General features: G+C 39.6%; 1 long non-coding RNA gene across 1 annotated transcript; it reads left to right on the forward strand.

The window, feature by feature from the left end:
• The first annotated feature begins 37,091 nt into the window (after positions 1-37,091).
• On the forward strand, positions 37,092-103,973 carry LOC137096810 (uncharacterized). Its single transcript, XR_010909739.1, has 3 exons — positions 37,092-37,181; positions 101,489-101,657; positions 103,662-103,973. It is a non-coding gene; the product is annotated as an uncharacterized lncRNA (long non-coding RNA).
• The last annotated feature ends 40,206 nt before the right edge of the window (positions 103,974-144,179 follow it).

Genomic DNA, 144,179 nt, shown 5'->3' on the forward strand with positions numbered 1-144,179 from the left:
ATGATGTCCAACTCTGTCACTCCTTTCCACCTGCTACTAAGGAGGCTGTCGAGGTCCTGAACCGGTGCCTGGCCACTGTAACGGTCTGGATGAGGGCGAACAAATTGAAATTGAATCCAGACAAGACAGAGGTACTCCTGGTCAGTCGCAAGGCTGAACAGGGTATAGGGTTACAGCCTGTGCTGGATGGGGTCGCACTCCCCTTGAAGGCGCAGGTTCGCAGCTTGGGTGTGATCCTGGACTCATCGCTGAGCCTGGAGCCCCAGGTCTCAGCGGTGACCAGGGGAGCATTTGCACAGGCTTGTGCGCCAGCTGTGCCTGTACCTTGGGAAGTCTGACTTGGCCACGGTAGTCCACGCTCTGGTTACATCCCGTCTAGACTACTGCAACGCTCTCTATGTGGGGTTGCCCTTGAAGACGGCCCGGAAGCTTCAATTGGACCAACGTGCGGCAGCCATGATACTAACAGGAGCGGGACGCAGGGAGCATACAACCCCCTTGCTGCACCAGCTCCACTGGCTGCCAATTTGCTACCGGGCTCAATTCAAGGTGCTGGCATTGGCCTATAAAGCCCTAAATGGTTCCGGCCCAAGATACCTGTCCGACCGCATCTCGACCTACGAGCCCACCAGGACTTTGAGATCTTCCGGGGAGGCCCTGCTCTCGATCCCGCCTGCTTCACAGACACGGCTGGCAGGGACGAGAGATAGGGCCTTCTCAGTGGTGGCTCCTCGGCTGTGGAACACCCTTCCCGTGGACATCAGACTGGCTCCTTCCCTGATGATATTCCGCAGGAAATTAAAGACTTGGTTGTTCAAGAAGGTGTTCGAACAAGAAGTGCAATGATTGTTAATGACTATAGGATTGGAACAACGGAAATGATACTGGAGTGTGGTTTGGATGATGAGATGACGTGGAATGGCTTTAGTAGTAATGATGATGTTTTTGATGATGATGTTTCTGTTTAATGCTGGATGTGGATTTTATATTATGTCTTGAATTTTTTAATTTTGTTCTTTCTATGTTGTACACCGCTGTGAGTCGCCCCCGGGCTGAGAACAGCGGTATATAAGCAAAGTAAATAAATAAATAAATTCCAGAAGTGATTTTGTAGCCAAGCTTAAGGAAGGGTGAAAAGTACAGCCTGTAGTTTCAATTTAATATAATTTAATATAATTAATAATTTGGGGGGTTCAAATTTTCAATAACACAGTATTCCAATGCCATTTAACAATGGGGGCAGAAAACAAATACTAGCTTTGTTGTGACAACAGTTCCTACAGAACCATTGATTAGCATCTGGTTGTGTTACTAGCACAGAGCCACCCATTGCTGTGATGCTAATATCTCATCTGGTGATCTGTCACTGCCCTCCCATTATTGGGCACTAAAACTGGCAGTAAAGATCTTAAAGAAGATTTTAAATAGCAATCTTGGGGGACTGCATGAGAACTCTCATTTATTTCTTTACAACTTTGTTTTATGCTACCAGTTGTGATTGATAGATGGGTGATGTGACACGGCAGAAAAATGTACATGAGCTTTCAGTCAATGACAGCAACATCTTTGATGTGTTTTCTAGTTTCTTGTTTGGGCCTATACAGATTGGCAAAGGGAAGAATGGAAGGATTGTTTTAAATAAGGGTACTACATTCCCTGCTGTGATGTATGTTTCCAAATTTGTCAGTTTCGCTCACTACTGCTTCATATTTGTTTGGCTGGGTTTTAAGAAAAGTATTTTCCAGATCTTCTAAAATGTTTTAGATTAGCCTTTATTGATACTTTTGTCTGGAAGCAGTCCTAAAATAACACTATGTAAAAAAATGAAAAATTTTCTGGTTTATGGTTTGAATGTGTTATTTCTTGTTTAACTATGTGGTACTTTCAAAGTAATGATTATACTCCAGAAAATTCAATTTTTGTAGCTGTCACAAACTATATTGAATTAGTTGAGATTCTATGGACATCATCATACTGATGCCCCCCCCTTTTGTTCTGTATATATCAATGTAGACTAATGATGGATCTACAATGTCATATTATCCAGATTATCAAAGCACATAATCCACATTCTCTGTTTTGAACTGGATTATATGAGTCTACACTGCCATATAATTCATTTGAAAGCAGAGAATCTGGATTATATATGGAAGTGTAGAAGGGACCTCATATAATCCACTTGAAATCAAATAATCTGGATTATTTTATATGATAATCTGGATTATATAGCAGTATAGATCCAAACTGAGTCCCTACTGCCATATAATCCAACTGAAATCTGATAATCTGGATTTTATATAGCAGTGTAGGGTCCTTCTACACAAATCAAAACCCAGGAGGTACTGGGGTTTTTTTTTTAACCCAGTTCCTCCTGGGTTTCTGTCCTCATCGCCAAACCAAATCCCGTGCATTCACTCGAGGGGATGCTAGATGAAACCCTCCTCCCACCTCCTGATGCAGCATTTTTTGTGTGAATAGTTCTTTTCAGAGTGGACTGTGCTGTCAGCACACTCCTTGGGTAAGTTTTGAAGGGAAAAATGGGGGGTTGGGGGGGGGGGTTACCATCTTGCACCTTCAGACTCCAGGAGCCCAAAGAACTAGGATGGCCATGGGGATTGAATCCTGGGACTGTGAAAGCAGTCCTGGCATTCAATTCCCACACGCATGGCACATGCAAAGATTCAGACCAGTTTACTCTGGATTAATCTGGGTTAACCTGAGTTGTTGTTTAGATGCCTCAGGATAACTCATTATGGGTTGTTGTGGGCTTTGGGCTTGTAGATGGCACCTTAAACATATGAATTGTTTTTTTCCCTCTCTCTCTCAATAAATTTTGAGGAACTTCAAAACAGCAAACATTGACAGAACCACACATGTAAAGGCTGGGTTGAACAAAACACATTCTGCTGTGAAACCAGAGGTCATAGGGGAAAGGATAATGAGAGAAAGGAAATTTTCTATGGTTTATCCTCAGAAAATAGCTCAGGAAATGGACCTAAATCTAGTAGTGCAGGAGGGCTTGGCCTGAGGTCATTTCATGCCCCTTTTCTAAGACTGAAAAGCTAAGAAATTGCTTATTTATTAGTGTTTACATTTTGATGAGAAACCTCCAGAAATTTAATAGATTTTGTCTTGCATCTTCCTGCTCACCTGGGGTTAAACTGGCTGGATGATTTTTCCATTTCTTTTGGAATGGATTGTGGTTTTCCATCAGTAAGAAGGTCTAGTGTAGCCTAAATTTCAGTTGCGTGATAGCTTCAGTCTTATGGTATGTGTATGTGAAAGGACAGCATCCTGCTTAAAAATTATGGTGAAGCAAGCATTAATCATATCATGTAATATCACACCATATTACTCAGATTTCATGATTTATAAGACCAGTGCATGTGGCCACCATTAATTTAAGGCCAGTCCATAATGTTCTGGATTTGCCCTAAATTAAGTAGCTGGAATAAATGAGGCCTTAGCATCTGCTTCTGCTCTTGTTAAAATGTTAGACAATGCACATTAGACCTCAGTGGGAGAATAATTACAGATAAAAGGAGGTATTTCACATAGGGCATAGTCAAATTGTAGCATTCACTGTTTGACTAGTAGTGAAAGCCACCAAATTGGAGAGCTTTCAAAGGAGAAAAAATCTTGGAAGATAATGCCACTTAGTCATGAGGGCTGCATATCAACTGCCAATATCAAAATCAGCATGGCTCTCAGTGCTAGTTTATAAAGCAATTGGCTGCAAAACAGGTAGAACACTTATATCTTTATAAACTATACATTTAGACATCTAATTTGCCACTCTGGGAACAGAAAGCTTGATTAGTTAGGCCTTTGGTTTAATCCTCAAGGTGTTTTAAAGAATTTTACCATGTGTAAATTCTCCACTTATTTCAATGCCTTGTGGGGATTTGCTTGTTTGAATAGACAGATAGTGGGAAAATATAGGTTGCAAAGAGATTACAATCAATTTAGTAGCTGCATTGTCTAAAACCATGGAGTGTATATTGTGCAGTGCTTCATAATGCATTCTATACATATCACACCAACATGTCACATGAATCCAGTGGGGCTTTCTCTAAGGAAGTTAATATAAGACTGAAGCTTTAGTATTGATGGCTAGAAGAAAAACATCTATAGCTCATTCCAGCTAAAGCCCTTTCTACACTGCGATATAATCCAGATTATCAAAGCAGATAATCCACATAATCTGCTTTGAACTTTGTTATATGAGTCTATATTTCCATATAAACCAATTCAAATCAGATAATCTGAATTTTATATGGCAATGTAGAAGGGGCCCAAATACCCTTGGGAAGGATCTGAGTGCAAATAATATCATTTCTAGTGGCATGCATGATTCCTTTTGGTAATTCTGGATTTGAAGAAATTCAGAGATCCAGCTGCTGGATTCCAGAGGGGGCCTCACCAGGAACTCACTTTTCCAGCAGCACTTTGCATGGGGAAGGTATTGAAGGAGCCTCTGTGCTCCCTCCCAAGTCATGATGAGAATTGAGATTTCTCTCTTTGTGTTTCTCACATAGCTTTCTCAACCAATCAGAATCCTCACTGACTGTGTCTATTCTCCTTCACTCTTGTGGTGTGCACTTGGGACTTCAATTCCCAGAACACTCTCTTTGTGTGTGTTATTTAAAATGTTATAGTAAAATTTTAATTTTTTCCAAAAATTTAGTAGATTGTTGAAATGTCCAGAAACTTGGCAGGCTTACAGAAGTAAGTGTGGCCTACAAGTGAGGCACAGTTCATGATTGTAAACAAAGAAGTTGCCAACATTGTCCATTCTAATTTGATCAGCATAATCCTGCTCTGATTTGTTTTCCTTTCTTTACTTTTGTGAAAAGGCATACAACAAATTTGTCTGCATGAAAGCATTCCTTAGCTGACTCAAGTAATGTAGGGACACCAACAAAGCATGTGTGTTTGTCCAATCCTGATATCTCAAAAAATGACAGAGAAACAAACCTCTAAAGTTTCCCCATTGGTGCCAATGGACTGAAAATGGTACCCCGCTCCCGATTTTGGGAATTTCCTGGTAAATAGGATGGGGGGAAGAGAAGAAAATGGAACCAAAAATTACACTTTTTTGCCAAGTCGCATACCACTAATCAATTCTAGAAAATCAGATGCAGGGAAAAGAGGGACTGGATATTGTGCATATTGATTGTTGCCTATTAAGGCACATAAACCTTATGATAATGGGAAAAGGAACGCATTCCATCAGAGAGGAATTTCCCAAGAAAGGGAAAGTAATTTCACAGTCTAGGGGAAGAATCTTTGCATTCACCTGCCTCAAATGTTTAGCTGTTATTTTGTTTTATGATTGTGAAGGTGTACTTGAAAATATATGAGCAGTGCCTGGTGATTACTTTGAAGCTATTCGTTTACATGGAGTCAGGTAAATGTTCACAGTCCTCAGAAGGCAAGCTGCAGTGTTCTGTGTAATTTCTGAGCCATTTCCACATCTAGCAAAATTAGAATATCTTATGTAAAAAAAATTGCAAAAAAAAGTGTGCAATGCTATTTGAAGTGTGAAAGTAAGACAAAGAATGCAAATGTATTTAATCTGCTCAAAAGTAAATAGATGAAGTACAGGATGTGATTCTTGTAACTTTCATAGTTGTGTAAACGAAATAATCCCTTGTCATTTGGCAAGTTTGATTTTTACTTTTGTACAGATCTCAAAAACCAGGTTTTCCTTTTTTGGCAAACTTTGGCTGGATCTGAACTGCCATATAATCCAGGATGCAGATGAGCCACATTGAACTAGATTATATGAGTCGACACTGCAATATAATCTAGTTCAATGCAGATAATCTGCATTCTGAAACTGCAAAATAATGCAGTGTAGAGCCAGCCTCAGATGCAACATTATCCTGTCATTTTAATAAATATAAAGCACAGACAGGCATGTAGCTGGGGGGGGGGGGCTTGGGGGGTTTGAGCCCCCCCCCGAAATTCTCATGGTGGTCCGTGAGAAGGCCTTACTGGTACATTATTTAAACTGTTATGTTTATTCATATCATTATCTGACCACCATGCTCAATATATCCCATATGCATGGGGGTATTGGTGTAACAATACAAAAGGTTTGCTAGGGTAGACCCTCTTTCACTCAGACTCGGCCCCCCCAAACCAAACTCAGCCCCCCCCCAAAAAAAACAAAAACAAAAACAAAATCCTGGCTACGGGCCTGAGCACAGATAACATTACAAGCCAGATCACTATAACTGATGCTTCTTAACTATGTCTATGGGCTACTGTGCATCTTGTATTGAATACAAAGCTTTAAAAAGTTACTTTTTTGGACCACAACTCTTCAGAATCCCTTAGCCAATATCACTGTGTTTTCCATGGGATTATAGGATTTTTGATCTAGAAAGTAACTTTTTAAAGCACTGATGGACAGAAAATACCTAACAGGCCACCTTAAACTTCTGTAATATCTGTTTTGATATATATCCAATATAAGTTAAGAAGGGAGTGTTTTTCCCCCTCAGTGACTTTAATGCCTGAGGATCAAACTCTTTTCTGCCATAGGAAAGAAGATTATTAAAAGCCTTTGAGGAATCGAGATGTTTCTGAAAAAATGGAAAGAAACATTCAAAAGACAGAGTGACATTAGGTGACAGTATATCATCCTTCCCTGAAACTAGCCTCTTTCAGTCTTTGTTGATGTATAAACTGTCAGGTTACAATGACTACAAGGCAAACAACCTGTAGCAGTGCAAAACAAGAATGAAGTGCACACAGAATTAAAGGGTGAATGGGGATTTTTTTTTTCTGTCTCATTCCAACCCCCCCCCCCCTTCACTTGCTGGCAGATTCTGGGAAAAAGTTCATGTTATGCTGAAGAGACCTTTGAGGACATGCCAGCACATTCGTTCCCATCACCTCAAATGGGAAAATCCCAACCATCCGTGAAATCAAAGCTCAGGCATGTTTCCTCCTACGAGACAACAGTTGTAATGACACTGTTTGGGAGCAACATTTTATCTGTTTCTCCTCCTCTGGAGCTTTTTCTTGTGATCCTTCATTCAATTTCATTATTGGAGGGAGACAAAAAGCAAAAACAAAAGAGAAATGAATTGAGAAAGAATAAATACTGTAAAACTACAATATACATGTGAACAGATTTACAATGGGGGCATAATTCAGGTCCAGACTTTCACAACATGGCTGCTGCCAAGGCAAATGTAAGCTACCAATATGGCTTAGTCTCTTTAGGTTTGGGTTGAAGAGTGGGAACCTAGTTTGAATAATATTAATGGAAGACAAAGTGTACATTGATTTGTTACGCTTTTAGCCTAGTGGTTGCCACAATTGTTATATGATTTATGATGGGTTGAAAATCACAGAAAATTAGAGAAGACGTATCTAGATAGACAGGTGATAGATAATAAGTTATATATTTTTTCAGTCATAGATATAAAGGCACCAGATTATGTCTGATCTTCGAAGCTAAATAAGGTCAGTTCTGAATAGTGCCTGGGTGGAAGACAATATTTTAGGGGAAGAAACTAGCAAAACAAACTCTGAGTATTGACTAAGATTATGTGCCTTGTTAGAACATGCTTTGGATATAAAATTCATGGGGTCATCACAAGAGAAGAAACTCAGGCAATGGAGGTATTCGTCAGGCAGCTTGGTGAATCCAGTGGGCAGCAGGGGGAAAGCATCAATGCCCAGCTTCCTCCATCCTTCTTAAGCATACTGTGTTATGTTGTGTGATGGTGTACAGCAGACTCTGTTGAGGAGGCATCCTGGCAGTATGCTAGGCTGCTTCCCAACCTCTATGTGATGAAGTGGTCAAAAACTCTCCCAATCCTTAACCTACCTCCAAAAATAGTTCTGTATCTGGTTCTTGGTCCTGAGTCTATAGATCTTTCCCCCCCCCCCTCTCTCTCTCTCTCTCTCTCTCTCTCAGACCACATGAATACATGCTGTAAAATCCAGAATGATGTGCATTATAGTGGGGTGGTGGCTAGAAAATGCACACAGATGCGTGATTTAATGTTCATCCACAAAGAAAACACAGGTTTTAAAAAGTGAGGGAAAAGTCCAAAATCAACAATAAAATGTGCAGCAATGAATCAGTGAAGTACAAGACAGCTAGTTCTGTTGCCTACTGACTTTACCCCATTTGAGAGCTGAAGAAAAAAATTCAATGGGCAGTTAGTTTTTGTAGAAGAACAGGATTTGGCACCGTTTGGTTCTATCGCTCAGGCGGCCATCTTGGGCCAGCCCTTCATAACACTGTAATAAGCAGAACCACAAGATATTCCCACCATATATCCTGTATCCTAATACTGGTCTTTACCTGGCAATTGTGTTTTCTGTGCATTTTTAGAGATGCAAATTGAACTACTTAACATACCACTGTCTAATGATGTGCAATAATGAGAAATCCTAACAGTGTTACAGCATGCCTGTTCTTATAAGTATTTATATCAATTATGCACCATTTTTTTCTGTTCCAATCCTACTGCTACTTAATGTAATTTAACTCATAAAACAATCAACTGGGCTGAAATCAAGATATTGCCAGGATGATTACAGGATTATGTCACAGTGGTGTGCTTTGCTGTAAACAGTGTGTGTTTCAGCACAATCCTCCAGACACAGTTATTGTATCTCAGGAAGGAAACTGAGATGTAGGAGGACTCTGTGTGAACTGTGTGTGTAATTATATCAGGGAAGAATAGAGCTTTAAAAAGTTACTTTCCAAACTACAATCTCTAGAATCCCATGGTTAATATGAGGGGAAGAATTACATTGTATTAAGGAACCATGTGTCTTAAGATTTGAAAGCCGTTCTACTATTAAATAAGATGTAAAGTGGAGGCTGTAATGAACTCATACCTTTGCTTCGTAGGCCACAGCCTGGAAGTCAGTGAGCTGGCCTCCATGTTGGGAAGGCAGCTCAGGATGACTGACATATTGGTATAGGCAGAGAGACAAGGGGAGGAGTCAGCTAACTCCTGATTGGTTCAGACCCAAGGGGATGAGTTGAAGGAGAGTGTAATAAGAGGCTGTTATTTCGGACAGGAGGGAGAGAGAAGGATTTGATCTAGGAGAGAAAGGGTTAGGATTTCAGACAGGGAGAAGAGAGTTTCTGAGTGAGCTAGGAATTAAACTGTTAGGGAATAATAAAGAGCAAGGGCTTCTGTGTAGTTTGACTAGGGCAGTCAAAGTGAAGACTTGTTTACTTGTATTAGGACAGAATACAAGTGGGTTTATTTCCCTAAAGTTCAGAGTAGTCCAGGGGAATCTAGATTGGAGGGCAGCTGGGGGCGGCTGGTCAAAGACTCACACTGTTACATGTTACAGGATAGTGTGAGGAAAGTAGCTCACATTAAGGAAAAGTTACTCCTTCTTAAGAAACCGTTTGCTTGAGAAGTCTGTGCTTCAGAAACAAACTATGCATTGTACCTCTCAGTAATGAGTTGTTTGCTTCAAATATTTCAATAAACCTGTTCTCTAGTTTACCGTTAATCTGCCTCAGCCTTGTTCTATCATACAAAGTTAGATCCAGTCAGCCTCCACATCTCCACAGTTCAGTCACAAGAAGGTGAGCCAAAAAGAAGGACCGGTGTATAGGGACATTTTACCTCAAGGACAACAAGACAATTCCTCAAATTGTAATTTGGGGTGGTGGCAGCAAACCTACTATTACATACACACCATTCTCTCTCGTCACCTGTAACACCCTCGTATATTCTTTTACAGAGGTGCATCTACATTATAGAATTAATGCAGTTTGACACCAATTTAACTGCTATTGTGATATCACAGATATAGCAGTTAAAATTACTCATGAGGAAGTCTTGGAAATTTCTTTAATGCTATGTTACTATTGTACAGCATAGTTAAGAAAGAAGAAAATATGGGCAACTTCACAGTTGAATATCTCCAAAACCCCACCCCCTCAACTCCTGAAAGTTTTTCTGTCCAGCCTCCAGGTCTTCCAGTCTGAGCTTTTTAATGTTTTCAGGCTCTTTCCTGTGCAGAGCCCCAAGTATTTTTTATTCCTCAACTTTCTAGGAACTTTTCTCCTTATATCCTTCAGTAAGACCTGGAGTAAAGCATCAGACTTAAGAAATGGCCCTTTCTGGGATCCTTTCTCCTTATATCCTTCATTAAGATCTGGATTAAAGGCATCAGAACTAAGAAATCACCCTTTCTGGAATTGTTTGCCCTCAACACCTTTTTGATGAAGTTGAGTTAAGGGAGGCATCCTTTTAGAGCCACACCACCCGAAGAGACATTACATTAGCTATTCTTTTAAAAAAGATATTTATTTATTTATTAACAATATTTCTCTCCTACCTTTCTCAAACTCAAAGATAACTCAAGGTGGCTTACAACCAGGCAGCAATTTGATGCCTAACAACATACAATTAACAGAATTAAAAATACATTCAATAAAACATATAAAATCAATGCCTTCATTGTTAGTCTCATTGTCTGAGCCATTCCAATGTTCACTTTAGTCTAATATTGTGTTTGTTGCATTAGATTCTGAAGGCTTTTTCAATTAGCCACATTTTCACTTTTTTCCAGATAGTCAAGAGGGAGGGAGCTGATCTAGTATCTCTGGGGAGGGTATTCCACAACCATGGGACCACCACTAAGAAGGCCCTGTCTCTCGTCCCCACCACTCATGTCTGCGAAGAAGGTGGGACCGAGAGCAGGATCTCCCTGGATGATATTAAACTCTCAGATGGTTCATAGGGAGAAATACATTGGACAGATAAGCTGGGCCTGAATCATTGAGAGCTTTATAGGCTAAAGTCAGCACTTTGAATTGTGCCCAGTAGCAAACTGGTAGCCAGTGGAGTTGGCATAATAGAGGGGTTGTATGCTCCCTGAACGCCGCTCCAGTGAACAATTTGGCTTCTGCCCGTTGGACCATTTGAAGCTTCAGAACAGTCTTCAAGAGCATATTGCAGTAATCTATACGGGATGTAACCAGAGTGTGGACTACCATGGCCAAATCATACTTCCCAAGATATAAATTACATCCTCATTTTATGGCAGCTTTAGAAATGGCAAGATACCTCTACCCCACATTTGAAGATTGCCTTGTTTGTAGGGTACCATCAGTTGCAGTTTCTTAGGTGTGTAGAAAATAAACTGCTTATTTATTGCTATTTGAGTCAAAAAGCAATCCAAGCCATACAGAGCTGCAAGCAGCACTGAGGATTTAGATCAATGATCTGTCTCTTTCAGAAGCCTGCTCACAACAGAAAAATGGAAGCCCAGCTTGGCTAAAAGACTCTCACAGCTGCCTCTTTTTGCTTCATGTGTAACTGAAAGAAAGTGAAAGCAGTCATTTTCGGCAACTGCATGTTCTATTGCGGCCGGAAAAAATGGTGGTAGAGTCTGTGCCATTACAGCTAGCTGAAAGAGCCAAAAGAACTGGAAAATCTAGCGCCTGTTTTTGAAAACAGATCTGTACACAACCCTAATCTACACTGTAGAATTAATACAATTTGACACCACCATTCCTGCACCAGGTATTCAAAAGACTAGAAATGGTGGTAGGACTCTGCTTTTGCATAGAGGGAATCAGTGCTTTTAAAATGTTTTCCAAGAATGGACTAAACTCTGCCTGTATGGTTCCTTTTCTGAGAAGAGTTAAGGTACAGTAGTCACATAGGGTTGATTTTTTTACTAAAAATTCTAGAAATCTATGTATCTGTATAGGGTAGTTCCAAAGAATGATTATAGATCACAGCTACCAGCATTAGGCTTGGACCCAAATCGGTTTGAACGAAAACGATTTGTAATATTCGGTGGTCCATTTTATATAATCTTTAAAAACAGAATGGGGAGGAGGGAGCCACAAAGCCCAGCAAAATGGATTAAGGGAGCCAGATTTTATCGGGTTCTGGAGGAGTTATAATAATATTTATTTATTTGATCAGTCATATGACCATTTCAAAATAGAACACGAGTAAAAAACAAGGCAAAAAGGTGAGGACAGCAGCTAACTTTCTATTTATAGTCAGAATCTTATTTTCCTGGTTCTTCTTTCAGGAAATCTGCTCTTTTCTTAATAGCTTTCAGAATAAAAAGGTTACTCTGATTATGTTGGATCTTTCCTGCCCTTGCAAGAGGGATGTCAGAATATCATTTCTGTTGGGGGACCTGCAGTTGGATAATATTGGATGTAAATATCTGTCTCGCAGTTCAGTATATGCTGGACAGTCAGTTAAGAAATGTTCAATGTTTTCCACTGTTTGTTCTCCCCAGACGCAGAATCTCTCACTTTTTGGGATGTTACAGTAGCGCCCGGTTTGCACCAGGTTCTGGAGGAGTTAAGTCTGCAATATATCTGAGGCAGGGATCTGCTGTGGGGCTCCTGGAGATGATGCAATTATTGCAGCGTCTTTTCTCCCTCCCCAGCAGAAGCAGAATCCATCCATTTATTTTGGAAAGTTTTCTAGGCTCCTCCTTCAGAGTAGGCCCTGCTGGGAACTCACTTTCCCAGCACCAATTGCATGGGCTGGGTATGGAAAAGTCTCTGAGTTCCTCTCGGAGCATAATAGGAGTTGAAGTTTTTTTCTCTCTATGTTTCTCGGCAATTAAAAGGCCTGGTTGTGTCCATGCTCTGATTGGCTGAGAATGGACACAACTGGTGACTACAATTACTAGAACCCTCTCTTGCGGTTCACCTTATTTTAAAAAATGTTATGGTTAAAACTTAAAATAATTCTTTAAAATCAGCAGATTGATGAATTTTTTTGAAACTTGGCAAGCCTGCAGTTGTAAATGAAGTCCAAAACTGAGGTAGATTTCATGCAAATAGGCCTTAAAATGACTAGGGATTGAGCCTTTCAAGTTTCTCATTGTAGCCAACAGGCCGAATCTTTGCTGCATGAAAATGGCAACACCCCTTCCTATTCGAGTAACTTCCTGGTGAACAGAATGAGGGGTCAGCTGACAATGGACCCTGAAACAGCATGCCTTTTGGCTGAATTGCACTCTTCTTACCATCAACACCATAGATTATTTGTCAAAGACAATGGTCAACGTTTAACCAGTCTCTACTTTTGTGCATATTTTCTCAATCATTGGAGCTTTCCAAAAATTAAACTGGTCAGTCCTAAGTCATTCAATTATAACCTCGTCCATCTCATTCTTTTTCTCCACACTTCATACATTGAACAGAGCAGAGAAGAGGATTTACCATAAATTAGTTAGGGAATCCCTCTCCTCCTAAAAAAATTGATTCAGAAGCCCCCTAACCTTATATGTGTAAGAAAGTACTGCCTGTCTATGATATAATTATTCATCACATCCCTTAAGTATGCTGTTGAATAAAGAGAATGTAAAACACAAAATTGCAGGCCCAAAAGCAAACAGCTTGCTACAGCAAAAGAAACTTTCAAATATCCCATTCCCAGTTTGCCAATTTTAAAATTGGCTACAGATTGCTGGCCCTGGATGCTGAAGTTCTTAATCTCTCCCAAGCATGTGCCAATGCAACATAATGTCCATTAACCTAAAGTATGATCTCTTAGGTAGCACAGCCATATCTGGCATTTGCAGATAAATTTACCTACCAGCTTCTCTTTAGGAAAGGGAAAAAGGAGCATTAACTTTCATCTTATTGTCTGCTGTGAATGAACAGAAGGACATAACATGAAATAATGAAAGAACTCATTTATAGGTGGTCATCTACTTATTATTTCTCGCCCCCCTTAATATTTCAGATTATGTTGTAGCTAAGGACCACCTTATATGTACAATTGCTGATATAAAACTGATAACCTTACATTTACTCTGGCTGCAAAATGTGTGTGTGACAATCTTACATTTGGCACTGAGCAAACAGCCCATTGAGCTCAGGGGCTGGAGGTTAGGGAGGCACAAGTCTGATTTCCATTAAACTGTGATCATTTTTTCCCTTGTATGAATCTCTGAACAAGGCTAGTTGGTATAGAGTAAAGGAGGTGCTAACATGATATAAATCATTATAGTAATTCTTTATCTCAAGAACTGAAACAGTTATGTTATTTCACTTAAGGGAAGTGGGGCAATATAAGAAAAGTATAACCATCACAAGCATGCATTACCTGGCTCTGCCAAGGGCTGAAATCATCCCAAGTATGTCCAAATTGACCTATCCATGTATCCCACTCCCCAGTATCTGCACAGTACCATGGTCGCTTCACCATATTATCAGACAAGAAAACCTGGCAACCACAATAAAGTGGAAAAATGTGGACTAGACAGCACTATGTATCATTGGATTTATATCTGTCTCATGAACCCAACCCAAAGTGTTCACTAGTGGTCCTTTTCATTCTGAAAAACAATGATTAGTGGGATGACTTATGTTTCTCTCCTAGGCTGGTAGTGTTCAGAATTTTTCAAAACCCTGAAGTGTGTGATTTGTTGGCATTAATCACATCTTTAGTGTATTGTGTCTCCAAATACCATGCAGATATTTAAAAGCATAATAAGGGATATTTGTTTTGGTTTCCTAACAAATGCCAAAGGGAGAGCAGATGATCCATGTTTCAAAATCTCAAGTTTGGGTCCCAGTCACATTAGATTATATCTGAATCAGTATATTTCAAATTAGATGTGGATCCAATTGAGGGCATTATCACATGTCTCTCCTAAAATGGGTTTCCCATGGTAAATTTATGGTAAACCTATCCTAGCTGAAATGAGAGGATCCCTAACTGTAACCCTAGCCCTTCTTGTTATTTCACAATAAAGTTTTGAATGTGCTTTCAATAGTGATGTGCAATGAAAAATAATTGGGAAAAGGCATGGGAATTAGGGTGGGTCAGATGTGGTATCTCTTTTGGCCACAGAATAAAAATTAAATATTTCTCCTATCCTCATCTGCAAAGGCAAAACTGGAATCAAAACTTCATTCATATTTCAATGGGATTTGCAGTTTGACATCCTTTTAATTGCCATAGCTCAATACTATGGAATCCTGGATGCTGCAGTTTCTCAATGTCTTTAGCCTTCTCTGCCAAGGAATGCTGATGCCTCACCAAATTATGACTTCTAAGATCCCTTAACACTGAACTAAGGCAATTGAAAAGGTGTCAAACTGAATTAATTCTACAGTGTAGAGAAAGGTTCAGTTTTGTCTTTTAGATCTGACAATTAAGGGAGAAAGAGTTAGTCAGTCCTTTTGCAGCTGGCAGGGAAAAGGTCAGCCCACAATGTATGTCACATTTCCCACCCTCAGTGTCAGAGGCACTTTGGAATCATTACGCAAGTGTTAAACCTCAATGAAATAGTTCAGAAGCCAAAAGATGGGTACCAACCATTTTCTAAAATTACTGCCCATGTATGCTTTGCTAATACATAGTGGCATCTTACAATATCTGCTTCAACTTAAAGTTGAAGAAACTGTAACTCATGTTAAGGTGTATTGTGATGATCTCCTAAATTAAGGAAACCTTTCACTGTTTCAGTAAGAATTAAAAATGCTAATAATGCATCATTCTTAAGACAGACACCACTACTATGGGATCCTTTACTTTCTCTCTAAAATCTCTTACTCTCAAGGAGACACAAGGCATCATTCATAAGATAGACACCACTTCTATGGGTTCATTTCCTTTCCTTCACAAGCCCCTGACTCTCGGGGAGACACAAGCCATCATTTTTAAAGATCCCATCCCACTTTCTTCAATTCCCATGTGCATCAGGAGCTCTGAAGATGATTTCTCCCTGGCTCAATCCCCTCCTTCCCATTTCCCCACACTTCTGAAACATACAGAACAGCACAGATGGCAGATGGAAGTCTGGTTGTATCGTATGAAGGGATCTGTGCTATTTTGTCTGTTAACTGTTTTATACATGCATGGAAACATGATGAATTCCTAAGTCAAACATATCCCTGATCCTGATCAAGTTCGTTTTCCATAATTTTTAAGATCATCCTTGTCTCCTAAATATCCCACTTTTCCATGTCCATGTGGTGCCCAGAATCTGATCTATGATTCTCAACGAAGTCTAATTATTACATCTCTTGATCTATTACTTTTGCTCTTGGAACCTTGGCTCAAGGAGCCCCAAGTGGTGCAATGGGTGGAACCCTTGTGCCAGCAGTACTGCAGACCAATAGGTCAGTGGTTTGAATCCAGGGAGAGAGGATTGAGCTCCTTCTGTCAGCTCCAGCTCCCCATGAATGGACATGAAAGAAGCCTCCCACAAGGATAGTAAAACATCAAAGCATCCCCTGGGCAACATTCTTGCAGATGACCAATTCTCTCACACCAGAAGCGACTTGCAGTTTCTCAAGTCACTCCTGACACACACACCTTGGCTCAAAAAAAGCCAATGTGATTCCAGCTTGCATCAGTATTGGTTATAGAATTTATATTGAAGGAAGTATAGAAAAATCCTATTATACTTTGGACAGACTTCACCTGGAATGCTATGAGCATTTCAGGGCAGTTCAGGAAATATATTGATAAGCTGGAACAACTCCCAGGGGAAGGATGACCCAAATGGTAAAAAGTCTGGAAATCAAGCCCTGTGAGAAGCAGCTTGGGGAGCTGGGTATGTTCAGCTTGCAGAAGAGAAAAATAAGAGGGAATAGTGATAGCCATGTTTGAATATTTGAAAGGATGCTGAAGAGGGATGAAATCTGTTTTCAACTGCTCCAGAGACAGAGCAATGAATTCAAATTACAGGAAAAGAGATTTCTCCTTAACATTAGGAAGCACATCTTGACCGAAAAGAGCTGTTTGACCATGGAATGTGCTGCCTCAGAATATGGTAGTCTCCTCTTGAGATTTTTAAGTAGTGGCTGGAATATTTTGATTGTGTCTTCCTTTGAGGCAGGGTGTTGGGCTGGTTGTTTTTTTTTTTTTGTGGTCTCTTCCAACATTAGTGTCATTCCAACAGTGACACTTATTTCACTAAGAGGAAACTTGATGGGTGCTTGCAAAGCAGCACCAGTTGGCAGAGGCAGATAAGCAGGCTAAGTGAAAGAGCAGAACAAATAAGAAAATATCTTGGGGCACTCACCAATATTTGACACTATCTGTTGTGATGCTTCATAACAATAGATGGTTGCTGTGAAATAAATTTCCTCACCAACCATTTTGAAGACTGCAAGTAAGGACAAAGGATAAAGAGATATATGAAGAATGTGACAACTGATGTTTATCATCTCCAACAACAGAAAAGGCCTGTTATATTTACCCTGTAATCCCTGTCTCTAGCATATCACTGAATTCTTAACATGTAAACTAAAGCTATTCATGTGTGCATGACATTGAATTATTTTCCATGACAGAATATCGACCTCCGAAGGCAGGCATATGTTCATTATCTATAGCTTAGTTCCATTTTTCTAGTTCTTCGGCATTTCTGCAATTGCAGTCACACACACACACACAAAGAAGTAGAAATTTTCCCTTAGATATACTGAGTCCTAGAACTTCTGTCATTCCAAGGAAAAGTAGAAATGTAATGAAAGGCAGAAAGACACATACACACACATACACTGTTTCCTATTCTCAAATGACACAAACTCCAACTCCTTTACACTACATTTAGTAATTTCCATCAAACAAAACAACTAAAATTGAGTCCCCTTCAATCATCAACTTGGACCCTTAAATTGCAAGATGTATTTATGGAACAACTCAAGTCAAGCTATTTTATACTTTTATCCCGCGAGATACTTTCATGGCTTTGGTCACTTATTAAAGAAAATTGTTGGTTGCAACCAGAGAATGAGCAGAATAAATTGGAAACTTAGCTAGAGGTTTCTACTAAATTGTTTATAGTTAGAGTAATATCATGCACCCTAAGGAATGGGATACAGCTGACAGGCAAAAGGCTAATCTCATCCATTTTTAAATTCCCAAGTGGGCTATTAACTTAAATAGACAAAAATGTTATTTTGCAGGAGTATTTAAAACATATTTTTCAGAGTTTTTTTTAAGAGGGCAGGGAAGCTTTCATATTATTGCATTTTGCTGTTCAGTTGTCATCAAGTGGTCACGTTAAAATGCAATGATATTGTTAATGGCTTTGAAACTAATCAATTTTCATAATTGTAAGTAAGCAGAAGAATGCTTCATTGGAAAAGAGACATGCAGAATTCTTAATTCAGCCACTGTAACTGGAATACATGAAACAAAGGATATGTTCAACTTCCTGGGCAGAGAGTGTAAATACTATTGAGGCTTATGACATTTTGCTCAAAACTCCACATATTTTTTTTGCTGAAGGATGAACTCCAAACCTTCATCAAATTCTGGGTTAGTGGAATAGATTGATAAGAGAAGACACAGCCATTAGGAAGTAAATATAAAAGGTCAGATTTTTAAAATCCAGTCATTTGTTGATGGTTTTGTGGGGTTTTTTTTAAAAAAGAGAAGATCCAATGGAGAGTGTATAGACTCTAAACAAGATCTTAGAAATATATGTAGATAGCACAGCTTTTAGAATAAACAGAACCATGCTGGAAAAGCACAGTCAAAGCATCGCTACCTGATCAATATATTATGTTCATTCCAACATAGTGTATCCTTTGCTAATATACTTTGAATTCTTGAATAATGCTTCCCTATATACTTCTGTTTTTCACAGTGATATAACATCACACCAAAAAATACTTGCCCATTTTCAAATGACTTCCAAAAATAATGTTTCCAGTTATGGTCTGCTTAATGAATTGTACTCCAGATGTTGTTGGGTTACAGCTTTGAGCTTGTTTCACCACTGGACCTTCTCAGAGATGGCACCTCAGCTATGGAAATACAATTATTTCTAATTGTGTAGAAGACAGGATAAAAAAAAATCACAGTCTTATTTTGGATTATTTCAGTAAATACTTTCCACAGTCTCAATCTATACAATAATCAGTCTATAGAAAAGGGATGTCTAGAGCCTTCTGTGTTGTTAGGGAAACATCTAAGGATACTTCTACCCCAGTTGGTGACACTGGAAGTCACACAATGTCATGTGATGACCAACGTGGGGTTTAGCCCCCAAAACAGGCTGGAAGCATCCTAGTACACTGGACTTGGTGAGTGTGATGAGGTCGCTAATCTCAAGAACAGCAGAAAAGAACCTTATCCCCTCCTCAATGTGATATACTTTCAAATGTTTAAACATGTTCCCGCTCAGCATTCTTTACATTTGGTGTTTAGGTGCTGATCTCAGTTTAGGTTTTCTATTTATATTATTAACTAGCTGTCCCCTGCCATGCATTACTGTGGCCCAGTCTGGTGATCTAGAAAATAAAGTAATGAATAAGTGTTGGTTTCTAATGTATGTAATTTCTTTATGCTTGTGGGTAAACAGTATTTCTTGTTGTTTGTCAGTGCTGATGTAGAGATCTGGTTTGCCTACTCTGGAACATGCAACATATATTTGTCCTTCTTTAGGGGCCCCTTTCAAATTTATGATACTATATCTGTCATATACGTGTGTGTGTGTGACTCATATATATCTATCTATATCTATGGCTGGATAGCTCTGTCAGGAGGACTTTGATTATGGTTTCTTGACTTGGTGAAAGGAGTTGGACTGGATGGCCTTAAGGCAGCATTTTTCAACCTTTGGGTCAGACCCCCTGGGAAAGGGTCATGAGGGGGTATCATAAAGGTCATGAAAGACTACCAGAAAACATAGTATTTTCTGTTGGTCATGGGAGCTCTGTGTGGGAAGTTTGGCCCAATTCTATTGTTGGTGGGATTTGATTGTAGGTGAACTACAAATCCCAGTAACTACAACACTACAACTACAAAATGGATGTCAAGATCTATTTCCCCAAATTCCATCTGTGTTCATATTTGGACATATGGAGTATTAGTACCAAGTTTGATCCAGATCTGTGCATGGATCTGGAAAAAATGGCATACACAAAATCAAACATGTTTTCAGAGGACAACACTCTTTTGAGTGTTTGAGTCCACAGTGCTCTCTGGATGTAGGTGAACCACAACTCCAAAATTCAAGGTCAATGCCCACCAAACTCTTCCAGTGTTTTCTGTTGGTCATGGGAGTTCTGTGTGCCAAGTTTGGCCCAATTCCATCATTAGCAGAGTTCAGAATGCTCTTAGATTATAGGTTAACTATGAACACCAGCAACTACAATTCCCAAATGAAAAAAAATCAAATGTTTTTATTGATAGTCACTCCTTGCATTATTAGGTGTCTTGTGTCCAATTTTGATGTCAGTTCGTCCAGTGGTTTTTGAATTATGTTAATCCCACAAAAGAACATTACATTTTTTATTTATATAGGTATTTAATTTCTTTTGTTTTCTGATTTCCCACCCATTCTTCCTTCTTTGACTTGAATTGTCAGCTCACATTGTGTGTTCGGGTTTTGCTTATTTTCGCAACCATATTTCCCTGTATGAACTGGCATGAGTGCTAAGATCTTCCAGGGAGGCCCTTCTCTTGCTTCCGCCACCGTTGCAAACACAGTTGGTGGGGACGAGAGAGTGGGCCTTCTCGGTGGTCACTCCCCTGGCTCTGGAACTCTCTCCCCAGGGAGATTAGATTAGCCCCTACCCTGTCCACCTTTTGGATAGACCCAAAGAATAGTTAAGTACTGATCAAGTTCTGCCTAGCCCTTGTCTTTTAGTAAGATCTCCAGCACTTTATTCCCAGCCTCTGGCCCAACATTCTGCATTTGCACTAGCCCTTGTCCTGCCCTGTTAGCCCCAAATCTGCACATGCCCACTTTTCCCAACTATTGATTGATTGTTGCTTGGTTTATGTTTTATGATATTTTATATGTATTGCTGTTATTGTTTTATTTAGCTGTTTGTTATATGTTTTTATTTATTTTGTAACCTTGTTTATATCAAGCTTAGTCCCCATGTAAGGTGCCCCACGTCCTTTTAGGAAGATGGAAGCAGGATATAAGAATAAAATTACTACTACTACTACTACTACTACTACTACTATAATTATTTTTGTTGTTGTTAACTTAGTTGGTTTGTTCTGCCTTTACTTCTCCTTTCCTTTCTACATGTATTATATGTATGTAAGTGAATTGTAAATACACAGTACACCTTAGTGCACAAGAACATAATGTATCAGAAATTACCATTGTGCATGAAAGCAACATAAAAGTTAGCAATTATTTAAAAAATGATGGCTAGAATATAATCCTATGAACTAATCTGCTGCAGATTTGGAGAGATCCCCCTGCCCCCTCCCTGATTTTATGTTTCTTGGTTTTAGTCACTTAATGAGAAAAAAAGTGCAAGTCAACAAAATGTAAGAATTTTAACTCCAATTCAAATATGAATCAGATCGGAAGTGCTCTGAAATAAATTGGACCTCAATCTGAATGACTAATCTGGTCCCTCTAAAATTAGTGGGGTGGTTTTATATAGTTCTAAAATAGAAACAGAGCATTGAATTTCTGGTGCTATCAAGTAAACAAAATCATCTGAAAAAAATGGCATACACAAAATCAAACATGTTTTCAGAGGACAACACTCTTTTCTTCTTGCACGAGGGTGTTTTCCAGTGAAAGGACTGCATAATGAGATAAGACTACATGTGACAGAGACAAGAGCCATGGGATTATATTGTTCCCTGTGATGCTTTGAATTCAAACCAGTATCCCAAGAGACAAAAATGTTACAATTTTAGCTAAGCAATTACAACAAGAGATTTCATATGGTTCTGTGATCCAGAGGCCTCAGTACAAAATGATACAACAATTTTAATTTTCTCCAGCTGGCTATCCTACTCAAATGCTTTATGACATTCCCGTTTTTTTTCGGTCACACCAGAGGAAAGCTGCATATTCATTTCAATAAAATATCATTATGTGAATTTTAAGATGCTCAGAGCTGGAAATACTTTTTTTAATATTAGTATCAGTCAGCCTAACCCCATAGATATTTTACTATTTCCCTGATGTTGCTATAGCTTTAGTATCTTGAAAGAAGAGTAACTGCTTTCTCTTCAATTTCCTTCTCCTGTCCTACTCATTCTCAACTTCTCTGTGTTTACAGCTGTCTGATTCACAACTGAAGCCACTCACAAATGACCTGATAATGTCTATTCTCTAGATCCTAACTGTCTCTCATACAGAAATAAACCTAAATGGGGGTCACTTTTTTGCTTTGCTGGAGAATTCTAGTATCCTATTTACTTAGAAACAGAACTTTTTAGACATCACTTTTTCTTAAGGCTGATTATTGTAGAGATCCAAAATATGGGAAATAAATGCATATTTATATTTCCTGCATTTATATATGTCTTGTATGTATGCATAGATGTGTGTGCATATGCATTTATTTTTTGTGTTTTACATAGATGACAGAGATACAGATGTAAAAGTAGATACTAGGGCTGGGCGGTTTCGTTTCGTTAATTCGTAATTCGTTAAAAAATTCGTTAATTTTTCAATTACAAAACGATAACGAACCAGTCTGGAGCATTTTTTTTAAAAAACGAATTTTTAAATCGTTTCGTAAATGTTTTGTATTTCGTTATTGTATTCATTTCGTTATCGTTTTGAGGTCGTTTCGTTATTATTTCCGCATGTCTGGGGCAAGTTTTATAGTTGTTTTTGGTTTAATTAAGCTTCAGAAGTTCCCCCTGTCCCATTTGGAGGTTTTTTAGCGTATTGCGCGGTCGCGTCCGCCATTAACGAATCGATTCGTTATTGTTTCGGAAATCGATTCGTTATTGTTTTGTAATGTTTTTCACATTTACGAAATTTTGTAAATATCGAACTTTTTTAAAGGAAAATTTTGTAATTATTTTAAATAACGAAATGCAAAAAACCCCAAAAAACGAATCGGTTTTAGAAACAATTTTTTCCGTTGTTACCCAGGCCTAGTAGATACACTAAGCATATGAGCTTACTTCAAGACTTGTTCTTTTCCGCATAGATTATCATTAATCAAAATGGGAGGAAAGATCGATCATAGAATTATAGAATCATAGAATCATGGAGTTAGAAGAGAACACATGGGCCATCTAGTTCCAGAGCAAAAATTAATATGCACTAAAATGTAGTAAAGATGGAAAAGACATAGAGGACTCTTTCTGGTTTAAACATTAAGAAAAAGATCAAGTATGTGAAAATGAATGCAAACTCTAACTTATTTTCTAATAATTATGTGAAAACATAAGCTCTTAAGAATGGTGCCTTTGGATACTCCCCAGAAGGGTGATGCTTCCCACATGTAATCAAGAAACGTTGCTGAGAGGAAGCTGAACACAGGTTGATGGATTCAACCTGCTAGCACCCTCTTTCCTCTGCAAAATTTGGCAAAACAAGACGCTTCACCTGGCCTTTGTGATAAGGTAGTAAAACACAGAACAATAGATTCAAATTACAGAAATTACAGGAAAAAGTTTCCGCCTAAAGAAGAACCTTCTGACAGTAGTGTGTTTCAGCAGTAGAATATGCCACCTCAGAGTGTCATGGAATTTCCCTCTCTGGATGTTTTCAAGCCTATGCTGGAAAGCCATGTATCAGGAGTGCTTTGATTCTATGTCCCTATATGGCAAGAGGTTGGATATGATTCTATACAGACTAAAAGGGAATGATATGGATTGAGCCAAAGAGGATTGAAAGTCAACTAACAATAACATCGAGGGCAGAGAAACACTAACTGGCAGGAGGGGGTAGAACTTATATATTCTTAGAACTTCAGATGGAGCTGGGGAAAACAGAAGAAAGTGGGGAAAACAGTCTTCTTGTGTGGAATTGTCTTTGTGTGGGATTCCATCTTTAAAGAAGATGAAGAATGTACTTATCCTATCACACAATTGCCTCCTCCTACCTCAACCATCCTCTTAAAGGAGGCCCAAAGCACTGTTCTTAAGAGAGACACCACTTCTGGGTTCCTTAACTTTCCCTCTCAATCTTGTTACTCTAGAGGGGACCAAAGGCACCATTCTTAAGAACGTCCATTCATCCAGGTCACTGAAATGATTCAGCATGGGCAAATCTGGCAGATTCCATCCCATGTGTTTTTCAGCATTTTCTCCCATTTTGAGGTGCTTCAGAAGCTCAGAAGATGATTTCTCACTGACAAAACACCGTGGATGACAGCCAGAAGTCTTTCTGCATAATATGATGAGTTTCATGGTACTTCATCTATGAACTGTTTTAGAAATGTATGGAAATGGGAGGGGGGACTTGCATGTGATGAAGTTCTTACTCATCGCTTCTTTCAGACCTGTTTCTTGGTGTGACTGCTTGCTTAGGTAAATTTCGGGAGATCAGAACAGAATATACTACCTTGGTGAAATGCACACTGATCATTTAGCTTGGAATTTTTCCACTTCCTCTCTCAGCCCCCTTCACATGTCATGGGACCCTTCAAAAGGACAGAAAGTGTCCATGTGCCTGTAACCAAATGTGACAAAGGGGGAGGCAATTAAGCAAATTGGGTTGATCCAGATTCTGCCTTGGGCCCACTTTAGAAGGTCCCAAAGTTACACGTATGTAACTATATAAATGGTTTACAATATGGTCTATCTGTACAAGGACCAAGTAGGAATAGTAAGAACTGACCACGGAACAACAGACTGGTTCAAGATTGGGAAAGGCATATGGCAAGGCTGCATACTCTCACCCAACCTTTTTAACTTGTATGCAGAACACATCATGCGATGTGTGGGGCTTGATGAATGCAAAGCTGGGGTGAAAATTGCTGGAAGAAACATTAACAACCTCAGATATGCAGATGACACCACTCTGATGGCCGAAAGCGAGGAGGAGCCGAGGAGCCTTCTAATCAAGGTGAAAGAAGAAAGCGCAAAAGCTGGGTTGCAGCTAAACATAAAAAAAACCAAGTTTATGGCAACAAGAATGATTGACAACTGGGAAATAGAGGGAGAAAATGTAGAGGCCGTGACAGACTTTGTATTTCTAGGTGCAAAGATTACTGCAGATGCAGACTGTGGCCAGAAAATCAGAAGACGCTTACTTCTTGGAAGGAGAGCAATGTCCAATCTCGATAAAATAGTAAAGAGTAGAGACATCACACTGGCAACAAAGATCTACATAGTCAAAGCCATGGTATTCCCTGTAGTAACCTACGGATGTGAGAGCTGGACCTTAGGGAAGGCTGAGCGAAGGAAGATAGATGCTTTTGAACTGTGGTGTTGGAGGAAAGTTCTGAGAGTGCCTTGGACTGCGAGAAGATCCAACCAGTCCATCCTCCAGGAAATAAAGCCCGACTGCTCATTGGAGGGAAGGATACTAGAGACAAAGTTGAAGTACTTTGGCCACATCATGAGGAGACAGCAAAGCCTAGAGAAGACAATTATGCTGGGGAAAGTGGAAGGTAAAAGGAAGAGGGGCCGACCAAGGGAAAGATGGATGGATGGCATCCTTGAAGTGACTGGACTGACCTTGAAGGAGCTGGGGGTGGTGACGGCCGACAGGGAGCTCTGGCGTGGGCTGGTCCATGAGGTCACAAAGAGTCGGAGACGACTGAACGAATGAACAACAACCATTGTTTATTATAGGGATTTTTTCCCATATAGATTTTGCCTTAGCAGCAGCTTCCCTTTTGTTCAAATGCTCTCCATCTTGAAAAGAATACTGGACAGTTGGGGTAAAAAATAAATATATGTTTTTCCCATGCTCACTCAGTTCCAATGTGATACACACACATACACGCACAGCAAAGGCACTTATTTGTTTCTAAAAAGGATTGCGGTAGACCTTTTCATTTATAAAAAGTGTACCTTGCAAAACAGTAGTTTAGTCTCCAGCCCTTCCCACCTGCAGTACAAAAATGAATGGTTTTATTTGTGCAATGTTAATGTGAAAGGTTTAAAAGTTAAAATGAAAGATTGTCCTTTGCAAAGATGAAAATAACAGCCATTGTGTACAGATGTGATGTGTCAGGCAAGAACACATTATTGCTCCACAGAGAACAGCCCGGTGACACAGTAATCTATGATTCCAAGGGTAATGAGTAGGAAGTATTCTTCAAAGGTTAACAAGTTGCCATTGCTCACGATGGCTTGAATTATTTCAGAGCAGAACCAGCTTGGGATACCTGAAGGCAATATGTTGCACTGCCTTTATACTTTAGCATATTTTTCTAGTGCTTTTTAGTCTAAACAAAAACATTGCTCCACTTTGTGTTGACTGTATTCAGCCATATTAGTCATCTGGAACATTATAAAAGATTATTTTTATTGTGATCATGGGTCAGCCCACCACCATCCCATCCATATCATAGTTCACATTTACATAGAATGTGAACCTTCAGCATTTATGAATTTTACATGGTGTGAACACAATTAGTTAGTCCCATACAGAACAAACCCATTGAATTAATTCTTGAATAGTGAATTAACATATAGTTTACTGTTATTGATTCTATAGGTTTTCACTAACAAACACTAACAATGTAAGTTAGTGATTTCAAGGTGCTGCTACTAGGTCAGTGGCTTATTTAAAAAGTCATGTTCCTGAAATTTGGATTTAAAAAAAATGAAACGGATGATACCCAAATGTAAAGACTGTCAATTCAGGACAATGTTCAGAGTAGCTCTATGTAGAATGCATTGCAATATTACACTCAATAGGTTTTATTTACGACATTTATATGCCGCCCTTCTCACCCTGAAGGGGACTCAGAGGTTATCAGACTTAATTCAGGAGAGACATAACTAGTAAACCAAATATAACTGGTCATAAGCATTCATTACTATAGAGCCCATTGCATCAGGAGGTGTACTAGCTATTCAGAATATGTACAGGTTGAGCATTCTGAATCCAGAATTCCCTCCAAAGCACCATAGTTTCATTTTCAATCCTTAGAAAGGATTTGTCTCTATTTTTAAATGTGGGACAGAGAGGGAAGAGGTATAGTCCTCAGGCCCACCCATGCCAGTTGACGGTCTACGTTTCACAGGCATATGACAGGGTTGGGAGGACAATAGCTTTATAAACAATTACTTGGCATCCATACAAATGTCCTGATCCTCAAACACTCTCTGCTTCATTCAGAAAAAATACTGCACTCACAGAGCTCAGACAGTGTTGTCAGTATCGATGTTGACTTTTGTGGAAAGATGGCTGCCAAGGTAGCAGAAATTGTCAACTTTTTCTAATGTCACACCATTAAGATGTATTTCTGTCAGAAGAATTGGCTCATGCCTGGCTGCTGAAAGAATACTTTGGCTTTCTCGATGTTCAGTGAGAGGCCAAGCTTTTCATATGCTTCTGCAAAGGTGTTTAGAGTGGCTTAGAGGTCTTCTTCCAAATGAGCACAAACTACATTATTAGACATCATACTCAACTTCTGGAATGATTCTATCAGTGTTGCCTTTGAAAAATCCTGTAAATCTCTTGGAAAGACAAATGTCCATGTTCTGGAAGAAGCAAAGACCACCAGAATTGAAGTGGTGATCCTTCACCATCAACTTTGCTGGACTGGCCATGTTGTCTGAATGCCCAATCACCATCTTCCAAAGTAGTTACTATATGCTCTGCTAAAGAATGGAAAGCAAAATGTTGATGGACAGGAAAAGAGATTAAAAGATGGTCTTAAACCTAATCTTAAAAACTGTGGCATAGACACTGAGAACTGGGAAGCCCTGGCCCTTGAGTGTTCTAATTGGAGGTCAGCTGTTACCAACAGTGCTGTGGAATTCAAAGAGGCATGAATGGAGGGTGAAATGGAGCAATGTGTCAAGAGGAAGGTGCATCAAGCCAACTCTCACCAGGACCATCTTCCATCTGTAAAACAATGCCCTCACTGCAAAAGAAAATATGGATCAAGAAAAGGTCTCTATGGTCACCTACAGACGGACTCACCACCAAGATGAAGGCAATCATACTTGGGCATTAGGACTACCAATGATCATGAGTTGTGAATTGGCATGGGTGGCATCTAGACACCCCCAGCCAAAAAGGTGGGGTTTTGGTCTCCAGTCTGGCGCCCAACACCATTTCCTCTAGTAGTTTGGACAGTGTGGAAGGGTCCTGAAGCTATTGGCCAACATTCTATATCATAAGTTGTAACTAAAATGAAGGAGTTGTGTGGCTGTAATGACCTATGCCAATTCCCTTTAAACCTCTACCTTTTCAGCCAGTCATTGTACCAGCCAAAGGTTTTCCAAGATGGTGTAACCTGATGCTGGGAAATGATCTCTGCATGATTGTGTTGAGAACAGATACTCAAAGAGAACCCTTCTATGGCACTACAACAGCTTTTGTGGCATGACTAAGAGAATGATGCAAGCATAATTTCCAAGTAACTTGATCTGCAGCAATTTAGAAACTTTTTAATTGGGAAGGTAGATCTGTGGGATTACATTTTGTTAACCATAAGCATAGATCCCAAATGTTACATAATCATAAATCTGGCTTAAGATCTCATAACTAATGAATACGATGCCAATCCACATTCATATATCTTTCTTTGATTTAGCAAATTTCCTATTGCCAGAGGTATTGGGGCAAGATCCCTCACCACATTCACCTCTAACCTTTTCAGGGTTCACATCCCAGGAGGCAAGACATTTGTTGGGCTTCACTCCTTAACCTAAATCTCTGCTATATCCAAATTTGCTATACTTTGTCTTCACACATACCAAAAAGTGAGAGTTCTATTTCAAACCCAACAATAGCTATTATGTGTGCTCCATCCAAGATGAAGAGTATTCTGTTCCCAAATTTCATCCAGGTGCCAGCAATTCCTTTAAGCACCATTCGATTATTCAGGCTAATGAAGCTGAAGAATCCCTGCCTGAACAAACAATATTCATTTATGTAGTTACCAATATAAGGAAGCCCTTGCAAGTATGGTTTCTAGATTCTATCCTCATTCCCAACATATGGCCAGCTGCTTCAGAAAAAAAATCATTTGTTTTTATAGTACTGTTGTTTTGTAACAGGTGCAGAGATGATTCTGGGAAACCAAAAGCATGTTTGATTTCTTAACATTTTTTTTTCTTTAATGGGCTGTTTAAAGTTACTTGTTCATACTATCTGCATAATGAATTGTCCTCTTGGAGGTGATAAATTATTTATTAGAGTAATGAACAGATCAATCAGGGCAGCCATGGAGCTGCAACACTGAGCTTTTGGCAAAGTGGGGTCTGAATGTTTACATTTATCACCAAAGAGCCTTGACTTTGATATAGACCTTTGAGAGGCATTTATTAATCATGATCTCATTACAGTTTGGGGTAGACTAATAGCTTTTTTATTTGTCAGAACAGTGTCTGATGATTTAGCACTGTTGTCCAAAAGTACAGGCCTGGTTCTGCTATTTAACCTTCTGTACAAGTTTTGAAGATAGTCTCCCTTCCATTTGGATGTAGGTTTTTGTTCCTATTTTGCATCTGCAACGTGCTCTATTGCTATGTGTATGACAATATACATAACCCTCAGAGTTCGCCTGAGACCAGCTCCCGAGTTTCCAGGAACTTAAAGTGGACCTAAGCAATAGGGGTGTGCATGATTTCATTTTGTGTACCAGATTCCAATGATTCTGAGGATTTGGTTGCCTAACATATGAAAACGACTCTGGTGTGAGGACGCTGAAGCCTTTGCTGGATCACAGCAGCTGCATCTTTTCAGCTAATGGGGACTAATACTGGAGACCAACGGAGCTAAGAGATACTCTACCTGAGGCAAAGGTAGTGGCGTGTGGGCAGGGCAGCTTTGCTAATCAGGAAGGCTGCTCCTCCTCCTTTGCTTTCTTTCCCACCAGGCTCCATCCTTATCCTCACGCCCACTTGAAGCAAGTGAGAACTTGCTTTCCCAGCAGCACTTTGTGTGGCACGAGCATTGAAGAAGCCTTGTTCTTCCTCCCAGGTCATGGTGGGGGTTGATGTTTCTCTCTCTGTGTGTTTCTCACTTTCTTTCTCAATCAGTCAGAGGCCTGGTTGACTGTGTTCATCCATTCTCTGTGCCTGAAGAACACATGGCATCAAATTGCTACCTATTTTTGTAAGCTGCCCTGAGACCTCTACGGGGTGAGAAGGGCAGGTCATAAATATGGTAAATAATATTTGTATATCTGTATACTTGAAAACTTAATAAAATTATTTTAAAATAAATAAATATGGTAAATAAATAAGAGGGGTGTAGTTGACATTGGCTGCAGTGGCGGCAACATGGGAGGCTTCCCATGTTGTATAAGGAACAATGGGAGAAAGCTGGTCTGTGGACGCTTCCCCTCGTGGGATGAGGTAAGTGAGATGCAAAATGTGGGGTGATGGGTTCTCTATGCCTCCCACTGGGTCACTTCAGATTTGCCACAATCCATGGCAAATCCAGTAGTTAATGTGATGAGATCCTATAATTGCAGTTAAAGATGTGTCAGCCTGCATAAAATGTACAGTGTATATGCATACAAAGTCACCACAAGTAAAAGTTAATACAAATATATGTAATTACCCTATAATATTTTTAAAAAGTGAGCTTACCCCTTAGGAACCATGGAGAGAAATATGTGAGAGAAATAAAGTTGAACACTGTGAAAGTCATCCACTACATGGCTACCAGCCTCCTCCCAGTAGATTCAAATCAAGGAAATGCTTTATGAGAACTACCACTCCTCTAGGCATCTCCCCAGCAACAGCAAGGGTATCCCTCTGGGCAGCTAAACCAGGAAATCGCAACTGGATGCCCCCCCCCCTTGAGGGTCTTCCTCCAGGGGAAAACCAAAAATGGACAACTTGGAAGTCCCTGAACAGACTCAGAAGTGGAGTGAGCAGATCAAAAGACCAACCTGGCAAAATACCACTACCTAAAAGAATCCCACATCTTATGTGACTGTGGAGCCGATCAGACAACTCCACATCTGTATGCTTGTTCACTGTGCCCTGCCTCATGTACAGAGGAAGAATTGTTGGAGGCTACAGACAATGCCATTGCTGTTGCCCATTTTTTGTCAAAAGATATTTAGCCATCTGAACTCCTATTTTATCGGTTTTATACTAATTTATGCAATGCATTTGATATGAAATAAATAAAATAAAGGAACAATTGAAACAGACCAGTAGCCAGGATTTTGATTCTGGGGGGGGGGGGCTGAGTTTGATTCGGGGAGGGGGGGCTGAGTCTGAGTGAAAGAGGGTCTACCCTAGCAAACCTTTACCCTCATGCACATAAGATATATTGAGCATGGTGATCAGATCATGATATGAATAAACATAACAGTTTTAATAATGTAGCAGTAAGGCCTTTTCGCAGACCACCATGAGAATTTGGGGGGGGGGGCTGAAGCCCCCAAAGCCCCCCCCCTCCCCCGGCTACATGCCTGCATTGAAAGGAAGCATAAAGCAAGACCACTCTAGAACCAATTGATTCAAAATCACCTTTGTTTCCAACAACAGGTACAAAAGAACATGTCCTTAATTGCTTCCTATACCCAAATGGCAAAAAATAAGCCAGAAATGTAGGAATCATAGTTATTTTGGGGCCTGGCATCCAATATTATGACTCCCAGGTGCAGCACTTGAAAACACCTGGCAAAAGAGCAGCTTGCCATCCAAATATGCTCAGAACTGAGCATATTGCTCTGGGAACAGACCCAAATCTTTTAGAATATGGCACAGAGCCCTTAAGTGTGGGAAGATACATATTAGGCACATTAAACATCTTTTAGAGCTTATTAGAGAGAGTGAGGGAGCTGGGATTTAAGATAAGTGTGTGGTTAGAAGCTCATCTAAATACACCTCTATCGCAAAGGTGAAATGCCGTACACTATATCTCTTGAAGGCAATGAGTGGGAATTAGTAACTATGCCGGAGGCTTACAAATTATTCAGATCAGATTTGGCAGAGCACTTGTTAGAAAAAGGTGAAGCTGAAGGAAAGTCAGTGCAGAAGTTCTATTAAGGCAGCTGGATTCTTTCACTTTACCTACAGCTTTAAGGTTCATGTGCCACAAACCAGAAAAAAATTGCTCTCAGAATAGCCCAGGCCAATTATATTAAACCCGGAGGAATAAACTGACAAGGCAAGTAACCTCTTTGCCCTAATCTGTGGATTGCACTGATCAAAGGTAGATATGTTCATTTGCAGACATCATTTCATTTTAGCTAGAATTCCATTCTGGGAGGAGGGTGGGGTTTAAATTCCATATATAGTTGGAGAGGGATGGAGGAAAGAGAGAGAACCAGATGGTTCTTGGCATATAAACCTGTTTTTCTTATTCCGAGAAGGACCATTATTTTGATAGTTCTATATCAATTTAAAAAAAATATATTTTCCACAATGACAACCAATTCTAAAAAGGAAGGCTTCACTTTGAGGGTCAGTCAGTCTGCTTGATTTACTAACTGGATCTATTGTACTTCATATGAAACTTAATTCGGGACTCTTCTATAAACCACATCAGTACCACAGCCTGGTCTTGCAGTTCTACCCCTGCTTACAAACGAAGTGTGCTTCATTGGAGCATCCTTCCAAGCAGACACACATAGGTTACTCTGTGAGAAATACTTTCTTCATAGTCACCAGCAACTACCATTTTACTTCAGGTAGATAGTACTGGATCTATAGAAGCTTCTTTTATTTCCGGTTGTAGCACTCTAAGGACTTTATCCCATGAAGTAGGGATACTGACATGAAGTACTCTGACTGTCACCTTTGATGATGATCTGTATCATCCCACTACCAATTTACTTCTCTCCCCTATGATTCTCTTACCCTAACTATTGAGGGTTAAAACTCATCATCCTAATCATTCTAATAACAAACAAACAAACAAACAACCTTATTTATACCCTGCCCCATATCGAGGCAGCTTACAACCAAAACAAAAATGGCTTCAACAAATGATATACACAGAAAGTGGCCACATAAAAGCAAAATAGCACAATATAAACACAAATAAACAAACAATTTCAGAACACTATAACCCTGTAAAAGCAATATATGATGCCATTTAAAACCAGCTGATCCTAGAATTAAAGAATCCACATTATAATTATAGCTATAATATCCTTTAAAAACTTGCCCATTACATACTTAATATCAGGATCGTACCCAGAAAAAAAATTCAAGGGGGGGGGGGGGGGAGGGTTGATTTTTTTTATTTTAGCGAATCATGAGAAGTAGTTCCATAACACAACATAATTTAAATAATATGGCTCATTCTATGCTTTATATAGATTTAATTAAATCACTTTTCTTGTCTCCTTCGTGGGGGCTTCATGCCTTAGGCTTTGCCTATCAGTTGTGGTCCACTATATCAGCTATTGCTGCAAGTAATGCCTGTGAATAAATTGCTTGAGATAGTGCTTGCAATTCTGGAGGGACTAGTTTAGTTTTTGCTTCTCATAAATTTAGCATGGGGATTGGTTAACCAGTTAAAATTCATAAATAAACCAGGTTATTTTTTTAACCTGAAAAATTTCTGGGGGGAGAGGGGTTGCTGTGCCGAGAGGAGAAGCTGTATGCCTCAGTCAATGTAATTTTGTTGGCATCTATTTTTATTTTGAAATTTACCAGTAGCTGCTGCATTTGCCACCCCCGGCTTATACTCAAGTCAATAAGTTTTCCCAGTTTTTTTGTGGTAAAATTAGGGGCCTCAGCTTATATTTGGGTTGAGCTTCTTGTATTCCATGTATACTGGAACGTACTTAGTCCTAATCTTTTTTATATACTGTTTTTAAACCACTTCATTGGATGTGTTGCAATAGCAGATTCCCAGATTAGTTTAATGTTTACACCTTTGTGTTTTGACTGTTTGTTTTGTTAAAAATGTAATACAAATGTCTGGTTGCTCCTGACACGATAAATAAAACTTTATTTTATTTTTCTGGTTATTTAATATTTAATGTTTATTTTGGTTTGTTGTAGGTTTTTTCAGGCTGTATGGCCATGGTCTAGAGGCATTCTCTCCTGACGTTTCACCTGCACTTTGGCAAGCATCCTCAGAGGTAGTGATTTTACCACCTCACTACCTCTGAGGATGCTTGCCAAAGTGCAGGTGAAACATCAGGAGAGAATGCCTCTAGACCATGGCAATACAGCCTGAAAAAATCTACAACAAATCACTGATTCCGGCCATGAAAGCCTTCGACAATACAATGTTTATTTTACTTAAGTGATATTTGTCTTTACTGTTCTAATGTAGCACAAATCCTATGTAAAATCATACTACGTATTTTTGACATTAAGATGGAAAGCTGAAATGTATACAGAAAGTCTTTACTTGTATACTTGGCTTATACTCAAGTATATACGAGTATGCGGATTTGTACTTGACTCTCATGTTAAATGAGAAGGCAGTATTGGTCACTCTTTAGTCTGGGATACCATGTAGAAAAACCTTGTTTTTTACTAATCTCCTCCCTGTCTTAATTCCCATGCCTGCAAAGGGGTTTGAATGTAAACACATATATAATTTGATTCTGAGACAAAAAGTGCACCAAGCTGGCCAACAGAGATAAAAGCCTAATTTATATCTGTCATATTTTATCAACTCCGTCTCCTCTTTCTTTAAGCTTTAATGCAATGAAAGAATATGTGTGACTCAGCGTGTTCTCCATTAGCATGTTTCCATCTCATTTTACTGGCACAAGGAAATGAAACGTTCAGATACCAGCACATCTAATGTTGCAGTATAGTTGGCATTGCGTTTGGTTTTGCCAAATTTCTCAAGGTCACCAGGGATCCCACAGAGACTTGTACTGCAGCTGAAATCACACAGAAGGAATTAGGCTCCTAAATGCGAGTTTAAGGGCAAAGAGCTGCCAAAATCCAATAATGACCCTGATTCACTGGATGGCTGTAACATCCTTCATCGCTTGAGAAGCTCAAGTGCATTGGCCCTCAGGCAAAATTTGCACTTTATCAGACTCACATGTCTTTTAAGTGCTGTTTGTAAAGATCTAATTGGGACTGCATCAGAGATGTCTAAAAAGAAAGCCCAATCATGTTTGCATTAAAGAAATCAATACAACCATTCATGTTGTACTTGAAAGAAACCAATAGCAGCTATCTGCTTTCATGTCTGCATGAGCAAATGATGTCACATAGAAGATTTAGATAGAAAAAGATACATTATGCTTTAATAAAAAAACCCAATAGGAATTGTGAAATAATTTGATTTCTGTTCAGTCTTGATGTAAGTTTATCAAAAATCATGTTTTTATTCAGAATAGAAAAATCTTGAGGATTTTTTAACATGTATATGGTCAAAATTGAAATGGATAGAATTGATTTTTTTTTTTAAAAAAAAAAAGCCACAACAGCTATCTCATTGAATGTATCTCATATTAACCAATAGAACTTCCATTTAGGGATTTATTCCCAGCCAACACAGAGATTGACTCCTCTCTGCAGATTCAACTATTCATTCATTGTAATTCTTGCTAGCTGTTGCTACGGGGGGACAAATCTCTCCCTCCTCCTGATTGGGGCTTTCTGATGCTGAGCGGAATTCTGGGAAATGTAATTTAAGGCAGAGCCTTTTCAATTCTCTACCACAGGCTCCTCACCTTCCAAAACTACATTTCCTAGAATTCTGTGCTTTCTCAGTCTCTTTCCCAGTGAACTCTGTTTTCTCCCTGCTGCTTTCCTCTTCCAGTGGTGAGAGGCCATTAATTTAAAGAGGAATGGCAGCCTTTTTGGCTTTGTTTTGCTTACTTGTGCTGAACTTGAAATTGACTTTAGAAGGCTTCCAAGGGTTACAGAATGAAAATGAAAAAGCATTGGGTATGTTTTGATTCTTGCATTTTTGGCATGGGCTATACCCATGAGTCAGATATCGCATCATGAATACAAATTTAATGAATTTGATCTGACTTACGAGGACAAAGAATAACTTTGCACAACCATTAGATAGAGAGAGAGAGGGGGGGGGGGCAATTCCTACCAGTGGGATGTTAGTCTCTTAAAAGAAGTATCATATGGATTTGAAGCAGGAAGATGAAGGAATTGTTCAGTCTTACACACAAATGCCCTTTCTACATTGCCATAGAAAATCAAGATTATTTTCTTTGAACTGGATTATAAGGCAGTGCAGACTCATATAATCCAGTTCAAAGCATATAATGTGGATTATCTACTTTGATAATCTGGATTAAATGGCAGTGTTGAAGGAGCTAAATACTTAAACCTTATCTGCCTTCATGAGTAACCAGATTTTTCTTTCTTATAAGCAATCCACTCATATGCACCAACCCAAGTGATATTTTTTACAGATATACAGTAGACTTGGTTGATAAAAAAATGATTCAAAACTTCTTTTGGATGTAGGGGGCACTAATGGTTCAATTCAAAAAGGAATTCTGAATTTTTGCAAAAAAAAAATAATTCAGAACTTTCCAGAATTTCCGAATAGCTCTGTTAATGGCGGATGCGATTGTGCAATATGCGAAAAATAGCAAATTGCACTGGGCAAACTTCAGGAGATTCTCTCTCCCTCATTTTTAGACCAATCCTGACAAAACTTGCCAGTGTGTCACAAACAGCAGGGAGAGGCATTTTCGGCTTTTTGAAGTTGTTCTCACACCTTTAGGAAGGAAAATATTTTGACCATATGGTTCTAGTGTCTCCTGAGCAGCAACACAAAGCAACTAAGGACACAAAGAGCAGGGAGAGGTCCTTTTGGCTTTTTGAAGTTGATTTAACAACTTTAGGAAGGATAATATTTTGACTATTTGGCAACACAAGGCAAACTGAGAAAACTGCACCTCACACCCCAATATTACCCACCCATGCATCGCCCACCCATCCCAAACCCCAACAGCAAAAACACACAAGCGGCTGCAAGGCAGCCGAGGCAGGCAGCAGCCCTTCTTCCTGTCCTGGTTCTCTGCTACCCTGCTCTTCTCCCCCTCCCCAACACACAAGCGGCTGCAAGGCAGGCAGGCAACAGCCCTGCTCCCAGCCCTTCTCCGCTTGCCCTGCTCTTCCACCCACTCTTCTTCCAACCTCCCTTCACAAGCTCCCTTCCCTTTCTCTTCCCCCTCCCCTTCCTGGGCTCACAATGAGTCTCTGAGCCATGTGCTACCTTTTATATAGTGCAATTTATGCCATGCTGAAACCCCTCCCCTTCCCTCCCTAAAACTTCTCCCCTCATTGGCTGGGAGGCAAGCATCCCAGCATGCAAGCTGTTTGCCTCCAAATGCTGAGTCACTTCCGAGTCACTTCCTGAATCAGAAGAAAATGGCGAGAAAAGCTTCAGAAGGGCAAAGGGACTCCTGGTTTTCTTAAAAACTTCAAAATTGTTTCAAAAAGGTAATTTTTCTGACTTTATTCTGAATTACGAAGATTCCGACAGTACCTGACCATGCCTAGTATACAGTGTTGGGGCTAATAGATAGCTCTTTGTCCACAAAAAAAAGAGAGATCAAAACAGATCGTTCTTTCTTTTTGTATTAGATTAGAAACTAAACCTTTCAACACCAGGGCTTTACTAAGAAAAGAAAACAATTTATGCCCAATACTTCTCTGTGACCTTGATATCGGGTACTTTTGGCAAGTATGTCTATAATTCATGTTTCCTCTTACATTTTTTTTCAAGAAACAAATAAATACTTTCAATCCTGGGTTTAAAAAAGGAGAGAATGAAATTGCATGTCATAGCTGCTCATTATCTTGATACATGTTTGTGCTGGAAGATGTCTCTCTAATACACTTTCTAAAATATCAGAAATCTGTGATCAATCCACAGTTTCTATGTTCATGGGATTTACGGTGAGTATAGGTGTGTGTGTGTGTGTGTGTGTGTGTAGCCTTGTGCAGCCTTCCTTTTTTCACATAATTGTAGGGCCCCTACTACACTGCCATATAAAATTCATATTATCTGCTTTGAACCGGCAGTATTATATGGCAGTATTGACTCATGTAGGAGTCCCCAATGAGTTAAAGTGCTGAGCTTGTTGACTGAAAAGTTGCAGGTTCAAATCCAGGGAGCAGTGTGAGCTTCCACTGTCAGCCCCAGCTTCTGCCAACCTAGCAGTTTGAAAACATGCAAGTGTGAGTAAATCAATAGGTACCGCTCTGGTGGGAAGGTAACTGCACTCCATGCAGTCATGCCGGCCACATGAACTTGGAGGTTTCTTTATGGACAATGCTGGCTCTTCAGCTTAGAAATGGAGATGAGCACTACACCCCAGGGTCGGACACAACTGTTCTTAATGTCAGGGGAAAACCTTTACCTTTACCTATAGACTCATGCATGTAATCCAGTTCAAAGCAGATAACATGGATTATTTGCTTTGATCATCTCTATTATATGGCAGTGTAGTGTTGTGACTCAGCTGGAACCACAGACACAGACTGATAGTGTTGTGACTCCGATGGGGTCTCAAAGTGACTCTGATGAGGATGATGGGCTTCAGGTTCACAATCAGGTTGAAAATGTTCCTATTGTAGACAATGAGGAACAGTCTGTACAAGTTCAGTTTCCCACAGCAGGGAATGATTTTTTTGATACTGAAACTAGCCAGGTGCAAATTGACTCAGAAAAGGAGGATAGTTCTCAGACTGATAGTAGGCAGGAAGGCAACCAGGCTGACACTAACGAGCAACCTGACCTTGATGAAACAGGAATCTTAGACCAGGCTGACCGTTTGGAATTCAGAGTTCGAAGGAGTGTGAGAATAGCCAACAAGAAGGAGATCAGAGGCCAAAGAAATGCTTTCATGTATTCCAAAGGGTATTAAGCAGTGTGTTTGAAAACAAACCTTTGTCAGAACAACTTATCGCTCAACCAAGCAGCTTGTGCTCATTTGTCTGGATTATCTTACAGTCCTTGTGTCCATGGTCTTGGGATTTTGTCATGTTCTCATGGGACTTTGTTTCGTTGGCACCTCTTGGAATCCTACTTTATAGTGTTATGTTTTATTGATCTTCAGAACATTACTTTTTCATCTTTTATTTTTTTAATAAACTACAAAGACTTCAGTCTGTGTGCAGTTCTGGTGATTTCAGCAAGGTGAATCTATTCTGAGGTGCAACATGTAGAAGAGGCCTTAGAAAATCGAAGTGTCTTAGAATGCAAATTTATAGGCACTTACTTGGCAGGAATCTTACACACAGTCATATAACTTAGAATATCAACACTGAAAATCCCACAATATCTTTTTTGAACTGGGTTATCTGAGTTCACACTGCCATATATCCCAGTCCAAAGCAGAAAATGTGAGATTTTATTCAGCTGTGTGGAAGGTGGTTCAGTTAAAATCAATGTTGAATACACCTATGTTGGATTGTCCAAGCATATTTTATCCCACTATCTTGAAGCATAGGTCTCCCCTAAGGGACTAGTTACTAAAACCTTTCCTTGCTATGATCATGTAGTACAAGAGGATGTATTTGTAACTATTTTGCAATTGGCCACAGATTTTGGGAAATGAACATAGAGGAACACTTTCACAAAACTGGTAACATTTTGCAGGAGCCTCTGCACAGCTCTATGGCTGGATCTACACTGAACTATAATCCAGATTATCTGCTTTGAACTGAATTATATGAGTCTATACCGCCATATAATCCAGTTCAAAGCAAATAATTTGGATTTTACATGGCAGTATAGATAGGGCCTAAATTCTTACTGAATTTAATCTAGAAATGCGGGCTTCCTTTTAAGGAATTTGAGGGGAAGCAAACGCATAGCCACACATTCATAAAATGTCTCAGAGAAAGTATGATGTGTGCGTACTTCCAAGCCTTCTATGAATTTATGAAATCCATAGGGTTTTCTTAGATAGAAAATACTCAGAGGTGGGTTTTGCCATATTCCAAAATACAGGCTTCAGCAGTCAGTATTTATTGGCAGTCTTCCATAAAAATACTGAATGCACTTTACTTCTAAAATAGATGGGATCTGAAGTCTTTGGAATATTTAGGTTTGATTCCTCCCTATGTAACCTGGATGTCCATCAGATTAGCAATCATTCTAAAAATTTAGTTATGGCATATGAAAAGGATATTGAAATATATCACCCTACACTAGTGGTTCCCAACCTTTTTTTTTTTTTTTTTACCAGGGACCACTTGATCAGCCACCACTTTGATTAGGGACCACTTGACCAGGGATCACTTTGCCCAGCAACCATTTGACCAGGGAGTACTTGACTAGGGACCACTCTCCAACATTAGTACCAAAAGGGCTATGAATCAGTTTTTGGTCATCTTTAGATTCAATTTGGGGTGCTAATTCAAAAACTTGCATGGAATAAACTACATCAGCTCTAGTTTCTGATACAGAACATATGCCATGGTCAGTGACAGGGAATGAATGGCAGGTGGTGCAACAGGAGCAGAAATAAAATAAATGAAATAAATGAAATAAAGAGGAAGAAGGCTCGCTGACCAGATTTTCATCCTTGCAGCCCACTGGTGGTCTGCAACCCACAGGTTAAGAACCATTGCCCTACACCAGGCATCGTCAAACTATGGCCCGGGGGCCTTATGCAGCCCTCCAAGGTAATTTACCCGGCCCTTGCTCAGGGTCAACCTAAAGCTGAAACTACTTGAAAGCACACAACAACAGCAATCCTAAAAGCAGGCCCACACTTCCCATTGAAATACTAATACTAATAAGTTAAAATTGTTATTCATTTTAATCAGTGTATTTTTTTAGTGTTTTTTGTACTACAAATAAGATATATGCAATGTGCATAGGAATTCATTCATTTAAAAAAATAATTCAGCCCTCTAACAGTTTGAGGGACTGTGACCTGGCCCTCTGTTTAAAAAGTTTGAAGATCCCTGCCCTACACCAATCTTCCAGATGGATTAGCTATAACTCCCCATCATTCACAGCCAGAAAATCTTTTACAGTGTTAATTGTGGGTTGTGGATTATGTAGTCCAACACTGGGGAAGGATGACACTTTCTGTAATTTGTACATTTTGCACACCACCATGGCAAATAGCCCTGTGTTTCCAATTAAAAGAATCATATTAATGAATCAGTCTGGCCACAACATCAACTACGTTTAAATACTACATATATAATTAATGATTGTGCCCTTATTAGAGGTAACTATACTGACCTTTCTGTTGTTTAGCAGGAGGTGAATCTACCAGCTTCCTATAAATTGTTTCCTCAATAAAATATTTAGGGAGCATGAACAATGTGTCAAAGGGATGTCCTTTCCTTGATGTTTTTATTTATAAGATGTGAAAAATGAAGGGGACTATTTGCTTCCTCGCGTTTGGTGTGCTCGGGGTTCTTTGCTACACTACTGAGGGTTTCCTCTTCTTTCTTTAGTAATGAGTTCATTCAGTGTGATTTTCCTCGTATGTGAAAATGCATTATTAAAAATACTGCCCATATTTGTTTTCTGTTTCCTCTCAGAGTGTTTAGGCAGACTTCATGTTTCATGTTTTAGAATGCTGCTTCTTAAACTGTAGGCCCTGGCTCCAAATGGGGTCCCCCTAGCTCAGTGTTGGGGTCACAAAAATATGGCACCATTAAAAAGTTTCTGAATGCCATCCATTTGCAAGAACCTGTTAGCAACAACGTTTAAAACGGATTCTGTAAAAAGGTTTCAGCTGTATCCCCCAAAAACGAAAATCAGGCAGAAAGGAGTCGCAAGTGAAAAAAGTTTAGGAAGCCCTGCTCTAGAAAAAAATATCTAGAACTTGCAAGGTGGTAGAATCGTATCACTGAATTAATCAGATAGAGTGGCATTTCATTTTCATCTATTCTGTCAATTACTCACTTATTTCAAACTCACTGAGAGAAAAGTCAAATTTGCTGACGCCATAGACTTTGTATTAAGCATTCATAAATGTTTGCTTATTTACTTATAACATTAAATGCTAGGTTTCAGAAATTATTTTTTCTCGAAATTTTGAGTTGAATCCAGAAATTATTTCCACTGTCTTTTTAGTTGAGTTGGAATATTCCTGCCTATAGATGGGAATCAATCAAATCATAATTTATCTTGCCTTATTGCTTCCTTGGATCATACAAACCATAGAAATAGACTACTGAGGAGAGGAAGAGTTCAACAAAATTATCCCTTCTTCCTTTCCTTAAGGGGATTTCCACACAAGCATTCCATGATTTGTGCCAGAGATGTGACCCAAGTCTAGCCAACATAATCATTGGTGAGAGATGATGGAAGGTCTTGTCCAACAACATCTGGAGGGCCACAAGTTGACCATTTCTCATTTAGATAGTTTGATTTGTAAAGCTTGGACTGTTTCTATGAACTTTTTCCTATAGGGGCAGGGAACGATGAAAGAATAAAAAAACATCAATATGTAAAGACCTCACAATATGAAGAGAAGCAGAAATATAGTTATTTTCCAGGAAGAGCTAACTAGTTCTTTAAGAATATTCTGGATTTAATTATCTGTTTGGAAGTAGAGACAGAGGATGTATCTACACTGTAGAATAAATACAGTTTAACACCATTTTAACTGCTATGGCTCAACGCTATGAAATCCTGGGAATTGTAGTTTGGTGAGACACCAGCATTCTTTGACAGAGAAGGCTAAATACCTTGTAAAACTACAACTCGCAGTATTCCATAGAATTGAGTCATGGCAGTTAATGTGATGTCAAATTGTACTATTTCTGAAGTGTAGATGCACTGAAAGCTTGTTATTACTTCCTAATTAAGATCTGCTCTATATCTGATGCAAAATGTTTCAACAACAAGATAACAACATAGTAAATGAATCTCTTGTTGGCAGGATAGACAGTATCAAGTCAAACTGAAAGGTATGTGTATATAGGGGAGTTCTGCGTTGCTCCCCCATGTAAGAAGTATTAGTCCTGTGTTCTGATTTGCCAGCTTCCATGGTGAATTGGCAGAGTAGCAGGGAAATTCTGGCACCCTGTGCCCCTCCTCGCCAGCAGCAACGCTTCCACATCACGCATGGGGAAGCATTGCAGTGCAACTTCCCCCCGCACTAGCCCCATTGCTCCTAATTAAGCATGGGGAGGCCTCTTTGTTGCTGACACAGTGTTGAAGGATGCTTTCACCCCAGTTGAGCCATGGAGCCCCACTAGAAGTGAACCTGCATCATCTGATGGGTGGTGTGGGCTCCGTGGCTCAACTAGGTCCAGTGCATCCTACAACAATAGAATTTCGTCATATGATGGGGTCTGTACTTGAAGTAGATAAATGACACAGCTAAGATTACGGCCCCTTCTACACTCTCCTATATCCCAGGATCTGATCCCAGATTATCTTTTTATCCCATATTATCTTCTTATCTGGTAGTGTAGACTCATTTAATCCAGTTCAAATAGATAATCTGTGATCAGATCCTGGGAAATAAGCCAGTGTAGATCCAGCCTAAATATTCCACGTCCATGAAGTTTTTACATGAAGTATGAAAAGGCACCTCCCCGTACCTATTCAGTATCTATTGCATCATTTTGTTGGCTGTATAGTGCAAGACTATGTCCCTATACTTAACATTCAGTTCAGGAGTACCTCCATTTGATCTATAAAATGTTAATCACATTGCTACTTTAAGATAATGTGGGATATTTTTCAGAGGAGAGGGGTTGAAAAATGGTGTCAATTTCTCCTAGTTAGGCTTCAAGAATAAGTGCTTAAGAAAAGAAAAGAAATATGTTTGACCTTCAATAAGCATTTTATTAAAATTAAGAAGATATGCAGGTCAAATGGCTTTTCATTTCAAAGCAGCAGGTCATACTAGGCATAAAACTCACACCGTTGTAGAGAGACAGTTTTTATGGATGAATTGTTTTCTTTGATGTACTGTTTGAAAGTCATTCTTGGGCTTAGATTTTTTTTGAAGAAAATGTGGAATAGTCCAAACTCATTTCTTCCAAGGAAATGAGACCCATTTTCAGATATGCTTGTTTCATTTCCCTCAATATAAAAGAGTTCATAGTGTCAAAATAATAACTATTTATGAATAAACTCAACAAGGAAGCCATGGCTCCAAGTCTCTGACCTGAACAGGGTGGTTGATTGGTTATAGGGGAGTTTGGAGGTTTTTCATTCATAGGATCATCATAAATCAATGACAATTCAGAACAACAAAAAACAAATGTGATCATGGTGGTGGTGATGATGATTCCTAATGCACCAGGTCTTTTAAAATGAGTAATGCAAAATATCTACATTTTGATGTCATTTAGGGTGCTTCCAGACAGCATGAAAATAAGGGTTTAAAATGGAAGACAAAAATCCATTGAAATTCCCAGTATTCCCAGTAGTTGTTCCCCCTCAGTAATGTTTTGGCTAGAGTGAGAAACTAACTATACATAGATGAAATTGTGGGATTTTTTTCCCCAATTCTTCAGATGTTAATGCTGCAAAATAGATTTAGTTCTACATGGATTCTATAACAAAAGATGATTCAGAGGCACCATTAACAGTAAGGGAGCTAGTGGTAAATGTGCCTCTCAGGGACCATGTGGTATAAATTTGAGAGCATGTTTTACTACTGTGCAAATGGCAAACTGATAGAGTAAGTGCATCCTTCAACAATAAATGGAGAGAGGAACCAGAAAAATAAGTAACTGGCAGAATTCGAGCATAGTGCTTGAATGTTCAAATTCAGGGCAGAATAATTTGTCTATTTTATTTTATTCTGAATGTGTTTAAAACCTCTAAGATCCTTCTGAGGATGAAGTATATCCTGAGTTTTTGCAGAGTATAAAAATGTGAATTTCAGCAAATTCTTGGCACAGATAAAATGAAATGAAATTTACACCTGTTCCAACTTCAGATAGTTCATCAGCTTACAAATGTGTGTTTTCTCTCTAATACACAAAACTCACCCAGAGGAACATTGTGTGCTTAATATCTGAAGGAGAGATTGATGATTAGTAGAGATGTGCATATTAGTAGAGATGTGCATCTTTGGCCAAAATGCATGATGTTTCAGGGTCCATTGTCAGCTAACCCATCATTCTGTTTACCAGAAAGTTCCTTGAATAGGGAGGGGTGTTGCGCTTTTCATTTAGCAAAGATTCGGCCCATTGGCTATAATGGGAATCTTGAAAGGCTCAATCCTCAGTCATTTTCAGGCCTATCCGAATGAAACCTACCTCCGTTTTAGATCCCATTTACAATTGCAGGCTTGCCAAGTTTCAAAACAATTCACCAATCTACTGATTTTTAAGAATTATTTTAAGTTTTAACCATAACATTTTTTTAATAAGACAAACCACATAAGGGGGTTCTGGGCGGTCATGTCCATTCTTAGCCAATCAGAGAACAGACATCAGAAGGCTTGATATGGGCTGAGAAACAGAGAGAGAGAAACTAATTCCCGTCATGCTCTGAGAGAAACTCAGGGACTCTTTAGTGCCCGCCCCATGCAAGTGGTGCTGGGAAAGTGAATTTCCAGCTGGGCTCTCTCTGGAGGAGGAGTCTAGGAAATTTTTGGAAAAGAAATGAACAGATGCTGCTGCTGCCAGGGAGGAAGAAAAAGATAATCCCATCTTCTCCTAGAGTCCTGCAGCAGACCTCTGCCTCAGGTATATTGCATGCTTAACTCCATCCTGTCTTGTAACCAATAAAATTGTGCTTACTTAATCTGTTTTGCCAGGCTTTGCGGCTCCCTCCTTCCTATTCTGTTTTCATAAATTATACGAAATGGATCACTGAATATTACAAATCATTTTGAAATAGAGGAATTTAGGGTGGCTATGGGCAGTGAGACCCAAGCCATGGTTTGTGGAAACCTGAAGCCCAGTGCCTGGCCCCAAGCCAATCGAGCTGGCAAAGGCAGCAGGTCACCCTGAAGGTCTGTGCTTGGAGAGCTAATGGAAGCCAGGTATTTTGAAATAATGCTCACCCAAGCTGGAAGAAGAAAGCCATTGAGCTATTTTATTAATCAATTGATTAAGATCTCACCCGTGATCATTTGCCAAAGTAAGCAGAGATCCCATATACAGCAAAAAACAGACTTCTTAAACAATTGATCATTCAAATTTCCTGCCCGCCCAGCCAGAGCTGGCTTTGTGTTGATTGGTGGAGTTCCCCCTGTAGGAGGGACTGAGTCTCTCATCACCCAACCAGGAGGCTTCCCTCACTTCTGAAACTGCAACCGGCACTATCCAAACACTGAGAGCAAGGTGGGAGATTCAATGAACAATAGTCTCAAATGGTGACTAGAACAGGAAAATAAGAAACATGAATCAGGCTGTCCAACCCTAATAAGAGTCTCATTATCCTTTTGTATAGCGTGGATGTTGCTTAAATGGAACCATAACACCTTCAAGTGATATATATATATAGTTGTGCAGTCCATCAGAAATATTGTTTCTTTATCTGGAGAATAACTGGGAAGGAAATGGAGTGTTTTCTATAGTCTTGTTCCTCCAAAGGTTCACCTATGGAGTGAAACGATGGGTGATTAGATTAAGATGTCCAGGCAGCTGCTCCAAGGGGAGATTTGTCCCCTGGCCTAAGCAAAGTCTATGGGAAACCAGTTCTTCCACTGTTCTTGAGATTTGTTGGGTGACTAGCTCAATGTTATGCAGATGTGTCAGGAAACTGGAGGAAATTTTCCAAGAAGTAGGTAAAAGGCCATCTCAGGCTTGGTGACAAATTTACTGGTTATTTACTGGTCACTTACTGGTTAGCTAGGGAATGTCTTCAGTGGCATGAATTCCACACATTTTGTTATAAATACTAGGCCTGGGTAACAACGGAAAAATTTGTTTCTAAAATCGATTCGTTTTTTTTGGGGGGGGTTGCGTTTCGTTATTTAAAATAATTACAAAATTTTCCTTTTAAAAAGTTCGATATTTACGAAATTTCGTAAATGTGAAAAAAAATTCAAAACATTAATGAATCGATTTCCGAAACAATAACGAATCGATTCGTTAATGGCGGACGCGACCGCAAAATATGCCAAAAATCCTCCAAAAACTTCTGAAGCTTCCCTCTCCCTCTGTTGTTGACTGTTGGTGTGATATTATAATTTTTTTCACTAATTAAACAAAAAACTTGCCCCAGACATGCGGAAATAATAACGAAACGACCTCAGAACAATAACGAAACGAATACAATAACGAAATACGAAGCATTTACAAAACGTGTTTAAAAATTCGTTTTTTTTTGAAAAAAATGCTCCAGAATGGTTCGTTATCGTTTTGTAATTTAAAAAAATTAACGAATTATTAACGAATTACGAATTAACGAAACAAAACCGCCCAGCCCTAATAAATACATATATAAAACTTTGATTAACATGTACACAGACTTAACAGTGAGGAATTTTTGTTGCTGTAAGTCCTTGTGAAAGCTGGCCAAGACTTAACTCCTTTTATACCATTACAGCTTGATGCTCTTCAGCAAACTACAGATCCCAAAACTATAGATCCTTTTTAAATTTGGGGGAGGGGGTTCCCCTCGATATCAATCTAGTTCAAAATGATTCGGGAACAAGCCTGATGATTATAGCTGTCAATTGCATTGGTATGTGAACCTGCAAGTCCTAAGGCAGGATGTTACTGGAACTCCATTGCTATTGACATGCTGCTGTCATGTCTTATTCCCAAAAGCAGAGGTATGCTTGTTTTATTTTATTTTTAATATAATTCCCAGAACTACACAGGTAGATTAGTAAGCATGTGTTACAAGCACCTCATCAACTTTATAGAAAATCATTTGCTGGACTTGAAGGAGCACTGAGTTAATCCAGTAAGTCTGTTATCATTTTTTTACATTTTGTTCTAACCACAGGATGGTAGAGTCATGATGGTCAGTTTCACATTCATCACTACTATACAGACAGATCAATAAAAAGACGATCCTTTTGTGATACCAAAAAAAAAAAAAGGAGAGGAAAAAGACTTACCTTGTCAAAGGTAGATAGCTAACTATGAAGAAAAGGTTGTAGATCAAGTTAAAAAGAAAGGCATTTGGGAAGAAGTATTGATCTGCTTGGTATATGTGTAAACAAATATAAGTATGTATCTGAACAGAGTGAATTCTTGAAGTGTACCACAGTTAAATCAAATAATTATTTAACTTTTGAGTTTACCTGCTGTTAAAATGCCTGTATAATTTAATGATACTGACAGAAAGTCGGAAGTGCACATAACAAGATCCGCATGTGTTAATGAAATAACGAATGACACTGTATTGTTTTTTTCAGTCCAGTGTATATTTCTTTCCAAATGGAGTCATGCAATCTTCAACCCATGTTGTCATTACTGTGCTTCTTTTAGAACAAGGAAAAAGCACTCTTAGGTGAATAAAGAGAAAAGTAATACACAATAGTTTGCAAATTTTAGACACTGGACCATAGTGTGAATGCTTTGATAATTTTGTCATTCATGCAGCTAGGGCTCTAGGATGTCAATGCATGAGTAGAAGCTGTAATTTCAGAACAGAGATCACCACATGTACAATGGCAAGTAGCAATTAACCCACATTACTGTGCTGGTAGGACTTTCTGTTCTGCTAGAAATCAATTGATTCTCAGCCTACAAAATACCCAGGTTAGTTGCTTCTGTATAATGGTGAAGTCTTACTTTTTGTAGTGAAGTAACCCATGGCTGTTTTAACAATAATACAAACTGGCTTAAAAAGTAATTTTCCAAGCTGTGAAATCAACCATAGCCTCAAGGATTTAGAATGGATTTCATAGCACAACATGTGAACATGGGTGTCAGTAATTCAACAGAGTCTGAGGTGTTGCATCAATATATGCATCTGCCACCAAATAAGATATTTTTTCCACATAATGGTTTCTATTTGCATTTCAGATCGACACAAAAACAATACTTAATAGTAAACCTTTGGTATTATTAACCAAAATGAGGAGACAAACCTGTAATGGCTGAGTAGTTGACCTTCAGCACAAAGAGGGACAATATCAGCTGTCTTTGGGATAATTTAGCAGATAAAAAAACCTCTAGTATCACATTGAATTGAAAACTTTCAACAGAGTTCATAACGCTCAGCAAGAGATGTGTGTCTAACGTACTTTGAGTTTTTGTGTTGACATAAAACAAAAATCCCCTGAGGTGAGATTGTTGATTCAGATAATTTCTTCTCAATAGTTTTGTTGAGCAGGTGTTGTTACCTTTTGAAATAACCTTGATATTCCTAACTGCATGAACAAAGAAGTGTATTTTAGTGGAGCCTATATTACGTTATGTCCTTCAATAAAGTCCATTTTCCATTTTGTAAAGAAGCTTAAAATACAATGTGCTGCTTAAAAATAAATATTTTTTCTGTCTTTTTTTCTCCTAATGAAAAGTATGTAGCTTTTTGTTTTGTTCTGCTTTGTTTTTTTGACGGGGACATACATCCAGCAAGCAATATATACACATGGAGAAAGATAATGTGATTTTCATGCTGACCTTGTAATGAGATGTTTTTTGATGTCTAGCTGTTTCCTGTAGAAGTAAACAGTTGTGGCTTGGAACTTCTCATTCTTAATGGGACTGTGTATTATCTGCTGACCACAAGAAAGGGGTTAATTCAAGACCATTTTAACTGCAAGCATAAAAGCCAGTTTTATGACTCCCATAAACACCAGCTAATTACTGTGAAGTGATCAGTGACTTTCAGCTATTTTGATCTCTTTAGTGTGCTTGAGAAATCATACTGCAGTATTTGAAGGCTCCTCCATCTCCCACTCATTCATACGTGCACAAGGAAAGGGTAATTACAGTAGAAATTACAAAATCTGAAGGGTGATAGATATCATTAAAACAAATAAAGCTACTTGCACCATTGCAAATCAATCTGAGAATTTAGCTATTTAGGACTAGAAATAGGATTTGGTTTCAAAGGTGCAGTTAAGGGCTGATTCCATCATCATCATCATCTGCATTTCAAGACAAATTCTCTCTGAAAGAATTGACAAAGTAAAATAAAATATTTTTAAAAATGACATTTAAACTATCTGTATGAATTAAGACAACATAGACATCTAAATCTAATTCTAGTCACAGATAGAATCACTAAATTAATAGACGTGTAAATTCTATTGATCCAATTGTTACTGTAGTTAGGACAACATCTGGGGAGAGTCAGTAGGAGATAGTCAGCGGTGTTTGTGTAGCAGCACGTAGTGTGAACTACAGTTAACTCTCCAAAACATAGAAGAGGACTTAAGTGATGGGCCAAAGTACTGTAAAAAGTCCTGCTTGGTAGCATAATTTTACCAGTATATGGATCAGGGTGAAGGTGTTGCAGTCACATGCAGGAGCAGTGGGATGTTCATCTTTATGCCAGAACACTTGATGAGCTAAATCTACAGCAAGTGCAAATTTCCCTAATGCACTTAAGAACATTAGGGAAATTGAGTTCTTTTTGGACACAACTCAGCAGATCATTTTAGATACACTGGTGGGGTCTGACCAAAACAGGATACAGAGGCACCATGACTTCCCCTCATCTAGACCAGTGCTTCTCAACCTGTGGATCCCAGGGTGTTTTGGCCTACAACGATTTGCAAAACACATTTCAATGAAAACACTGCATACTCTGCATTTTGGGAAATGTAGTTTAGGACAGGGCCTTTTGCATTCTCTGTCACAGGGTGCCTCACCTTCCCAAACGTCATTTCTAAGAATGCTGTGTTCTCAGTCTCCAATGCATTAACTTTGCTAGTCCCACCACCAGTGCCTTTGCTTATGGCGATTGGGCCAAAGAAAAATGATTGGTTTTTAAAACCCTTTATGTTCTCTTGGCTTTACCAGAGTTATTTAATACTTATATTGAAAATTAAACTGACCTTGGGAGGCAACCATATGTTACAGAATCTTAACAAATATGATTGCGGAGTGTTTTGATTCTTAAATTCCCCCACCTTCCTTACATATTTCTAATATTGATTCTTATGCATGAAACTAATGAATTTGATACCAAAAACATTAATTAAAAATGAACATTTGCACTCTCCTACTGCTTATGTTCCCTTTCAAAGTAGATCTACTACAATTGAGGCTCAGAGCTTGGTTTAGGACAATTCCTCCAGAATCTCCAGAACAGATTACTTTGTAAATTAAGCCAATTGGCCATGGTAAATCTTCAATCTTCATATTTATCTTGTGGTGTTGGGGACATGTTCAAAGGAAGGCAATGGCAATTGCATACTTTCTTTGAATAAACATTGCCAAGAAAACCCTATGAGAAAACCCTTCCCAGTGGTGGCCCCTTGGCTATGGAACACCCTCCCTAGGGATATTAGATCGGCCCCTTCCCTCTTAACATTTTGAAAGCATGTCAAAACGTGGCTCTTTGAGCAAGCGTTTGCAGACACAATATAACAGACATGGAGAAAAATGGAAAAACTCGACCATGTTATTGGATAACACTTAACTAAGAGACTCAAATTGATATATGTTTTAATTGATATAGATTGTTTTAAATTGATTGTTTTTAAATTGATTATTTTTATATTTAAATTTATTGTTTTTAAATTGTATTTCGTGTCTTTGATACTGACTGTAAACTGCCCCGAGTCACCTGTGGGCTGAGAAGGGCGGTATATAAATGTAGTAAGTAAGTAAGTAAGTAAGTAAGTAAATAAATAAATACATTCACTTCAGGGTCTCAACCAGAAATAAAAATATGTCTCATACCAGAAATGAAAATATATAACAACAAATGTTTGAATGACTGTGTCAAGCATTATTTTGGTGCATTCTTCAGCTCTATACTTAGCTAAAGTAAAAAAAAAAATCTGGTTAGTTATAGATATTCAGAAAGAAGCTTTTTGTTAGAAACAATGTTTTGGGTGCATACCACATCATTATTACTCATACTTTCTTCGCATTCATATCACCCTTATCTCTTGCAGAATTTATTCCATCAACTCTTCCCATTCCTTCTTCGTCCTTCATCATAGTTCTTTATTATTCTACACTGAATCATTCAAAATTACATTTTCAATTACAATAACAGAAGCATGAAGAGAGATTATTTGCAAGGAAGAAATGGTTTAAGAGGACTAGATTTGTTAGTACATCTCAACATAAACCAACCTATAGTGAATACTTTCAGCAGTAAAATTACTGCATTATTGTCCTGGAATGGAGAAAAATGAGAAAAATGAGAAAGTGACCTAGCTCTACTCCAGGTTTCTTTTACTTATAAATCCATGGATGGGTAACTAATGTTAGATCTGCAAACAGGCTTCAAAGACAAAAAAAATTAGAAGTCAACTCAAGATGACAAGCTTAAAATGTAAACTTGGTGGACACCCTTAGAAAGAATCATGGTTCAATGTTGCCCTGCAGAAGAATTGCAAAAGAAACATAAATGGTATCTCTGATCATGTCTACAAGGGCCAAATAAAGCAGAGTCACCTTGACAATGCTTCATTTGGTTTCACAGCAAAAGCACTACTTCCAGGCATAATCTGGAGAAAGGGGAAATGACATTTGCTCTGGACTGAACCCAGGATTTAGTGAAGTGTGGACAGCTGGGTCAGGCTCAGTCTGTGGCAATTCAGAGAACCACCATTGTTTCAACAGCCAGAAATGGCTACAATAGCTTCTTGGCTAAACCTTGTGATAATGTCACTTTTGGAGAACTCATGTGTGGGTGCCCTCCTGTGACCGCACCAGAAGTGATGCCACCAGTAAGGATCTGCTTGGGGGCTACTTGGAACTGATTCTGGGCAGAAAAACTAGAACAAGACACTACTTGGACTCCTCAAGGGCTTAAGAGTCCACACTGCCATATAATCCAATTCAATGTGGATTTTATACAGCTGTGTAGAGGGGGCTCAGGGCTCAGGGTATCCCAGTAAGACATTTTCACTTTTGCTGCTTACAGTAAGTAGCTCAACATTTGTCCTGAAGAAGTTAATTGTATATGTTTTTCACCCAAAGTTCATATACAAGCCAGTTTTGAGGACGAGGGGGTGGGACCCATTTAGCAGCCAACGTGGCACTGGGAAAGCAATCCTTTCTATGTCTTTGCTATATTTTTAATAAATATCCTCCCATAAAGAAGGTTGCATTTGGAATGATAAAGGAAAGCTCCTTTACTTTCATGTCTTCTCCCCTCTATCTGGACTAGAAACTCAGAAGGAGATTCAGGACCTCATCACATGAGGTCACCAATATGTGTGACAGTGGGGGGGGGGATTCACCATGGATCATGGTGGGAAGACTCTCATGTAGCCACCACTATCTCTTGAGCTGCTTGAACTGATTAAGTTGTAAAGCTTCTGTCTGGAAAAAATGTGCATTTATCCCTTACTTTCTTCCTTATTTTATATTGTGGGTGCTGGGTTTGTTTTCCAGAATTGGGAAAGATGTGCATGAGTTTTCTTTTACCTTTTGTATATAAAGATGTTTTTAAAGTGTTGCTATTCAATTTGTAAGATGTATTTTTACTTACTGATTTTTGCATCAATGTGGATGCACAAGTAAGAATCTCAGTTGGTCTAGGGCAGTGGTTCTCAACCTGGGGTCCCCAGATGTTTTTGGCCTTCAACTCCCAGAAATCCTAACAGCTGGTAAGCTGGCTGGGGATTTCTGGGAGTTGTAGGCCAAAAATATCTGGGGACCCCAGGTTGAGAACCACTGGTCTAGGGATTTCATTGGGAAAATAGCTAGCCAGTCCTTTTAGCACCATAGTTCCAATTGTGTAATTGTATTCTGCGCAAGTCCTCTTAATTATTTTTTTAAATCCAGTCATACAGGTTAATCTATCATGTCTAGCTGTATACTGAGCTGCTTGGTAGGGGTTGTTTACCTGTGTTTTAAACTATAGAAAGTAATTCAGGTACACAATAAAATAGGAAAGGGAAAATACTTTGCTGAAATGATAATGATACTGATAATTTTACCCACCTCCCCCTGTTGTTTGAGGTGAGATACAACATCATTAAAACAAGAAATAAAATACTATTAAAATACATACAAGATACACAGAGTTAAAATGCAAATTTAAATCCACTGATGAAATGCAGTGAAATGCACTGATTAAAATTCACAACTTAAAATTGATCAAGTAGGCCTGCCGAAAGAGATGTGTTTTCAATTGTGTATTAAATTCCAACAACTTATCTAGCTATTGAATACAATTCAAAGAAACCTTGATTCATCAAATTCATAATGAGAGATTATGGAAGTTGTGACCTCAGAGAGATTGGTTAGCATGAATTACAATGGAGTAATTCAGACTTGCAACATTACCACACACTTTCTGGCCATTTGTGAGACCTAAAATCCCCACCAAAACCTACTTTCTAGGTAATGCATACCTCCACCTCTGCAACACAGCTGTTTCTATGGACAGCAGACGGATGAACGGGACACATCTGTTTCGAACATATCTGTTTGAGCATATCCAGTTATGTGAAAGTAGACCTCACCACTCATTCCTCACTCTCTTGACTACTTCAAAATGGCTATGCTGGGATGTGTGTTTCTTACATTATGAGATTTTGGTGATATCTTTGGAAAACATAGCTACAGAGATATAGTGATATGATAGATGTATACTTCTGGGTGCAGGATCATGGCTAATATTTCTAAGCCATGGGAATGACACTTATGTTATTTAGAGGCTATATAGAAAGTTTGTGTGGCAAGATAGATTCCCCTTAGCAGCTAGTTTCCTACAACTAACATTCATTAAAAATAAGTGTCAGCTGCACTTGTCAAAGCATTTTTGACTGCAGCTTTCCCCAATCTCCTGCTATGATGGTCCTCTGTCACAATGGAACTTCTGAGAGTTGCAATATCAGAAATCAATCTTCCTAAGTTCTGAACCCGAGTCTCCCAAACTGGAGTTTGTAGGCAGCTGTCTAATTAATGAATGGTTAGAGTAAATGTTGAAGGTAAAGTAGAGGAACAACAGCAACAAATTACAGTGGCAAGAGAGACTGACAATGAAACCTTAAAGGCTTATTGATTTTTCTTTCCCCTCCTCTTCATTACATTGCTATATGTCAATGTTATTAGGTTAAGTCACTGCACACTTGGGGAAATTCAGTTGCATTGTAATATACATTTTTCAAAGAGTTTTGGTTGAATCCAAAAAGGAAAACATCACCCAATTCATATTTGAGTTTCCCAGTATCCAGATCCTGCTGAAAGTAAAGAGACAGAGGAAGATAATATGTCCATTATTTCATGCAACATTAGCAAGACAAAGAAGAAACTAGTTGTGGAATCATTGAACTGCAACTGGAGTAATTAAAGATGACAGAGCTGCAAAGTGTACCCTTGGAGGAAAATGCCAAGATGGATGGAGTCAGTCGTCTCAACTTGCTCACAGTGATTGTGGGCAAAAGGGGAGGATTCTCATGGAATGTTACTTGCTTCTGGCCATGAAGTTATCCTTACCTTTCATTATTGACACACAGTAGTCTTTTTAGAAGTGATTTTATAATCACAATCAGGTATGATTGTAATACAGTCCAAAATATTTATTTCAATTTGTGAACATGTCATGGTCTGTCATGTGTTTAATAATCCTTTGCTCTCTCTCAGTTTTTTAAAAAGGCCTGTCTTTTAAAAACAATATTTACTGTTAAAGAGTTTTAAAAATATATGCAAACAGGATTAAACTGAGCTCATACAAAAATGTCCTAAAAGTTCATGTGAGGTGAAGAACGATTGTGGTATGAAGGTGTACCCAAAACATATAAAATGAAAACATGTCAAATTACCACAATGATACCCTTAGAAATTTCACAACTTGTCCAGGAGGGTTGTGCGCCAAATACATTCCTACAGTTTCTACCATTTCTTTCATGTCTTCTGTTTTTTTAGAAGCACAAAACAGGAAGCCCCCTCCCCACATGAAAATCTGCTCAACATTAAAGCCTGCTTTTGTGTGCATCTGAACTTGCCTCCTTGCCTTGGAAAGACAATGCATGTGTGGCAGGGCGTGTAAGCAGTCAGACCCAGAGCGAGCCTGCAGCTGAGCACTTCTTACTCTAGAGTAGAAACAGCTAGTGCCAGGTAAGAAGAATGCATGCTGGGAAAGGGAGCTAATGGGTGGGGAGCCAATGGGTGGGGAGCCAATGGGTGGGAAGCCCCCACCCCCAATAATGGTCCGATTTTTGGGCCCTGAAATGAAAGAACCAAAAACAACCCTCCTAATTTCAGGAGACTTACAAAAAAATGGATAGGGGCCCCCAACGAAAGCTGGAACATGAAATGGGACAAGGTTTCCTCAAATGCACATGTCTAATGTCCAGTCAAAATCTTCAAGCCAGTCCGTCTGCTGCTTTCTAAACCCCTGTCATTTCTGTCTTTGAAGCTTTGCAGTCACAACAGAAATCCGATTAAAACTTCCCACCCTATATTTTGGTTTAAAGTATTTTTTTTAATTCTTTACAATTAACTAATACTTCCCTAAGCTACTGGACATACATCAGTTTACATGCACTAACGATCACTTCAGTGCCAAATCATAGTTTGGATTTATTTATTTATTTATTTATTTATTTATTTACAGCTTTTATATTCCGCCCTTCTCACCCCGCAGGGGACTCAGGGTGGATTGCAGTGTACACATATATGGCAAACATTAAATGCCAATTTTAACATACAACATATACAAACATACACAGAGGCTATTTAACTTTTTCTGGCCGCCAGGGGAGCTGTCGCTTTAATCATCCATCTGCGACACTGATGAAGCCCTTCCGCATTCCCGCATGCTTCCCCGCTGGAATGCTTTGCTGGAGTCTTCTTTATGGCCTCATAAATCAGTTAATTTAGCCTCCCCACACTTTAAGGTGGTACCTTGTTTTCCTACTTGACAGATGCAACTGTCTTTCGGGTTGCAAAGGTCGACAACAGGCTACACACAATTGGTTGAAAACTCACTCCAACCCGGGCTGGCTTCGAACTCATGACCTTTTGGTCAGAGTGATCTTAATGCAGCTGACACTCAGTCAGCTGCGCCACAATCCTGGTGCTTCTCAACAAATTGGTTAAATTCTTTAACATGGATTTTACAGTGGTTTGCCTCATCCATATTCTATTTGTGCAGCATTGTTAATGGGCAGTGGTTTCCAAAGGTACATTTAAAGCATTTTTATCACAAATATATGGTTTACCAACCAGCTTCAACCCAGACCTTCTGATGTTGTATTACATCCTGATTCTGTGGGTCTGTTATTTAGCATGGTGCCTTCAGGCTAAATAATAGACTCCCAGAATTATATTTCCCATGATTTCATGATTCCCAAACTTTGAAACCAAATAGATTTGGGGGGGGGGGGTTAAATAGCTCCCTGTCTATTTCTATTCCACCGGTTTAGAGGTCAAAGGAAAAGGAGGAATGGGGTTACATTGGCCAAGAGCACACATTTTTCTCTCCTCCCATAAGATCTTGAATCATCTTTGAGTTTAACTGAGGAGACTTCAGGAAAACTATGATGATTTCTATGTGTGCACATTTTTAATTGCTTCAAGGCATGAGCAATCCTTTTTTAATGTCCCCTAAAATATATTAATCATTTGAAATATGGAACATGATTCTAGCCACTTAATTTATTTTCAATGAGAAAGGGAAATGTTTGCTTAAATGTATCCCACAGAGATCAAAGCATGCAATTTTGGCTATATTATCCCTACTTTTGATATAGATGTGTAGATCACCCTAAGATTCTCAGTAAGTAATATTTCTTGTTCTCATCTATGCTTACAGCAACCCAGCAAGTTAAGTCACTTCCATTTCCATTCTGTTCAGAAAGAACTGAAATAACAGTTGGCATGTGCTTCCCAGCAGGACAGAAATTTGTCACAAAATTGATGTGGCTCCTAAAATACTCCACAGTGTAAAGTCAAGCAATCCTAAATGAAGTTCCAGAATGAAAATTTAAAAAATGCACCCTAATTCTCAAATGTATTTCTACAAATGGGTATAAAAAGGAAACAAAGTAGACAAGGGGCTGGTGCTTAGTAATAAAACTTATGTTTGTTGAATACTTTTATTACGATCACCAAAACATCTCAACATTTGATGTGCTATGAGAGTTCTCTAGAAACCTTCTTCAGGCTAGCTGGTACAAAATGGAAGATATGAAGGAAGGTCAAATAAAGTGCCCCTTGTTTAACCCAATTTGCTGTGTCTGGTCTTGCTATTTCATTGTTGGTCATAGAAAGAAGTGTTCAATTATCTGTTTATAGAACAGAGAATGGTGTAGGCAGAATGTTTTGACACTTATTTTCTCCTTTGAACATACAAAGCCACCTCCTATTGACACTTTTCCAGAGCTAGTAAGGACACAGTCAAGGACAGGTCCAATAATAACATGACAGTTAGGTTGTCTTTTTGGTTTCTTGCCAAACAATTAAGATTGCTCAAATAGTAACGCATGAGTGAGGCTCATACAAATGTGCAGAAGTGTTTAATTCTGAGAATCAATCACTCTTATATCTATGCATACATAGTACATGAGTAAGTGAGCAATGAAGGAACTAATTTTAACCAAGAGAAACTTAAACATTGCACCTGTCTGACATTTTGCAAACTACTAAACACTATTAATAATAATTTCTCCAGTCCCATTGCTAGTGTATCATTTTCATTTGCAATCTAATTGCATCTACCATTTACATTTACTTAGCATTTGAAGAAAATATTTAAGTCACATTTTTAATGAAAAAGTGAAACACAATACACAGAATCAAATCCTTAGTCTTATAAGAGTTTGCATCCATGTAAATCATAGTATTAACTAGGGGATATATTTTGAAAATATATTAGTTATAAATTCTAGACTGAGTGTGATTTGGGATTTTAATTAGTTCCCCAGCTCATCCTCCATATGTTTATATTGCATTCACAGAAATATTGCAAATGCCCCTTTGTGACTCAGATGATCTTTGAATTCTCAACACAGTCAACCACAGCCTAGTATATCAAATATGGAACTTTTTAAAATAGTCTGGTATTACAATCACAATAATTTGTCTATTAACCCTCACACACTAGAAAAGACTGGGGAAAAAGGAGGGAGGGGTCTATTATTGTAGAATAAAATGAATGAGATAAAACTTTACCAAGAATACTATAACTTTGTGCTACAGGAGTACCTTTAGGTCCCAACAGCTAGTATGTGTGTGTGTGTGTGTTTACAAAAATATACTGTGTTGCTTTTCAATGAACCATGAAGTTGCAAAGCAGAAATGACACACTTTACTTCATCTGAGGCAAGGATATTGGAATGTTTAGTAGATACAGGCGATACTAAATGTGTTAATTAAACCCTATCAGTAACTTTATGGTAATCATAATGTTATCCCTATTGATGCATCTCAGTACACTCTACTGATATGAAACAGTAGTGGTAACATTGTTCTGGGGCCTAAGGTTAGAGATTTGGACATGAAGATGTTTTTCTAGAGTTCATGCTTTCTTCCAAACATATTTTAGATTTGACTCTTTTTATTTTCTTTTCCAGTTCCCTCACTTTAGAAAGCTTTCCCCTTTTCAAGTCAAATGGGAATGTATTTGATTCCCTTGGAACACTTTTCTCAATTCCAAACAAATTACATTTGATAGCACTGTGTTTACTATTTTCAATCAATTCAACTGCACTCACTTCACACAGTATATCCTGACAGGTTAACAAATAAGCTTAATTCTCTTGGGTCAGTCAATTGAATCGTTATTCTAGAGCTGGCATGGGCAAACTGTTAGGAATGGTAGGAATTGAAGTCCAAAACCCCTGGAGGGCTGAAGTTTGCCCTTGCCTCTTCTGGAGCAGTGTTTCTCAAACTGTGCTTCTCCAAGTATTTTGGACTTTAACTCCCAAAAATTCCAGCCAGCCTTCCAGCTGTCAGCAATTGTGGAAACCAAAGTCGAAAAACATCTGGAGGCTTTCCTGGGGGGGGGGGGGATTCCATGTCCTCCCAGGTCAATGAGAGGTTGACCTGGGAGAGCATGGAGCCAGCATCTAGCCCCTCATTTACCCCAAAAATGTATGTGAGGCATCTGGCAGCATGCTCAGGCCCTTCAGCGAAGGCTCCTGCAGTGTGAAAAGGGGGGCCAAGCATGCAGCCAGATGCCTTACATATGTTTTTGGGGTAAATGGGGTGCTGGGAGGGGAGGGTGGACTCCTATCTTGCTTATTTGAGCGCCAAGGGCCCAAAGAACTGGGATCACAGTGTGGATTGATCCCTCAGGATCACAGAAGAGTGATCCTAGGGGGCCCACAACTGGAAAGATCCAGATCTTACATTGTGTTTTATTAATCCATAGTTAATTGTGTTTTATTAGTCCAGAGTAAACTGTCAAATTCCAGTTTACTCAAGATTAACTCAGGTTTACCTGAGGCATCATTTGGACATTTCAGGTAAACCTGTGACAGGTCCCGCATTTTTGGCCTGTCTGGAGGGGCCCTTTGTTTTCTCTGGAATATGCATTTCTCTAGCCAATGTGAAAAACATTGAAGTCACCCATTATTTAAAAACATATCCCTTGAATGCATCTTTTTAAAATTTTGATTCCCTCATCTGTATTGCCCCAGACTGTGTTTGGCAAATCTAATATGGCCTGCATTGAGTGCCCTATAATCAGAGCTTTATAAATTAGTTCTGAACAAAATCACTTCCAGATCCAACTCACATATTGCTCAGGTTCCCACAAGATGTAGAACAGAGCTGACAGAGGGAGCTCATCTGTGCTCTGGGGGTGAGTGCACAGCAGCTGTGGTGGCTGCAACCTTTATCCAGCTCAGAAATACTTTAAAAAAGTCTCGGGAGGGGGGGCACTTTCCCTTCCCTACTAGCTATTGATGGCCAAGGAAGCATCCAGCACATCTGCTTATTATAGGGACCAAAGTAGAGCGCCCCCCCCCCCCGACACCCCTTCTCTTTCCTCTGTCAGGGCTCCTTGATGAAACTAGCTCCCCTTTTCCCAACTCATCTTCATTATGAATATGCAAATACTAGTGCTCCAAAATAGATTTATTTATTTATTTATTTATTTATTTATTTATTTACAGTTCTTATATTCTGCCCTTCTCACCCCGCAGGGGACTCAGGGCGGATTACAGTAAACACATATATGGCAAACATTCAATGCCAGTTTGACAAACAACATTTAACAGACAAATACACCGAGGCTATTTAACTTTTTTTCTGGCTGCCAGGGGAGCTGCTGCTTTTCATCGTCCATCAACGACACCGATGAAGTTCTTCCGCATTCCACATTCCCCAGAGTCTTTTTTCTTTATGGCCTCATAAATTAGTCAAATTTAGCCTCCCACACAAGGTGGTACCTTATTTTCCTACTTGACAGATGTAACTGTCTTTCGGGTTGCAAAGGTCGACAACGGGCTACACAATGGCTGGACACCCACTCCAGCCTGGGCTGGCTTCGAACTCATGACCTTTTGGTCAGAGTGATCTTAATGCAGCTGACACTCAGCCAGCTACGCCACAATCCCGGTGCTTAGATGATGGATGGATAGATAGATAATCAGGTCCCAAGCATTTCAGGTAATGAATGCTCAACCTTTTATTGCAAAAGAATTCCAGGAGCTAGTCTGTTGAAGTGTGCATATGCACACACACAATGAATCACTCCCTCACATGTACCATATAAGCAAAAGCATCATGACATAATCCTATATTTATTTGATTGTATGTAGTCACAGTCAAAATTGTCGTTGCTTGTTCATGGTATTTGCAAGTTTGTGGAATAGCAATCAGGAAAAGTCAATATTCATTCAATAAGCCGGGAGCCCCCAGTGGCGCAGTGGGTTAAACCCCTGTGCCGGCAGGACTGAAGACCGACAAGTCACAGGTTCAAATCTGGGGAGAGATGGATGAGCTCCCTCTCTATCCTCTCCAGCTCCTCATGCGGGGACATGAGAGAAGCCTCCCACAAGGATGATAAAAACATCAATTCATCCGGGCGTCCCCTGGGCAATGTCCTTGCAGACGACCAATTCTCTCACACCAGAAGCGACTTGCAGTTTCTCAAGTCGCTCCTGACATGACAAAAATTTAAATAAGTCTGTGTTCTTCTAAATACCAGATAACTGTACACTACAATCCACATATTTATTTCAGATACTTACACAGATCCTCCCAAAAACCCCAGTGGATACCTAAAACGGTGGATAATAGCAAATCTCATGTTTGACTATACATGGGCTGGAAGCATGCCATAGAAACAACTTAGGGCCCATCTACACAGCACCTAAAATACAGGATTTACCAAGTTAAAAAGAGGGGTGGCTACATGATGCTAGTGGCAAATCTGACATGATTTACTGCAATGGATGAAAAACATCGGAATAAAAATGTCCCCTTTTATCCCAGTTCTGGCCATAAAATGTGCATATTCACATCACTGTAGACTATATCCCTACTGCAAAAAATGGGATTTAATTTTCCTCCCTTCTGTGAAGACTGCTCCAGAACATGTCCACATTTTAAAAGCCCAAAATAGTTGATCAGCTGATTGGTGCTGTGAAATGGACACACAACTGATTTAGAGGAAGCATGAATAGAGAGCAATTAGAACTCACTAAAACTCTTTATTTTAAACTTTATAATATTAAACAGAGCTTGAATAAACAATTAGGGGAAGAGAGAAATCTGACACAAGTTTTAAAAAGCACTCCATTATGTGAAGAACCACATATGTGCACATGCGGATCTGCTTGTATTTTTTAAAAGATGTTCATATTTGTGCATATACGGTCCAGTGCATAACAGAATGAGTTTTCTTTTTTAAAAACCCTTCTGTCAGATGTTTCCCATCCATCCTCCATCTTGTTCCAATGCAGAAGAAGCCTGTAAGGGTGGCGGGGGAAGAAATTCCCGGACCCACAGGTCTGTGTTCTGAGGTCCCAGGTTTTTGCTGTCCTTCATTTAAAACCCACATTTTAGTGCTATCTGGAAGCGCCCTTTGAGAAGCTCACAAATGCTTAAGGAAGGGGGATATTTTTGAAACATTGATAACGGCAACCATGGATACCAAATCTGTTTAAACCATATTGATTTCAGTTAAAATGCTAAATATCTTCCACTCCAAAATACAGGATTTTCTAAGGTTGGGCATCTTCTTCAGTCTACATAAGATGAAAGCCTTTCTAATCCTCTAATCAAGTATATTTATTATAATAGGCAATATCTGGCCATGCTAGTTGTTCATTAATTCCTTTAGGAAATACTTTGTATTTTTTATTTATATTTTTGCAGTGACCACATAGATGGTAAAGCTTTCAATTTGTCTACATGAACAAAAAAAACTTAAATCCCCAGTTTCAAAGCTTGCCTCTATTAGAAGAGCACAACCTTACCATGAACGTCTAATGTTTACAACTGGCTCAGCAATTAACTAACAATATTTTTAAAATTCCATCCTTGATCATTGCTCCTTTCGTAAAGCATTTTTATGACCTGTCTAACCACAGCTGCTATTACTACTATTACCTTTTCCATTTGTTAAGATTACCTTTATAGCTGATAGTAAGGAAGCAAAAGTAATAAACCCTATAAAAGAAGATTAATGTTGTTCTATTTAACTTTCTTATTGATTTTTTTTCTTTCTATCTGAATACCCAAAGCATCCAAGACAGCAATGAGCAACTTCAACTGGGTGCAATAAAGCTTCACTTGTCTGGTTCTCCTTAGTTCAGATCCTTCATTAATCACTCTCTGCCTGACGCAAAACTTAAGGGAAACCCTATACCCTAAGACCACTACATCCAAAAATAAAATGTTCACACTCTGACTTTGCTAAGTTATCATGTCAGATGGTTGTATTCTATTTAATGTCAGTTATCTCTGAATCAAACTTGGAGGACAACCTAATATGTGTCTGATTGAAGTCAGATGGCTATGATCACATCCCTAGTCTTCCTTGGATGAAACGACGAGCCCTGAGATGGAACCTAATGCTTATAGTTCACCCTAGTTGAAGTTTGTCTGGAAGGAAAGCCAAGAGCCCTTTCTCCTAAGGTGCTACTTTACAAGAGAATAGGGAATCCCCAGTGATATGCCCATGGCAGACTCTTTTGCAACTTTACATGTTGCTGGACCTAAAGAGGTTGCTTCAGTGCACCACCATTCACCAAATGTTGTCAATGGGTATAATGAATTCTGATATTCTCCCTGAATATCTTCTAGATGATGTGCTATTTATGGACACCATAATATGTCAGTCAACCCAGTCTATTGAATATAGTTAGCAATAGGCAAATTATTCAAGAATAAGTGTGTGTTGGGGGGGGGGGGGATTGCTACCTAGCCCCAAAACAACCAGAGAAGATAATTCTGCATTAAGGCAGAAGGGTGGATCAAAGTCCAAAACAAACAGAGGCACATGAAGGGGTTGAGCAGGCTCAAATAGCTCTGTGGTCCCTCCCATATTACATTCTGACTCTGATCAAGCCACAAGTTAAATACTGGAATCAATTCATTGAGAACATTAAGGAGCCATCCACCCACAGCATCTTTGCCACTTGGTATCGGGCAAATATTCATTTTTTAATCACTGAATTGGTTGAATATATTATGGCAGAGCATTTTTACGCTTCCCCATCTTTAGTTCTCTGTATGGGTGTGTGTATGTACAACTATAACAGTCCCATTGTATATCAGTGGATGTGTACAATTGTTATAATTGCAATAAGTTTACATGTAAGGCATACAAAATATGGCGTCTGTGAAACTGAGTAATTTGTTTGGCCTGGAAATGATAGTTTAAAGAATTTAATCTTTGCTTCAATTTGTGGAGGAAAGATGTAAAGTATATTCAATGGGGTTTTTATTTCTTGTGGGCACAAATGCTATGAGATATTTTTCTTCTTGCATTTCTGAAGATGGGAGTTTGGTGAGGGGTTTTTTTCCAACTTGAAAAGTTTCATATTTTGCACAAAACACATTTTATATCCCAAAAAAGTTGAAAATTACCCACAAAGTTTCACAAAAATGTTAGAAATCTGAAATAAAATTGAGAAATTCATAAAGAGCCACAAGTGTTGCCCATCAAGGAAAATATTCAATATGAGAAAAGTTCATCATCTGGCAGTACCGTCTATGGCCATTCAACTGGACCTCTCCAGGTCATGAGCTTTGGGGATCCGGATTTCAATCACATGCCTAACTGCAACAATCCACTGACAGGAAGGGGGGGGGGATACTCAAGCTTCCATATCTTTGTGCATGAAGATATGTGTGATGGAATTGTGTGTATTTGTTAATGTGGGGGCAAACCCATATGATTATGCAGCTACCAGCTAATATTGGATATGACTATGTTGTCATCATAGCCATGGCCAGAAATTATAAAACATAAATGCTCCACTGTCTCAAATGTGTAAATGTTGCAATGGCCCTACCATGAACACCTAAATGCCCCAAGCTATATGAGACATATTTTACTGATACCTTCAGCAGAGGGCTTCAGCCATGTGTATCAGGGCCAATACAGACTGTTTTTGAAAGACGAGGGTGAAGATCTGATGAGCTCTATCATCTCACTATACTGGTGGAAAAGCAGGAATTAGAAGGCAAGTGTAATGAAATTCTCCAGATCAAGAAGGCAAAAGTGTAAAGATCTTTACTTTATGCTACAGATAAAAATGGGTCTTTTCAGACACCTCTTTGCATGGGAAATTGCTGGAGTTCCATAGTAGAAGAATGTACTTTTTGTCTTTCTACGCCTAAACCCATAGCCAAAGAAATCTTATCATGGTCAAAATTCTAATTAAGATTGACCATCTTTGCAAATTGAGTCAACAATGTAGGAATTCCACCATACCATCATGAGACCATGAAATGTCAAATTTTGTGTTTTGTCCTCACCTTGATTTTATATGCATGCTCACAATTTGATTGCAATGCAATGCACAGTGGAGAAAAGTCTACATCCTTGTGATATCTCACATAGAGGATAAATCTTTAAACTGTCTCATGTCCTTTGTGAGGATGAAACAAGACAGGAATAATGTCTCTAACCATAAGGCATGGGTCTAATATGGCACAGGAATTACTCTAGGCTAGAGCTTCTCATACTGTTCTCCTTCAGATGTTTTTGACTTCAATTCCCACAATTCCTAACAGCTAATAATCTGGTTGGGATTTCTGGGAGCTAAAATCCACAACACCCGGAGGAGCACCGTTTGAGAAATGTATTTATTTATTTATTTACTTTTCTCACCCCTGAGAGGACTCAAAGTGGTTTCCAACATATTCACAGCAAAATTAAGTGCCTTACAAAACATGAAAACCTGACACAAAACAGTAGTAACTATCAGTTCAATCACTGCTCTAGGCAATGGGTGTTTCCACACAGCCCAAAAACCTGTGTCGAAGCAGGTTAAAATAACATGCTTTGGCATGGGTTCCTGTCTCTACCCACCCTTTTGTTCGGGTGCATGGCTATATTGTATTGCAATAATGAAGCCATCCCAAGGCCCCCCATTTTCCCCTTGCCACCATAAAGCCTCTTCTCACATCCTCCTGGTATGGGAAAATCCCTCCTCACCCCGTTTCCTCCCACATCATTTTTTTTTTCATGCAAGGAGGATTCGAGAAGAGACTTTGTGGTGGCCAGGGACCTTTTAAAGTGATTTTTCAGGAGGAATGAGGGGATGGGGGTGCCCTCCCACACCTTTGGGCTCTAGGAGCCCAAAAGGTGTGGGATGGCAGTGGAGACAGACCCCCAGGTCATGGAATGTGACCCTGGAAGTCTGTCCCCACAAACCCTTTCAGGGAGGCCTGGATCTAATGAGATATTTAATTAATTTGTATCAAACCAAAGAACAATTGATTTATTCCAAATAATTTCATTTTTACCAGAGGATTCTAAATGATACCTCTGGTAAAAACTGAGACAGGTCCTGCATTTTGGCACTGTCTGGATGGGCCCTATAATAAGCTCCTGCCAGGCATGCCTAAGGGGCTGTAATGCAGAAAGAGGAAGGACATTCTCACTTTTCTTTACAGCAAGCCATTTATTTATGAAAAAGCCTAGGGGACAGCAAATCCTGGACCCTCTACAAAATATTTCTAGTGCCTTCCCATTTGTGTTTCAGACATAATTTTAGAGGGCAAAATGTCATCCTCTCCATTATAATTACTTCCTGTCCATACATTTGTATCACAAAACTATCCAGAATAGCAATCTAATAAGCTCTGTAAGAGTAATACTTCTCTTGTTGAACAAAAGAAAAAAAAGAAGAGAAAGCAAGAAAAGTGAGAGCATCTGAAAACAAATGACTCTATTTTACACTTACTGTGGGAGTAACAAGATAGAGACTATTAAGGTCATTGCTATCAATCAGCTCTTAGAAAAGATTTTCTTGTAGAAGAAGGATGATTATAAATATCAGTAGTGTTGTTCTAGTAATGACGTCAGCTGCAAAATGTGTTACTTCTTTTTAGTGAAGTGTAAAATGTGTCGCCTCTTTTTAGTGGCATTATTCAACCAATTGTTTCATGTGTTAGCAATACTATCAACAGAATAACTGGAAGGTCAGTTGGATGAACTCTACAAAAAGACTATACTAACTGATTCCATACATTTCTCAGGGCAACCCTACAACTTTAGAGAAGTCATTGAAGGTTGCAAGGCTGTGCATCCTGAAATAATGTCTAAAATGACTATCTTTTATTATGAAGGTTGGTCAATATCTGCTAAGGCTTGGTTCCAAGATTATTTGTGGAAACCAAAATCCATGGGTGTTCTCACCCCATTGTATACAATACAAATGGTAAACACCTCAGATGGACAAGATCTTGGGAGCAATGAGGACAACCACTTGCTCTCTGGGTCTTTGTCCTTCCTGGCTATTAAGCAAACCAGAGGGGGGCTGGCAGAATGGTTAAAGGTGCTGGTAAAAGCCTCCTTAACACAAGGCGTAATGCCTGCTAGCTTCAAGAAGGCAGTAGTAAGACCTTTATTAAAGAAACCAGCATTGGATCCTGCTCAACTGGTAAACTACCAGGCAGTTTCAAATCACTCCTTTCTGGGCAAGGCTTTGGAGAAGGTGGTGGCCTTTCACCTCTTAAATGAAACCAACTATCTAGATCCATTTCAATTTGGTTTCAGGCCTGGTCATGGAAAAGAGATAGCATTGGTCACCTTAGTAGATGATCTACAGAGAAAGTTAGACAGGGGATGTATCCCTGTTGGTTATCCTGGACTTCTCAGCAGCATTCGATACCATTGACCATGGCATCCTTCTGAGTCGTCTTTCTGGGATAAGATTAGGAAGCATTGTTTTACAATGGCTTTTGCCCTTCCTAGGAGACTGGACTCAGAAGGAGGTGCTGGGGGACTGCTGTTTGACTCCCTGACCTGTGGCCTGCGGGGTCCCACAAGACTACATCTCATTCCCCATGCTGTTTAATATCTACATGAAACCACTGAGTGAGATCATCCAGAGTTTTGGAGTCATATTTATGCAGACAACATCTATTACTACTTTCCACCAAAAGCCAAGGATGCTGTCATCAGTAATGGACTGGATGAGGGCTAACAAATTGAAACTGAATCCTGATAAGATAGAGGTGTTGCTAGTCAATCGCAAGGTCAATCAGGGTATAAGGCTACAGCCTGTGCTGGATGTGGTTGCACTCCCTGTGAAGACACAGGTTTACAGCTCGGCGGTGATCCTGGATTCACCATTGAACCTGCTTCAGGTGTCGGCAGTGGCCAGGAGTGCCTTTACACAATTAAAACTTGTGTGCCAGCTGTACCCATACCTTGAGACACCAGATCTAGTAATGGTAGTTCATGCCTTAGTCACATCCCATTTGGATTATTTCAATGTGCTGGGCTGCCTTTGAAGATAGTCCAGAAGCTTCAACTGGTACAGAGATCTGCTGCTAGATTAGTAACTGGAGTTCCACACAGGGAGAGAACCACCCTCATGTTGTGGCAGCCAGTTCATTTCCGGGCTAAATGCAAAGTGCTGGTTATTCTTTAAAGCCCTAAATGACTCAGGCCCAGACTATCTAAAAATGCATCTCCTTGTACAAGCCTGTCTGGGTCCTTCCATTGGCAGAGAAGGCCCTGTTCTCTCATTTCAAGCATGGCTGGTGGGAACGAGAGAGGAGGTATTCTCCATGCCCCCCCCCCCTCACCTTTGCAACTCCCTCCTCAAGGAGATCACAATGGCCACCTTCTCCTTTAAAAAACAGCTTGATTTTTTATGTTCACAAACATACAATGAGAAGGAGGTATAAAATCCATAGTACAGAGTAAGTAGAATGGAAATGGAACCAGTATGACACTGTCTAGGCTGGGTTTTTAATTGGGGTTTTTTTTTGGGGGGGGGATTCAAATTGCATATTTTAATTTATTGCATAATGTTTAGTGTTGTTTCCTGTTTAAATTATCTCTCGGCTTTCTGTTTTATTGACATTGAATGTTTGCTTGTTTTATTGGAAACTGCCCTGAGTGAGCCTAAGGATCTGTGAAATGGGGACTACAGCTGGGTTGGCTTACATATCAGCATAGCGATCAGCACATGGCAAATTCAATGTTTGCTTTTGGAATTCCCCCCAAATATTTTCAAGCTATGGTTTGTTAAATCCATGAATGCAGAGCCCTTTGATAAAGTGGACCTACTGTACTTCTAGAAATGAGGGAGCATGGGTTCATTTTATTTTTGTCTTTTCTTATCTGGAGATAAATAGGATGGTTTTTTTTTCCTATTAAGCTGGATATCACCTTACAAATAATAATGTAAGATGCAATGGAATCAAATGAAAGTCTAGGCCGCTATAGCAGAACTCTGATTTTATTCCATAACTCTGTGATAAGATATTTTCTTGTAGTATATGCCTTTATAATTTTGATTCCATCTGGTAGTGAATGCAACAGGCTTTAACCAATTTGCCTAACATTAATCATCATCATCAAACCATGAGAGAATTGAATTTCCCCTTCTGACCACACTGGATGAGGAGGGCTATTTGCCCACCGCAATGAATGTGAGCAAGTTTCAGAAGCAGAGCACAATATATAGGTGCCCACCCTTTCTCAGCTCCTAGCATTGGAGCAGCAAATGTTGGCCTACCCTCCCACCCTACATCAGTTTACTAAGGAGCCAGGTAAGATTCCCCCCCCCCACTTTAACAGGGTTTTTTTTCCACCTATCCTACACTGTTGAGGCTAATGGGTTATTGGTATTAGGTGGAGCCATTAAAATATGTATCTAAGGCACCCCATTGGGTGAAGGCCAGAAATGGGAATCCCCACCAGCAAGTTCACTGAGCCGAGGTGGTGGCAAACAGAAATGGTCTTGGAGCTGCCAGAGAATTCTAATTGTCAACTTAGGTTTGAATACTCTACACAGCTTCCCTAAGCAGTTGCCCTAATTACGACTCATTGTGAGTTGTGCAGGGAACTCAGGTGACTCGCCCAAGTCAGCTGAGGATTGGTTCTAAAATTACCATGGCCTTGGCTTACACAACACCAAGTTGAAACCCCCACTTTTAGCTGCTTGCAGTTCATGAAGAAAGTTTAAATAGGTAACAATTCAATAAAAGTTGCCCATATTTATCCCAACACAGCTGTCTGGTTTTGTTATTTCATTGATGGGTGGGCAAAAAGAAAGGTTTAAAAAATAGGGTCAATATAATATTTTTTCTAATCCACACACACGACAGAGAGAGAAGAGAGTTTCAATGTGCTGGGCAAATGCTACTGAAAAAGAGATTTTAAGGTTGAGACAGACATTGTTTTCCTGGATCCTGTTCACCCTTCCTGGAGAGAAGACAGGGAATGTTGTTGCAGCAAAAATAAAGAGGAGGACAAGCTACCCAAGATCTTCTAAACCACATCAAGGTCTGCAAAGGAAGAGAAAAGACTGACAAGGTTCTCTGGCCTAACTCCCAGATTTTGGAGGGGTTTGAAGGATAGGAGGATGGAGACCTCCTTTGAAAGAACCTGAACCTGAGCCCCCGGAAATTTCTATCTATCTAACAGTGCTAGTGAAGCAGAAAGACATCTTTAAAGCAGGTAAACAGCACACTATCAGATTTGAAAACAAGTCTGATCTCTTTCCAGTTCAAAATATTATGCCATATGGAATCACAGTGTGCTACCTCTTATCAGCTTGCTGTGTGATGTTGTTCCACATTAATGACAAACCTCACTTCCAAAGTCAGCTGCAATATGCAGGGGGTTGCATTTCTCTTTTTAACATCTGCTGACAACTTAAAAGCAGTCTGGGAGCATTACGGAACACTGACAATGATGGCTAGAGATTGTAAGGAGAAAAAAGGGTCATGCGGGAAGGGAGGAAACATGAATGATTTTATTTGTTTTATGTTTTGATCCACTTTTCCACTGAAACTGCTGAAAAATGTAATACTTTGTAGACTTTCTTTTCTTGACACGCATGTTTTTGATTGCTATTATTAAATCTCATGTTCGATTTTTTTTTTAAAAAATCTTCTCAAAAGATTTTTTTTTGTCCACTAGTTCTTTGTCCGCTCTCACAGCACCTGCCAATAGCTGACTGCACTTTCTGTTTCCTTGCATGGGGATTCACTGTCATAAAATGTGATGGCCATGAGCTTTGATCCTGTTAGAAAGTGAGCTCCCATATAGTAATAATACATTTCTGAAACCCAGAAAAAAATGTTCTTTCTTGGTTTTGAATTTCCCAGAAGGATCCATCTGTCCACCAGTGCAAATGGATTCCTGGGTAAGAGGGACCTTAGGTCTCAGATAACGTTCCTTAAAGTAAATGGAGCTGAGTTCAGTGCACAGTACAATTGCAGCATTGAATCCTTTCTTCTTCCTCTAGAGGCAATGAACTAAATGTTAGACAAAAAAATGTTCCAAGCAGTATTATTTGGGAAAAAAGACAACATTACTGCCTTCATTTTTGAAAAAGTCTTTACATGCATTGGGATCTATATCTAGCTGCCCTTTGCTTCATTTTTGGATTTTTCTATTATTTTACATAAATGCACTCTATTTGTGTGAGTATCAAGCAACAATAAAACTATGGGTCTGCTTTGCACTTTGCTGAGTGCTCTAGTAAACTAGGTCAGTTCAGAGAGATTCAGGCAATGTCTGAGTTGAAAGCAGACTAGAACAGAATTACTGTGTAGTCTTCAAATATAGGGCATTTCCAGTATTAACACAGTAAGATTGGATACCACACTCAATCTAAGGCAAAAGGCTGAAGGACAATGTCTAGGATTAATTGAAAAACACCCCAAAATCACTCTAAAATAAAACAAACAGCTCTGAAATAGCAAGAGAAAAGGCAAGAGTGGGAAAGGAGGATAATCTTACCTCTTGATGTCACTTCAATGGCAGTATGCTAGCACAGAAGTGGAATGGTCCCCTCACACTAGGTAAGTTATGGGAACTTGGCAGGATTGGTTTTGGGTTTTGCCTGTCAGTAGTAGGAGCAGGTTAATTGTCATTAAGAGGCAGATTGACAATGGGATACTTCAAAAAAGGGGCATTGCTAGAATAATATATTATTTTATTATTCTTATTTATTTATTTATTATTTGAAACATTTATATTCCGCCCTTCTCACCCCAAAGGGGGCTCAGGGTGAAGCACAACATATATATGGCAAGCATTCCACTCCAGGACATAAAAAAAATTATAAATATACACAAACACTAAAATCAGTTTTATCCACTTTAAAATCAGTTTTATCCACTTTAAAATCACTTCAAAATGCCATGCCAGCTCTGATCAGCAGAGTGGGTTTCCTATTATTGCCTTATTGCACTGTCCCAAAGGCTTGGTCCCACACTCAGGTTTTTACCATCTTTCTGAAGAACAGGAGAGAGGTGGCTGATCTAATCTCACCAAAAAGAGAGTTCCATAGCCAGGGGGAAATCACTGAGAAGGCCCTCTCTCTCTTCCCTGCCAAACATGCCTGTGATGGTGGTGGGACCGAGAGTAGGGCCTCCTTAGACGATCTTAGTCTTTGCAGTGGTTCATAAAGGGAGATGAGTTTGGACAGATAAACTGGGCTGGTGCCATTTAGGGCTTTATAGGCTAAAACCAGTGCTTTGAATTGTGCCTTTGGGAATGTCTCTGTAAGTCTCTCCCCTTCAATTGTTTTCATCATTAATTTACATTAAATTGTGGTGTGAAGTAGTGTTTGCTTCTGTTATACATTTGAAAAGACCAATCTTCTATCAATCTACCAAAAATAATCCCCATTGAAATTACTGCTTTTGTTGTTAGTTGCTATGAATATATTATTTTAATGCATGGCAATTCTTGAGTGAGAAACCAGGTCTTGCAAATTCAGTCTGTGGCTTTCTTGCAGTCTACCTATATTTCATTTTTTCTCTTCCTACTGCTTTCCACCTTACCAATTATTGTTATAGCTTTTCCACCCTGAAAACATTGGTATATACTTCCAACAATGCATAAGTTTATTGTTAATCAACTCTGTTACAATAAAAATAAGTTTGTGTCAAAACTTGGAAGACTTCTGTATACTTTTAAAGACTGGGGGAGTGTAGTGGGGCTAAAAGACTCCTTTGCCCCTTAACCCCTGAAATAACGAGACAGACAACAAAAGTATGGATTCAAATTGGGCAACTTTTATTAAATGTTACCTATTTAACTTTACCTGAACTAAACTAAGTGTCAAGGAACTTGGTGGCAAGCTGAGGCAGCGTCCCCAGCTACTGAGTGTGTGATGTCAGTGTGCCCTGGATCCCCAACCAGGCAACCTGAAGGTAACAGTCTGGAGAAGCCTGTGTCCGATTATTAATATCAGCTTCTCTCTTTACTGGGCCAATTGATGTCCCCTCACCCATTTGCTGACTTCTAGGTGAGTGTTTGTTGTATAGTGCCCCCTACCCTTAATGGGTGCCATGTGTATACCTCCATGTCAGTGTTTTCCTGAACTATTTATGCCACAGATTGGGGGCAAATGTCTATTTCGCCCCCATCCCCCACCAAGCCCCTTAAAACTTCCTGAATGCCTAACTGCAAATCAGCTAAATGAACGCCATCAGAACGATAAAATTGTGTCTTGTCATGTGTGATGTCCTTATGTGGAATGTAAGACCCCCTGCCCCGTGCTAAAGCCGTGCGCATGGCCCGGTTCACACGCTTTCTGGCCTTCTCGAGCTTCCTGACATCACCGCCCCCTGGCCACCGAAGGCATGGAACAATGGCCGACCAAGCGATGTGAACCCGGGGCCATGCCTGCCAAATCTTCAAAATGTCAGCACGGGCTTGAAGATACAAGGCCCTGCCGTTAAGCAGGCCAAGATCATTACCTCCGATATGGAGCACCAAAACATCAGGAGTGGGCCTGCTCCTGTCCTGGAACAACAAGGGAACCAAACCGTCCCAACGAAGGCCCCGAACACCCTTCCACTCGACCAATGCAGTGGAAGCGCAACCCAGATGCTGGCCAAAGGATGAGTTCCTGGTGTATCTCTCCACCCAGTGGACATAGCTATGCCCACAAACAAGGATTCTCCATCTATGCGCCAGCCTGGCAGACTCTGAAAGAGAAACAACAAACTCACACAAGTACCGAGTGAACATAACGCCTATAAGCGCCCGATTTCCACCTGCCTATTAATTTGATGGCCTCCTCATTGAAACCCAAGTGCGCTGCCGAAGATGCTGCTCCAATTCTAAAGGAGTGAGTGCCAAATTTGTGAGAACCCAACCCCAGCATCTTCAGCGCCCTGTCAGTGATGGCCCAAAACTGATATTTTGTGAGGGGGGTGGAATCCTGATGACAAAACAAATATCCTCCAGCCCGGGCCCTGACTTGAAAGAACTGTGCCATAGCCGAAACAGGGCAAAGCTCAGGGTCGCTGCATCTGGCTAGCGTAACTATAGCGCCCCTGGCTTGCTGGTCCGTCTTGGACGAACGTACTAAAATTTGGAGGGTGTCGTGGGTGAGCGTTATATCCGACAACACCAATGCCCGCTGAGAGACATCCCTCTTTGACATGGCAAGTAACTCACTTATCCGAAGAGCAGCGAAAAAGGCCGTCAAGGCCGCCGCATGGAATAACCGCTGCTCATACTCGGACTGACACACCCTGGGCCATGTTCCCTTCAATCCCTTCAAAATTGTGGGAGACAAAGGTTCCCTTTTATCATGCGATGGACCCCGTTGGCGTGCCCAACCCGCAATGATTTTATGTAGGCGGAAATCGTTAGTGGGATCCGAAAGACCCTGTGCTTTTGACCAGTAGGCCAACGCCGACAACTGGGACTTAATAGTGTGCGGCGCTAGGCCCCTTCTGCGTGAGTACACACAGAATTGCGCCAAATGTTCGTAAGGAATCGGTACTGTAAACGGCAACTGATAAAACTGTCTAAAGTCATGAAACTCCTCCACCACCCTCAGATAAGACTTCCGTGAACTTGGGGCTAAAGCCAAAGCCATACCCATTACCGCCTCGTCCCTCCAACCTGCCAAAGATGGCCTGGCATACGCTGTGGATGAACATCGGCGTTGGGCGCGAGTTGTCTGAAGCGCTCCATCTGCATACGAGATAGAGCGTCAGCCAAAGAATTGTCTATTCCCGCTATGTGAAAGGCTTTGAACAAGATGTTATACCTCAAGCAGTGTAACGTAAATTGCCTGAGCGCCCCCATCACCCTGTTGGATTTGGAAGTCAACGTGTTGATAACCTGAATGGTGGCAAGGTTATCGCACCAAAAATGAACAGTCGAATTGGCAAAGGCCTTAACCCATACTGTAACAGCAACAAGTATGGGAAAAAATTCCAAAAACGTTAAATCTGCTGTAATCCCCTGCGTGTGCCAACTGTCCGGCCAGACTTCGGCGCACCAGTGTCCCTGAAAAAACACCCCAAAACCAACTGCCCCTGAAGCATCGGACGCCACTTTAAGAGCGTCCTGCAGCTTTAACTCCTGCCTCCAGAATGAAACTCCATTAAAACCATCTAAAAATTCCATCCAAATGGACAGGTCCTCTCTAACTGAACGAGTAACCCTAATCCTGTGATGGGGCATTTTTACTCCTGAAATGGCATTACAAAGCCTACGTAAAAAGGCTCTCCCCGGGGCAACCACCCTACAAGCAAAATTTAAATGGCCAATTAACTCCTGAAATTCTTTTAAAGTGGCCTTTCTACGGCCCAAAAACTGTTGAACCCGGCCCGTCAAGTCTGCCACTTTACAAGGGGGCAACCTGGAATATTGCTGAACCGTATCCAATTCAATCCCCAAAAAGGTCAAAACCTTTGCTGGGCCCTCTGTCTTTTCTTCTGCCAAAGGAACTCCTAACTCCTGTGCCAGCCCCTGGAATGACTCGAGCAACCCCTTACAGTTACCCGACCCAGAACGTCCCACAAAAAGGAAATCATCCAAATAATGGGTGACTCCAGACATTCCGGACTTGGTCCTAACGGCCCAATCCAAAAAGGTGCTAAATTGCTCAAAGGCCGCACAGGAAATGGAGCACCCCATGGGAAGTGCTCTGTCCATGTAGAAAAAACCCCCAAATTGAAACCCCAGCAGCTCAAAATCCGCTGGATGAACGGGAAGCAAACGAAATGCCGACTTAATGTCGCATTTAGCCAGCTCTGCCCCAGGCCCAAACCGACGAACTAGTTGCACGGCCGAATCAAACGATGCATAATGAACAGAGCACTGCTCATCCGGGATCGCATCATTCACCGACCTGCCCTTGGGATAGGACAAATGATGAATGAGGCGATATTCCCCCTGGGTTTTCTTAGGTACTATCCCCAAAGGTGATACCCGCAACATCGGCGTTGGTGGCGCCGTAAATGGGCCCAAAACTCTTCCCTCTGAAACTTCCTTGTCTATTTTACGCTGAACTAACTCCTCCATCCCTATAACAGATTTTAAATTTGGGGATAAAGTTTGAAACCGGGGACCCAACGCCGGAATCCGAAAACCCTCCGAAAAACCTTCCCATAGGTAATTAGCTGACCCCCTATTCGGGTACTTATCTAACCACACCTTCAACTGATCTAACTTAATTGGGCTGGGGCCCTTTTGGAACTGGGGCCTGCCCTGAGGACTTTTTAACAAATTGGGTGTCCCTGGGATTCCCCCTCGCAGCTCTCCCCTTAGGGCAATTTCTGGACGGGTGCGTGCCATAGCAAATTGCGCATGAGTGGGCATATCGACATCCCTTGCGTGAACAGGCTCCCTGAGCAACAAATTCCCAACATAAAGGCTTTTGTCGCTGAGACTGCTGCTGGGGAGCCCCCTGCCGAAAGGGGTGCCCCGCCTTATTCTGAATAGTGTGCCCACTATCTGCTTTCAAGGCAGATGAAGCCCTGGCTGGATTCATCACTTCAATCCAAATTTGATCATCAATTAAGTCCCAACGCTTGTCCGGATGGGAAGCCGCCTCGGTTCTAAACCTCCTATCATATTCCAGCCAAGCGTTAGGAGGGCCACTGACGTAAGCTTTATTAATGATATTTTGATACTGCCACAAAGCCGTAGCCCTTTCAGGAGCAGCATCAGAAAGCAGGTTCGCATACATTGTGAAGCAAGGGAGCCAATTCTCCCAATTCTGCTCAACCTTGCGCTTCTTGATCTTCTCCTTACTATCCTCATCTAAATCCTCCTTTTCTTTTTTATCCATATCCCGAAAGTATAAAGAAAAGATATCCACATATTCGTTTCTTAATATCCTCTCCATTGTTTTTGATGCCAAATGGGAACCCAAACCCGAAAGGCTAACAGTAGGTGTCGCCTGTGGAGGCCATTTTGCAGTCCCCCAATATTTATTTGCTTCCCCCGTTCTGGCCGACTCCAAGGTGACAGTAACTGGCTTAACCGCTTGAGCGTTGGCATCATCCTTATTCTCCCCTATCTTGGGGTCCAAACCACCCTCAGACTGGATTCCAACTGAAACATGCGACTGTGTCCCCACCACCGGTTGAGCCCGACCCAGGCCCCATGGCCAAGTGAGTGAGGCAGAAGGAGTTGCCGATGTAAGTGTGGCACCTGCTGGTGTGAGTGTGGTGGAATTACCTGCTGGGACAGCCGTTAACAACTGCTCGCGCCCTGCGACTTCGACAGCAGCAACACTCGAACCGACCGACTGAGTGGACCCGGCCACAGCACTGGACGTGGAGGCCAATGCCGTGGGCTGACTGGGTCCGGCCACAGCAGCCGCTGAGGAGCCAGATGAAGCCTACCCAGACGGACGAACTTCGGAGCTGGTAACGGTCTGCACAGCCGAAGACACCAAAGAAGAGCCCCCAGCAGCCCCTGGAACCGCCAGCTGTTCAGGAAGCCGGACCGCCCTTTCCGCCGCCGCGGCTGAGGTCGATTCTATAATAGAAACCCGGGACAACAGAGATTTGAACAACTGTTTCTTACTTGCCCGGCGAGTGGGGCCTGAACCAGCCCCACCCAAACCAACCCCCCGATTTTGCTTTATTTGGTTGACACGCTGAAGAAGGGCCTCCAGATCTTCCATAGACACCCCCTCTTCATCCGAAGACGACCCATCCTGCCGTAAAGGGCGCTTGTGACCCGTCTTCTCCGCAGGACCCTTCCCCTTAGGGCCCCCTTTGTTCTTCTTCGATGGCATCCTAAAAAATAAAAAGGGGGGGGTAGAATGCCAATGAGAGGCCGCTCCACACACCGAGCCCTACCGCCCCCTTGGCACACCCTTCCCGTGATCCTAAAGCGCCCCCAGCACCCCATAAACATAGAATCAAAGAGTTGGAAGAACACCCTGTGCCACTCCTTACCCTGTTACAAATGCTAGCATTCTTATTGTTGCATTCCTCCACACAAGCTTATGGTGCCTAAGCTGCCTTAGAATCATAGAATCAAAGAGTTGGAAAAAGGCACCGTGTGCCACCACCCCCCTCCTGCTTATAGGATAATGGCATCATAGAATCAAAGAGTTGAAAGAGGCACCAAGTGCCATCACACTCTCATGCTTACTGCTAATAGAATCCAAGAGTTAAAAGAGATACCATGCTCTTAACTTTGCTCAGCTTGCTAACTACAACTGTCACATCATGGTCTCAATAATCAAACAGGAGTGTGTAGTTATGGCCATGCTGATGCCTCCCAACAATAAAAGACCAAAAATCACCCATAAGTGAGGAAAGGGTATGGGGGTTACCCCTATAAGTGGTGGTGGTGGAGGGGTTATGGCGTTGTCCAATGCCCCTTAGAGTCACAGTGACCTTCCCTCAACTAAGTATTTCTTAGCGTTGACTTATATAGTCGTTGCTTTTAGGTGTATGCTCGTTACCCTTTCAATCCCAACGGCAGGGATCACAATACTGTCACCAAGCCACACTGAGGAATCAAACTGCGTCACAGACGCTCCCAAGATGGCGGCCAATAACACACACTAAAACGCGGCCGTAAAATGGCAGCCGTTCCCGCCAAACCTCCCAGACAATCAAAATGGCACCCGCAAAAATTGCACGCCATCTCAAAGCGCCCGGCGCATGAGCGTGGCAGGCGCCCTGAGGAAGCCCTCCGTCATCGCGCTCCTTTATCACCACGCCGCGGGCCTGGAGCGCGCAGCTCGCCTCTCGGCGCGCCCCAACGCCCTCGCGGAAGGGCGAAAGCACAAAAGGCCGGCGTCCGCGGCGGCTATACCCCCGCGCCACCGCGCGCTGCTCGACTCGCGAGCCAGCCGGCTTTCAAGAGCGGATGGCGAGGGAAACGGCGGCCGCCGATCCCTCACTTCGCAGCCAAGGCTCCAAGTCGGCTCCCCAAGGGGAAGGAGAAGCAGCGCCCTCCTTCCCGACCAGCTGCAAAACCGACCTGGAGCTCTAACAGAACGCGTCCTGCCTCTTGGAAAGTCTAACAAGACTGAAGGTAAGGGGCTGGCTCACGTGATAAGCCAGCCCCCGCCCCTCTTCTCGGAGGTTCTAAATGGAACCTCCCATTCTCTACATTCAGGGGGTGGGGCAAATCGCTCTCCCCACCAACTTTGTTGGTGTGGAGAGTCCCCTCTTGATAGAAGGCTTGCTGAAGAATTAAATAAAGAGTATAGCAAGTAGATAGTAAGGAGCATTTAGAAAAGTACCAGAAAGGGTTCTATTTTGAGAATGACTTTTTCAACATCAAACAGTGAGTATAGAAGTCAGCAGTGGGTAGAGCTATCAGTTAGCCTTCAGAAATCTGGGTGGTATGCACACTGTAACAGTTTGATGTAGCTACCATGGAACTAACCTGTAATGTCTTAGGGTTTATAGTTTGGAGAGGAACTTAGAATTTCTCTAATCGTTTTCCCTGAACTGCACCTCAAGGATTTGCTGACAATATCTCATGAAACAACATATCCCAGGATTGCATGAAAGTGACACTGAAGTGCTGTAATTATGCAGTATCAATGCATCCCAAAATTCCTTAGCAGGGATGTGTCATACCTGCATACTTTCCAATATAATATGTGCCTTTTTCTGCAGTAGAACATAGACGTGCCTTCAAGTGCTACAGCAGAACAACTGCTTAAAGTTGATATAGACGCTAAAGCCAGGATGTAGGGAGGAAAGTTGTCCTTGTCCAACACATTTTGAGCAATTGATTCTTCTGAGATGGAAAAGCAATTAACGTCAATATTAAAATATTTCTGTGCATTTTTCTGCTGCACCATTAATTGGAGAAGAAATGGGCTATGTCTATGTGTACTATTTTCTAATAATTTCTGTGGATAGGTTCTTTTTAAAAAATGTTCTCTGTGCCTTTATTTTTTTTGTTTATATGAAGAAAACTATGGGGGTTTTGTATCAAATTCCAATGACTGGTAGCATTCAGTTTCCCCCATCTCAAGAACTTAACCATCGTTGTTACCTTTGATATACATGAAAGCAAAGTGTGACATCTTAAAAACCATAGTGGAAATGACAATTAAACATGTTGTGTCCTTTGGGAACTCTATCTATATCATTATCTACCATATTTTACCGATTGTAGAACACTCTTTCCCCCATACAATGAGATTTTTAAAAATGTGGTGTGCCTTACATTTGCAGGTGCATCTTGCAATCACTATCTTGCCTCGGGGGGGGGGGGGGAGGCTTACCCCAAAATGGCTTGCAATGCCACTGCCATTGTGTACTCAGTCTGTTTATTTTTGCTAAGCAAACTTCCTGCTTCTGCTGCCTCCACAACAGGCCTATATACTTAATATTCTTAGACAGATGACTTGCCATTGTGGGTGCCCTGACATCAGCAGAGGCACCCATGTGACCAGGGATGACTTCTAGGTAATGCAGGTACCTATGCTGATGTCAACATGGGGTGCCCATGACAGCCAGGAAGGTAGGGTGGCATCATATCCTAGATGACTCAATTTCAGCCCAATTGGTTCATGTAGACTCTGCCCAGCCACTGCATTAGGTCAGGCATAGAGTGTGATACCTCCAAAGCCTCAGAGTTCAGCACAGAGAATTTCTAGTCCAGACTGAACCTGGAGTGATTGGCCGGTATAGAAAAGCCCATAGTCTCTGGAGCAGCTTCCTGCATCTACAGTATGACCCCCCCCCCCAAATATTTAAATATAGTTCTTGCCTTTTAACCTTCTCTTCATCTGGTTCCTGATAGGGCATGATTTCCAGAACATTTATCATTTTGGTCACCTTCCTCTGGGCACATTCCAGCATGTTAATATCTTTCTTGAATTGTGATGCTCATAACTGGAGACAGCATTCCATGTGAGGTCTGACCAACATTGATTACAATGAAGTTATTAGTCCTTCAATCGAGACACTATACTCTTATTAAAGTATCTCAGAATCATGTTGCTTTCTTAGCAGCTCATCATCATTTAAATGACATCACCTAAACAGGATCAGAATAGCACAACTACAAAACAGTACACTATTTGGGGAATGTCACATTATCTCATGATACTTCACTGACTCTTTGGATAACTGGATAGAATCCAAATCACTGTTGGACCAAAACTTCATTCAGTAGCACATGACAACTGTGAAATTGTTTATAAGGAGGAGGGTTATTTCTGGTACTTATTTGCATTTTTTAATCCTGAGTGAGAAAATTTAACAACTCCTTCCAAATTCCCTAAGGAAAAGGACAGTAATTTTCTCTATTAGCACCAGTCATTAAACATTAGTGCATGGAATCAAGCAGTTTTCATAAACACCAACATTTTGTGGGAAAACACATAAAATGAATGAAATAAATCCTACAATATTTTACAAAAAAGTGCAGAATGTGAAAAAATCCTTTAAAATCCAGAAAAAAGTCTTGCAGTCATATTTCTTAAAGAAAAATCTCTCCTGAAATGTGTCCTTTAACTTCTGTTTTGCATATTTGAATATGTATTTTATAGAAATACATTATATTATGTAACTTTTATAGAAATACATTTTAATATGTGTATGTGTGGTATTTTTACAATGATTATGTGTTTTAATTATTCTGTAATCCACCTCGAGCCACAAGGAAAGACAGGTAAGAAAAAAATATGTTGTTGTTGTTGTTGTTGTTGTTATTGTTGCATACAACTTTTCACCACTATTCTGGACCACTTATACATGCACTGAGTTGGGATACTTCACAATCAATCTGAAAAATATCCCTCCACCCCAACTGCTGAATTGAGATTTGAATTGAACTGAACTGTTCAGTTCACATCCAGATCTGGAATAGGTTTAGTTCTGATTATATTTGGAAAATGTATTCTTATCTGAAATAGATGCATGGGGACCAAATTGAAAGGACTGCAGAGAAAAGTCCCACAAATTTCAAAAGGAAGTCTACTACCATAAAACTGGATTTTCCCCATATGGATTAATTTGACTGCAATCACATACAGGCTTACAACTTCATTCCACAACATTTGGGCTCCATTTCCATGTGCTTGGGAAGTGGAGACCCATGGGAGTCCCACAGAGGCCATCAGACGACATAAGAGCACATCCAGTGGGACTCTGAGGCACTCCATTTCCCAAACATATGCAACCAGAGCCCAAAGTCTTTATTAGGAGTTGAGCGTCAATTGACTCCTGATAGAGATGGAAAGGGTAAAGTGGAGGAAAGATGGGAGAAGGCATGGTAAATACATTAGAGAGGTGACCATCCCTGAAGACAGGAGGAAATGATGTAAGACAGTCCCCTCCATTTCCCCCTGCTTTCACCTGCACTCCACTCCATCTGATGAGGTTCTAACTGAGGAGTGCAACTATCTTTACAGTGAAACCTGGAGATGACTCCTTTACTGTTAATGGGTGTATAGAAGAGGGAGTTTTAGTATATGTTGCTTGTTACCCAGTTACATCACAGGCAACAACTGCTGAAAGTTCCCCATAAACCCATAAAAAATATCAGAACTCTCTCCAGTTTTTTTTCCAAGTAATCTACTTAAAAGGAAATCATACTGAATTCAGTCAACTTTACTTTTAAGTAGACATGCATAGATTCGGATTACCACCAATTTGATATTTCTACTATCAAATCTTTACATAATGCAAGCTTCCAAAAGAAATATCTCAGGTTATCATTATTTAGATCAGTATAAACTTCATTTTTATCTAACTTGGCTTGGTTTAAGGATGTTTTCTAGAATGGTTGGGTTTTTCATCCTGTAGAGTTGCTGTTAAAGAAAAATATAATCAGATTGCTCTTCTTTGTGCCACATTTGTGGCCACATAGAGAAATGCCGACATGTGTATCGAAAAATAAAGCACACCATGACTAGGCAATTACCAAGCATTGTTAAAAGGGTTGCTTTTATTTAGGTGTCACTGCTGACCTACACTATCCATGAGTCTTTTAGCAAAGCCCAACTCCCTGAGCCTTTTGTTCTACTTAATCCATCTGAGCTTTTCTACAAGGATCTCCCTTGACAGACTGGCATCAAAAGAAACAAAAGGCCTTCCCAAAATAAAAAGGATACAGCTCTGGGCATCCTGCCTCAACAACCATGAGCAAAATTCCTCACAAAGGTACTGGCTGTTACAGATCAGACACAACTTGCAAAGGATTGAGATTGTGGTCACATTTTACAATTTGTAACAAAAGGTCCTAATTTGTATTCAGATAGTTTTGTATGTATGGCAGTCCCACTGAAACTTGTCCCTTTAACCCCAAACTCATGAAACATAAACATCTAAGTGTGCATTAGGAAATATACGATATACATTTTAAGTTCTACTGAAGGCATTGATAGCAAGAAGCACAGAGCTATTTTTTAAAATCATCCAATTACCTCCTCTATGGATCGCAGAGATTATCCAATGCCTTTTTATACATCCATCTTTGAAAAATGCTGAGTCCCCATTAAGTGTAGTACTTCATTGTTAGGAAAAATGGAAATGGCTCTTGATTTTTTTTGTGTGGTCAAATGAAGTAATCACTGAAGTAAAATAATTATAGGACTTTTGAGGAAAAATGTTGATGTTGCTGCCAAATGTACTTTGAAGCAATATGGCACAATCCTGATGAACTAAGAAATGTGTAAGAAAAAAGGGAATTTCAAGGGCAAAGAGGGTTTAAGCAAATTAATCTACAATCAACTCTCCACAATTACAGTTTTAATGTTTGCAGATTTGGTGAAAATGTTCCATTCAGTGTGACTCTATGGCCAACTTCCTTCAGGCATGCTGGAGGATCTAGATCAGTGGTTCCCAGCCTTTGGTCCTCTGGTTGTCTAAAGCCCCTTTCACACAGCTGAATAAAATCCCACATGATCTGCTTTGAATTAGAATGTATGACACTGTGGACTCAGATAACCCAGTTCAAAGCAGATATTGTGAGATTTTTTGCCTTGATATTCTGGATCATATAGCTGTGTGGAAGGGCCCTTGGACTTCATCTTACCAGTTGTTAGAAATTATGAGAGCTGAAGTGCAAAACATCTGGAGGACCAAAGGTTGGAAACCACTAATCTGGAGATTTCAAGAGAATACATCTCCAGTGTGATCATATGGTCAGTTTCCAGTGGATGTCAACCCCAGAGTCATGTTGAAAGATTTCAAGAATGTTAGAAAGATATTCTTTCAGGTTTTTTTTTTTAAAAAGGCAATATATTTGTGGTTTTTCTCTTTCATGAGAGTCCTGTGACCCTAACTCCAGTGAATTGGAGGGCTGACTGTATATCTATTGAAAGGTTCAACAAACTGATAAAAAGAGCACAGCTGACTGGGTACTGTCAAGGATTTCATTATATGGGCCAGTAACTGGATGGAAACCTTTGTGGGGGGGGGGGATGACAACATGGAGAGATATTTTAAAATGTTATCCTGCAGAATTTTGAAAGTGAGAGTCAGACATTTTAGCCCTCAGTTTTTTTCAGCATAAGAGTAGGTGTGACATTCCATGTTAAAAAGAAATGTTAATCCTAACTTGGTTCCAGTACTATGTAGACCTGAATTGATTCATTTTGCCACCATGGGACTATGGAACCTCCCTGGACCAGCTCTGTCATGGAGTATAGTAAGGTGTCAGTCTTAGGTAACAGACTTTGCTTGTCATGAAAAGATAGAAAACTATTACTTAGTAAATTTGTTGTTCCTTAAAAAATAGGACTAATAAAAGTGATTTTCTGTTTCCTGGACCAACATAACTTTTCAGATATCTGAAACTATGCCTCCTTCCGTGGTTTGCTTTATTTCATAATATTCTTATCTATTGGAGATTTCAAGTTGCTAAATATTTTGGGCTGTCCCGGAGCATCTGCCATATTATTAGTATTAGCATTAATATTAATATAAGTATTTCAACTTTTAGGAATAAAAATATTGAGTACAGTTAAAAGAGAAAGTAAAAACATAGAAACACAATGCAAAATTAATTAATTTAAATTCAACTAATTTACAAGATCTATATGACATTTTATTTATTTTTATTTTATTTACAGTATTTATATTCCACCCTTCTCACCCTGAAGGGGACTCAGGGCAGATCACAATGCACACATACACGACAAACATTCAATGCCATTTTTTTTTTACATACAAGACATACAGACAAATAGAGGCCATTCAGCAGTTCTTCTACTTAAGATCCTGGAGGTTGCTCATTTCAGCCACAGAGGGAGATGTCACTTCATCCACTATGACACTGACCCTTTTTGATCGTAGCATTTCCTCCTTGCTCTTTGGCATTTTTATGGTGTCATAAATTAACCTTCCAGCTTTAAGCGGTCCTTAATTTCTCTACTCATAGCTCACAGCTGTTTTCGAACTGCTTAGATGGACAGTAAGCTGGGCAATTTTTAACAGCTATTTTTTAACATCTATGAACAGTCGGGTGCTCAATCCCGACTCGGGCTTTGAACTTGCCATGTTTCAGTTGGCAGTGATTCATTGCAACGGATTAACCAGCTGTGCTACCAGGCCAGCTACATGTCAATTCAATATTAACAGGTCCAAACAAATTGTTTATATATCCATTGTCCAGTTGAGAACAGCTAAAATAGGTTTGTCTAAAAGCTCAAATGTTGTTCCAGAAGGTCAAATGACTTGGTTTCAAATTTTGTACAATCAACATATATCTTTTTTATTGAACTCCTAATCACGTAGCTGACTATGCTGACATCAGCAGTGTCCATATGAGATGGAGTGTGGGGACTAGGCTTGTGCAATCTGGGTAAACATTGACCCGTTTCGTGTCCTGGCTTTCAGTGGCTTTCAGTGGCTTTCTCTCCCAGTCTTGCATACCACACACACTTTTTCCAAGGAAAGGAGGCAAGTTCTGTTTCTTACTCTAGAGGAGAGGCGCTTGGTTGCAGGCAGGCATACATGCTTTCTCTCCCAGGCTGCACCATGACAACTGCCATGCATACACTCTTTCCAAGGCATTTTTAAAGAAGCTTCTCACTTCCTGGTAAGAAAGAACAATGACCTCCTGAAAGAGGAAAGTAGTTCTCAGAGAATAAGGGTTTTATTTTTTTGTTTTCTGGGGGATTAATAAAAAAAGATTAAACTGTGATGCCAAAAAGCAGAGGAGTCAAGATCAGTTACCACTTCCTTCCTTGTCGGGTGGGTTTTCATATTGGGAGGGCACTTACCATTAGAGGTTCTCAAAGTACCAAAGGTATAGAAAGAAATGGAGGAAACGGAACAAACTAATTCTGCACACAAACCTAGTGGGAAGTATACTACTATTGAAAAGGGCATAGCATACCATCTTTATGGCAAAGAGTCTTATATGTTCCAAATGAATATTACAGCACTTGTCATTAATGCTGCCCTAAAATTACATCACTCAACAGATTCTGGGTAGAATGAATATTCTATATATATGAGAATGGTCAAAATCATGTCCCTCAAATATCAGGAAATTGTTGTAGACACTCCTGGAATTATGATAATATTTACTGTTCAGCCCTTCTTCTTTGCAAAATTATTACAGGCTATCTTTGCTTACAACACACAAATTTCTGCACAAAAATGTATATTCTCTACAAAAAATTTATTTGTGCACAGAAATATTATTTTCTACATAGAAAATTCTATTTTCTGTTAAAAAAGTAGGAATGTTGTGCAGGATTTGAATTCTATCTGAAAGCAATAGTTTTGGAGAAACTGATTAAAGCAGGAGACAAACGTTGCTTGCTACAAGAATGAAATTAGTTAACAGTCATATCCCTTTCCATAACTACTTATTTGTTAGGTTTCGATCTGTTGCTTTTGAAAGATAGATGCATACACAGGATAGGACTGCCTTATTTTAAGCACATGTAATTCACTTTTTTTACTGCAGCAAGTTTTGTACCTGTAGTAGAGATTACTCTGCAGGCTGTGCTTTTGTAATTCTGTTTTTATATCTATTGTTGCCTTTCATTATTTTATGTTTTCCTTTTGTTGTATTTGGCTGTTTTTAAATAGATACCTGGCATTTCATTTTGTTTCCCACTTTGAATATTTATTTATAACTGAAGTTGAGGCAAGCATTCTCCCATGGGGATGATTCATTCAAAGAGTGGAAGCAGCTAGTGAAGGGGAACAAAAAATTCAGTCACATTTTAGGTGGAGAGTAAAATTTGGCTTGGGGCATAACTTAACAATCATGAGTTGATATTTTTAGTAGATGATACTCTCTAGAAACCTTGCAGAACAATGCAATAACTCTGATGAGGAGGCTTAGCTCATCACAGCTGGAGCATAGATATATTTCTACTCTCTCAGGTAACATGGTTCTGCCAGCACTGTGAAGGGAAGCTTGTGTCTTCCAGTTAGGACTGCAAGAGGAGAATGTTATGCCTGGTAACATTTGCTGTTTGACAGAGACCAGACACAGAAGATTGTGTTAAACAAGGACTACTCTACACTCACAAACAAGCCTTTAGGCAGGGTGATGCATTCTGCAAAAATATGAGCAACAAGAGTCAAGGTAGGCAGTGATCTCCTGAATCCTTGGTCATCTTGAGAGCAAGCCTCATTGTAAAAGTACAAATTCCAATTTTCCTGTGAAATCTGCTCTCTTCTGGCCTCTATTTGCTGACAGTCTCATTGTTACATTTAAGAGAGCAAACAATCTTGATTATTCTTAACAAGCAAGAACAGGTAAAGATTCCAGAAGATTCCCAAGTAAGAGAAGAAATCTGCAGAAGGTTCCCCAGCAAAGAAAAGCAGAAGAAATATTCTTTACATAGCCCTCTTAATCCAGAATGTGTTTCCTTGCCTTATTTGGACTTTTTTCACAGCAGATAGTGAGAAAAATCTTTCTTCATGTTAGTCGGAGGCTTCTATAAACTTAACTGCACTACGTGTGGCCTTCTTAAATGTGTGAATAGTAGGGGTTTTTTTAAACACCTGTCCTTTTCCTTTGAGAATCAGCTTGTAGTAAAAACAATCCATTCTGTTTGGTTAAGAAATTACTGTTATTGTTTGAAAATTAGCTTGTTCTCAACTGAACTTTATGGAATCCTTCAAGGTTCATTTTAAAACCTTTAACCCGAAGGATCCTGCAGATAGTTAATACCCGTGAAAGCTTTTTTCCCAAACCAGTAAACTTAGGCATTATCTTATCAACTCTATTTTACATATAAGTTACTTAATTGAATTATGCCTGGGGATGAACAAAGAAATTGTGGTGTGTGGAGACAGCAACCTTATGTGGGTCTAGCTGAGGCCAGCTGTCAATTTGTGACCACCCTTGGGTTAAAGCGCCTGACCCTGAGGGCAATCTAAAGCTATTGGTTGCTCACCCTAGGTGGCCATTTACTGGCAGTCCAACCCAAGATTCTTCCTCCCAAGTCCTGGGACTTTGTAAGGAAAAAGAAACCTCTAGGAGTAGCCTCATTCACAATTCTCTTGGTGCCAGGGTCTTTAGAAACCATCCCAAAGCATCACCCTTCTCCAGAAGTGGGTGCCAATGTGTATAACAAACTCTTTTATCCTCCCCTGATGCCTGTATCCCTTTTCCTCTTAAGCTAATCAATACAGTGTTAATGACTCCTTGCAAATCCCCTTTTGTTACTTCCAAATCTTCCAAGGAGTCATAGATTTGGCTGAAGACACAGGTAGGTTAATGCCAAAGTCTGTTTATTCAGGAATACATGAGCACTTGTGGGTGTCATAAATGGGACACTGGGCATATAAATCACACACTTTTTAATGGCTAAGTCTTGCATAATTCAGTATGGAGAGAGGTGTATGTGTGCCAATCATAGCCACCCAAGTGAATGAGCACAGGCCCCTTGCATGTAAGCAATCAACAATTGTATTACCTAATATGGTAGCAACAGGAAAGAGGGGGAACACAGTAACCCAACAGCCCATTCCATTAAGAGCTGACATGGTTGTCTTACTTAGATAAGGTGTCTGCTAAACTCCATTTTACACTCTTGCTCTTATTCAGAACAACATAGTTCCCTCTTCTGACTAATGAATTCCATCATCCCTACAGAGCTCTCATCAGAAAACAATGTCAAGATTTTGAGAGGAAAGTGACCCAAACGTTTGCTAAATTTCCCTGTTAACCCTCCTACTTGCCAAGTCAAGACATGAGTCATCTCTGTCTCCTTGTCAAATCTGGAAAAGCAAAATATGTACTAAACCAGTGGTTCTCAACCTGGGGTCCCCAGATGTGTTTGGCCTTCAACTCCCAGAAATCCTAACAGCTGGTAAACTGGCTGGGATTTCTGGGAGTTGTAGGCCAAAAACATCTGGGAACCCAAGGTTGAGAACTTCTGTACTAAACCATAACTACATTCAACTATGTTGTTTGAATAAAATTGAAGTCATATTAAGACCTACCATACTTGTATGTATCGCAGTGAAGATGAATGTAGACACTCGCAAACGTGGAAGTCTTTTGTCTTTAACCAAGAAACAAACTCAGTCGTTGTCTTTTGCCGAGTTTATAAAATAATGTATATACATACAGAGTCTAAATATTCTCTTTGAGATACAAGCCTTGTGGAACTCCAAACTCCTTCAAATGCATCTCTCCAACATCCACACAAAGGAGTTGTACTTTGGTTCCTTTATTCTCCTTGCAGCTGCCCCACCCTGGGTGTAACCACCCAATATTGGCCAGGTGGTTTGGCTCATTCCCTACTGCATTGATCCTTGCATCACTTACATCACTTACTACTTGTTACTTCAGAAATGAACTCTTAACAGTATGTATGGTATTCGTCTTCATGTTTCTAATTGACCTATGGCAACCGCATCAATTGCATAAGGTTTTAAAGAGCAAGGAATAGTTAGGAAGTTTTGTCAGTTCTCCCCTCTAAAATATAGCTTTCTATTCCCTGGTATTCCTTGGAACTTGCCCATCCAAGTATTAACCAAAGCTGACCCTATTTAGCTTCCAAGATACCTGGTGCTTCTATGATGTTTTGACATTAACTTCCTTTACATACATAAGTCACAACCAGTTTAAAGAATGACTACATTTGGAAAATAGCACTTTGTTCACTTTCCAAAAAGCAGAGTGTACTGTAAACTACATGAATAAATACATAAATTCCCAATCGTGTCCTCATCATCAAAACAATTTCTCTTGTTCAGTTTGTTGAAACATTGACTTGTATTTTACCACTAAACACACTATGAAGAGCCTATAAATTGTTATTGTCCTTTGTGTCTTATGGATATATAAATAGATTGTGAGTTTAAATCAGTACATTGATTAGCAGAAGTCAATTGTAATTGGCAAGCCTGTAAGTCAAATGCCACCTTTTGCTTCTCTGCTAAAGCTGTTTTGCTTTTAATTTTGAATGAAGAAAAAATAGGCTTCAACAAATTAGTAGAAGCTTTTCTATATTACACCTCTCTATATAATGAAAGTGCATGTATGTATATATGTATGTGGGTGACAATGTATTTTTGCAGCAGATTTTCTGTTGGCTCCCTGTCGGGACACAGATGCCTTAAAGGGCCAGACTCAGAATTCATTCCAAAGTAAAGTTTATTAAGCAAAGCCAAAAAGGCTCAGAGACACTTAACTCAGTGCATCTGGACAAACTCAAAAGCAAAAACCAGTCTTGGTTCAAAAGAGTAAACTGAAGCAATAAACCGGATTATCCAGAGAAAAGAACTGGATTAAAAAGAAGCTACAGTCAGGACTGGAAATATTGTTTTCTTCAGGAGGCCAGTAGATAGATAGAAAAAGATGGAGTAAGGAGAAAAAGAAGAACTCAAAAGAAAAAAAAAAGAGTGTTAGGTGAAAAATATAGAGATGGGGCTAGGCCAGATTCAGGTGGCAGGGGTCCTGTACCTATTTCTAAAACATACACTCCCTTCCAATCCTCAGGTTCTAGGTGATGATCGTGTATGTGTGAGTGTGGAGACAGAAGGTAATACCCTCTATAGACCTAGGAAAGCCAAAATGCTGGACATTATGATTATGGATGAATTGACCTTTTTAGTAGCAAAAACACAAAGCAAGTGCTTAAAAACAATGGATTGTACATTACTTAAAGACTACTTCAAAGAGATTAAAATCATCTTGAAGATCTAAATTATACACCATGGTAGATTTTTAAAAAGACTTTAAAACACCAGGAGGAGGAGGAGCAAATGGACAAATAAAATTAGAAGGAATAGTATTTAGCCACAAAGAAGAAGATTGGGAAGATCAACTCTGATTTTTTTTTCCTTTTTCTTTTTTCTTCTTTTTCTCTCCCCTATTGAGGACCCTGTACTATATCCCAGCTTTGTCCTATGCCATTCTTCCTTTTTTTTCCCTTCCCACCCAAAGTTCTTTAGGTTATTGTTTTTTTTTAACATTTTTAAACTTCACTGTAAAGAACCACTATATATATATATATATATATATATATATATATATATATATATATATATATATATCTTCAGGTTCTGCACAGTTGCTACCTGAAACATACAGTTTTACGGAAGTAAATAGAATTCAGAAAGTGACTGCCCGAGTAGGGAAATTGAAGTTTGACTTTTTGCTTAATTTGCTTAATTTACTTATTGAGGGCTTCAACCTATTTAACCATATAAACCACCGACAATCTGGGTGCATAATTGCCATGGATCAATGCAATGGGATCATGGGATTTGTAGTTTGAGAGGCATCAGCACTCTTTGGTAGAGAAGAGTAAATAGTTTGTAAAACTACAACTCCTATGATTCCATAGTATTGAGCCATGACTGTTAAAATGGTGTCAAATTGCATTATATTTACAGTGTAAATGCACCAAAAAAGATGAATCTGGGTATGGTTGCCATTTATTTAGTAATTACTTAATCTTCTTTGACCCAGTAACCCCCCCAAAAAACAACAACAACAACAACAACAAACAAACAAACAAAACATATGCCTAGTATATATTTGTGTATGTCCTTTTTTTCTGTATATATGAACAATTCTTTAATTATGACATTATTTTAGTTCTGAACCTGGCTTTGAAAAGGAGGAAAGAGGAGAAATTTCCAGAAAGCGCTACACTAAGATGTAGCCAGAACAGACATGACATGAGAAAGATCTCTATTGATTTTTATAGCAATTGTTCTGCAAGGATGTTATCCAGTCCTGGCAGCCACTCAAAATGTACATTTAAACAGATTTTTTTAAAGCATGATGATACTTATCCATTTTCCCCAAGTCAAGAAATAAGAGTGTATTCTAATGAAAGAAGGCACTCTAAATATAAAATATTTACAGATTACATGGTGAAATACTTACTGTTTTTCCAACTAAGGGACTCTCATGTTTGTTTCTTTTTTCTCTCCATATCAACACCAATGAGTAGATTGACCAGTCCAGGCTAAAAAAGAAATTCAAAAAAAAAATTGGCATGGCTTTTCTATCCATCATACAGACATCCTTTATTGAGGAAGGCTTTTGAAAATTATTGATGAGTCAAGGTACAGAAGTTGTTAGAAGTTGCAAGATTCTGATTCCATATGAGCAGTGTAACTCTGTGACAGTACTTGCCTGATCTTGCTTCTTTAAATAAAAATAAACAACTCAGCTTTGTTGTTTGAAAAATAATTCCCTACTTCTTGATAACATTTCTTTGTAATCTGAATAATTACTCACTTCTCTCCCCCACCACTGAAATAATGAGGCAGACAACCCACATGGGAATAACTATGGACAACTTTAATTGCTACCTATTTAAACTTTCTTCATTTATTTGTTTCATTTGTCGTGTCAGAGCAACCAGTCCATTATATGTATTACATTTCTAACAGAACAAAGCAAACAAGAAGACAAAATACAAAACTTGTGAGTTTGGTAGTTGATTAAATGTCCTTTGACCAGTATCTGGCCACTTGGAGTGCTTCTGGTGTTGCTGCAAGAAGGTCCTTCATTGTGTATGTGGCAGGGCTCAGGTTGCATTGCAGCAGGTGGTCAGTGGTTTGCTCTTCTCCACACTCGCATGTTGAGGATTCCACTTTGTGGCCCCATTTCTTGAGGTTGGCTCTGCATCTCATGGTGCCAGAGCGCAGTCTGTTCAGCGCCTTCCAAGTCGCCCAGTCCTCTGTGTGCCCAGGGGGGAGTCTCTCATTTGGTATCAGCCATTGGTTGAGGTTCTAGGTTTGAGCCTGCCACTTTTGAATTCTTGCTTGCTGAGGTGTTCCAGCAAGTGTCTTTGTAGATCTTAGAAAACTATGTCTAGTTTTAAGTTGCTGACATGCTGGCTGATACCCAAACAGGGGATAATCTGGAGATGTCTCTGCTTTGGTCCTTTCACTATTGGCTTCTACTTCCCGGCGGATGTCAGGTGGTTCAACTTTCTTCATGAACTGCAGTGTGAGAGATGAGCTTGATGCAGGATAAGCTGAGGCGGTAGGCCTTCCCAGACCTCCTCTTAAGCTAACTTGGGGGAGACACCTGAGTCCCCTGAGCACAATTCTGTTAAACTTGAGTTTTTCTCAGGGTGGTGGTTTAGGAAAACTGCCTTGAATATTCTAACCCCAAGCTATAAGGCTTCAGTGGGGCTAGAATTTCCACACAGGTCATTTCTGTTAGCCACCACCTTAGTTACCCAAAGACACAGGTGGAGGTTCCCATTTCTGGTCTTCATCAAACATGGTGCCTTAGGTGTATACTGAAATTTAAACTCCACCCCAATTTCCTGCAACAGATTAGAGGCAAGTGTTGGCTTTGTTCCTATCCCGCACTAAGCATGCCAAAACAGCACCAATGATCCTCTGCAGGCTATGAAGAAACAGTTGGTTGCCCCCCTCAGAGAGATGGATACCTTCTGACTGAAACAAGTTGTGCCTGTGATGACAGCCCCCATGATTCCATAGCATCAAATCAAAGCTGTTAAAGTGCATTCATTCTACAGCATAGATGCATCCCAAGGTTTTCCTTTCTGTTGCTAGAAGCTTTGGTGTCCTAACAATTTGGTTTTTAAAGATGGAATTCTAAGTGCACATTAATTGAAATGCCCTGCACATCACATTTGGCAGTGAATCCGCCCCCCCCCCCTTTTTTTTTTTGGTTTCAGGGTTTTGAAAATTGAGGTGTGCAGAAGAGTTGATGGTGCATTAGACTTGAATAAATATGGGTATAGTAACCACTATTATGACTAGTGGGATTCTATAGATGATTTGTTCTTCACCTTCCATCAGCCTCAGCCAGTTATGATCAATGGCACAAGAATGAAGTGTCTGGAAGACCACAGGATGCCAGCCTTTGGTGGATAAAATGCTGAAGAGCAAAAGGGACCAGGAATCTCTAGACAATATGGATGAAAATGGTCTTAATCTGGGACAAGTGTATGATCCTCCAAATACAATTGAACTTCAGTTCCCACCATCCCTCTTCTGGCTGATCATGGCTGATGTGAGTTGTTTCCAACAAACTCTGTGAGTTGTTTCCAACAAACTCTGTGAGTTGTTTCCAACAAACTCTGGGTATCTATATGTTCTCTACCCATAAAGCTGACTTCAGTTTATAGCAAACCAAGAATCCTGGGCATTGGGGCCTCATCCCCACAGCTGAACAAAATATCACATGATATGTGTTGAACTGGAATATATGGCAGTGTGGACTTAGATAACCCAATTCAAAGCAGATATTGTGGGTCAGGTCCATAGCCAGGATTTTGATTGGGGGGGGGGGGCTGAGTTTGAGTGAAAGAGGATCTACCCTAGCAAACCTTTTGTATTGTTGCCCCAATACCCCCATGCATATGAGATATATTGAGCATGGTGATCAGATCATGATATGAATAAACATAACAGTTTAGATAATGTACCAGTAAGGCCTTTTCACATACCACCATGAGAATTTGGGGGGGGGGGCTTGAGGGGCTTCAGCTACATGCCTGTTGTGGGTTATTCTTCCTTGATATTCTGGTTATATGGCTGTGGGAAGGACAAATCTTTCATACTCAGCAGTATAACTGATTTGATTGAATCAATCCATCTGTAGTATAGTTTTTTATCTTTTCCTATTGCCTTTCACTTTATCATACATTATTCTTTTTTCAGTCAGCTGTGTCATCTCAAGATATGTTCAAAGTACAACAGCCTCGCTTTGGTCATCTTGATTTCTAATAAGAAAATATGACTCTATATTCAATTACTTTCTCTCATATGAAGAGATTCTTCCTTTCTTTTCTTCCTCTTAATTCTCCCTCTTTTCATGTATTTCTTGGCTTTCTCCTTAAGCTCCACCACCAAATGTAGTAAATCAAAATAAAGCCTCAAGGCATTTTTATGCATCAGAGTAAATGTGACTTCCAGACTTTCTTGCGTTCTCTGAACACAGATTTGAGAACTACCAATCCTTGATAACAAATGAAAGGACAATTTTTTTAAAAGAATGTGCCAGCAGTGTTGTGTTCAAATTAGGAAAGTAGAAAGCTGACCAAACTTAAAACCTCATGACTAAAAATATCTGTGAACTGTGCTAACTATAGCTACCCTTAAATTGATGGAGGATATGTTTTTTTATATTCTAAAGTCAACTGCTCCCATCTAATCTTGGAAACTATGGAAGGTCAGCTCTAGTTAGTACTTGGATATTTTCATGTCAGAAGCAACTTGAGAAACTGCATGTCACTTCTGATGTGAGAGAATTGGCCATCTGCAAGGATGTTGTCCGGGGGATGAACAGATGTTTTACCATCCTGTGGGGGGCTTCTCTCATGTCCCCATATGGGAAGCTGAAGCTGGCAGACAGGAGCTCACCCCATCTTGTGGATTCGAAATGGCAACCTTCAGGTCAGCAGTTCAACCAGCACAAGGGTTTAAGCTATTGCACCACTGCAGCTCCTTATAGTACTTGGATGGGAGACTGTCAATCAATACCAGGTACTATAGGCTACATTTTAGAGAAAAGACCTAGAATCATAGAATCATAGAATCAAAGAGTTGGAAGAGACCTCATGGGCCATCCAGTCCAACCCCCCAGTCCAACCTGGCAAAACCATGTCTGAGTAGTCCTTGCCTAAGGCTCCTTCCACACAGCTGTGTCACATCCCACATTTTGTGCTTTGAACTGGGTTATATGGCAATGTGTACTCAGATAACCCAGTTCAAAGCAGATATTGTGGATTATCTGCCTTGATATTCTGGATTATACGGCTGTGTGGAAAAGCCCTAAAGAAAACCTATGAAATTCATTGAGCCACCATAAATTGTGAGGTGAATTGAAGCCACCAACACACACATTGTTACTTCATTTAAAATAGTAGTGTAGCAGGACTGGTGGAATACTATTGTGGGCATAGGTAGAATGGAGTAGAGGGAATTCATTCTTACAGATCTTTTCATATCAGTCTCAGAAGTCTCAGGCTCCTTTCACACAGCCCTATATCCCAGAATATCAAGGCAGAAAATTCCACAATATCTGCTTTGAACTGGTTTATCTGAGTCCACACTCAGATAATGTGGAATTTCCTGCCTTGATATTCTGGGATATAGACCTGTGTGGAAGGGTCCTCAGTCATCACAATAGCACTAAATTTCTGGAGGGTCAATGGTTTCTCAACTCTGTGATTTATCAGTACTTATTAACTTTGACAAGTAAATGGAACATCCATGGACAGAGTCAACATTCCTCTGAGTAACAGATGCTGGGTACAAGCCCTTGGAGACATGCATCATCTTCATGTGTTCATACTGGTTCTTATAGACATCTTTTTGGCCGCTGTTTGAATTTATAGGCTTTCCTACAACTCACCATGGGATATTTATCTTCACAAGTCTTCAGTCCGTCTCTGTAATCCTTTCTGTCCATCCATCCATCCATGCTTTCTTCTAAACATACAGGAAAGTACAATTTATTGTATACTATGTGAGTGATCATACACATATAGTGGAAAGTGTATGTTCACTCACTGCAAATATACTATAACAATGAGGACACCAACAGGTGTACAATAGTAAGAAATACAGGCAAAGCAGTTTACTAGTGGGGAAAAAGAGACAGCTGATAGCTTGATAAGGAAATGTGTAACCTTGCTACTAGTCCTTTAAGTAGGTACTTTGTTTAGTTCATGTACTCAAAATTAGGCCAGTGCATCATTTGGTATTTTATTTGTAACTTCATCAAGCCCACAATGCTTCATTGTAATTGAGCATAAACCTCTTTACAATAAAATAACACATGCCTGAAAAATAAGAATCTCCCCATCCTCTTCTCTTCTTCAGTATTCCCTGAGACAGTGTCTTGGGAAGTGAACCTTTATGCTTTTAATGCTCGAGTCTTAAAGAAGCATAATTGAAATGCTCCATCTGGAATACAAACAGGATATGTTTTACCTCACTAAGCAGAAATTATTACTGCTTCTCTGTTGCAATCCTGTTGCTTAAACTATCTTGGGCTTTCAAATCACATTATATATCATCTCTTACCATGCTTGTAATATGTGTGCATATGTGTGAAAAAGGAAAGATAATAAAATGAACTAGACAACAGGGAAGACATCTCCCCTTTCTTGCTGGTCAAGCAGAATCCTGAGAGGCTGAAGCTGACAAAGTGTAACTATAAATCCCCTCTGGTCCCTATTCTATTAGATAAAGGAGTCTAACAGAGAGAAGTGAAAACTGGGATGAACTTCACACAGGATGTTTGATAAATTGACATCATTCCGGGCAATTTGAGGTAATAAAATCTTGATGCCTGAACAGTGTAATTTATAGATATGTTGCTGTCCCTTCTAAAACACTCTGCATCAATCACCAGAAACCATTTCAGAAGGTTCAAACATCTACTTGCTTGGGGTAGGGGGAGGGGGGGATGGTGGGTTGGAGAAAGACTAAATGTAGAGATTTTTTTGAGCAGTGCTTCCCAAACTGTGCTCCTTCAGGTGTTTTGAACTTCAGCTCCCAGAAATCCCAGCCAGTTTACCAGCTGTTAGGAATCTTTGGAGCTGAAGTCCAAAAAATCTGGAGGAGCACAGTTTAAGAAACTCTGGTTTAGAGGGTCACTTCATATAGTAACAGCCTTTGTGCTACAAACAGGCAAACAAACATGCATATTTTGGCTTATATAGAGAGATATCAAAGGGCAAGATGATACATAGATGCCCACATTACATCTTACCCCTTCCTTCCTTCCTCCCTCCCTTTCTATTCATTCAAGTCCTACAGTTTACAAACCTTAAGCAAGAAATGTCCATTTAGGACCTCTTCACATGGCCCTTTTGGGCTGTGCCATTTCACTGGCAGTCGCTGGTAAAGGGTAAGGTAAGGTACATGGGTGGCTCATGGTGCCCCATGCACCCTACCTCCTTCCCCTGTCATATGGGTGGGGGATGGCCCTGTCTTCACCAGATGAAAGTGCAGCAAGGAATGGCAAAATGTGTTTATCTGCCGCCTTTGTCCCCTTCATATGGGGAAAGAAAGATAAAAGTGTGGGTAGAGGTGGAAATAGCACCTTTCAGTGCTTCCCTTCCACTTTGGGAGGAATATGGATGGGGCCTGCCGTGTGTTATGTGATGGGGTACAACAGGCCCCACCCAAGCTACAAAACAAAGGGTAAAACAGGGCTAAAATCCCCTGTGGCATTTCCCTCCCACCCAAATATGTATATGAATATCTGCCTTAAGCAGATTTCTATGCCTTTGAAGTGGACTAAACTACACAAATGATTATGCCACCTATAACTAGTCTTAAATTGCCACTGGACACTTTTTGCTGTTCTTTCTTGTGACAGACCAATATGGCTACCTCTCCTCCTCCAATAACCCTTATCTGGATGCTTTGTAATTAGTAGATTTTGAAATATTGATAGAATGAAACCTTGCTAGGAAAATACAAATTCACTTATCAGCTGTCAGTTGAGAAAGGGCACTGATTTTAGCTGGGAACTTAATATGTGGGAAGGATATTTTCCCATTCTGCGGGTTCCTTATTTGCAATGCTAAAAAGACACCACACTGAAATGAACCACTTAAAACAATGAAAATTGGTTTATACATGTGTGTGTGTGTGTGTGTGAGAGAGAGAGAGAGAGAGGGCCTATATTGGGACTTGGAGGGGGGGGGGCAATGGTCTCCTATTCTTCTATTCTCATAATAAGGTTTCCAATCTCAATCCCAAAGACACACAATGTGGTAATTGTGGTGCACTTACCAGAAAGATGCAACTTAGGTAATATGCAATTTGGTTCTGAAGTCACATAAATGAATGCAAGGGTGGATCCCTGGCTGCAGCTGATACATGCAAAAATGCTCAGTCTAGACATTCAAACCTAAGACTGATTCCCACAATGTTTTCATTTGCTTTCATTTGATCCTTAATATTAGGGGACCAATGCTTCATTGAGAAGTTATCAGTGAAAAGTAACTTATTGGCTGAATAAATGTTTAGGGGTTTATTTTGGCAAAAGGACCATTGAGGCATCCTGATACACAGTTTGAAGAAAGAAGCATCTCAACCAAGTTCTTAAATTATATTTCAAATTTTGACTTTACAAGTTTCAGAAAGACAAGATCTTCAGAAAGACAAATGATGAATGGCTGTCTTTCTCTGTTATCAAACACCATTACCCCCACCCCTAATAAAAAGGATTTATAGCTAGGGATTTATAAATTTCCAAGGTTAACAAGCCAGAACAAGATACAGCTGCATCCTCTCTTTTGCATAAGGCTCTCAGGCCTCCCCATCACCCCAGACCTCTCTGTCTCTTCTATAAACTATATTTTATTCCAATTTTATTACTATAAATATTTTAAACATGTTCTATTTTACTTCTGGGACAGAAAAACATTAACCTCTACCTGTTCTAGGTCAGGAGGAAAATTATCCAGCTATTGTTTCACATTGAGAAATGGCCCAAGCATGGCTCAAGAAAAAGGAGACTATGGGCTATTTCAACATCCTTTATCTGGACTAACTAAAAAAGATATAATCATGCTTAGACATCCAAAGACAAAAAACAAGTAACCACTACATTTGTATTCATTCCTTGCTGCATAATTTTTAGTTCCCCACCTGGTTGGGATTTCTAGTCACAACATTGGAGCTCGGTCAACCAGAATGAGAAGAGGGCTGATTCAAATTGGAACAATGGAGCTGGTTGCATACAAATTGTTGTGCAGAGCACATGCTCTCTTATGCTTGTAATTTTGGAGCAGAAGCTCTCAAGCATCACATCTTGACTAAGATGTAATAAAATGGCTCTGCCCTTTGTCTTCGCTTCACTGGTGCATTTTTAATCTGGAACTTTGGTTCTTACTTATGGTTGACATAGCTCACCAGGCCATTCCCTCTCATTTTATTATGATCTAAATTCCATATCATTCTAACATGTTAGGCTAACTTACCTTTTTCTTTTCAAGATAACACAAACTCAACCTAGAACCCATACTCATTTTAAAGAATCACAAAGTTCATATGGCAATTGGAGTTGGAAAGGAATGCAGGTAACACCAATAGTATCAGTCAATAGGTGATTTCCACATCCAGCTTTTCCCTGGTCAACATTCTTGTAACTTGCAGAATTGTTTTTTTTTTTCAAGTTTTCCACAAAGTCAGGGATTGGTATATTTATAATGTCTCATAGATCTGAAAAACACTGTGACTGTCTCAGCCTCAATAAGCATCAAGCACATCTGTATTCAGTTTCACTTTCTCAGTCTGTACTTGTGTAGCAAAAAGAATGTCCCTTCAGAAATTCCCATGATATATTTCTCACTGGACAAGTAATCTGCCAAAAATTTAGGTTATGGAGAGAGGGAGAAAGAGATCCTGCACTCTTCATCAGGCAATAACATGCAGCTTATATTGGATGCTTAATTTTTCATGTCTTGCTGATGTTGTGAGATTATTCTGAATAATGTTTGCCTCATGTAATGGTCTTTTGTGCAGGCAATTTTATGGTGTCATTCATTCAATTTATTCTGATTCTGTAGGTGCGGAGGCAGCTGAAATGATGAACAGAGAAATTTATGCCCGTGGAATCATATTTGTACTTGGAAGTTCATTTTGCTTTGTTGACCGAAATCTGTGATTTTTGTTATAGAGATAAGACAAAAAGCATCTAGGAATCTTCTTCCTGGACTCTCTTTTCCTATAAAGAGAGTGAGTAGCTATATTTCCATTTAGAGTGCATGACTGGTTTGTGCAAATTCATTCAGCCTTTACATATATTTCCTTATGATGCCCTCTTAATCAGCCTTTAAGTGAAGGAAGGATGAGTTGGGCACACAATGGACAATTTTCACCTCTGCAAACTTGTGTCAGGCTACAATGCTCCACTTTTCAGATTTCCAATCTGTTTTTGAATATGCTGAAAGATTTGAGTTCTTTGAGGGTGTGCCACAGATGTTTTGAGATAAATCACCATTTTTGAAGTAGTGATTGGTTGTTATTTTCCTTCTTAAAATGTTTAATGATCTATGGGCTGGGGTGAAGCCTGGGTCCTGTGTAAAACCCACAAACTGTCCATTCCCAATGCCTTTTCAGTCACATTCAGTCACAAACCCTTAGGTTCTTTTGAATCCATGGACTTATGAAGTCCAAAGAGTTAAAGAGATGATACATTTCACTGCAGAAATGTAACATTTTAAGGCCACTTTCATTACCATGGCTCCGTCTTAAGTAATCCTGGACTGAGTAACTTGATGATTACTTTGAATTCCTTAATACAACTTTATTCTCCTGGAACACAATTCACAAGGTACCTTTTAAGCCTGTCTACACTATCTGGATTTCATATGCAGCCTCTTTCTTTTCAGAGTACTTTGGCAACTTCAGTGCATGAACACATTGAATTCACCAGAAAGTTTTAATGATGGATTTTAAAATTGCATCTTATATTTAATATTTGTTTTTGTGTATTTTAATATGAATTTTGTGGAAATAAGTTTAAATACATGTATTTTAAATAATGTTTTTAGAAAAATGTATGTTTTAGCAGTGTTGTAACCTGTCTCGAGTCATGAGTAGAGGCAGACAAAAAATCATCATCACCACCACCATCCTTACACCACTTCCAGTACACATTTTTGTCATATTGAGGACAAATGTCTGATTTGGATAGTTTTGTCTACTCATGGTCACATGTATCAAGCTCAAGGCCCAGGCCAAATCTGGCCTTCCATATCATATCAAAACGGTAATTATTTTTAAAATACTGAATTTGAATATATGTTAATGATTGTACTAAATTTTGTTTTGTATTCATTGCTATTCAGAACATGATGTATGGATGACCATAGTGTGTGATTTGGTGTCTCATGTTATTTAACAATATTTATTTATTTCGGGTACTTCTACCCCGCCCTTCTCAACCCCCTAAGGGGGACTCAGGGCGGCAGTATGTTAAAGAGTAGTTATATTTATACACTCTTTATATACAGTAGTTATATTTATATAGCCTAAATTACAAACTGTGCTTTGAAGGTCACTATAAGGTTGATATGACTCTCAGTGAAAATGAATTTTATACCCCTGGTCTAGGTTATTTCCAAGTGTTCCACAGCATGCAGAGAGCCTCCATATGTAAAAGAGATTCACTGTTTCATATTTCTAACTTCTCCATGATATTTGTGATACAAATGGGGATGGATCAATGATGTTATTGCATGTGCTTTTGCCATGAATTCTTAGTAAGTGAACTTTGAATATAGGGCTTAAATCTGTTCTGCATGCTGATTCTTATTCCTAAGAGTTCCTAGGTCTTCAGTTTATCCCATGTAAGCCCAGAAATATTGAAGTTTGCCCAAGGATAAATCTACACTATAGAATTAATGCAGTTTGATACCATTTTAACTGCCATGGCTTAAAGCTATGGAATTGTGGGAGCTATAGTTTTGCAAGTTCTTTTGCTTTCTCTGCCAGAGTACTGATGCAGCACCAAAGTGCAGGTCCCACAATTCCATAGCTTTGAGGCATGGCAGTTAAAATACCATCAAAGTGTATTAGTAGTTTACATTTACCGTAAAAATACCTATGCAAGTGGTATTTATCAACCAAGCTGGTGAACTGATTTCAGACAAACCATGTATTTTCAAATATTTTAATCAAAAATTGCTTGCCATGATACTGCCAAAACCAGAAATGTGCTGCTTCTTCCTTTTGCAGCCAGAAGTGAGATGAGTGCTCCAAGCAATCCAGCACATTAGAGAAAACACCCTAAAGATTTATCTGAGCAACACTTGCACTGTGATCAAAAGAACATCATACCAGAGTCCAATTAAACCACACAGCAATTAACTGGAAGCCTTCAGAAATAAAACTTCAAAAATAAATCACTGTAGGTTGAAGTAGATGGGGAGGGGGTATCATATCACTCAGCCTAACAGCTGCTACAATCTACTTTGTTACCAAACCCTTCAGCAGTGAGTTTGTCAAGATGGCAATGAGATACCAGTGATTTACAGCTCAGTGTTAATAAACAAGAAATGTTTTTTTTATTTATTTATTTGTGTTTTTTCTGGGAAAGATGTTTAAACAGAATTTATAAGCACACCATCTGCAATGCAGATCTGTTACAAATGGACAAGTCATTAATATGATTTAGGAGGTTTTGGCCTTCTCCCCACAATATGCAAGTTGGCTCAGTTGCGTGAGCAATGTTCAAGAGTGAGCTTAAGCTTTTTATCATAGGCATCCCACGACATGACCAGTTGGTCCTCATGCTCTGATGGAGCCCGCTGCAATTTGAATGAAATCCAGAGTAAGAGTCAAGTTAATCAACAACTGAGAGGGGGTTGTGTTGTGCTTTCAGCCAATTTTTGACATTTTAATTATATGTTTTGAACTGTTTTCAGTATCATTCATTGTTCCATCCCATTTTAATGTTGCTTTTTATATGTTTGAATTATATTGTACTTGTTTTCATTTACAAGCTACCTCTAGTCCCAGTTTTGGGGGAGAGATAAGGTACTATTATGATGTTGTTGTTGTTGATAACATTGTTGACAACAGCAACAATGTTTGGATGATGACAGGAAAGAGCAGGAACATTTTTAAATGTTTCATTTGAATATTAAAATATTGCCAGGTGATCCCTTTGCTTAAACTTCTATCTGATATCTGTTTTTCTCAATAGCCATAGATTTTTTTTCTCCCTTCCTATGGAGGAGCATTCAGTCATCAAAGTTCATACCTGCACTCTAAAAATAAAGACACGGGCCCACCTCCTTAGCAGGAATCAGCTCTCAACCTTTTCTTTGGTAGAGGAAGTTGAGAGTACTTGACGAGTGTCTCACAATAAGCTGACATGCAGTATTATGTTCTGTAGTGATTTGGAAGCAGGGAGGTCAAGTCTATTGCTGAGAGCTATGTGGAAGAATTCTGGCAGCAGCTGCAACACAGCAGCAACCCTGGGATAATTTCTTTTTATGTTATAGACATTGGTTCTAAACGTATCAAAACCGAAAGGGAAGGGTGTTTCAGAGGTTCCATGTCAAATTGGAGAGTGAATGGTAGAAGACATTTCATGGGAGTTCATTCAAGATATATCCTGTTCATGAATTTCTCAATGATTACATTTCAAAAGAACAGTGCATAAGAAGGACCTATGTTGGGATTAATTTTGAAAGTAACTACAGTGGGCCCTTGATATCTACTGTGATTTAAGTCAAAGACCACCCAAGGATATGAAAATCTGTGGATGCTCAAGTTCTGCTATACACAATGGCATATCAAAATAGTGTTGGTTATATACAATGGGAAACACAAGATTTGTTTTTTTGTTTTTTTTAGATTCCTCTGTGTGTGTGCATACATGATATATTTTCAAACTATAGATAGATGGTAAAATTATTTTATGCAGAATCCATGGATATAGAGGACTGGTTGTATAGTAATGCTATCCCTATAGATCACAGTAACCAAAGTTGTCAAGAGGCATGAAGATGGACTGGGAAATTTCTCAGATATTACCTTTAACAACACATACTTGTTTATACTGTTGTCCAATAATAATTACAATTAAGTATTAGAATGGATCATTTTAAATTTTAACATTTTGACAAAAAAGTGAGTGCAATTTTGCATACATCTATTTTGCATACACAAAATGCATTTTTCAAGAATAAATGCTTTTACCCCAAAAATATATGTATTTATTCAGTTAATAGTGTTTCAGTAATATAACATACACACAAAAATGTGCCTGTTCAAATGAAGATGGTTCTAATACAGTCAATTTAGGATGGTTCCACATTGCCATTTAATACAGTGTGAGGTTTGCCTCAGCCTGTTTATACCCCCCACAACACACATAGGCTGGTCTAAGTTAAAATGGTATAAGCCACTTAATGTGGTTGCACACTGGATTTTTTAAAAAAAAAACATAGGGGAATGCCCAGATGCTGTTCTAGGATTCAGATTTTCCCCTGTGTTGGGAGATTAGGGAAAGCCATCCAGGATTTCTATACGGAACTCATGTCCACACAGACATTACATGTTCTCTGGACTCACAAAGCATGAGGAGATGGGATGACTGTCCCTCCTGCCCCAACCCAATTTAGTTCACTCACCCATTCCCAAGACAGAAAATCTGGACTTATCTTGATTTGGAGCTCTTTACTTTCTGGTTCCTCTCCATGTCATTGAGCCCAGCAGCTTGGGCATAGCAGCAAGGACTCAGTCACTTGGCATCAGCCAGAAAGTAAAGAGCCTGCAGATGAAGGTAAATGCCAATTTTCTGTGTTTTAGATGCTACATTGGGCTGCTGGGGGTAGGATCTTGCCCCAGTTCCAGCAATGTTGACCTGATTCCAGAATGACTGGGCTTTGCGGCTGCTATCCACCTTGAAGACAGTTGACAGAACCCCTGTGTGGTCATAATGCAATCCCACACCAGTATTTTTCATATCGATTTGCAGCTGCATTATGTTCCTGTATAGAAATGCCCCTACATTAGAGGTGAGTAGGTAGGTAAGTCGACAGATATATGAATGGATAGATGGATAGTGTAAATCATGTATATTTTGCAAAGACAAGCACACATCAAGAAATACAGTGTACATAAAAAATTAAGACAGATTTCCATGTAATAACACCCTCAAAGTTTTTCAACTCAATATAAATCTAGGATGGGAAGACATTTCTCCTGGGATTTGAAGAAATGCAGTATTTATTTATTTAAGTATTATATTCCACCATTCTCACCCCGCAGGGGACTCAGGGCGGATTACAATGTACATATGCATGATAAACATTCAATGCCATAGACACACAACATATATAGAGAGACACACAGAGGCTATTTAACTTTTCCAGCTTTCGTGAGGGTATTCTGGCCACCGGGGGAACTGTCACTCCACCGTCCATTTGAGATACTGATGGAGTACTTCCTCATTCTTTGCTTGCTTGCTGGAGATTTTATGGTGTTGTAAATTAGTTAAATTTGTCTCCTCGCATAAGTGGTACCTAAATTTCCTACTTAACAGATGCAACTGTCTTTCAGGCTGCAAAGGACGACAGCAAGCTACACACAATGGTCGAAAGCTCACTCCGACCTGGGCTGGCTTCGAACTCATGACCTTTTGGTCAGTAGTGATCTTAATGCAGCTGACTTCCAGCCAGCTACGCTACAGTCCTGGTGCTTTTAAAACAAAACAAAGATATTTTCACATTTTTAGGGTGCAAATTTACAGTAAATTCCAGGATGTAATTGTAGCAATAATTTTCACATGTGGTTTTCTGATGAACCAACCTGGACACAGCATATTATTTGAGAACACAGAAGTGCTGGACCACTCTCACAACCACCATGTCAGACTACACAGAGAAGCCATTGAAATCCACAAGCATGTGGACAATTTCAACAGAAAGGAAGAAACCATGAAAATGAACAAAATCTGGCTACCAGTATTAAAAAACTCAAAAATTACAGCAGAAAAACAACAGAGGGGAAACAAACAGGCACATGAAATCACCCTCAACAAAAGATTCCCCCCAGGCGCTACCAAGCCATTGAATGCAAATCAAGGTGATCAGCTGAAACATCCACAGCTAGCCCCAGCAAACAAAAGTCCTTTGTCACACCCTGGTCATTCCACAGATATATAAACCTAGTTTTTCCTAGTTCCCACAGACCTCATTACCTCTGAGGATGCTTGCCATAGATGCAGGCGAAACGTCGGGAGAAAAATTGCCTCCAGAACATGGCCATATAGCCCGGAAAAACCTACAACAACCCATGGATTCCAGCCATGAAAGCCTTCGACAATCCATTATAATGATACATGAGGAACAAAGTATCTTACATTCTTGACTTCTCCTAGTATCTAGACCCAGTATTCATAATGTCAGGAGGCATTCTGCTATGCTTTGATGAATGTAACAATTCTATATTTTTGATCTCACATTGAAGAGGGGGAAGGATTTTCTCCCTACCAAAGGAACCTAGGTTCTATATATTTTAGCTCTCAAGGTTGCTTCTTTGTTAAGCACAACAAGATGATCACTTCAAAGTGTCCCTGACATATGTGTCACTGTTATGTCCACTTACAAACAATGGGAGAAAATTCCATAAGTACTCCACTTATCTCTCAAAACAAACATCATTTTGTGCATGCGAATCAAAGTAATTTGGTTCAGAAGATAAACAAGCCCCTTCTGATGAATGGCATACAGGTTTTAATTGCATATTCACAATTGTACTGAAGGATGCTTTAATGAGAAGAAAAAAAATGCATGCTTTTCCAATGCTTCACTTTAGCACAATGGAGTTACCATTTCAGAGGTAAGATCAGACCAAACATGCAAACATCTTTTAATAGTTTATGCCATCTGATTGTTCACTATGGTGATATTGCTCTGAGTAAGTAAACTAAAGAAGTAAACTATGCCATCAGGCTGGATCCCTAGCATGAAGAATGTGATTAGTCACCCAAAATGGTATTTTTCTGACTGTGATTGTGGGAAGCTTGCCAAAACTTTGTTAATGAGAATAGTAGGCCTGGGTAACAACGGAAAAATTTGTTTCTAAAATCGATTCGTTTTTTGGGGGTTTTTGCGTTTCGTTATTTAAAACAATTACAAAATTTTCCTTTAAAAAAGTTCGATATTTACGAAATTTCGTAAATGTGAAAAAATTACAAAGCAATAACGAATCGATTTCCGAAACAATAACGAATCGATTCGTTAATGGCGGACGCGACCGCACAATACGCTAAAAAACCTCCAAATGGGACAGGGGGAACTTCTGAAGCTTAATTAAACCAAAAACAACTATAAAAACCCTTAGAAAACCAAAAACAACTATAAAACTTGCCCCAGACATGTGGAAATAATAACGAAACGACCTCAAAACAATAACGAGACGAATAAAATAACGAAATACAAAACATTTACGAAACGATTTAAAAATTCGGTTTTTTAAAAAAAAATTGCTCCAGACTGGTTCGTTATCGTTTTGTAATTGAAAAATTAACGAATTTTTTAACGAATTACGAATTAACGAAACGAAACCGCCCAGCCCTAGAGAATAGGTTTAGAAACCTATGTGCATGGTATGACCAAATTGTAAACTTTTGCAGCATACACACACACACACACACACAACACGTAAATCAAGTAGACTTCATGCTGGTGTCCTTCACTGACTTTGTTATCAGCCAATACAGCAAAGTTTGGGCTGACAAACGAAGTGGTGGTATATTTATGGTGATGCAACAATTTATAGCATGTAAGGGTGACAGACAGGGAACCCTTCTTTCAACTGCACCTGGGTGGAGAAGGGCACTTTCCCATTGGGTTTACTGGAGTCAAGAAAGGGAGAGACTTCTATGTAGGCTTCAGGCTAGTTACCAAATCTTAGGTCCCCTGTTTTCATTCCTCATTACTCTGCCATTCCTCATCAGTCTGCCAGACACATTGTTTGACTTCCCCCTTCTTGTTTTTATCAGCAGGATCTCTAGACCTTTCTAAATTGATGAAGACCATACCATTCCACTCAATTACTGAACTGAGCAAATCTGATAAAATTTGGATGTTAAACTAAAATCTGGAAATTAAACTAAAAATGTAAATAGAGGATCCTATAAGATTGTAGACAAGGAGGAAGCAGATGTAAAGTAAGTGTCTATGATATTTTCATATGTATTATTTTGATAGTAGATTGTGACCCCCTAAAGGAAATATATTATCAGATAAATGATTGTGGAACATTAGATAGAAAGTATAGCACTGTATGCAACAAACACTTGCAAATGTATGTCTACTTAAATAAAGTTTAAAAATAATTAAAAAAATCTGGATATTGTACAAACTGGGTCCATATTGATTTACTTTGGGATTTTTTATTTAGGTCAATTGCATATCCAGATCATTTTCTTCCCACAGGGTGTCATAGATGTAATTTTTTCATAGGGCTTTCTTAAGCCGTTGGATGCTATTTTTACCTTTTTTAACATTTATATGGTGTTTTTATCCTCTGTATTTTTTTAGATTTTTTAAAAAGCTAGCAAAGATAGTTTAATGGAAAGGTAGGACAGGAAAGCTTCAGATTAGGACTGCCTGATTCAATCCATTGGATAATACATGGTTTCCCCCTTTGCTATGGAAAATTCTAATTGATATAACACTTTTACCTATCCTTTGTGACATTAGAAAGGCTTAGCACTAGCAGGCTAAAATGTCTCTCCATAGATTGCTACAACAACAACACCAGATAAAATATGGAAAAAAAAAACCTTCTTCCCTTAGGGGGCAGGAATATGTAGTGATGAATTGCTGAAGAGCTATGTGTATTATGTGGTTTGCCTTGTACACCAAATTTGCTTTCCCCTTCCTGTAAGCCTGGGAGGGGAAGTGAGGCAAGCCATTTAAAAGAAGTGGGGGAGGTGGAGCTTGTTTGGCAGATTGATGTTCCCCACTTTGGCTCTTGCATTCTAGCTTGGAGGTTGGGCCATCTATTCCACCCTGTAACAGTCTGCCCAGATACCAAGTGGTTACTTCAGAGCCAGGTAGGAATGTTTCACTCTTTCAGAGGTTCCCCCCCCCCCCATCTACCCTACAGTGTTGAGGTTCTGGGAAATTGGCATGGGGTGCTACCTTAAACAGGTTTCCATGCAGAAAATGGGGATATAACTTAACATCTCGATGTGCACCTAAGGCAACCATTTTGGTGAAGGCCAAGAACAGGAGCCCCCACCTGTGAGTTCAGTCAACTGAGGTGGGGATGAATAGAAATGGCCTTGAAGTTGTATCCTAATCCCAGAAGTCTCTCAACTGGGGGCTTGAATTCTTTATGCAGTTACCCAAGCAGTTCCCTGAGTTATGTGGGGAACTTAGGTGTCTCACCCCAAATTAGCCGAGGAGTATGTCTGGAAGAGCCACTGCCTCAGCTAATCCAACATCAAGTCCAAACCCACTTACGGTTAGTTGCAGTTCATTAAGAAAGTTTAAATAGGTAGCAATTAATAAAAGTTGCCCATAGTTATTCCAACACAGTTGTCTTTTCTCATTATTTTGTTTTGGGTGGGCAATGACACTTATGCCCTCAAAAACAATGCAAAATGCTGGTGTTTCATCAATGGTGCTATTGGTTTACAGATACAATCAGGTTTTGTATGTGGAATTTGGGGTCACAGTCCTAGCCCATGTAGATTCTGGAAAGTCTTCATTTATCCTATCCTTTTTTTCCAAAGATGTAACTATATCTCCTTTCCACCTTTCTTCTTTGTTCCCTCACTCATTTTTGCACCATAACAGCAATTCAAACATTATAGACCTCATCATATGTTCTTCTACATGATGCACTCTTGGGTGGGCAAAGGGACACTGGGCTATCATCCAGAAATCCCTGCACAAACATTGGATATAAATTATGTCATATTCAGCTGTCTTCTTTAGGGCTAACTGAACAAGTGAAGAGAGCAGCACACTTCACTTGGGGGGGGGGGGGTGATAATATGCCCATAGCGGAGAAACTCCCTTCTGGGTAGAGGCTCTTCTCATAATTCCAAACACTGACTTTCCTGAAGGTTTTTTAAGAGAATCTCCACAAAAAGAAGAGACTAGTATTTTTTTCTGTCTTGGTGCTGGGGGGATGCTTCCATTTTTGCACATTTATCATCATAAAATCATAGAGTTGGAAAAGAGCTCATGGGCCATCCAGTCCAACCTCCTGTCAAGAAGCAGGAAAATCATATTCAAATCACCCCCGACAGATGGGGGTAAACCCTGTTAAAACAACTGAGTATGACTGTAATGATTGGCTTTTGGCAAAGTATGTGCAAACATTGAATATTGGGGACTAATAGTCACACAACTGTGTGAAGATATTATACTGAGCACAAGTGTGTTGAATGTAACATGAGAGTGTTTGTAAATGCTCCCAGTCACCTGAATGAGTATATATACAGTGTGATGTGCCTTTAGCGTAATTTTTGGATGCCTCTATGTATCATGTAAAATGAGTAATAAATATTTGTGTTTTGTTTAGGAACCTTCTTTGTAAGTAAGTAAAACTTTATTTCTATCCCATCCCATCTCCCCAAGGGGACTCAGGGTGGCTCACAATATAAAAAGCAAACTTTCAATGCCGCAAAAATAAAACAATAAATTAAACATTCACACTGTATTCTCAGTGAAAGACCACTTTTTCCTGGGTATACATGAGTAGTGAGAATCTCTTCTCTCCACAAGCAAAAAACAACAGATAGCATAATGCTGCACATACACTGAATTTTCTCTCTATCATTTTTATTGCACATTTTGCTCTCATAAGAAGAGGTTGCAGTTAATGATACCAATCAATCTGTTCTTTTACAACCAGTTTCATATCTTCTTGGTGGTGTCATTAAAGTCCCCAAAAGCATTAAGGCACTAATTCATCAGGTAAGTATTTACCCTCCTTTCCCCTCACACATACACATGCACACGCCTTCCTTAGGTAATGTTAAGGAAAAACATATTAAAATGCAACTAAGAAATAAAATGGACATTAGTTGCAGTAAGATGGTGACTGGCCACCTGTGCCTACAGCTGTTTTGTCTCCTAAAAATGTATGGGAGCAAAAACTAAGATCATTATCGAAGCATAAATTAAAGATTATCACTTGACCTGGTTTTGTGGTTGACTGGGAAGACCTGATAATATCTTAACTGAAAAACATTCAGCTAGAGAAGTAAGGTTGTTTCCCCCCCACATAGGACTAATTGAGATAAAATTATACACTTTTTAAACTGTCAGTCAGGAAAAAAAGATGAAAGGGACATTGAACCAAAAATAAAAAAGCAATTAGTTATTTCATTATTCCATCATGATTGGTTTTATTCATTTCCAAACCTGTCCAGAAACATAGTTATCTTCCTCCATTGTCCCATGCCCCATCCGCAGCCAAGCAAAGCTTAAGATGCAGGAGGGCATTTTGAATTATCCCATGAAGGAGGCAGACTTGGTTTGGGCCAGCTAGTTTGCTGGCCCATGCATGTGAGGAGGCGGAGCAGCAAATTGGATGAGGCTGCTCTGTTCCTCTCTTTCAGTTTCCTTTTGACGGCGTTACCCACAGCCTTATCTAAATCTATATAAATAAAAATGTAATGTCAGACTACACAGAGAAGCCATTGAAATCCACAAGCATGTGGACAATTTCAACAGAAAGGACGAGACCATGAAAATGAACAAAATCTGGCTCCCAGTATTAAAAAACTCTAAAATTATAACAGCTAAACAACAGAGAGGAAGAAACCAGGCACAGATTAACACCTCCCAGCAACAGGTTTTCCCAGGTTCAAGCAGGCCTTCAAATGCTAATGAAGGTGATTAGCCAAACACTCACACCTAATTGCAGCAGGGAAGAGCTCCTTGCCCCACCCCAGCCATTCCACAGATATATAAACCCATTTGTCCTAATTCCAACAGACTTCTGAGGATGCTTGCCATAGATGCAGGCGAAACGTCAGGAAAAATGCCTCTAGAACATGGCCCTATAGCCCGAAAAAACCCACAAGAACTGAATGTAATGTTCATTTGTGATACCATCAGAACTCAAAAACCACTGGGGGAATTGACACCAAATTTGGACACAAGACACCTAACAACCCAATGTATGTCCTCCACTCAAAAAATTGATTTTGTCATTTGGGAATTGTCGTTTCTGGGATTTATAGTTTACCTACAATCAAAGAGCATTCTGAACTCCACCAATGATGGAATTGGGCCAAACTTAGCACACAGGGCTCCCATGACCAACAGAAAAAACTGGAAGGGTTTGGTGGACACTGTCCTTGAGTTTGGGAATTGTAGTTCACCCACATCCAGAGAGTACTGTGGACTCAAACAATGATGGATCTGGACCAAACTTGACACAAAAATTCCATATGTCTAAATATGAACACAGATGGAGTTTGGAGAAAATAGACATTGATATTTGGGATTTGTTGTTACTGGGATTTATAGTTCACTACAATTAAAGAGCATTCTGAAACCCACAAACGACAGAAATGGGGCAAACTTCCCACACAGAACCCCTATGACCAACAGAAAATACTTAAGGCCATCCAGTCCAATTCTCTTCACCAGGGCAAGAAAATGTAATCAGAGCCCTCCTGACAAAGAGCCATCCAGTCATAAATATAGATAGATAGATAGATGATAGATAGATAGATAGATAGATAGATATGATTCTCACACACATACACAGATATAGTATCATAGATTTGAAAGAGACCCTTAGAGAAGGACTATGATATGTTGCATATTCCAGAGTAGGCAAACCAGACACTCTCCACATTAACACTGACAAAGAAACAACAAGAAATACTGTTTACCCACAAGCAGAAAGAAATTGCATATATTAGAAACCAACACGTTCTCATTACTTTATTTTCCAGATCACCAGACTGGGCCACACCAACGCGTGGCAGGAAACAGCTAGTATTCAATAAATAAACATTTGAGGAGGGAAGACTGTTACCCCCTACACACAGAGAGACACTATACATGTGAAGATGGCAGCAATGGTTTCACCATTAGAAGACTTATTTTGAGGTTTTTTATTGAGAAAGAAAAATAATAACATATTTGAACAGATAATACTTGTCTATTGTAGACATACATTATAGTAACATATTTCAATATTATCTAGTCACATTCTTTACAAGTTTATTCATATTACATTTTTATTATTGTTATTTTCTTCTTTCTTTCTTTTTCTCCCCCCTCCTCCCACCACCCTTTCCTACCCCTTCCATCACATTTCTCTCTATATCTTTATTTTTAACCACACACACAACTTTTGCAATCTTTGTACAATGTCTATGCTGGCTTCGCCTTCTTCAACTCATTTCATATATGTTGCCCATTTCTCTTTAATTTTTTCTGTTTTGTCCTCCTGTGAATCTTCTTGGGCTATACATTCAATAATATCTGATTGGTCTTGTTCAAATAAATAATTATTCCAATTTTCCAAATTACATTTTTTTCATCTTTCCACCCCCAGAAGACTTATTTTGAGGTGATAGAGAAACAGCCATCACCACAACAGCAATGGATTTACACATTCAATTGGACATAAATCATCATGAGAGATATAAATCCTGTCAATTTCAGTGAATCTGAATTGGATCTCCGTATATAGACCATCTTCTGCACTGCAGTCAGTGTAGGAGGCCCTGCTCTCAATCCCACCTTTGTCACAAGCACTGTTGATGGGAAAAAGAGAGGTGACCTTCTCCATGAGCACTCCGCATCTCTGGAACTCCCTCCCTAAAGAAATAAAAATGGCTCCCACCCTTCTCTCCTTCAGAAATCTTCAGAAAACACACTAATGCACCTTAACATATGGAGAGGAGGAGGATTAGTGCACCCTAAACCAACTGCATTGGAACACTGGCTAACTTATTTGCATCTTATAGCTGTTCTGGTACGTTTTAAAGAACAACTATGATAGGCAATTTTAATGTATTCCTCAGGGTATATGTTAATTAATGTTATTTATGTTATTAGTTTAAATATGTTTATTTGAGTATTTGTATTCTGGCCTTATTTTAAATGTTAATTACCTTCTTTTGTTATAAGTTTAATGTTGTTATTTTCTATTATTTTGTATTATTGTGTCATGTTTGAATTGGATTGTGGCGCTGAATGTTTACCTTTTCTGTGTGTAAACTGCCCTGAGTCCCCTTGAGGAGAGAGGGTGGTCTATAAATAAAGTTTTATTATTATTATAATCTACTTCAGAGTTGACACTTAATTTTGGGGGCTGTTACACATAGATTCCTCCAGCCATGTGAAATTACTCCTTAAGTAATTTTTCAGAGCTCTGGTCAACTTTTATAATGATTTTATATGTAATCAATCTTCTGTGTAACCACTTCTGAAATCATTGCATACATTCTTCATATTAGTTGCTTCTAGCCTTGACATTTTTCTTTCTTTTTCTCCGTAGCTCATGCTTATAGAATATGCAAGAGTAGCAAATCCCTTCAAATCAAAATTAACAACATTTATCCCGAAAATCCTTGTTCATTCTATTTGCTTTAGAAGGGTGGATTTTAAAAATGCAAAGTGGAAACTGTCATTTTTGCTTTGAACTCCTTAAATCCTCCTTTTCACATCACACCTATTAGTTTGGGATTTTGAAACACTCCGTTTTCACAGCTGCACATTTCTTTTAGTAATACTGTTTATTCTCACACCAATATTGCTGAGACTTTTTTTTTTACAAAGTGCTTCACATGTATTATTCAACTGTAATCCTTATAGGAACCATGTTAAGCAAGTTAAACCAATATTATCATCTGAACATGGAGAATTGGCTTGTTCGACTATAATTTCCAAAATGGTTGATTGCCAGGTTGGCTTAGGAGTTCTGAGAATTGGAGTGTGGCCCAAAATACTTTTCCAGGGTCTGATTATCATTCTCATATTGCAGAGCAGGTTAATAAAGCATGAAAGAGAGAGAAGTTTTCCTAAGGCCAAGATACATGTTTTTAGCAGAAACAGTATTAGTATATTGGCGAAGGTTTTCATGGCCGGAATCACTGGGTTGTTGTAGGTTTTTTGGGGCTATATGGCCATGGTCTAGAGCAGTGGTTCTCAACCTGGGGTCCCCAGATGTTTTTGGACTACAACTCCCAGAAATCCTAACAGCTGATAAACTGGCTGGGATTTCTGGGAGTTGTAGGCCAAAAACATCTGGGGACCCCAGGTTGAGAACCACTGGTCTAGAGGCATTCTCTCCTGACATTTCGCCTGCATCTATGGCAAGCATCCTCGGAGGTAGTGAGGTCTGTTGGAACTAGGAAAAAGGGTTTATATATCTGTGGAATGACCAGGGTGAGACAAAGGACTCTTGTCTGCTGGATATAGCCTACATGAAACATACATCTTTCTTTCTTTTTTTGTTTGTTTGTTGCACTGAAAATGGCCTTGTATGACACACAAATGCTATTATTCAGTACATAATGCAACAAATATTTGTTTTGTTTTGTTCAGAAAACATATCTGTATTGAAAATGCTACTTTTTTGTACAAGGAAACTATGAGTCTTTGGCAGAATACTAGAACAGTAAAAAATAAGAAGAAAAATGTTAAATTATAATTTCAACTTGAGTTTATGCAATATGTAAAAATGGCTTTATTTATTTGGAGTTCTATCTCAGTATATAAGAAACACTTTTCTACTTTTTCAGAAAATTTAAAAAATCCACTATACTGCAAATATCCCAAAATTAATATAGAAAATGGTGGAGCATATACCCTTGCTTAATTCAAGAAAGAAGGTAACTACAAAGAGCCCCCATGGGGAGAAAGGCAGGGTATAAATAAATGGAAGAGGGCGGAGGAGGAGGAGGAGGAGGGGGCATAGTTGAGAACAAAAGTTGGGCAGGAGAGAGGATAGTCACATAAAAAGATTGTAATTCAAGGAATGTGTTCAAAAAAATCAGCCTTTTTGATAGGGCATTAATGATTTTCATCTCCCAGGCTAACACACGTATCAAATTGAAAGAAAGGCATTTAAAAACATTTATTCAAATGCAAATTCCCATGCAGATATTCCATTCTCTTCCATATGAATGAACATAGTCAACAGGTGATGGCACTGAGGGCTGGTGTTAGATGGTTTTATCAATGGATTGAGAGATACAGATGGTGAGTGACGAGGAGAAAATATGATGCAGGGTTCAATGTGAAAGATGGGAAGAAGAAAGACCATGGGATGAAGAGAAAAGAAAATGAAAGAAGATGAGGAAAGAAAGATGAAGTCATCTTAATTTGAATGAAAAAGAGGATATGAACTGAGCAAGATAGATGATAAGTTATGGCTAAATATTGCAAAAGATACAGATGAAGAGAGGGGAGGATTAGAATGAAGACCTAAAAAGAGTGATTGGGAAGTGATAGTAAGGGTTGAGAATGCAACCCTCTTGCTGCAACACACACTACCCCAACCAGTAAAGTCAAGTGTCATGTCAAATTAATCCTGGTTGATGTTCATTAAAATGCTTTACTCAAATTGCTTACAAAATGTTTAAAGGAGACAACGTTCGCTATGCTGCAGAAATGTTCATATCCTATTCCCTTACTCAAAACAGAGGGGGGGAAGCCTTCACCTTCATAATTTAATAAGTCCTCCCACCCAAACCAATAATATGATTCAATAACATAAGGTGAAACTTTTGTTCAAGCAGTTTGGGAATCAAAGGAAATGGAGCATGTTACAGTGCAGCAACAGTGGCCATCTTTACCCCTTTCCTTATCACAAATGTTTATTAATTCACTGAAAGGCTTGCTTCAGACCAGCTATTTCACCCTGAGATTGCTATCTCCTTGTTGCCATTCTCAGTTACACATGGTTTGAAGCTAGTGAATAATGTAATCAGATAAGAAATCAAGAGGCCAGAAAAGATGTATTACATTTGCATAAGTGTGGTTTCTTCCCCAAGAAACAATTTGTACAGATGATATTACTTCAGGATTTTTGGAAAACGAATGGTGTGCATGGGGAGGCGGGGGGGGGGGGGTGAAGGGAGAGATCAATGTTCTAAATAATAGTTCTGATGGTCGTCATTTTAAATGTTTGCAATTTATTTCGGGTTAGAAAGTTGATAACTGCCAATTGCTTTTTTAAAAAATTGTTTCACCCTTACTAGAGACCATTTCGAAACAGCAATTCTAAAGATGAGTATAATGGGAAATGAAATAAGTCTCTGTAACACTGAGATAAAAACAACATCAGACATGAATAACAAATCATTTGTAATAATTAAGGCTGTGCATTGACTTCAAATGAAGTCTGAAGTTAGAATGGAAATGGGCCTTATCAGACAGATTTGATACTTCCAAGTCAAAGTCCAGTTCTATGAATATGTTTTATAACATGGAATTTATTATTTAAATAGATATGGTGATACACATTTTATGTTTTAATTATGTAAAAATTTCAAAAATGGATAGAAGAGGAAAGAGGGAGAGGACAGGACTGGTTAAATGACAGGTACAGCTCCTAATCCCAGGACACATGCATATATTTATTTATTTACTTTACTTTACTTCTATACCGCTTTTCTCAGCCCTTAAGCGACTCAAAGCGGTTTACATAATACAAAATCACAAGACAGTATCAAAAGCAGGTTAAAACACATTATACATTCTACATAGCAATCAATATCAAAAGACAATATAGCTTTTCATTCCCTGTGCTCTAGTAGAGGAATAAAAATTTGATAAATCTCAATTCATTTTTCTTTGTCATTGTTAGGAAGGAACAATGGGGAAAGGCAGGTATCTGTTATAGGCTTTAGAGAAGTTGGTTTTGTTCTGTTGTTTGTATCTTCTTTGAAGCATTTTAATCCTGTTTGAGATCTGTTAGAGCAAAAATGGGACCATGGTAGGACAACTATTCAGATCACATTTCACTTCACTGTTTTTTAAAGCCTTAAACTTTTTTTTTCAAACATCATTCCCAAAGGTCTGTACTTATCCTTCTGAAATGTTGCAGAATTGCTGCCTAGAGATATGTCTGATGTAAGACATTTTAATGTAAACTGTGCAAAAACCAATGGAGTAGAGGCAAAGAAGAAAAGCAAATTTCCTTCCTCAAAAGTATGATTTTTTGTTTATTTCAGAAGGTACAGTTGCTTGTATATTTACTACCCAGAGAGCCAACATTAAAACTAATTAAAAGCTAGCAGTGGTGTTTTAAAAGACAAATATTAAAGGCCACTGTACATGGGAGATTCATTAAACAGCAAGAACATAAAAATTCTAGCTATTTTGTTATTTCCAGTTATGTAGAAATAACTCCATAACATAGAAATTAATAGACACAAATAGAATGTTGATTCAGATTCAGATTCTGGATAAAATCAGCTTTGGCACACAAAAATAGCATTTGAAGATAATAGAGTACAAGGATCTTGCTAATACAGGTCCAAAGTGCCAATGCTGTAAAAGCTATTGTAAAATAGGAATTTTTACCCTGTGGATGTATATATGTGCGTGTGTGCGTGCATGAAATGTGTATACAGAAGCTCCATCAACACCACCATATAAATTCTTTTTTTTTTGAAAAAAATATTGTTATTAGTTTTGTTGCATATACATTTATAAGTAAAAACACTGACAGGGTACAAGTGGGATTATGGGGTCATAAGTGTGGGAGGGGGAGGGGCGGTGAAGGGGGGGTGGATAGAGAGAGGGCTGGAAAGGGGTCAGGGTTAAAGGTACTTCCAGGATTCGCCCAGAGAGCTTTACTTCTTATTGCTTTTATCTACGTCATTCCACATCATTAATACATTGTTTCAAGTCTTTAACACATTGTTATTCTTTATTTCAATACTCTTGTTTCTTAATACCCTTTAACGTATATTTTATCTATTTCATCCTGTTCTTTATTAGTCTTATCTTTAGATTTTCTTTAGATGTCTATCCTGTACATCTCTTTGTTTCTTTCCCTTACAAATGTTAATACTGCACTCCAATCTGTTCTTTGAGGTTTCTTATAGATCAGGGAGATTTTGTGCATCAGAATGTCCATGCTTATTATGTCCATTACTTTACTGATCCAATGTTCCATTGTTGGTATCTCTTCGGTTTTCCACAATTTTGCTAATACCATCCTAGCTGCTGCTATCAGGAAGAAAAAAACTCTGTCCTCGTTCATTTCCAATTTCAGATTGTGAATACCTAATAGTAATGTTGCTGGCTTAGGTTCAAATTTTATTTCTACCACCATATAAATTCCAGGTCATCTGCTTTGAACTGCATTAGATGGCAATGTAAACTCAAATAATCCGGTTCCAAGCAAATAATTTGGATTATCTGCTTTGATAATCTGCATTATATAGCAATGGAGAAAAAGAGAGTCTCTTTTTTGTTATATCAGTTTTATTTTGGGGGCAATCCCATACAAATGTGGTGAACAACTATTGCTAGCACTGATACAAATAGGATTTCCCCCATCCTTTTGGTATCATTGTTGCTGACAGGATGCCTGTTTGATGAGTAAAACTCATAGAGGGTTCATACAGTCTTCCTCATACATTAAATGAATGGATAGAAGTAATGTAACTGGTAGGCTTGTTCAAGTTCATTCAGAAGCTTCTAAAATTGGAAAAAATTCAAATTAAATTTCCTTTTGAACCAATTTTGAGCCATGCAGAAATAGTGGGAGGAGCAATTCTGAATTTAAACCACTTATCCATTATTCGGAATTATTTTCGGATGTCTCCCACAGTTATTTTCATTTTAAGACCATTAAGCAATTTTGGCAAAGCCTAACAAACAGTTTTAAAATCTTGCAGTTTCCCTTCCCTGGCTGCGAGCTGCGATGCAGAGGGACGAGGTGGGCATGGCTAAGCACAGCTCTTCTTGAAGACCATGCCCACAGCAGCCTTCAAGAAGAGCTGTGCTTAGCCACGCCCACCTCGTCCCTCTGCATCGCAGCTCGCTGCCAGGGAAGGGAAACTGGGGATCTAATCATGTTAAAAGATGGAAACATGTTAGAGGTCATGAGGAAGAGATCCAGGATGTAGTTTGATCTTTTTATCAGCACTGTCTGGGTACTATCATAATACATTAACTCCATCATTTATCATGGTACTATCATTAGAAGAAATTGCGAGATTTTAAAACTGTTTGTTTAGGCTTTCTGGCTTTGCCAAAGTTACTTAATGGTTCTGGAGGGCACCTTCCATTAATGAAGCGATTTGGATTTCTGATATTTTCAATCTTTTTTTCAAGAAAATTTCAGAAATAATTTCATAATCAAATCGCCAGAGCCCCCTACATCCAAAACGAGTATTGAATCCAATTTTTTTTATCAAACAAGCCTAGTAACTGGCTGTGTCATTGCTATGCACTTGTACAACACTGTTCCAAAAGACACACATTTTCTATTATTTGTAAATAGTATTCATAAATTTTCTGATATGTTTCCAAAAAGATAAGAATATATCCTTCTCAATCATAGTTCTTCCTTTCAAGATCTGACAAATACTGTATTGGATGAAAATATAACCTTTTCAGACGTAACAGGCTCTCATTCTCTTATTCTTTAAATTTCTCCAACATGTTGTGTGTAACCTCATATAGAGAAATAGGTATAGATTTTAAAATATTTGAAATGGTTGAAAGCATATTTTTAGGTATTGAGATTTCTGAACTGATGAGAGTATTCACAGTTCAGGGGGTATTCTGTACAATAATCACACATGGTTGTTTTGTTCAAAAACAGCATATTTTCCCACAGGAGTTGATGGTTTTCCTTTGAAAAATTATTTTCTATGTAGATAAAGTTGTTTTCTAGATGAAAAATACTGGGTTTTTGTTTTGTTTTGTTTTGTTTTTTTGCACAAAACAATCACAGGCAAATTTTTGCACAAATGAATCCCAAGTTGTGAATAGAATAGAATAACTCCTTTTCAAAGACTTTCTCCCCAGCAGGAAGAAAATTGCTGAAATTTCTCATTGCTTCTTTAGAAAAGAAACCTAGAAAAATTACATCCTTATAAATTAATTATTGGATTTAATTAAGATAGTGTTGCATTGAAAAGATCCAACTTGATTCAATATGAGTGCAAAGAAATTTCATGAAATAGTATTTGATACAAAGTATTTAGAGGTGACTATTCTTCTTGATGGATCATTACCTTGTCATGGTGAGGGGCTTGTGTGTTCTAGTGAACCTGTGAGTGAAGCTATTGGGAGTTATGTACACTCAGAAAGGTCTCCCTTGGCAGCAAGGTCACAGGGGAGGAACCAAATCAAACATGATCTGAAACCTGAATGGCAGAGAAGGCGAATGACAAAATGGTACTATAGTGCCCCATGAAGACCCTCACTGTTTGTCCCTAGTTCCCTAGTTAAGCCCTTTTTAGTTAGAGGGATTCATGTTTTATGTACAGTTTCTGGGGGAGCAGTCTAGACAGCCTCTTTGCATTTGAAGCCTCCGTCACCCTGTCCTTTAAGAATCCCCTAAGGGACGGAGCCTCTAGCAAGGCACTTCTCATTCTTGGAAGAGTCAGCCTTTTCTTGACTGGAAGGTGAAGAGAGAGGGAGGCCAGAAAAGTCTACAAAATAGCACACCCAGTTGGAACTGTATTTAAGTCCAATCAGAGTTAAATATTGAGACCATTTTAGAGACACTTGAACACCATACAAGAAAGAAATAGGAATAAATAAAAATTCAAGAGCCTCAGTTTGGCCAGAACTGTGTCTATTTCTCAAAGACTTTACCTCTCCTCATAAAGACTTTGTAGTGCAACTCAGGAGGAGAGAAAGTCTAAAATTCTTGTCAGTTAATAAATTCTTGTTTGACTCAATTATATCATCTCCAGTCTGTTCCCTGCACAGCCAGTTCACCTTCCAAGATAGTGTGGGGCAGAACAGTACATGTTACAATGGCTGTGACAGCTGTAAAAGTCTGGAACAGATAAGACGTCACTGGTTAACCATGCCTCTCAGTCAAAGCTTCTTTCTGTGAAGACTGTGTGTTGTTCGCTGTACACCGATCTCCACACATACAAGCAATCCATGCACAGGCATCTTCCAAGTCAAATTAAAACCAATGAAAGTCTCATGGTGATCAGCAAGCGATGGGGGCAGGACTGTGAAATCTGGCAGCCCATAGCTATGGAACAGCACATGTGTGGGGGATATGGATTCAGTTGTCCTAACTCAAGGTCTGAGACAGTTGAGCAGCCTGTAAGCTCTATGCACAACTGAGCATCCCTATTTAGAATGCACTCTTCTCACCCCATCTGGGGAGATGCCATAAACATAGTCCACTTCTCTTATTTATCCCTGACTGAACTGCCACATCCAGAGGGGTCACCAACCTGAGGTAAAAAAGACAAATGAACTTTAGTGCCCTGGCCCTTGAATGTACTAACTGGAGGTCGGCTGTAACCAACAATGCTATAGATTTTGAAGAGGCATAAATAGAGGATGGAAAGAAGAAACATGCCAAGAGGAAGGTGTATCAAGCAAACCCCTGATTAAACAACCTTCCATCTGGAAATCTATGCCCTCATTGTGGTAAACCATGTCAATCCAGAATAGGTCTCTACAGTCATGTATGGATATATCACCAAGACTCTACTTCTAGAAGACAATTATACTCAGCCACAAGGGATCACCTATGTTGATTTGGAGGGGGTACATTTACAGTACATATTCATAATACTTTGATTCCTGTTTAACTGGTGAGAAAGTAGAACTCTGGCTGAAAATTCAGAATGTATTGTTATTTGTCATCCAGTCAAATTCAATGAGCCTATGAATGGAAGATCTCCAAGAGGCTCAGTCATCAGTAGCCCCCAGGTCTTACAAACTCAGCTTTTCCTTAATTAAGTCAACCCACCAGTAATGCAGTTTCTTTCTTTTCCTCTTCCTACTGCTTTCCTTTTTACCAAGCATTATTGTCTTTTTCAGTGAGTCAAATGTTCTCATGATATTTCAAGAATATGAAAGATTCAGTTTAGTTATCTTAACTTCTTACTTATAGAAAGGCATAGCTTTTAGTGATACTCTTACAATTTTAGGAAAATTTATGACTGATAAAAAGATTTTGAAGAAAGCAAAATCTGTGACTGGTGAAATGTATAAACCTTTCTTAAAACTTGATATGCAAGAAAAACAAATTCGAGACTATATAATAAAATGGCCAAGGAATTTTGATTATCATATGGAAATGAAACAATTTGAATGGAACTTATCAACTGGGATGAAATTTGCATTACATAATAATCTTAAAAAGAATTCATATGAGTTTATGGGAAATACTGCACACTTTTTAAATTTAAAAAAGCATTTTGTTACCTTTTTGGGAAAATGTTTATGCAGAAAACTTGATTTTTGATAGAAAAACAAGAGTTCTTTGAAACAAGCAATCCCCCACTCCCTCTCACAAAACAGCATCAACAGAAGAAACAGCACCAACAGAAAACATCCTAAAATACAAAAATCTCAGTGTGGTTGATTATTATCTTCAGAAAATTTGTTGAAGATACTCTTTCCTATAAAGTGAAAAAAACATACATCAAAATAAAAAATTGCAAGTATTCTTGACATCTCCATCAACCAACAAGATAAAAATATAGGACTAGATGATGAAAAAGATGAAAGAAATAAAACCAGCTGACAAAAGACTATCTAAAATTATCTCAAAAGCTCTAGAGGTACAAGGAAGCAGGATGAACTTCTCTTGGGACCTTAGAAATAGTGCTGTTGAGACAAACTTAATACTCCCATGAAATGATGTTTTCAGCATTATTTGCACACAATAAAGGTCTAAATCTGTTTGGATATGGTGTTCACAGCGACATTTGCCACAAGAGACTATGTGGCTTCATAGCTTCATAATGGCCGACAGCATGAGACTACATCACTTCCCGAGAGAAGAAAGGCTATATATCAGTTTCTTTTATATTTATTATTTATTTATTTATTTATTTATTTATTATTTGCACTTGTTAACCACCGCTCTCAGCCCTAGGGCGACTCGTGGCGGTGTACAAAACATAGAAAAAAAACAACAATTTACAAAGAGTCAAGACCACAACACAACATCTTACTAATACAAACATCTAATTAAGCTAAAAATCCGCTTCGTCTTATTTTGGGGTCATAATCAATCTCATAGTCGTAGTCCATTCCGGTCGTCATTCCGATAACATAGCACTCAGTTGAAGGCCTTCTCGAAGAGCCATGTTTTCAGGCCCTTACGGAAGGCCATAAGGGAGGGCGCCTGTCTAATTTCAGCAGGGAGGGAGTTCCATAGCCGGGGGGCCACCACCGAGAAGGCCCGCTCTCTTGTCCCCGCCAGGCGTGCCTGTGAGGCAGGCGGGACCGAGAGAAGGGCCTCCCCAGATGATCTCAAGGTCCTCGTGGGCTCGTAGGCCGAGATGCGGTCTGCAAGGTATTTTGGGCCGGAACCATTTAGGGCTTTGTAGGATAGCACCAGCACCTTAAATTGGGCCCGGTAGCAAATCGGCAGCCAGTGGAGCTGGGACAACAAGGGCGTTGTATGCTCCCTGCGTCCCGCTCCAGTTAACAACATGGCTGCCGCGCGCTGGACTAGCTGGAGCTTCCGGGCCGTCTTCAAGGGCAGCCCCACGTAGAGAGCGTTGCAGTAGTCGAGGCGGGATGTGACCAAAGCGTGTACCACCGTGGCCAAGTCAGACTTCCCAAGATACGGGCGCAGCTGGCGCACGAGCCTAAGCTGTGCAAATGCTCCCCTGGTCACCGCTGAAACCTGGGGATTCAGGCTCAGCGATGAATCCAGGGTCACACCCAAGCTGCGAACCTGCGCCTTCAAGGGGAGTGCGACCCCATCCAGCACAGGCTGTAACCCTATACCCTGCTCGGCCTTGCGACTGACCAGGAGTACCTCTGTCTTGTCTGGATTTAATTTCAGTTTGTTCGCCCTCATCCAGACCGTTACAGCGGCCAGGCACCGGTTCAGGACTTCGTCAGCCTCCTTAGTAGCAGGTGGGAAGGAGTGACAGAGTTGGACGTCATCTGCGTACAGGTGACACCGCACCCCGAAACTCCGGATGATCTCACCCAGCGGCTTCATGTAGATGTTAAACAGCATGGGGGACAGTATGGAGCCCTGAGGAACCCCACAGGTCAAAGGCTGTGGTGTTGAACAGGAGTCCCCCAATAGCACCTTCTGGGTACGGCCCTCCAGAAATGACTGGAGCCACTGCAAAGCAGTGCCCCCAAGACCCATCTCCGCAAGGCGTCCCAGAAGAATACCGTGGTCGACGGTATCGAAGGCCGCTGAGAGGTCCAGGAGCACCAACAGGGACACACTCCCCCTGTCTAGCTCCCGGCGGAGATCATCCACTAAGGCGACCAAGACCGTCTCGGTACCATGTCCCGGTCTGAAACCAGACTGTGCCGAATCCAGATAATCCGTGTCTCTCAAGAATACCTGGAGTTGTGAGGCCACCACGCTTTCCATGACTTTGCCCAAGAAGGGAAGATTGGAAACAGGCCGAAAGTTGTCAAATTTGGTGGGGTCCAATGATGGTTTCTTCAACAGCGGTTTTATAATAGCCTGTTTTAGGCTCGCTGGAATCTTGCCTTCCCGAAGGGAGGCATTAACCACCACCGTTACCCACTCAGCCAATCCCCCTCTGGCCTCTTTCAGAAGCCAGGATGGGCAGGGGTCTAGGATGGACATGGTGGGCCTCATTCCTCCAAGTATCTTGTCCATATCCTCGGGCTTCACAAACTGAAAAGAATCCATCAAAATAGGACAAGCAGGTGCTTGTGTCACATCCACGGAGACTGCATTTAATGTGGCGTCCAGCCCAGAACGGATCAAAGCGACTTTGTCTGCAAAGAACCGAGCAAATGCTTCACAGCGCGTGGCCGAATTGTCAGGGCTCCCGCCTGAAGTAGGGGGAGTTAAAAGACCTCTGACAATCCGAAACAACTCCGCCGGACGGTTTTTTGCAGACGCAATAGTGGCCGCAAAGAAAGTTTTCTTTGCGGCTTTTATTGCCGCGGCATATGCCCTTAAAAAGGACACAAACCGTGCTCGATTTGGCTCGCTTGGGTCCGAGCGCCACACGCTCTCTAGTTCCCTCTTCCTTCGCTTCATCGCTGCCAGCTCCTCAGTGAACCAAGGGGCTGGTTTAGCTCGGTTACTTGAGAGGGGACGTTCCGGAGCAATCCTGTCAATTGCCCTGGTCATCTCCCCATTCCAGAGAGCGACCAAGGCCTCGACATGGTCACCTACCAAGGTAGCGGGAAAATCCCCAAGAGCCGTCAGGAATCCGTTCGGATCCATAAGCCTCCTGGGGCGGACCATCTTAATAGGTCCTCCACCTTTGCGGAGGTTAGGGGGCGCAGTGAGCCTAAATCTGATCAGGAAGTGGTTGGTCCATGGCAACGGAGAGATAGACAACTCCTCCACACCGCCACCCTGCTCCCATCCCTGGCAGAAAACCAAGTCCAATGTGTGTCCAGCGCAGTGGGTGGGGCCAGTTATTTGTTGGGACAGCCCCATGGTTGCCATGGCAGACATGAAGTCCTGAGCCGCTCCTGTGAGGGTCGCCTCGGCATGGATGTTGAAGTCCCCCAGCACAAGAAGCCGTTGGGACTCCACCACCAGGCTCGAGACCACCCCCGCTAGCTCAGGCAGGGAGACTGTAGTGCAGCGAGGTGGACGGTACACTACCAGAATCCCTATTCTGTCCCGGTCACCCACCCTCAGGTGGACGCATTCGAAATTTGTGGTCTGCGGAATGGGACTCCTGGTCAGATGGATGGAATCTCTATAGACCACTGCGACCCCGCCTCCCCGTCCTCCGGCCCTTGGTTGGTGTTGCACGGAGAAGCCTGGAGGACAAAGCTGGGAGAGGTTTACGCCCCCAGCTTCATCCAACCAGGTCTCCGTGATGCACGCCAGATCTGCCCGCTCCTCCAGGATTAAATCCTGAATCCAGGTCGTTTTTCCGTTGACAGATCTGGCGTTCAACAACACCACCTTCAAACCAGAGGGCCCGCTCACCTGGTTACACCAATTTACCTTAGGAGACCGGTTGGGGGTTGTTAATATGGATAAACGGTCCGAATTAGGCCGAATTCGAGGTCTCCTTTTCCCGCATCTCCTCCTTCCCACCACGACCTCTATGGGGGGCCCTCGGCTAATGGAACACCTCCCCCCCTCCATGCCGCAGTCTAAAGTCAAGGTCTTGCTTTCTGCTTTGTTCGCTGTTTGATTTTTTTGGTCCTTGCCAATGTCCTTTCTCCCCCTCTTCCCCCCTCCCCACCTCATTTTTATTCACAGGCTCCAGCCCACCTCCTCCCCTGTTCCTTCCGCTATACAATAGTAACAGGGACAGTACACAAAGGGGGATGGGGGACCACATGGATAGCAGCAATACAGGTGGTGTTGGATGTTCCGGCCACACCAGTAGGATGGTTCGTAAAGTGCACAAGTCCTAGGTGCAAAACCGTCAGTAATAATAATTCAGTCAGCAACTACGTGCCGTTGGGTATATTCATAAAGTGCTAGGTCTAAAGTGCAATGAGTACCCAACACTGGTTCAACGGTAGCTAAAGTAGCTAAAGTGCGGCATAGAGGGACAGGGAAGAGGCGTAAGTGCTGGTGCAATTAGCAGCAGATGACAGGCGCCTTAAAGTGCTCTATTACGTAAAGTGCTCTATTGCGTACTTATATCACATTATCAGCAGATAATAACCAAGGAATGTACTAAGCTGGTGGTATATAATCACCCTCTTATGGGGATGAGATGATGAGATTATATCCCTTTTGCAAGTTTTAAACTTTTAAATTAACACTGTTCTGTAATAGTATGGTGGTTTTAATAATAAAACCTTTATTGTGCAATGATTCAAGATATTTTGTGCCTCATAGTGGGAAAAAGGAGAGCTATAAAAGTGAATAAATGAACAACACCCCCCCCCCAAAGAAAGCCCACCACATGGCTTCTGCCTTGAGTTGTAGTCTACATTTCTTGTACATTGTGTGACCTTCCTTGTATTTTTTTTTCTTTGGAGGAAAGGCACCATATTAGCACATGGAGCCCCCAGTGACGCAATGGGTTAAACCCTTGTGCCAGCAGAACTAAAGACTGACAGGTCGCAGGTTCAAATCTGGGGAGAGCACAGATGAACTCCCTTTGTCACCTCTGTCTCTCCATGCAGGGAGATGAGAGAAGCCCCCCACAAGGATGGTAAAACTTCAAAACATCTGGGTGTCCCCTGGGCAACTTCCTTGCAGATGGCCAATTCTCTCACACCAGAAGTGACTTGCAGTTTCTCAAGTCACGCCTGACATAAAAAAAAAAAGCAGGTAATGATGCTCTGGCTTCATATATGATTTTTGACAATTCATTCCATAGATTTTCAAATCATATTGATGATTTGATGGCTTGATTAAGGGAGAGGACAAACCTTAACAGACACAGACACATACATGTACCATTTGTTATTTTAATAATTAAAATAAAAAAAGCATTAAATTAATTGGATTTCCAGAACTGTTTGAATCAGTTTTATCTTTTCACTCAATGTTAAATGTCAAACTGAGGGAAATCTATAGATGCTTATAAAATTAAGATGAAAATGACAACCACATTTTCAGAACTTAGTATAAAAATAAACAGTTGGGTGAACAATTTTTGCTATATATCTCATCATGATTTGTTCCCCAAAGACACACACAATAGCTATTTTAGAGTCCCTTCTCCCCCGCCCCCCTTTTTTTCTATCTAGCACTTAATATACCAGGATGCTGTCAAATGTAATCTTTGGAATGCTTCTAAAACTGTTGCAATTGGTGTCTTACAGATTTATACCCATACAGATCTGCAGAACAGTCACCTCTCATAGGACAAATTCCAGATTTTTGGTGGCTTTCCTGACCTTCTCTGTCCATTCATTCTGTGCAATCAATTCATCTTTTCCCTACGGTTGACAAGTAACTCTCCATTGCACCAGTTGACTTGTGTCAAGAATTTCCCCAGCTAAGCTACTTGTGCCTCCCCCTCTCCAACTTCTCAGCACTGCCACAGCAGAGAAATGGGATATGTGGCAAAGGACAGCTGATATTTTCAATGAAGGTTACAAATTGACTAGAGAAAGAATTGGTAGAAAGCTGATAGTTGAGAGCTGTTTGAAGTGTACAATGTGCTTAGATAGGCTCTTCTTTTTACCCTATGCAATTTAAGGTTTTCTGTGAAGAAAAATAAAATTACACCAAGCCAATGCATAACAACCTTCAAAGCACTATAATGGCCTTTGCAAATCTTGGCAGGTTTAACAGGAATATAAAAGGGTTTTTTTTCACCCTTTAGCAAAATTAGATTGCTTGCTCAGTTGACATGGTATTTCAGCCACTACTGAAATATGCTACATATATCGAATATTACTGGAATAGCAAACCTTTGGAGAAAGTACACTAGTTATATTTCAAGTGTAATCAAATATAATTCCAATCCAAATAGACTTATTGAACAGAAGGCTAAAATTGTGCTGTGTAAGTCTAGAATTATTGTCCATAAAACAAAACTGGGAGGCACAATTCTGTAAAATATAAAATCCTCTTTATTTCTTTCCTTTTAAACACAAACCTGGTTTTAAACATTCACACCATGTGGGTCCCACTAAAGTGTTTGGAAAAATACAACTATTTCTGCTGCATTGTTCAAACCAAGTATTGGTACTGCCCTGATCAATAACACTATATGACAAAATTTGAAAATTTTCTGTTTCTGGTTTGAAAGTGTTATGTCCTGTTTCACTGCAGTACTTACCTTGAAAATAAGTAAGGAGCCCCCGGTGGTGCAGTGGGTTAAACCCCTGTGCCGGCAGGACTGAAGACCGACAGGTCGCAGGTTCGAATCCGGGGAGAGGCGGATGAGCTCCCTCTTTCAGCTCCAGCTCCTCATGCGGGGACATGAGAGAAGCCTCCCACAAGGATGATAAAACATCAAAATCATCTGGGCGTCCCCTGGGCAATGTCCTTGCAGACGGCCAATTCTCTCACACCAGAAGCGACTTGCAGTTTCTCAGGTCACTCCTGATACGACAAAAAAAAAAACTTTGAAAGTAATTGCTATACTTCAGAAACTTCTTCTCTTTTTTTTGGCTGGGGATAGTACTATTATTTCTTTCAGTCTAGACACTTCATTTGTCATTTTCCTTAATGAAAACATGTCGTTTCAGTGTGCAGACCGCAACAAGGTTTTACAATAGAATACACTTTTCCTCATGTCTTTAAGATAGAACCAGTTAGGAAATTATATTAGACTACATAGTGTAGTCTAAGAAGACAAAAAAGGAGAAATTTGTACACAGAGGAATTGATCTATGCTAAGAGTAAATCAGACAAGATGATACATCTACCACATTTTTTTCAGCAATGCTATCTCCAGTGGTAAAAGATCTCAACTTATCTTCACATGCAATTTTCCCCTTGCATTTAGTTGATAATTGTCGAAATACACTTCTCTGAAAAACTCCTTTGTGTGAGAGAAAAATAATAGCAGAGCCCAGAAGGAACATGTGGTGCATGTCAATGAAATGTACAAACATTCTAAAGCTGATTGTAAAAAGCTATACATTTATTAGTTATGGCGTTACAAGCCTGGCCCTCATGGACTCAAGGGTGAAGATCAGCATATTAAAATACACAATGTATTTGAACGAATCAGTACAACAACACATAAATGTCACCAAGTTACCCAGTTTCTAAGGCACTATGGGAAGCACCAATGGCTGCATAAAATCACTTTCTCTCTAATTCAGGAACCACCTATTTATCCTGGAATTTTTGCAACAGAAAACTCACCTGTCAGCAAGTATAGAACAAGTAGAGCAGACACAATGTTTGGGAGGGGAGTGTAGGGCCACTTTATTTGACCTGTATCCTATTTAAGTACATTGAACATGGAAGAAGCAACACGATGGGATGGGGAATAAATGGATTTGGGTCCAGCTGAAATCAGTTGTCTTACATAGATTACCAGTCAGGCTTCCCAAGGGGAATCCAATAGTTGGGTTGCACCTCAGCTAGCCACTTAAGGAGAGGTAAACTCGGGGACCTCTTGCCCAAAACCCAGAATATTGTAAGTGTGAGCAAATCCCCCCAGGTCTAACTCAAAGTTTTCCCAATTCCCCAGTCCCAGGATTGTGGAGGCTATTCCAGAGCTCTAGCCTTCACCAAAAAGGTGCCAAGGGCATATAGTAAAGTTTTACATTCTCACCCAGGTACATGCCACTGACAAGGGACAAGTGCCTGCTTAGTTCCTTTCCCCCATCAGGGTAATCATTAAGGGTACAATTCTCCTGGGAAGACCACATTGCCTTATACTCATAAATGTACACCATCAGCCTTATTGAACTCTAACCAATTAGAAACAATTTTTGGATGTGCAAGAAAATATCTCAATCCTTTGTTTAACACATTGCATAATTTTAGTGAGCCCTCCTCCAACCTCCTGAAACATAGGAAGTGGCTAACTCAAGCTACCCCTCTGTGGCTACCCAAAGTTTCAAATTCAGACCTGTTGTGCTGCACAGTAAATCACGCTATGGCCACAGATCAGGATCCATTGTCTCGGAATATAGCACTTTGAAAATAAAACAGTTATATTAGTTTGTAAAAGCCATAGAAAAATTGGAGAGGTCATATGCACCTTTTGAAGGCCCAATGCATTAAATGGACTGATGCCCCAAGCCCGTAGCAAAAACTGTTGAGTCAGCCCCAGTTCTGAGGGAATGAGTACCAAATGAAACTTCCCATAGGCCCTAGCTCTGCAAAATCTTTGAAGTTACTTTCCAAAATGGATAAAGATGGGAGGAAGGTCAGAATGGCAAAACAACAACCTGGCTCTAAGATAACCTGATTGATAGCTGTTTATCAGCCTCTATTTTTTATTTACCTGGGTCCATTTGTTAATCTCCAAATATGAACATTTGTCTTAATGGTTGACACAAAAGTGAAATATGTATCTAATAGGACATAAATATCATTTAATGTAATGAGATCTAGTCCCAGGAAACTGGGTAAAAGATTTCAACCTAGAGCAGAGAGATAACCTTGTTAGTTTTCATTAGCAATGCAGGGAAGAGGAAGTTATCATGAGTGTGCTACCCCATTCACTCACCATACATTCTAATATTTTGTGTTGCAATAGAATTCAGTCTGTAAGTTGTGTCTGATTTACACCATTTCATCACTTTATTCAATGTGTTAGCATTATGGTAAGGGCCTTCTGTTATATGCATGTGTTGGAAAATAATTCAAAGAGACTTGTCAGCACACATCCTCTTTGTTAGCTTAGAAGTGCTTGGATGGCAACTCAGCCTGTTTGGTGACTACTTGCTTGGGAGAAAGCAGAGGCAGCATTAACCACAGCCATCCTGTGCAATCATCTTTTCATTAAAAGTGGACAAATGAGAAGCTGTCATTTGAAGTGACAGTGCTTCAAGGCACTACAAGGCTTGTATTGCTGACCTATCAGTGCAGCATTGATGCATCTCATTCAATTGTTAGAATGGCCTAGTATTACCTCAAAATGTTATGGAATGAAAAGTGGATTCTGCTGCCCCTACAAGGAGAATATATTACAATTGGTCACAGAGAAAGCACGCTGCGAATAAATACATAAAGGACGTCATATTACAGCTATCTACATTTCAGTCAGTGTGTGCATTACACTCCTGCAGAGCTCATCTCAGAACCTCTATGAAGCATTTTGCAATAGATGAAATGTACTGTGAACAACATTTTTTGTTGTGACATGTATGTGACTGTGAGTTTGTTTTCATGTGTACATATATAGTGATCGATAGGGTGATAGACAGTACAATAACTAAAAATCACATCAGGTGTATTAAAATGTTATAGTGTTGCTATTCATACTTTCTTCAGCTTCTTTGAACCAAGGTATGTTCTATCAAAGTGGCAGTTTTAGAACACAGAGAGTAGATAATTTCAAAGTGAATGAATGATGCTCAGTATTCTGTTCTAGACTGATGCTCTGTGTTGTGAGGGTGTTAGTCTATTAATTTTTTTCTCTTGAAGTTTTTGAATCTGATTATACAGTATTAAGTTAAATTCAGACAGATAAACAGATAGATGAATAAATGGACAGGTAGAGAGATGGATATTCATAACAGTTGTATTGCTCATTGTCTTAGTTTTTGAATATTGCTGGGTTATTAAACATTATTATTGAGAAAAGTATAATCTATTTTTGTTCCCCTGCATTTTTTGTTCTTCTTAGTAGCACAGTATCATCGCTAAGTATCTTTTGTTCCCTACTTCATTTCTCCATCAAGATCTTAGGTAAAAGTTCTACCTGCTTGTAAAGTGATGGTGACACATTCATGTTTTAAAAGTACATTAACAAAATAATAAAATAAAATCAATTAGTTAAGATTAGGTAAAGGTAAAGGTTTTCCCTGACATTAAGTCTAGTCGTGTCCAGCTCTGGGGGGTGGTGCTCATCTTCATTTCTAGGCCAAAGAACCTGCGTTGTCCGTAGACACCTTCAAGGTCATGTGGCTGGCATGACTGCATGGAGCGCCAGTACCTTCTCACTGAAGCAGTACCTTTTTTACTCATATTTGATGTTTTTAAACTGCTAGGTTGGCAGAAGCTGGGGCTAACAGCCTCCTACCTGGATTCGAACTCCTGACCTTTCAGTCAGCAAGTTCAGCAGCTCAGCGGTTTAATCCGCTGTGCCATTGGGGGCTCCTAGTTAAGTTTACTAGTTAGTAATCTTTATTCCTTTTTTACATCAATATTACTCGAGTATTTGGCTGTCTTTTACTCTAAATTCCTTCAAGTGTAATTGAGTGAATATATACAATTTCAAAGAGGCATGGATTTTCTACATACACACACATACCAAACAGATCACTAGTGTTCTCCGGTGAACATATGCATTGTTTAAACCTCAGAGATCATCTTGTTGAGATTCCCATCTGGTATCCTAATTTTTGCACTGTAGTTTGATCAATGGACATATAAATCCGATCGTACTGGTATTAAGGATAAAACAAGTGAGATGTAAAACTGCTGACAAATGGCATGTACACTGTAGGCTGAAATCAAGACTGGATATCAACAATGAAAGATTAGATTATTATAAATATTTCCATTCAGCACTGGTTATAGTTTTAAAAAATAACGTCACATAATGGAAAGAAAATCAAGCCCCACTGTGAAGGGATTTATGTGTGATTTAATTCAAAATGTTTCATTCTTTTTTCTTTTTGTCCAGTTGCATTTTTCAACTAAGAACGTTTAGAGAACTCTCCCCATCTGGATTTTCCATTTTTTGGGAAGGGTGGTGTTGGGAAAGAAAGTGCAAATTTCATAAAGTGGAAATAGTGGAGATGATGCCAAGTCTGCTTCAAGATGTGAGTGTCTCATAGAAAAAGAGAACATGGCCAAGGCTATTGATCATCAATGAAGAAATGATGAGTCCAGACACAGATCACTTTATTTTACCTGAGGCATATTTAACTTCATTAAACCTGGAAAGAAGCAAAAGGTACCAGTCGAATGTGTGATCAGCTGAGGCCAGGTTTTGATCAACTTCAACCTTTTGGGGGCTAAAACACCAGAAGCCCAAGGGGAATCCAATAACTGGGCTGTTTCTTGCTTGATCATTTACTGGAAGGAAGTTCCAAGGCACACCCTCCCCCTCCCCCAGGACATAGGATTTTTAAAGCAAGCCCCCCCCCCCCCCACACACACACACACACAAGTCACTGGGCTGAAAGAGACAGAGTGCAAAGACATTCACTGTATCTTATTTTATCTCAACCCAAATATAGTGGAATCTCAACAAAAGTTTGTCTCAATTTAAGAGCATTTTAGTTAATAGCTGTTCTTGGTCTGGGTTTTGCTTTGACATATGAGCAGCACTTTGAGTTAAGAGCTAGCACCAGAGGGAGTGCTAGTGCCAGAGGGCGCACTAACATGAGAATACAAGGCTTTGGGACTTCAAGGGAGCAGCCTCCGTTCCTCGTGACTTCATGCGTCCATGCCTCATGCTCTTGTCTGCCTTGGGAGATTGCTGTCTGCTTTGCTCGTGCCCACTTTGATGAATTCTAGGTTAGTTGGTTTTGTGTGGTTTTTCTTATTGTTTGGCTTTGTGAAGAGAGAGCAGGAAAGGGAAGGAGACTGGAATTAGTACAGCAGAAAGAAAATGATGCTTCTGCCTCTTCACTTTGTGCTTTGTGCTTCCCTGCCACAACTTCTTCCATTTTAAAGCTGATTATTCTTTTTTTTTATTGTCCCATGTGAATTTGCAGGTTTTGCCTTGCTGTTACACTGACCAGCACACATTTTGTTGCCTCAAATGTGCTTCCTTGTAACAACCTTGTGTTTCTACCATTTTAAAGTTGATCTTTATTTTTATTGTTCCATGTAAATGTGAATTTCTACATTATTTTTATTTATAAAGTACATTTTCTTATTTTAAAACATGTAATAAAATGGAGGGGGATTGGGTCCCCTGGAAAGAATTAATAGCATTTCAACGCACTTTAATGGCAACATTACTTTGAGATAAGAGCATTTTGAGTTAAGAGCTCAGTCACAGAATGAATTAAACTCTTAACCTGCCATAGACCATGGACAAGCATCAGTTTAGTTTATTTTCCCCACCAGACCAGCCAATAGGATGCTCATTCTTTGTTGCAGATGACAAGAGAACAAGACTAAACTTGTTATTACAATTTAATTCCAGCTCATATTTCTAGTATCACATTACTATAAATTTAGGAATTGGTAATAAACTCTATTGCTTAGCCAGAAAATATAAGGAAACTATGCAGCATGTATCTATACTTGGAATACTCTGAAGAACAAGAATAGCCAATATTAGACATTCAGATATTATCGAATGGCAACTCCTATCATTTTTGATTGTTGGCTGAGCTAGCCAGGGTTAATTAGAGTTTCAATCCTACAATATTTCCAAGTCTTTCAACATTCTGACCTAAAGGACCTCACAGGCCTCCAGTTCCCTATCGATGTTCAATAGATAGACTCTTTAAAAAATATCCTTTATTTAGGACATAATTCTTCAGTAGATGAAAAGTAAGATATGACAGCAACCTACAGTCCGTATGCTTAACACTAAAATCATAATCTAGACATGACAATCCTTTATACTGTACAAGATAGATAGATAGATAGATTCTTTTTTTAAAAAAATGCAACTCTAACAATAACAATTCTTCCATTACAGTACAAAAGAACTGTTACTTAGTAAAAGCATAGATTGGTTTTATTAAGTTTATGTGATCTTCTTCCATTCATAGAAACAAGTTCATTAGAAACAAGCTTCCCTCTAACCCTTGTTCTGTGTCCTCTCATTCCTAAAGATATATTTCTTTAGATTGGAGGACATTTGGAAAATGCTATAAGATGTAACATAGGGATTATTTTTTTCAAAAAATGATTGCAAGCCAACTTTATATAATGACCCACTTGTCAAAGTCCTTTGATGAATTGATAGACGTTGATAGATAGAATTGATGTTGCTCTCAGCCTCAACAATAGCAATTATTTTACATGGTGCTGCATTATATCCTTATATTATAATAGAATAATTATTAAATCATTGCTAAGCAAATGTTACATACTGAAATAGATGATCTTGTAAACTTCAAACACCTGCTGATCTTGTTTACTCAGCTGCATGTAAGCCACAGTCATTGTTTATTCTCCGGAAGAAAACAGAGCTGACTTATCTGCTGTATGGAGGAACATGAGTAATATGTGTTCTGCAGGGTTTTCTGGGAGGCAAGGAAGGGCAATATTCTACAAAGTTTTTGGTGTGCTTTCCTTTCGAAATCATTCATGCTCTGAAACATGTACTAATTACATCTCTGAAAAAAGATACAATTCTTTTGTAAATTAGTTGATTTTTACAACTATGTTTGCAGTTAAAACAAATATATAAGAAATGTAAAAGTAACAGTAAATGAAACTGGGTAGCAACTATACTTTAGTAGAAATGTTGAAACACATTTTGTTGACCCCAAAAGGAACAAGTATTTGGAAGGAAGACAGTAATCATAAGATGGCAGATTAAATACAAAAAAAAAAAAAACCCAGTTTAATATTTGATTATCTGTACCAATCCCCAGAGCCGGACATGACTGGACTTAATGTCAGGGGAAAACCTTTACTTTTACCTTACTCGAATATAAGCCAACCTGAATATAAGCCAAAACACCAAATTTTATCACAAAAAACTGGGATAACTTATTGACTCTAGTATAAACCTATAGTGGGAAATGCAGTAGCTACTAATACATTTCAACAATAAAATAGATATCACTAAAATTCCATCAATTGATGCATCAGAAGGTTATATGTTTTTGAATGTTTACCGTATTTCAATGAAAAACAGCACATTATCTCTGTAAGTGGAAAAGTAGAGTCAACAAAAATAATAGGGTATCAAAAATAACATAATAATATAATCATAACAACAACAACAACAACAATAACAACAACAACAACTTTATTTGTATCCCACCCTATCTCCCCATGTCACCTCAGGCCAGCTTCCAACACAGTAACAGGCACAAAGCAGAGCTAGATATAGCTCTATAATTATATATACTAATTTCACATATGCATTTCCCCCTGAAATGTTTGCAAATCTTCTCCATAGGTATGTGAATTTCCCTCCTGCAATATTTGCAAGCCCCATATATTATACTGTCATGAAATGTTTGCCAACATTCTAAGTAATCATACTAATATGTGAACAACTTAATTCAGGAGATAATTCGGAAAGAAAAAAAAACCCTCTCCACATAGAAATACTATGAATGTAATGAATCATTCCATACAGATTCAAAACAGCAAACAATTTTTATGATGTTTTGGGTAAACATAACTCTAGGATACAACAGACTGACAAGACCTTTCTTGTGAATGGAAAAACCTGTGTGTTTTTCTCTTTTCATTATGGTAGCCTTTGTGTGATTTTATTTAATTCCCTATCTTCATCAGCCAGAACAGTTGTAGTTGCAGAGGGGTGGGGGGTGGGGGACAGAGAGAGAGAAAGAACACAATTTTTCATTATTTATTTATTCACCGTATTTGTATATTGCCTTTCTCAGCCAGAGGCAACTCAAGGCGGTTGACAGTTGGCAGCAATTTATAAGAAGGTAGGGACACTAAAACAATTATAAAAACAATTCAACATTTAAAATGTAATATAAAAAGAAAATATATCTGTAAAAACAAGATCCTCGGTGTCTCCTTACTAAAATCGTTGTCCAGTTGCATTGTCAGTCATTCCATATATTCGTTTATGTCTAATTATGCTCCAGTAGAGAAAGCTTGCTCAAAGAGCCAGGTCTTAACCATTTTGCGAAATGTTAGAAGGGAGGGAGCCAATCTTATATCCGAGGGGAAGTCGTTCCATAGCCGAGGGGCCACCACTGAGAAGGCCCTGTCTCTCATCCCCACCAAACGCATCTGCGAGGAAGGCGAAATTGAGAGCAGGGCCTCCCCAGATGATCTTAGGGTCCTAGATGGTTCATAAGGAGATATACTTTTAAAAAGTGTTGTGTTTATTAAAAATATATGCCAATAGGAACAGCAACATTGCAGCCGGTGCATATATGTGCAGACCTTTTTAACAACAAAGGTGTATGGGCTTGTCCAGCATATCTCCATGAAACCTAAGCACCTGAAATTTGACAAGTCTACTAAAGGGAGCCTAGAAGTGCACACTTTTGTGTGTGGACAATGCAGTTCAATTTCAACGTTAGCAACCAAAATAGGTGGAAGGTGAAGTGTTTTGCTTGTCTTTTTTTTAGTTTTCCATCAATTAATCATTTCACTTTCTCCCCTCTCCCTTTCTCTTATTCTCTCCATACTAATTTGGAGCTTTCTGTACCCTGAATTTAGAGAAGGGTAGAGGGATGGAAGACATCCCTAGTGCATAAGCTAGGAAGGTGATCAAATAGAAAGGATGAACAAATACCAGAAGGTGAGAAAAATAAATGAGAACAAAGGGGAGAAAAAGAGTAGAAAGGAAAGAGAAAATTCCTCCCAAGGATGGGTGGGTGCAGCAATGTAAGTTGCATTGGGGGATGTTTATCCATAACTACAAATATACAATATATGCTCCTAAAAATCATTGATGTAACAGATTGCTGCATGCCAGTAAATGGCTGACAATAGCAATTAGTGATCATTAAAAGAAGATAAACAACCTTTTAAACCTTTATTTTATTCCTATAAGAAGGTAGGGACACTCATTTCCACAAAGTTATCTCAAGGTATCCAGTGAATAAAAGGATACTATATTGCAACATCACAAGATTAGATGAAGAGTCTGCAATAGGCACAGCTGTTTCATTCTTCTTGGCAGTTTGGAAATTACACTTCTATCATATGAAAATGAATTCTTAATGAATTGTGGTAAGGAACATTTTTGAACAGTACATGAGAATTCACTTTTGATTCTGGCAAAGGCACAGTGGACAACTTGTAATTATTATTATTATTTTGTCTTCAGTAAAGCTGATTTGGAGCTTTATTTTGAAGAAGCTCTGAATCAGGATAGAATACTATTGTTCAGTTCTGGAGTGGAACAGATACAGTCTAAAGTGCCTCAAACAAATCTGAACACACAAAACTAGTATAATAAAGATCCAGATATCTTTAACAAGCAGATACCAGCCAGGATAACTCACCCCATATCAAATCAATATGACTGTATATATTTGTTGCCAGAGAACATGAGGATACTCAATTGTATTAGTATCCTACTCATAAATTTCCCATCAGTGTGAATAGAGAAGAGTTTCTTAAACTGTGCTCTTCCAGATGTTTAGAACTTCAGCTCCCATAATTCCTAACAGCTCATAAACTGGGTGGGATTTCTTGGAGCTGAATTCAAAACACCCAGAGAGCACAGTTTGAGAAACACTGAAATAGAAAATTGGGCTAGATGGTCTCATAGTCTGATTCCATGTGGTTGTTCTTTTGTATGAGGTGAGGTACTATGGTATCAATTTAAGAAGTGGACCCATATTACAAGCTTTTACTATATTCCCCAAATGATGCTTGAACTTTGCCCTCTCGTATTCCCTTTACTTACTCCCACCATTCATAATTTATCATTTCAAATTGACCTAGACAATGCTTGCAACTTTTGACGGTTAGCTTACTGGCAAAGGGAAGTTCATGAGCTTATTCAACACAGTTTTAAGGTCTGTGGCAAAAAAGAGCAAGAAAGAACAAGGAATTGTCCTTAACAAGTTCCAAATAAGGGTTGTTTGGGGTCATTGTTGTTGGGATTTTTTGTTATCAATCATACCAAATCTTCTGTCCATAGGAATGAGAATAAGTTGTGATATGCATGTGGTTCACACAGTCAATCCAACGATCAGGCCTGCAAAACACATTTTAGGCTCAGAAACATGCCCACTCCTGCATAGAAGCATCTCCAGCTTTGTAGACTCAACAAAGGTATTTTTCCCACGGTTCTCCATTGTCTCTGTGATTATATATACATTTGTCACATTCCCGTGCTATATTTCAGATGCACCATTAAAAATAGCAATATGTGAATTAGTAGCCAAACATGTAGCCATCTGACATTTATGCTATCATGTGCTATGCACAGCTTGTATATTGCATGGATAGAAGTCTTCTTTCTTATAATATCATCATTTCTTTGTGCAATATGCATACACTCCACAAGACATGAAGGCGAACAAGATGCTTTAAAAAAGAAAGTGTTATGCAGTTACCATCAAAGAGAATTAATGTCAGAAAACTGAATCCTTTGGTGTGACAATTATACTAAGAACTATACCAACAGCTATACATGCCCACTGTCTTATTGTCATCTTGGATATACATTCAAAGAAAGATCTCTTTCTGGTTTTGATATCTGGCAAAGTACTGAATAACAAATACATATCTCCATTGTTCCCTAACTCCTATTGATTGTTTCATTTGAGAGCAAGCTATGAAGAATATGATTTGCAATGTCAGGCATTTATTAACATCTCAAGCTGGTCTTGTACTGAATTAGACTGTTACAACTTTTAGCCTACTATTCCCTAGTGAGCCCGGAGTTATGAAAATTTGACTCTACAACATCCTCATCAGATGGGCAAAGTTGCCTGTCCTATGACATTTTCACTTCACTTGTTGCATGGAGCCCATCACACAACATTGATCTACTTCTGGTGGTTCTCCATGCCTCAAGGGAACTAAAAGTGTTGCAGGAGGAAAAAACAAGGGGAAGTCCATGAGATGAGGTGAGGTGGAAGGCAGGTAATGTGAGACATATGGTGACAGGTTCTTCACGCCCCCCGCCAGGCCCACTGGGTTCACCATGATATGTGGCAAATCACAACCTTAATATGATGAGGTCTCTAGTGTTGCCTCAAATACCATAAGCCTTAGCTAGTATGTGAGGGATGATAAAATTTAGATGGTCTTAATGGTGGCAACAAAAGTGGATGGGGAGCACTAATTCCCATTTAGATTTGCCATTGTGTGATCATCATGTGGTGGAACAGGCATGAATTTGAACTCAAACCCTTATAAGACAATCATATCTATATGAAAAGAAGACGTTGCCATGGAGGCTTGGATAACTATAATGGTGAAGAGTTATTGTTACAGTACTAACTTCAGTTATTAAATCATCTACTTGTTTTTCTAGATAGAAGTAGGTTGGTTATCATGATCCAAGCCTTGGTTATTCATAATTAGATTAAGGTAAAGTGCTTAACATGAGGCTTCCTTGCACACTGTTTCAGAAAGGCAGAACAAGGTAGCATAGGAGTAAAAAGAAGTAAGAGGCAGTACACACATTAAGTGCAAGCTGGAGGAATTGCCTTGGTTGTCTGCCTGTTGTTAGATTGTTAGATTGTAAAACATTGTCAAATCTGCCAGTGTTACATTTTTACCCCATTTGTATTTTGTAAACTTTTGTAATTTTTAAAATTGTCTTTATTTCAAGTATTTTATAGTCATACATAAAAAGGGGAATGAGAGGAGTGAGGAAATGGTATGGATCAGGACTCAGGGATAAGAGCAGTGGGGAGAAAGAAAGGGAAAAAAAACAATAAAATAAAAATAATTAAAAATAAAAGAATAAGGTGGGGTGGGGAATGGGATGGGGGTGGGGGCAAGTGAGGGGGGGAGGGTTGGCTTCCAGTCCATTCCACAGGGGAAATTTTGAAGGGGGGGGGGAATCAACAGAAATGACACTCTCACTCTCTCCTATAAGATGAAAAACTCTGAAAGTTTTGTTATCCCTCCACAATTCAATTTTATAAATTTTTGTAACTCCCACCCATAGAAATGACTAGAGCCACACTTTTTGTGTAGAAGTCCTAGCTACATCTACAAAGTCAGGCTACCAGGAATCTTCTGTAGAGTGCAATGGCTTACTAGCTGCAGGAGTAGCAATGCAATTTTGTAAGGTGATATGTCAAGTAATAGAGAGGAGGAAAATGTGTGAATGAACACTAACATTCTACCTTCTCTAACAAAATCTGGATTAAACCCCAGATTTTATTTAATCCCTATGAGAAATCGGGCATAAGCCTAGCTGAGGAGTTTGTCATTGCTATGAACAGTCCGGATACCCAGGTTGATGACAAGGGGAGACATGCCCTAATGTCTTTA

The sequence above is a fragment of the Anolis sagrei genome, chromosome 4 (genome assembly GCF_037176765.1).
Source record: "Anolis sagrei isolate rAnoSag1 chromosome 4, rAnoSag1.mat, whole genome shotgun sequence".
NCBI classification, from domain to species: domain Eukaryota; kingdom Metazoa; phylum Chordata; class Lepidosauria; order Squamata; family Dactyloidae; genus Anolis; species Anolis sagrei.